At 40.2% G+C, this 144,179-nt stretch overlaps 9 protein-coding genes and 1 long non-coding RNA gene across 10 annotated transcripts in view; 6 read left to right on the plus strand and 4 right to left on the minus strand.

Annotated features, from left to right (window-relative positions):
- Window positions 1-4,064: 4,064 nt before the first annotated feature.
- On the minus strand, window positions 4,065-6,101 carry LOC148103561 (coxsackievirus and adenovirus receptor homolog). The gene is made up of 3 exons (XM_087838821.1): window positions 5,965-6,101; window positions 4,650-4,997; window positions 4,065-4,343 (listed from the first exon to the last, which is right to left on the minus strand). Exons 1-3 carry the CDS (start codon window positions 6,020-6,022, stop codon window positions 4,114-4,116), a joined length of 636 nt encoding a protein of 211 aa, XP_087694947.1. The 5' UTR covers window positions 6,023-6,101; the 3' UTR covers window positions 4,065-4,113.
- A 3,040-nt stretch (window positions 6,102-9,141) lies between these two features.
- On the plus strand, window positions 9,142-47,439 carry LOC102797571 (uncharacterized). Its single transcript, XM_087838138.1, has 8 exons — window positions 9,142-9,232; window positions 9,312-9,557; window positions 37,799-37,972; window positions 38,689-38,775; window positions 40,017-40,088; window positions 40,527-40,610; window positions 43,009-43,101; window positions 47,234-47,439. Exons 1-8 carry the CDS (start codon window positions 9,142-9,144, stop codon window positions 47,320-47,322), a joined length of 936 nt encoding a protein of 311 aa, XP_087694264.1. The 3' UTR covers window positions 47,323-47,439.
- LOC148103562 (matrix remodeling-associated protein 8-like) lies at window positions 16,268-25,492 on the minus strand. The gene is made up of 4 exons (XM_087838895.1): window positions 25,392-25,492; window positions 23,742-24,089; window positions 16,828-17,187; window positions 16,268-16,577 (listed from the first exon to the last, which is right to left on the minus strand). The coding sequence occupies exons 1-4, from the start codon at window positions 25,393-25,395 to the stop codon at window positions 16,444-16,446; spliced, it is 846 nt and encodes a 281-aa protein (XP_087695021.1). The 5' UTR covers window positions 25,396-25,492; the 3' UTR covers window positions 16,268-16,443.
- Window positions 27,980-32,255, minus strand: LOC148103563 (ICOS ligand-like). The gene is made up of 3 exons (XM_087838879.1): window positions 32,068-32,255; window positions 29,416-29,757; window positions 27,980-28,206 (listed from the first exon to the last, which is right to left on the minus strand). The coding sequence occupies exons 1-3, from the start codon at window positions 32,144-32,146 to the stop codon at window positions 27,980-27,982; spliced, it is 648 nt and encodes a 215-aa protein (XP_087695005.1). The 5' UTR covers window positions 32,147-32,255.
- Window positions 36,407-37,731, plus strand: LOC148103564 (cell adhesion molecule CEACAM20-like; the record flags this gene model as incomplete). The annotated part of the gene is made up of 3 exons (XM_087839500.1): window positions 36,407-36,431; window positions 37,135-37,395; window positions 37,475-37,731. Coding segments are annotated over exons 1-3 (543 nt in total), but the record flags the coding sequence as incomplete, so codon positions are not given.
- A 4,184-nt stretch (window positions 47,440-51,623) lies between the features above and the next one.
- Window positions 51,624-64,810, plus strand: LOC148103565 (BPI fold-containing family C protein-like). Its single transcript, XM_087838139.1, has 16 exons — window positions 51,624-51,634; window positions 53,201-53,295; window positions 53,388-53,469; window positions 53,598-53,715; window positions 55,767-55,775; window positions 56,348-56,529; window positions 60,130-60,181; window positions 61,185-61,334; window positions 61,718-61,891; window positions 63,047-63,103; window positions 63,229-63,345; window positions 63,902-63,969; window positions 64,073-64,112; window positions 64,232-64,268; window positions 64,361-64,437; window positions 64,745-64,810. The coding sequence occupies exons 1-16, from the start codon at window positions 51,624-51,626 to the stop codon at window positions 64,808-64,810; spliced, it is 1,335 nt and encodes a 444-aa protein (XP_087694265.1).
- A 13,017-nt stretch (window positions 64,811-77,827) lies between these two features.
- LOC148103566 (uncharacterized) lies at window positions 77,828-128,879 on the minus strand. The gene is made up of 5 exons (XR_015718601.1): window positions 128,839-128,879; window positions 89,054-89,139; window positions 80,802-80,891; window positions 78,155-78,421; window positions 77,828-78,079 (listed from the first exon to the last, which is right to left on the minus strand). It is a non-coding gene; the product is annotated as an uncharacterized LOC148103566 (long non-coding RNA).
- LOC148103567 (uncharacterized) lies at window positions 89,726-91,307 on the plus strand. The gene is made up of 2 exons (XM_087839501.1): window positions 89,726-90,436; window positions 90,990-91,307. The coding sequence occupies exons 1-2, from the start codon at window positions 90,059-90,061 to the stop codon at window positions 91,305-91,307; spliced, it is 696 nt and encodes a 231-aa protein (XP_087695627.1). The 5' UTR covers window positions 89,726-90,058.
- LOC148103568 (uncharacterized) lies at window positions 101,516-104,604 on the plus strand. Its single transcript, XM_087839502.1, has 4 exons — window positions 101,516-101,591; window positions 102,334-102,483; window positions 102,962-103,321; window positions 104,507-104,604. Exons 1-4 carry the CDS (start codon window positions 101,516-101,518, stop codon window positions 104,602-104,604), a joined length of 684 nt encoding a protein of 227 aa, XP_087695628.1.
- A 14,976-nt stretch (window positions 128,880-143,855) lies between the features above and the next one.
- The window catches only part of LOC148103569 (uncharacterized), a 126,586-nt gene continuing 126,262 nt past the window's right edge, over window positions 143,856-144,179 (plus strand). Inside the window, exon 1 of the mRNA XM_087838737.1 lies at window positions 143,856-143,886. Within this exon, the coding sequence (XP_087694863.1) occupies window positions 143,856-143,886 (31 nt within the window). The remainder of the gene's footprint in view (window positions 143,887-144,179) is intronic.

The following is a 144,179-nucleotide window of genomic DNA, read 5'->3' on the forward strand; positions in this document are numbered from 1 at the left end:
AGATTTGATCTGTTTTAGAGACGACAGTGAAACCAAGCTGCTATTTCCTCAGCTGCAGGATGATTATGAAAAACTGCTTTGCTACACCATCTTTAATTTTAATGGTCACCCAGTCATAAAACCTAAATGTATACAGTCAGCAGTCAAACAGGATATCTAGTGTTTTAAAAGTTTGCTGACTGCTGCAAAATTTACAAAGCTTGTTTCTTCCTTGAACATCTACCACCACCTTTATCGTCTCTAAAGACTCCCATAGATTTGAATTAAGGATTTTCTGAGTGCCACGTCTCTGTGCACTTGCTATTGTCTGATCAAAAAGTTCTGAGAAAGATGTCAGAAACATATACAACAATGCTATAGAGTGATGAACAGTTTTTATCACATAATTATGTCAAGGTAAGTGCAAAAAACCCCAAACAAGACATCAACCACTTTCAAATCTTACAACCTAATGTAGTGAAGGGAATGATTGTTATTTATTACTAATCCACATTTAGAGATAAGTCCTTCCAACTCCTTGCAAATGATGATATTTCTCTTAATCCAATCCAGGATATAGACAGGACACTTCCAGGTGATTGGCTCCAGCTGGATCAAAAGCATAAATATATAAACAGAAACACAAATAGAAATAAAAAAAATAACGTGGTTAAAGTGCAAAATATAGTGCTAAAGAGGTTAATAAAGAGTAAATTTCTTTGTCAAATTATTTTTTTTTATTATTTATTTTATTTATTTTGCAAATCTGCTTCCGTTGCCTCATTTTATGCTTATACACCTGCCCATATGTTGTTTACATGTTTGATATAGCTTATGTTAACAGTTTCAAATCTTAATACTGATTCTGTGGTTACTTTTAAAAGACTTCCACAAGTCTTATGAACCTTACACATGTACTGGTTCCAGTTTCTGTTTTTTCACCTTAGAAGGATTATCAGTTATATCCTTAGTTTTTCCGAATATCTGCTGGCAATGACCTGGATGTCAGACCAGTAACTGATGATTATACCTGCAGCCACTTGGTTAATAAATTGTAGAAAGCATCGCTCATCTATCATGTTTTGCTGTTTCACAGCATTTTTAGCCACTAACAGAAGCAGAAAAACATCACTCGGCAGCATTAGAGCTCACTGACAACAGAGAGTGTGTTGCTTTCATTTATTTCTATTTGTCTTAGGCAAAATACATTTATTACCTCTATAAAATAAAAGAAAATGAAATAAAGTAAAAAAAAACAACACATTTAATCTGTGAAATATTAGAAAGTAAACTTAGAGTATTTTAAATTGTCTGCCAATGATGACTATTTTTGCTTTGTCCTAATTTAAACAAGCTACAGTCGTTCCTGTTGCAGGTCAAAAAGTGGAAATACGGGAACACTTCAGTCATTTTTAAAGGAAATATTTCTTAACACTTTCTGTAGGGTAATTTCCAATAAACCAAGTTCAAAAAAGGGGAGTCTATGGCTGACGCGTGTTCCTGGTTTCCAAAAGAAATGCTTCCAGTTGCATTATGATTTGAAGACTGTTTATTTATTACAAACTGAAGATGTAACAATGAACTCCTTCCAAAATAAGCATGAAAGTTCCAAAAAATAGCAGTTATCCAAAACTACCTGTGCACACGGTCAGAAAACCATGAGACTCCTTACCTCTCTGTCCATGCTCCTCCCCTTCCCTCTCACACAGGGTTTCATGCTACTATTGCACTTACATACTTAAAGTGAGAGGTACCCCCTTTTAGGTTCCAATCCCAAAAAAAGTGACTTAAAATTACTTTATGTAAACACATATACTTTCACATGTATTAATCCTGAAAAAATGACTTATGTAATGAATCTATGAATAATAAAACAAACATGAATTCAATCGTAAATAAAAATATAAAGCAGACGTCTGGCGCTTACACTTTCTATTTCCTTTTTCTTAAATGTGGTGATTCATCTGACCATCGTAAAAATAAATAAATAAAACCCTTGCATTAAAACCACCAGGCAAACCTTTCTGTCTTTTAGATGTGATGTATTATGGAGTCAGTTGAATTTTTATGATGAAATTAGACGTTGTAAACAACTTCGACACTGAAATAAATTAACAGAAAGCAAAATGACTGCTGGAACAATTTTAATTTGAACCATTTTATACTATCAGAGAGTGCAGCAATTTACACACAAACACACACACACACACACACACACATATATATATATATATATATATATATACATCTGGATGGCTTGGCATCAAGAACTATATTCACCAAGATTGTGGTCCATCAACACCAAAAGACAAGGAATTAAAACATAAACATACAGAAAGCAACAAGGTGTCAGGCTGACTGACTACAACTGATCCAAAGTTAAACAGAATGCGCTCAAATGCACCCAATAAAAATATAATGAAGTGGGAATCAGTTTTACATGCTAACAGTGATTCTATTGCGATTTATAACAATTCATATAAACGAAAAGTACCGCACAAAGGATCTGTTTTACACAAAGGTGGTGGTAGGTCGGGGGGGCTGATGAACAACGTGATCATCACTGTCCTGTTTACCTACTACCAGCTTGAACATACTTACTTGGGTGAAGAGCAGCCCCCCCACCTGCTCCGGTTTCAGAGCAACCTCATGCTCTGCACCAAACTGCTGACAGTAAATCACTAAAATACAAATCATTGGCACGTCAATCACAAGGTTTGAAACCCCACATGTGTTAATCTTTTAGGAGAAAAAAAATCACGTGACCAATACAGCTGCACTGTGTAAGGTGGTGAGGTACCAAATTGAGAAGCGCAACTTTCGACTCATTTGCATTCATGCTAAGCGGGAGATAATGTCTTTTGGTGCTGTTTGTGTGGCTTGTGTATCGTTTACTGTACAATAGAACACTTTTAAGAAAAATGTAATTCTCCAGTCTGGGAGTCGTTTTGATCTCATAACGCCAAACAAGTTCAGTGTGTCTCCTTTCCTGTTTCCACTTTGACTCAGCTGTCAAATTAATTTCTGATTAAATTTTTTAACATTTAAAAATTAGTTTGTTTGTTTTTTTAAATAAATTAAAATTATTAATTTTATTAATTCAGTACTTTATGATGAGCTGGTTATGTAAACGGGACCATTCATCACTCATTTGTAATGAATAAATCTAGTTAAGCGGCTCTCCTCACGCTTTATCTGATTATTTTAAATCCAGCAGATGTCGCTAGTGAGCGACACACCAATACAGTGTTTACTAGGGATGGTTATCGTTTAGGTTTTATCTGATACGGGTGCCAAACCGGTACTTTTGAAAGGTGCTTAAACAGTGCTCGAACCAGTGCTTAAAGAATGGAGAACACAAACTTTGTCCAAAAACCTCTCATGTTTAGCTGTTTTTTTGTAAAAAGATAACAATGTTAGCCTTTTCTGCAGCTATGGGGCATATATGGTATCACTCTTGGCTGGAAGCAGTGCTTAAACAATGGAAAAAACACAAACTTTATCCAAAAACCTCTCATGTTTAGCTGTTTTCCACTTTTTCTTTGGTCATTTTAGCCTTTTTGGCCAGAGTGAAGGGAGTATCTGCCATCACAGTTGGCATCTTTTGCTGTGAAGTACAGCCAGACTTTTGACCACTTCGCCTTGGGCATTTTTAATCTGTAGCTCTGCTCTAAAAGAAGGTACGTACCTGGGCCCGCCTACTACGCTTGCAAAGGTAAAACGATTGGCTAGAATTCAAAGTGCATGACATCTCAGGGAAAAAAAGCACCGAAATGTGAGCTGCTTTTCAGTCTGGTTACTACCGTTTATGTCAGAACCGATACCGGTACCCATCCCTAGTGTTTACACAGTAAGGGGGATGTACTACACCATGGTGCGTCACCTACACATCAGTACAGCAAGCTAAAATGCAGGACTAGCATGAGTTCTAATGATGGATGTTAAAATCGGCTTCCTGGATGCGTCCCGGAGTTGTGATGTTACACTGCTGTGCACAGCCCCTTTGTTAATCATCTTGCTAATCATCTTACTTGGGTGTTTTAAGCTTTAGCCGTGATTAAAGGTTCAGAAAAGTGCAAAGCTGCACAACCTCAAATATTTACAGCTTTATAGAATAGCAAAAGTCACAACCATTTAAGTAGAAACTGAGCAAAGTTGTCTCATCAGCTGGTAAAAGTTCATTTGCGAACCGACACTTGTATAATTTATGTGCGGGTTTTCCTTTTGTTTTTTGCGGATGATTACTATAATTAGAATTACAATACACATCATAATTGGAACAGTAACTGACACACCAAATATAAGTGGGAGAAACTTATTCATGTTTTTTCCATCCTCTTCTTCTCCACCCTTGATGTTTTCATCTGTGAACCAAGCAGATCAGAAACACCCGTGAGAACTCTGCTACTGATTGTACTGACAATACTTCTTGTTTTAAATTTTAAAACATATCTAACAGTCAGTAGACATGATGTCACTGCCAGCAGCTGATTGCTGATCATGTGACTGCAGATACAATCACTGGAGAGCATCCATGTCACCATTTTCAGCCACTAACAGGAAGGGGATGAAAAAACTTAAAACACCTTTCAAAATAAAAGAAGAGAAGCAAAGCCCTTCCATAAACAGCTGCGCTCTAAAAGCTGTAAGTCGAACCTCTACAAACCCACCTGAGTCTGTGACTGTGAGGTTGATGGAGTGCACAACCTCATGAACTACTTTTCCCTTCATCCTGGTTGTAATCTCACAGCTGTATGTTCCTGTATCGTTGATGTTGACGTTCCTCAGAATCACAGAAACATCTCCATCTTTCATCGATTGATCTTTCAGCGCCACTCGGCCTTTAAAGGATTCGTGCTGGTAGTTTTCATACAAACGATGGTTTTGGAAGAAGAACACATAACCCTGTGAGTTGAACTCAGGTTTGCTCCACTCTAACATGGTGATATCTAAACCTCTGGGACCCTGACACTGGAGGGTGACATTTTCCCCAGACCTCACTTTGACCTCTGTGTGATCTAAACACAAAGAGAAAAGAAAAAGAAAGCAAATATTGATAATGTGCTATACTGTCAATCTTGGACATTTTGTAATTATTTATTTATAAATTTTTTTACTAAACGACATTTTAGCCCTATTCTAGTAGTTTTGTACATTTATTCCAAACTTTAGTAACATTTTTGAAATCCAGTGTCTTTTACTCTGACATGTTATCAATATATAAATTGATGTATTTTGCACCCTTTTGACACCTTTGAGGCCCAAAACGTACAAGCAAAAAATCAGCCATAAAATCCTCATGCAACAATAGCTTTTTTTTTTTTTTTCAAATAATAATTCACTTAACTTGAGGAAATATCAAAATGATCAAACATTAAATCGGGATTTTGAGCCTTAACATAAGAATTAATAATCGTTTATTATTAACACCACAAAAATGGGATTGTTTTCCATGTAATAAATAGTATGGGGGTGGGGCATTGGTGGTTATTAGTGTCTTGGACATGTGAAAGATCAGCAACAAAACTGATTTGATTGCATTATTTTTATGTAGTGCCAGATTCATACATTCAAATAACTCGGTTTAACCAAACATGAAGCAAAATGATCAGAAAACGTCACACAAGATTTACTAACAAACACACACACACTTTGAATGTCTTTGTTATCTGGGGGGAGTGACGAGAGAGAACCAGAGTACAACATGTCCCTGCAGAAACCAGGAACCTGTAAAGTTTCGCTTTCATTCCGTGCACACCAGTCTTACTTTCCCTGCAGAGTGCAGAGTGCAATTTTTCACCACGTTAGTATCAAATATGATGACTTTACCCACCAACAATTCATGACAAATATTTTAAAAATACTTTCTAAACTCTAAGCTTACATTTTACTCCATATGTGGTGTCAAAACAAATGCACAAGCTCCTGCACTGCTGTTATTTACATTGTGGAAAGCCTGTCAGTTTATCTTACCGCTAAACGTACCTTCTAATGCAGAAGTCACAAATAATGCAAAGGAGAGGAAAACCACAAAAGACGACATTTCTGTAAGAAAATAAACGACGATCGAGCTGGGCAAGCCGTTTGTTTTGGTGCTGGTAGAGGCGTGTTTGTGTTTTTGAACAGGAACTCAGCCACGTAGCCCTACGTGGCTGAGTTCCGCTGTTTTGCTCACAGAAAAGACGCCACTTGGCGCGTCATTTGAATCTTCTTCCAGTTAGCAGACATTATCAGAGAGTCATGCAAACGGGTCTATGAAGATTATAAACGTGTGTGTGTGTGTGTGTGTAGAAAGCGAGCGCAAAATAAAAAAAAAGTGGTGGATATTTTGTTATAAATTGATATAAGAAGTATATAAATGAGCTCTTTTTCGTTGTATTGTTTATAATCTTGATGAAATGACTAAATGTTGTGGAGGTTGCACTAATGTTTTTGAGAATTTTCATTTTGATCTGAGAAAAGCACCAAAACAACTGAGAAAAACTGTAAATGAAGGAAAATCACTGCGTGACAAGCGGTCAGGGAGTGTCTGTAGCTCAGGTAGTAGAGCAGGTCACTTACTGTCAGTTCGATACCTTGACATGCAAAACCCCAGTTTGCTTTCTGACACATGTCTATGAATGTCCCTTGTTGGGCTTACAATCATAATGCAAGCAGTCAGACTGCCGCATATATACCCCTCTCGGAGGCTTTATAAGTAGCAACCTGCGACTGAAAAATATAAAATAAGGACGTTTTGCGTGCTTTATATAACTCTAGTTCTCACGCCTGTAGAATGTGTGTTGTGTCCGGTGCCCAAGGACACAATGACCGAGACTGTCCAAGCCGGGGCTCGAACCGGCAACCTTCCGATTACAAGGCGAACTCCCAACCCTTGAGCCACGACTCCTGACGGTGGTCTCCTTAACTGATGCATCACAGAAACTTTACTAAAGATGTAGTTCATTAGAACTTTTCGGTGAAAACAGCAATATATAAATATATATATTACTGTGGTGGACCACTAGAGGGCTCCACTTGCACCACAGAAGTGTGTTGCCGTGTTTTGGAGCAGTTGTGTGGTGATGAAGAATAAACCAGGAATGAGAATCGAGAGCTCTGGTGTAGAAACTGTTTACCTCTACACCGTAAAATAAAAATATTAAAATAACGCACAATTCTCCTGCACACACATAAACTGTAACATGCACATCACATTTACTCATATATCACAGGCTCTCATAGCTGTTATGTATCAACTCCCACATAACACATAAATGAGGCTGCAAGTCCTTCCACTGGAAAAGTACTGTTATGACACTACTAGAGTTCAGCTGATTCACTACAGCTTACAATTTCACATAAGCTCTTTTCAATAACATTCTGATTCTACATGACTTATTACATTAAAGGAAGCATGAACAAACCTTGTGCCACTGTCACTCAGGTACACACAGTCAACGTACATTTCTTTCTGCTTACTTCTCACTTTTACTGTGTCGTAAAAGCTACATTACAACTTTTTCTTTTTGTGGGATTACAGAAAAAAAATAATAATAACGTCACTTTAATACACCTTTAAAATTCACATTTTAGATACTTTTTTTTCCTTCAATTTCCTAGAAGTGCTGCAGAGAAGCCACAGAGCCCGCAAACTTTCTTACTGAGAGGAAGGAGGAGGGCTCGAGTGCTGCAGTGGAACAAAAAGGTCTCAGATCTGTGTGACACGATGGGACAAACACCTCTTCTGTGGCCGCTCTGTAAGTATCATGTGCTCTTTTTAGTAGTCTGTAGTCTGGTTGAGAGTGGCAGTGGGTTGAAGCCACAGGTATTTGCTTTTACTTAAGACTTAAAACCTGTGTTAATAACAAAAGGGAAAAGGGTGTAACAGTAAATGTGGTTGCACAGTATAAAAGGAAGCACAGGTGGATGCTTCAGGTGCTTTAATCCAGCTGGGTTTTTTGTGTTTAAGGTGAAATTTTAACAGCTACACAGTTTCATGCGACTAAATGAGTTAAAAACTCAGATTTACTGGTCGATGGTGCAGATGAACTACAGCGGTGTTAAACTGCATCCTCACCTCCCCCTACAGAGCACATCCTGTTTATCAGTCTGACATTCAGCTTGAGGTCACTGCCCCACAGGTCGAGTGGATATTTAGTATTTAAACCCAAAACACGCGAAAATCTATTGACTCTTTATCTCTTGGGCTTTCCTTTCAGTCATGATGTCGCTGCTATGCAATGAATGCTGTGCAATGAACCAAGGTGAGGAAGCTTTTTTTTAATGACAAATAAAAGAGCATAAAACAATTGTAACTGAGTCCCAAGTACCAAGACGTAGCACAACAATGGAGACAGATTAGGTTTACTATGTGTCTGTGAGAAATTAAACAAGCCTATAAAATTGTGATGATTGTTTAAAAAAAAAACAGTCCTGATTCAATAATGACAGATTTTAATAAATAATTATGAAGGCATTAGTACCATAGTCTCTAAATATCAGTTTATTCTTTTAACATCAGTAGAAGGGGGCAGGTTGTTAAATATAAAGTGATATAATGTTAAAATAAGAGGATTTAGGAGTTGGGTGATAACCAGCATGTGCACTGTTTAACACGGCTTTCTTGGTGCTGTAATACAGACACACTCAGCATCAGCCAGCAGATGTTTATGTTACTTTTGAAGGACCATATGTGGTCATAGATAAGCAGAGACACCCCATGCAAATTGTAGTCAAACAAAAAAAAAAAAAAAAAAGAGGGAAAAGCTAAATTGGCACTTTTCAGACTGAAGATGAACTGAGGAGCTGCAACATAACAAAATCTACCTGCCAGCACCTCTAAAGATTTCTTTTATGATACCTGTGCACGAGTTACACTCCTGGATCATCTTCTGCCTGCACCTTAAATACACCAACAAAGATTCTCTTGGTTTTCAACAAATGTATGTTTTCTTTGTGACAAAGTTATTCCTCATGTTTGGCTTTGTTGTAATCATTTCTCTCACAGCTCGTCTGACTGTGAGTCCCAGCAGCTCTCAGTTCTTTATTAGAGACTTTGTGTCTCTGAGCTGTGAGGAGGACGACAGCTCTGCTGGGTGGACTCTGAGGAGAAACACAAGCAAAGATCAGAGGACTCAGTGTGGAGATAAGTTTGGAAGCTTAGACAGTTCTTCATGCATCATGAACCACATTGTCCCACTGGACAGTGGAGTTTACTGGTGTGAGTCCAGAGAGGGTCCCATCAGTAACATGGTTAACCTGACAGTCACTGGTAAGCTGAGTGTGTGGAGTTAGTGTTGATGAAGCTGTGTGTAAATGGATGAAATGCTGTAGTTTGTCTCTGTGTTGAGGTGGATCAGTGATCCTGCAGAGTCCTGTCCTCCCTGTGATGGAGGGAGATGACGTCACTCTGCTCTGTAAAACAGAGACCACTCCCTCCAACATCACAGCTGCTTTCTATAAAGATGGCTCCCTCATCAGGAAGCAGCCTACAGGTCACATGACCATCCAGCATGTTTCCAGGTCTGATGAAGGCCTCTACAAGTGTGACATCAGCGGTCATGGAGAGTCTCCATCCAGCTGGATCACTGTCACAGGTGAGGTTTTTGCTTCTTTTACAGATTTTAGACTCAAAGAGAGTCAAACTAACCACAACAATTTGTATTTCTTAGTAGATGCAGGTTCTCCCACCTCTCCTCCTGAATCAGCTTCCACTGCCTCCCTCTCCTCATTTTCCTTTCCTCCTCAGCACTCCTCTGTTCCTCTCACTGTGCTGGCCATTGTTCCCTCCATAATTGGAGTGCTGCTGCTGCTGGTTTTACTGGTTGTATTGGTGAGACGATGTGTCTGGAGAAAACCTGACGGTAAGAGTCACATTCTGCTCAAATATTAATGCTTAAATATTATACTAGTTTTGAAAGACAGATCACCTAAAACTCAGTCTACCAAAATCTTCACAATTTTTCTCTGTTGAGTTTTGACACATTGAGCATCGTCTCTACAGCCCATAACCCCAACAGTGAGCAACTCAAACAGCACTGCAGACCAAACACATGTAGGTGTGATTATGGGGCGAGCTGTTCCTTTAAAAACTATTACATGATGCACAGCATGTGCAGCTTTCACACTTCTGTTTTTTTTGAGGACAAATTTGAGCCACAGAGTTAAATTAAAGTCACTATAGTGCATCGAAATGCTATATTTGGGCATCACATATTTAAGTTAGTTCTGTTAGCATCTCAATTCAGACACAGGAAAAAGCTATGTGTGAGATTTTGTGGTCAAAGTGTCAATGCTAGCAAAATTCTTCTGCTGTCCAGTTTCCTGTTACATTACATCTACATGTTACACCTAGCTGCAAACGGCTGTTACTGTTCCTTCTGGATGAAAAAACAAACCTTTACTTGTTGTTTCACCACAGAACTCCGAAAGATAGAAATAGTTCTACTTTTTGTGGCTTCACGCAGCTTTATACTTAAGCAAATCTTTCTTTTACTTTCCATTTTTAAATATAATTAACTGCCTTATATTAATATTCCACATGATGAAACAACAGCAGTAACAGTTCTATTGTTTGCATTTGGTTTTCAGGGAGAAGATTATCAGCAGGTGACCGTAATGGGTCAAAAAGGACAAGAGGTACAACAAGTTTCCTACAAGGTAAACGCTGAAAAATTTAATCTTCCTCTGAGGTTTCAATAAACCTCTTATTTATTCAGTCTAAGAAGTTAATGTTTGGAGTTTTTAATAAATATGTGTTTGCTCAGGTCAATATTTTCAGTACTTTCAGAGCTTCAGTTTATGACCAAATCCTGTGTGAACTACAAGTCATTGTGCGGAAGAAGAAGTAGCAGCTCTGTTACAGTCTAGTTTCAGTATTTAATTTAATTTAATTTAATTTAATTTAATATCACAAAAAGATGGAAAAATATTTCAAATTCATCCCAGTTTTTACTTGTCTAATGATTTAAAACATTATTAATATTAGAAAATCTTTCCATTTGATTTTTGCAGAGAGAGATGCTGCAGCAGCTGTCACTTACTCATCAGTGAGAAAAACAACAGCAGAAGGCCAACATGGATCAAAGATGATGAGAGGTACAGATCAGCTTTCCCGTTAGATAATCATGTGTTAGATGGATTGTGATAACATTTGGTTCAGATTTTGGTGATTCTTGCAGGATGGACTGCAGGTCAGCCTCTAATTTTTTTTAATCATCATTTCATTCAGTTCTTTGTCTGTGTTTGTTGATTTCACGGTAGCACAATTAAGTGAGATCATTGTTTGTTATAAGAACAACACACTAGACTAAAAGGTGGAGATTTAGTTGGATGCAAAATTGCTTTAAAAGATTTCAGTCCATTGCACATGCTCAACACGCAAATCAAACTTTGTTTAGGGAGTTTTTTCAAAAGATAAGACTTCATATTATTAAAAAAAACTTATTTGCATTTAGAAGTGACCTTTCAACAGGCAGACAGAACCTCAGGACTTCCTTATTAAATTAAGCGGCGCAGTGTTGGGAAGGTTACTTTTAAAATGTATTCCATTACAGATTACAGATTACATGCCCCAAAATGTATTCTGTAACGTATTCCGTTACGTTACTCAATGAGAGTAATGTATTCTGAATACTTTGGATTACTTAATATATTATCATGCTGTTTACAACTACATGAATGTACTATTGCTGTGATTTATTACTGTTACTGAAGGTCCGCGGCTCTGAACCGTAGTAAAGGGACCTCTGGCTAATACGGTGGGTTCTGTGTCGGCTCGTAGCTGAAAACTAGCTTTACTTTGTTGGCTGGGTCAACTTTGCTAGCAGAGACAGAGAGAGGCGTTGAAAGGCTGCTCCAACAGAACTTATTGTTTTTGGAGGAGAACACGAACACGGTGTACAGTCGAGTCTTAATAGTTTACTTACAACTGGGCTCGTCAGGCTCTCTTCTTGGCTGCAGTGGTTATTATTATATTTACATGCTTCCAGCTCCCGTTTTTGCTCGATGACAGCTCGTACTTTTCCTTTTTCTCCCTCCCTCGCTCACAGACACATAACGGGTATGGCAGTCCATTCTCCCTGCAGCACGGACTACACTGCCTATGATGCTACATTCTTTAGAGCTATACCTGTAGCATTCTGCCTGTTAGCTTAGCACAACAACAACAAAAAGGCCTCTCTCACCCAGGAAACAGAGAGAGAGAGCGTCACACTGTAACCATGGCAACCGTAACGCTGCCGCCTGGAACAACAGAACGTAGCTGTCAAACAAAACCCAAACAGTCCTGACCCGCCACAATATGAAACAGGGAAGTACCGCCGTGTAATCCATTTATTTCAACAAAGTAACTGTATTCTAAATACCACCTTTTTAAACGGTAACTGTAACGGAATACAGTTACTCATATTTTGTATTTTAAATACGTAACGGCGGTACATGTATTCCGTTACTCCCCAACACTGACAGGCAGTACAAAGCACACAGCAGAGGGACCCTGACGCTGGAAAACACTGAGGCCCATGCGCAGCTGTGTCCACCCTGTGTTAAAGAAGTTGAAAGAGAGACTTCACTCTGAGCGTCAGGCTGTCGGATACAAATTTATTGTTCGTAATTTTATTTTAAATTAGTTTCAGAGGTTTGCAAGTTTGTTTCCTTTACAAGATGCAGTTTGTCAAAGTGTTACATTGTTTTGACACATGAGCAACTCTGTGGTCATTAAGCTTCCTGTTTTGAGAACTAAGTAGAGTTGTTAAAGTTCCTTCAGTTTAAAGCTTTACTTTTCAACTGTAATTCATAGATTTAAATTTTATTATAGATTTATTTCATCCTAAAATAAAAGGTTATGTGTCTGTTACATGACTTTGTCTTGTTTTGCAGTCAGTGATCCACCTGCAGTTTATTCATCAGCGCACAGAACAGGTGGCATCACCTATGGAGAAATCACCATCAGGACAAACAGACAGAGAGGTACAGCTCTTCGATGTTGACTTCAAAATCTCTCTTATGTATAGAAAAATTCCAAACCTAAATCAAAATTTGAAAAAGCTCAGATCTCAGCCTGCAGCAGCAAACACAGTGAAAAGCACCATTAGTTCCTCTGCACTGTGGAGGGATTAACCTGGTGAGATGATGGTGGTTATCAGCTCCACGTGTCAGACTGGTCTTATACAAAGGAAGAGAAAACTATTTTAGAAGGATATGATATGAAGAGATTAAACACAACTTCTGGAGAGAAATCAGGGTTTGTGTGTGAGATAGAAACCATGTGATGTAAATATAGTATGAAAAAATGTTCTTTAAATATAAATTGGTGTGAATATATGATTTTTTTTTTTTCGCATTTTGAAATCTGAGGCAATGTTGAACATGGAAATTTCATGTACCATTAAATATATAACCCTTAAATTTTAGCTGGCCTTTCTTACTATAAAAGTGAATCAGGATCTGTTGGGTTAGATACTTCAAAAATGCCTACTGGCTGGTTAAATCATGAAAAAAAAACATTCAAGCAGTCCTGCAGAATGGCATATTTGAGCATGCACTAATTATAAAAACTTTATCGTGCAAAAGACAAATAGTGAAAATTTCTGTATAATATGTAATTTTACAGTAATTCAAAATAAATCACATGGAATACTTTTTAACACAAAAATCTTAGTTACGAAATGAAGAAAATGCTTTTCTTATTAAACTTTTGTGCCAGATTGAGCAAATGTAACCTTAATAGAGCAACTTTGGTACTTCAATTGTACTTTAATCATTATTGAGGAAACACATTTGGCAAACATATGCATTTTCTTTCTTTTTTTTTTCATTTTCGAGGACTCTGAAAATTTAGGTTAAGTTTAAAATATTCTAAGATGCATGAAAAACACAACAACCCAATGTTGTCAATGTAAAAATTTTCTAACATAAAACAAAACAAACAAACAGCAAAACAATTAAGAGTAATGAAAAAAGGATTAGTAGCTTATTTCATGTAAGTCTAGTCTTGTCCGATACAAGACACTGCCCCTCACCTCCAAATCCAACCTAATCCTAATACCACATCTTCTACAGGTAAGGAGGAATCAGGCAGTCTGCAAACTGACTGCTAGACTGAATGCTGAAAAAAATTCCAATACACATATGCTTTTAATGCCTTTTAAAAATTGTATTTTTTACAATTTTACAAATTGTGGACCATAAAATTTAAATAATGAGCAGAAGGTCTATGAAAATTTATGATGAAATTAGTCAGAAAAGAGGTGGAAATACAAGGAATCCTTTTGTAAGTTAGCAGAGGTATCAGTGCAACAACTCTGTCATTCAGACTCGATCTGATTACAGCTACAATAAATATTTATACATATAGTAATTGCAGAAATCCTGAAATTCAGGAAATTCGCTGTCTTATACAGTGTATAAGACAGTGTTATTTTTATTCTTTCACCTGCAGTGTCAAACTCCTCCTGCTCACCTGACTCTGTGGATATCCCCTCTGTAATAAACAGAGCCGGTGCACGTTTTTCTCATGTTTACCTCCTGACATCTGAACTTTCTCTAATCTGTGTGTTTGTGTTCAGATCTTCCACCAGAGCCAGCCGTCATCTACTCTTCACTGAAGCTGAGCCACACACCTTCAACGAAGTGTAACCAGTCTAACCAGTGACGTCCAGCTGGCTGCTACATCCCTGCACTCCTCTCAATATTATATATTATTTATTTAATCATATTCTGTGTGTTTACAGTTGTACAGCTGCACTGAACCAGTTTGAATGTAGAGCTTAGTGCTCTTAGTGCTCCTAGGTCTCGGCTGAAGACCAGAGGAGACCGTGCCTTTGCCCTTGCCGCACCCAGTGTCACGGTCCTGGGTCAGTGACCCAGTGTTTTGAGTTTCTTGTGCCTCTGAGTTTTTTGTATTATGTTCTCAGTTCTCTTTGTTGTCCCAGCTTATTCTTTAGTGTCTTAGTTTGGTTTTCTTGTATTCTGTTTAGTTCTCTGAGTATTTAGTAGCTCCCCTCTGTCTTTGTTGTTGGTATTGTCTGTGTTTCTTAGTTGCTCTGTCTCCCCTAGTCTAGTTTGCGTCTTCCTGTTTTACTTTGAAGGTCTGTGTCTCATGTGAGTGTATCCTACTTTGCTCCCTTGTCTCGTCAGTTCTGATTTCTCCCAGCTGTGCTCTCCTTCTGTGTCTCATTCCCCTCGTTACTTCCCAGTGTATTTAAACCCTGTTTCTCTGAGTCAGTGTCGTGTCGTCCCTCTTGCTGTGTGGATCTCCCTGTGACTTTTAGTTCATTGTTCCCCAGTTTAGCTTAGTTTACTTTGTATGCTCGTTTTTCTGTGACCAGCAAATAAAGCTGTGATCTTGAGTTTATCCCCTGAGTCTGTGAGTCCTGCACTTTGAGTCCTCATCTCCTGCCTGCCACACAGCGTTTCATGACACCCAGGTTATGGAATACTCTTCCTCTTCACATTCGCGCATCAGATTCCATTCAGTCTTTTAAATCACGTCTAAAAACGTATTTGTTTAACCTGGCATTCAAGGCTAATTAGGGTAATTTACATCTGGCTTTGCATTTAGATTATGTAATTATTTTATATTTTATTTATATCTGTAACTTATATTTTATATTGTGATTTTTTTATCTGTATCATGATTTTACTGGAAAGCACTTTGGTGTACTTCGGTCTTTAAAATGTGCTATATAAATAAATTTTGATTGACTGATTAAATATAATACAGTCACTGAATACACCTGTGAAACATTTGAGATTCAAAAACTGTTTTCTTACCTAAAGCAGAGTCAACAGACTTCAGCCTGCATGTTTGTGCCTGAAGAGCTCATCTTTGAAAACAGCTGCAGTCTCAGATATTAACAGTGGATTTTGGGTGTTATTGTTATTACCATGGCTATTACTGTTATTGTTAATGTTGTTGTTAATATTGCTACTATCCATCCATTCACTGCCGCTTATCCTTTTCAGGGATATTATTGCTACTATTTTTGTTATAAATGTTGTTAATTTTATTACTTTGGTAGTTAATGTTGTTACTGTTACCTACTCTAATCAACTTGCAATGGTTCACCAGGGTTTTCCTTTAGGTAATACTACCTGGCACCAGATACTAAAATAATACCTGCTCAGGGTTCATGTGACATTGTCAGACTGCATATCTCATATTTGCTGGTCAACAGCGTCACTCAATGAGTCACGAGAGTGTCTCTTTCACCAAAATCAAAAGCGTCATTTTGAAACCTGGTAAAGGGGAAAATGGCGACAAAAACCAGCACCGAAGCCCCCAAGACTGATGAAATGCCACAGACCAGTTTAGTTTCAGTTTTATTTGTCATATGCAAGTAAGCACAGGGTCTACATTGCAATTAAATATATTTGACGAAAGGAAGACAGTCACTCAGCAGTACAATACAGTAAAAGATAGTAAAAAAACAATATATGTATAAAATATAGTGGAAAAATACAGTAAAAAATGTTAACAGACTAAATATCGTCTGTAAGGGTTTTAGGAGGAGGTTTTAGTTTTATAAAGATCGCCAAAGCAGCAATCACAGCAAAAAGTGACAAAGCAGCTACCAGTACAGCATGTCCTCTATTGACTCCATCCTCTGTGTGTCCTCCTGGCTGACCTGCAGGTGAGAAACAGGTGTGAGGTGTCAGCTGTCAGGTAGGTGATGAGTGAAGAACAGAACAGAATCCATTTCCTCTTCAAACTGCTGTCAGACATTATCTACTGCACTCTGATCACATCACTCAGACCAGCTGCTTTCTACAAAGTCTCATCAACAACATCTTTAGAAACAAACATCAACAACCAGGAAGCAGCTTCACCTCTGATCACACACACACTCAACTCTACTCACTCACCTGGAGGATCAACACTCAGGTTGATGACACTGATAGGGTCAGTCTCCAGATGAGCTCTCTTCCTGCGATTTGTTCTTCTCCTGAAGACACGACACTCGTATGTTCCTCTATCAGCAGTCGTGACACCCTTCAGAATCAAAGACACGTCTCCATCCTTCATCTGTCTGTCCTGCAGCTCCACCCGGTTCTTAAAAGATGGATGCTGCTCGTCTGGATCAACCTGTTCATCCCGATACAAAAGAACATAATCTTTTCCAAGGTCAGCTCTGCTCCACTTTACAACTTCTTTGGAATTGCTGTCGATGTTTGGAGCTCGACATGGCAGAATGACGTTCTGTCCAGCTGTGATGTTTATCTGAACTGAAAGAGAGGACGCAGAGAGAGGTTAAAACAAAGTGCAAACATTCATTTCTGCAGCACTGATCACCATGAAGAGCTACAAATACCGATCACAAGTCCAGGTTAGCACATGGACTTGTGAAATGCACTCAGCTGATTTCACCACGCAAAGTGTGATGAGCGATAAGAGGTGTACGTTACTTGACTGAAGCAACAGATTCAGAGTACTTTGACCTCTCTCTGGGCCAATAATAACTGCTGTATGCTTTGCCCTCGTTTGAGCTCAGTGAGGCAGACACGCATGAAAATAAACATGTAAAACTCACAAACCATAGCATGCAAAAAAACAAAAAAAAGCAACCAATAAATATAACTGCGAGGAAGTCGGTATCAAACATGTCAAAACCTACCACAACAGGAAGCTTCTCATTTGATCGAAATATTAACACATCAGACATATATAAAAAAGCATGCTTTTGTTGAAACTTGTAATGAAGATTTTTCGACCCAAACTAAAGTCTGAGCCAATATCTTATTTATTTAATCGTATTTATTTTCTGTATAAAGATGCCTCGAACCAAAGGGAAAACATTTAAAACCCTATCTGTGTTTTTCTTTGAGTTTCCAGTTACACAAATACAAAAATCTCCTTTACCAAACAAGGATTGATAAAACTGCCTCCAGAGCCCCTCTGAGCATGAAAAAAAGGCCACACTTCAGAAATCCAAAGCACTCCTCCATAAACACTGATTAATCAAAGTAATGGATTCCTGCAGCTCTCTGATAATAATATATGTTCTGTCTCTATAAAGGACGACTTTTAAACTTACTAACCTTACTAGATCACCATGGTAACTCATATTGAACCTGGTGGCAAAAGCAGTATTTAGACTTGATAGATATTCAAGAAGAAACCTTTGAGCTTCCAAATGTCCTTAAAGAGCTGAAATTTATAAAAGTACTCGTTATTAACAACATGATGTACATGTTTCATTAATGAGTCTAGTCCTTTAATGTTGCATCTGGAGAAATTTTTCCTGAACTGCCTGGTAGCTTAAACTTTAATAACACAGCATAGTATTTTAGATGTATTTTTTAAAAAACTGGCAACATTTTAAATTATTGAAGAAGTTTTAAAATAAACAATATTGAGTACAAAGTAGGATACTCCATCTAATATACAGTGGAGTAGTTTGGAAAGCAGTAAAATCATCAACAACAAGAAGTTGATTCTGTTCGTCTGTTTCGTCAGAGCCTGCTTTACTTTCTCTGCAGCCTGGCACCATGTTAGCGTCAAAAACATTTTTGTTGGCAAATTCCTTCTAAACTCGCTCACATTTTCTTCCATCTACGGTATCAGACGAGCTGCAGCAGCTGTTTGCATTTCCCCGGAAGCGTGAAAATGCTGCAGTATAGTTTCACTGTTTACATCCTTGATGGATGAGTCATTTCTTTTGGCAGCCTCTCGGTTCATGTTACCTCAAAACGCAAGAAACTCACCTTTCAACGCAGAAGCCACCAACATCGGGAGGGAGAAGAAAACTACAACAGACGACATTTCTGCAGGTCGCCCAACGGTCGGCCCGCTGTTTGGTAGTGGGGGGCGGATCGATCCAAATATAGATGGCACATACAACCCCAGTATTGTGAAAGGATCAATGTTTTTCTCTGTTCTGCAAGGATTCGGGTCTCCGCAGGGACTTTCCCGTTCCTCCAGGGAACTCTATGTTGTTATTGTCCTACTGCCACGTGACTCCGTGATCAAGCGGAGAGAGGAGGAAGGAAATTCCCCACAAACACCCCAGCAAAATATATATAGAGAGAAACAGGGAAGCTCATGTCGTAGTTTTTATTTTCCTTGTTTATTTCAGTCTGTTTTAGTCTGTGACTTTAGTCTTTGGCGCGGTCTGTGACAACAACACAAACAAAGGTCAGCTGGTCACATCTCTGTTTCAACATCTGCTTCCTCTTTGTCAGGGTGGCGACAGTGTGGGGACAGGCGGGGGATTTAGAGATCGAAGTTCAAAATAATTTAAAATCAGGACACAGACCCTGGTAAGAAGTAATCCTCGCTGGCTTTTAAAATGACCGCAGCAGTTATGATAAGCAGTGATCCTGCTGAACCATTATCAGTGAAGATTAAATGAGCTGCAGGACCTCTGGGTTAGACTCAGTGTGAGCTTGGTGATCCTAATATACTGATCGCTGAGTGTAAATCTGCTATACTTCAGGCGATGCTGTTTGTTTGTGTAGCAGGACTCTGATCATAACGCTCTCACATGCTTATCATTTGCTGCTCGTTGCTCTTCTACAGTGACCACAGTGACAGTTGCACATTACAGCCCTGAGACTTAAAACTGCATGCACTGTTTGTTCGTTTATTGCTCCACCAAGTGTAACTTCAGTAGTGTTGTAAAGACCCACCTTTTAGCACATCCCAGCACACCCACTCACTTCACCAGATGCACCTTGTTTAGTTCTCTCACCTTTGATTGGGTGTGGTGCTTGTCCTTAAATGCACTCACCTGTCACACATTATATAAGGACTGCATTTACTTTTGGCTCACTCTTTCTTCACTCCCACACGGGGCGGCAGCAGAGCATTGGCAGTCCATGTGTGTCTTTCCTTCCTTCCTTCCTTCCTTCTTTTGCTTTATTGATTCGAGAATTATTGATTTGAGAATAAAATGAGAACCCCGTGATTAGATGACTGCTTATTCTTATTCTCATCGGATGAGCCCATGATGCTAACTACTCAACCCTGAGCCTTCCCTTCCTTCATAACAAGTAGCGTACTTCCTTTTTCTAAACTGTGGGCAGGCTGCGCGTACAAACACTAAAAGAAACAGCGAAGCTCAACTGACTTGAAACCAAAGCTGATCACTGACGCCCTCTGTTGCTGTTGATCAGCTCTTAAAGCCACAGACGCAGTTTTTACTCAACGAATAAAGTGGTAACTGATACTACATGATAAAACTATGAGATGGTCACATGAGGAAAGGTCGCTATTATATCTGAAACTGTTCCCTGAGTCAAGAAGTTCACTTTACGCGCACAAGCTGACTGTCATTCAGCTTCATTACCGCGAGAAGAAGCAGCTGCGCTGTACAGCACATCTCCCACAAACACGGTTTACAGTTTAAAGTGGAGAGAAACATCATGCTGTTCACAGCAGCCACATGAAAAGCGCAACATATTAATCCTCCTTCTCCGGTGCCTCTCAGAAAATGAAGCCGCTGCTTCTTCAAACTCGATAAAATGTGGCGATCGACTTCCGCCCTACTACCAGAGAGAGAGAGAGAGAGGGGGGAGAGAGCGCACAGAATACAACCCACAGCTTCACCAAGGTCATCCACAGACACGTGTAGCGTATGTGTGATGGTAAAGGATGAAGGCTGTTACAAGAAGTTTGAGCAGATACAAATGTCAGGAAATCAACGTGGGAATTTCCAGGGATTTGGTGTCGGTGCCATTGCGCTGAATAAAGAAATAAAAACTCACCTGTTCATTGTTTTTGGGCTCCAGGCTTAACCCTCAGGTAGCCCGGTCAGGCGCCTCCGCAGCCAGATAAGAAACTCCGATAGAGGAAAAAAAAGAGCAAATCCCTCTTCAGTTTAAAAAAAAAAAAGCTGTGAAGACTGGAACTCCCACACTCCTCTGAGAGACTGTTTTCACCAGGTCGCAGCAGAGAAAAGCCAACCTGCTCAGGGAGACTGCAGCCTGCAGCGGGTCTTCCGCTAAAGCCCCTCCTCCAGCATCAACGAGGATGGCACTTCATAGATGCATGTTATCTAGCCTCTCTGTCTTATGTATGAAATATTTTGACTTGTATTTTTCTTTTTAAAGCGTACAGTGGCATGATGCATTGAGTGTTTCCTTTTCAGTCTTCACTCACTATGTATTAACAGACCTCTCTGTATTGAATCATATCTATTATTAATCTCTGTCTCTCTTCCACAGCATGTCTTTATCCTGTTTTCCTTCTCTCACCCCAACCGGTCGCAGCAGATGGCTGCTTCGTTCTCCAATTAATTTTGGTGATTTTATTTCTGATTTTTGCTTTATTCTTATTAAAGCAGAGAGAAGGAGAGAAGATGATGAGAAAGTAAAACAGCATCCAGAGACAGTTCATATTCTGACATGTTCTTTTAAAGTTACACCCAGTAGCGGTTTTTGATATAGTGGACACGGGCGGTTCCCCAGGGCGGCATCGTGGTGGGGGTGGCATCACGGGCATCGGCAAAAAAAATGCTCGTACTCATGCTGCCCCGACATCATGCCAGCGCATATTGGGAATGGCATAGGCACCGATCGGTTTTCTATTGCACATTTGCCGGGAGTAAGGGCGCCCTCCGTTTGCGAGGTGCGTCTGCTGCTTGCGGCACTGGAAGGAGAGGGCGGGGCGGCGGGGGATTCTCTGGCTGGCTGGAGCAGCGTCTAATAACCAACTCGCAAAATAAAACAAAAAGAATAACAAAACAACAAACACGAAAACACCAAAAGTTGTGATACAGACTCATAATTTGCACTGATGTTTTTTTTTCGAAATTCTATACACGAAAAGTGAGCGCGAGAGCCCTCGGTGCGCCTGCTCGCTGCTGAAGTCAAAGTAAACTTTATTGTCATCTCCGCTACATACAGTCCAGTATAGAGAGACGAGACGACGAGGCTCCAGTTACAGCAGTGCAAGTAAACAAACAATAAATATAAGAAGAGTAAGAAAACAAATTTACACTTTAGGACCAGGAGTAAACTGATTGCTCGTATTTAAACTGCTATGACTTGTTGGGCTATAAGATGTGAAACATATGTCAAATGCATCCCTCATTGATGACATAAAGTCCTCTTGAGCCACAAACAACATTCGTGTAACTGTTGTGCCCTTAAACAGGGGAAATAGTGAGGAGAGGTGAAAGAACAGCACAGACACGCAGCTCTTACTCTCACTCGTCTGTATTGAGTGAAGGAGGAAGCGCGCGAACCCACCTACTGGAGCCCTGAGGCATTACCAATGGATCGACGCACAATCAACCCAGGCAAAACTTTCACTACTTATCTCCCTCTATATTCCCACTGCATATTCTATTCGAAAACAGTCAAAGCAACAAATAAAACATTAATAAAGGCATCACATGAAACGTAAGGAACAGAGATGTACAACTTCAAAACTAATCAAATTTATGATCCACCACATAACGAGGTTGAAGCCGCAATCAGTTTTTGGCAGTGACTTTTATATAACCTTTATTTGTGCAGTTAAAAAAAAATCTCATTAACATTAAAATTTCTTTTGTCAGAGTAAGTTGCCCAAAGGACAGCAGAAATGGCAGCAAATATTACAATAGTTCAGTAAAAATATTTTAAGTGGGGATAAAGGACCAGATTGTTTATAATGTAAGCAGAGTTGTAAAGATACTTGAAAAACAGATCATTTTTTAATTCTACATATAACGCCTTTGTAAACGCTGTTCACCGAAGTCTATTTACCAACATACGTAAAGATATTACACATAAAAAATACATTGTAAATCAGTTTTTGGCACAATACCGGCTGCTTCCAAATAGAGCACATTTCATTCATAATGTTGTAAATCCAAGCCCGTTATGTATTCATGATTTGAATCCTGGGTTGTGTGAAATCCCAGAAATAACCCCTAGACAAAGTGAATCTGTGAACTAAGGTGTTGGTCTATTAGGTCATGTTGTGGTGATCCTCGAGTTGAGGGATGGTGTTTATACTGGAGTGCAAAATTAAAACCAATGGAAGATGGACAAGAAAAGTTCAAAGCCATCAGGTCCTCGGTTTAGTTTGAGGTTAAACAGGTCTGACCATTTCATGCCAGCTGTTCACACCGTCCATCATGTTGGTATGATTTGGATTTTGATGATTGCTTTTTTCTGTAGATATTTAAAGTAACAAAAAGCATAACACCAAGAAAAAGTCCGCATGAAAGAATTAACACAATAGCATAAATACATACATCCCTGTGTCCTCTTTCTTTCGAGTCTCCTTCTGTGAAACCTGCAAAAAACAAAACAAAATACAGGTTTGTAGACTCAGCTACCAGGTAGGCTGTAAATAGTTCTTGTTTTACAATTTGAAATATCTGTAACATTTGGTAGAGGTGATGTCAAAGCTGCTGGCAGTGAGCTGGAAGTGATAAATGTGTCCGTTTAGCTAATAACTGCAGGGTAGCATCTCTGTGCTGATGTTTCATACCACTTTCATTCAGCAGTGTGTCACTTTTGTTTTCTTTTTCAAACTGTTGCATGTCTATCATGTGCAGAACCTTTCAAAATAAATGCATAAAACACGCAGAAGTATGTGTAAGTATCCACCCTCCACAACAGGAAGCTTCTCGTTGGATACAACTATTTCTATATCACATACGTACAAGCAGAAGGAAAGTTAGCCCACTGTTAGAGCCTCCTGTGAGGATTTCATGAGGTACTTTACCCGGACAGAGAACCACTCTGAGCATGGAAAAAGCCAACATCATACCTCTGAGGTGTGAAGCATACCTTTAAAAACAGCTGTTCTGTTAAAGCAGTCAGCTCAACCTCCACAAACTCACCTGTGTCTGTGACTGTGAGGTTGATGGAGTGCTGGAACTCGCTGATGACTCTCTTGCCACTGCTTGTCTTGCTTGTTGTAATCTCACACGTGTATATACCTGTATCGCTCATGCTGACGTTCCTCATAGTCACAGAAACGTCTCCATCTTTCATGGACGAGTCTCTCAGCTCCACTCGGCCTTTGAAGGACTCGTGCTGGTAGTTCTCGTACGAGCGCTGGTCTTGGAAGAAGAACACATAACCCTGTGAGATGAACTCAGGCCTGCTCCACTCCAGCAGGGTGATGTGTGCATCTGTGGGACCCCAACACTGAAGAGTGGCATCTTGTCCAGGCCTCTGTCTGAGCTCTGTGTCCAGAAAAAAGAAAGAGGAGAAAAACAAAACATTAATAGCATGTTATACTGCACATCATGGGCATGCATTATGCAGAAGAACACGCTGGACTCCATTTCTACCACCTATACGTCAGCAGACAGTCACAACCTGAGACCTCTGACAGCAACACTATGGATCACAGCAAGTACTGAACTCTGAACTGTTGTTGTAGCAAGTAGAAGGTCAGAGTTTACAGTGTCACAATAATGGCTCTCATCTTGTGAGGTCACCATGGTAACTGATGCATAACCTTCCCTGTTTTCTAAAGGACTTCGGTTTAAAACCAGCTGCAAACATCACATTTACAAGGCAGAAGAGACCACAGGATATCTGACCATACATAAATGCAGCTTGATTCTCAGGCCCATCTCTGGCTCTGTGCTTTCAAACAGATGTATTACATGAACGTGTGCTTGTTCGTCATGTCTCTAAACGCGTGAACTCACCTTTCAATCCAGAAGCCAGTAAGATGTGAAAGAAGAAGACCACGACCAACGACATTTGTGCAGACATTGAACGGGAATTGGCGCGTACTGTCTGAAATTTGAGTGGTTAGTTTCACTTTCACATTCACGCCCATATGTCGCTAATATAAGCTCATTGTATGCAGGTCCCTGAACACTCAGTGTAACTTGGGGACTTCCTGTTTTTGTTTACTGTCTGTGAGCAGACAGTAAACACCTACAAACCTCCTTCTTTCTGCAGACACTTCTGGTGACATCACGACACAGTTATTAAAATAAACCGCGATGCTTTTGAAGCTCCGGCTCTCCCAACCCATTTTAAACCAAAGCTGATCACTGACGCCCTCTGCTGCTGCTGATCGGCTCCTAAAGCCACACGTGCAGTTTTTACGCGACGAATAAAATGTTCACTGACACCACACGGATTAATATGTGATGAGAGCCAGCATGAGATGGTCACAGGAGCATAAGGAAACATTAGGCGCACACCCTGACTGTAAACCAGCTTCACCACCGCGAGAAGATGCAGCTGAACCAGCACATCCCCCACAAACACGGTTTGCAGGTTAAAGTGGAGAGAAAAATCACGCAGTTCACAGCAGCCACATGAAAAGTGCAATTTGTTAACCCTCCCTCCCAGCTGCTACAAGCTCATTCACAGACACGTGTTACAGATGTGTGACGGTGAAGGGTGCTATAAGAAGTTAGAGCAGATACAAATTTCAGGAAGTCAAAAGTAGGAATTTCCTGGTGATTTGGTGTCGGTGCCATTGCGCTCAAGTAAGAATTAAAAACCAACTAAAAACTCACCCATTCATTGTTTTTGGGCTCCAAGTTGGGCTCAAGAGTCTCGGACAACTGGCTGGCTTCTCTCGCTGCCCCGGGGTGTAGCTGAACCTTTTCCCTGGCGAGCAGCTCGCTCCCTCTGATCGCAGAGGAGTTTTGCCCCATCATTCTGTTCGGGACGCATCAGCCAGATTAAAAACTCCATCGAGGAAAAATAATAGCGCAAATCCACCTTAAGTGACAACAAACGCAAGCTTTGATCCACCATGACCGAAACGTGACTGTTTTTTCAGAGATCTGCGTCTAAATGGATGTCAGTGCCTGTCTGACGCGTGAGGTGCGTGGGGGGAAAAGTCACTGTTTTCCTTCAGAGCTCCCCCTACTGGCTGTGACGAAGACATCCAGGCTTTATTCAGACTACAAACGAGAGGGAGTCACATTTATTGTAACAACAACAATGATTTGATTTAAAATAAATAAATAAGGATGTTTTATAAAAGTCTGGATCTCACAGCTGTGTAGCCTACATGTGGGGTATTTTTTACAGCAAAGCTGTGTTTTTGCATGGATCTCTTCCACTTTGCTTAACTTTGAAAAATAATTAGGTGACACAAATGTTGCGTGGGGTCGTTTTTTTTTATCCCTTGTAGGGTTAATATTACTATTATTATTCTTTATTATAATTCTTTTTTTTTTAAATTAGTCCGGATTTTTAATGCAAATACTGTCATGGCTGTGCACCGGCAGGCAGGGAGGAAGGACCCAAAATGCAGGATTCAGTGAGGCGAAGTTGAACTCAAAGTAAACAGCTTTATTTGCAGGTTGCAGATTGAACAGGGGACTAACTATACTGGGAAAATATAAACTAACAGGCAGGTCTGATTACTGCCAGACCTGCTGGATCAGGAAATCATTTAAATAAAACTCGTCTGACAAAGTAAAGCAGGCTGCAGACATGATGATGATCTAATGAAATAGCCGAGAAACCAAATCACTGACAACTATCAGTCTGGAAAGTGTTAGAAAGGCATCTCTAAGGTTTTGGGACCAATATGAGAGCCATCGTCCACAAATGGAGGAAGCCTGTGGAAACAGGAGTGACACAACGGCTCATTCAGCAGGTCACAAAAGAACCCAGAACAACATTTAAAGAATTGCTGCAAAGCCGCTCAGAGCTCAGGATCAAGTGGAAACATCCTTTATTCCTTTAATAAAACATCTTAAATGCAGTCAGTGAACACACCCATTCAGCTTTTATTTGGTTGTGTTCTCGCCTTGAGCAGAACTGAACGACTTCCACCTGCATGTCTGAGCCTGCAGAGCTCAGGTCTTGTTTTTCATTCTTTAAAAACAGAACTGTTTAAAGGTGTGGCAGTGCGTTTGTATAATCCAGCTGCTTCTCCACACCTCTTTCATACACTGAAGGTAACAGCACAGTGCAGAGAAGCCAAACTACAATGACTCAATCATTTACCTTAAAAGTTTTAACACTGTTTTAATAAAGGATGTGGATCACACAGCTTTTTCTTAGTGATGAGCAGTGACTAAAAGCAGCCAGCAGGTGGCGGTCCTGGCCCCGCAATTACAGTCAGCTGACATGAGCACAATAACTTCCTTTATTTGAGTTAAATCATTAATCCTCAGGAGAAGAAAACATATTTGGGGGATTCCAGCTGTTCTTCTTCTTGCATATTCAAACTGTGGAGCTGAATTCACCGTTTCCAGATGTTGGAAAACAGCCAACGCCACAACGACTTTGTTCCACAACACAGTGTTTCCAGTCCACACCTGCAGAGTAATCTGATTACCCATTAATCCCACTAACAGCAGCAGGTTCTGCTCCGACACAAGGAAAAACGAAAGCTCTTCCAGCACAGAGACTTCCTGCTGTGTTATTGTCAGCCGTTTACATTCCTGTGGCTGCTTCAGACACACAGCGAGCCTGCCCCCCCCCCCCCCCCCCCAGCACCGCCCACAGCAACAATTTCACTTTCAATTTTATCATCATGAAACAAACTCTGTCCAAACCAAGCCAGCTGATTGAAGTGTTTTATTAACATCAGAACATAATGCTGTACACGTAGGGTTATATCTGTGGCCACTGCCAAGAAACAAAAGTGAAAGATCAACATGAACAATACAGAAAATCTTCACATTACAAGAGAACTCTTATTAAAAGTCAGTGTTACGCATGTCATTATTATTAAAAGGGAGATGTGTACATATGTACACATCTCTGAGTAAAATATGTAAAAAAAGATGTCTGGCTTAGACCTAAATGCAACACCACAAATCCCCATATTCACATGCCGTACTCATGGTTACTGACATGTGATCAAAATCCCACAAACCCATGGAAGTCTAACCTCCAGTCTCCACACTTTCATTCTCAATCAACACACAAAAAGAAAACTTGCTCTGTCATTGTTAAATCGATTAGTTTCACAGGACTAAAGTGCTTAATGCTACATATTTGTGGACAGTCTCATGACCTGCGTCTGCTTTTTTAGTTTCTCACAGCAGAGAAATATTCATGGTCCCCTTTTCTGAGAAGCAGAATCACACTGTTATATACACGTAGCCAGGCTTCTCAGTGTTTCATATTCAGGTTTTCAAATCATCTCTTCTGATCCTCTTTTCTTTTTCGGGGCTTCCTTGCAAGTTGGTGAGGATGGCCGTTTTCTTTTATACACCAACAAACAAACAACAGCAAGAAGAAAGACACAAACCACTCCAGCTCCAACTGCGACTGCGACACTCTGTCCACCTTCGTGATTCTCGTTTCTCTGAAATGTTTTCCCGACGCGTCCGACGGGCTCGCCCGCTTCATCCGTGTGTTCTGCAGATCACAAACATCAGACATTACACGCTGCACTCAGACAACTGTTCAACAGACTCTGAGATAAAAACAACAACAAAAAAAAGTCCAAGTTTATCTGAGATCAGCAACTCTCAGCGTCCTGCTCAAACAGCTCAGAGTTCGTTCACCCCGAGTTAAACGCGTGCGTGACTAGAGAAAGAAAGTGAAATTAATGGAGCTCAGAATTCGTTTTTTTATACTTTCGATGGCCGTGATTTACCCAAGTTACATTTTCATTATATGCATCCTGATTTTACAGCAGTTTTTTTAACTGAAGCTGAAAACCTGGTGAAACAGACACAGTTTACTGAAGCGCCCGTCGTACTAACGTTTCCAATTTAACCATTTCTAACCAGCTTTCACTGATAGTCGATGGCTCTCCTGCAGCTACAGCAGGGATTTTCTACTGAGTCACATTTTAGTTTTGAGAGGAGATCATTAAAATATGGAAAACAGATCATGTCAGGACAAAATAAGACACTATGAATGGATCCAAAGCAGATCCAGACAGGATGAGCTGTGAAACGACCAGAAGAAACTCAGGCCGGGGTCTGATCTGGTCTCTGTCCATGATCATGATCCTTTTTGCGTCCTGCAGTGCAAGTGGACTCCAACGTGGAGTTTATACTGATTCACATAAGATCCTGTGATATGAAATGTAATCAGATTACTGTAAGACTGACTACAGCTGGTTCACGTAGTCTACAAGATCCAAGTGTGACAGACATGTTTGCATGAGTGTGGCTGAACACGACACATGAGCGTGTCATGTATCTAAAGCTCATCCTTCCCTGCAGAGAAACTGTCTGACAGCTGCAGATTGTATTTTGATCTGATAACAAATCTGTGAATGACTGAAAAAGCACAAAAACTATTTTAAAAAGCACAAAAAATAGAAAAGTGACGTCCAAGTGGGACAAACTGGGTTTCGCTGCACAAACAAGCTGCTCTGAACTTTGATAAGAACAAATAAGGGGAAATAAAACTAGTCAGCTGGTGAACCACGAGGGGAAGTGAGAGGGACACTCAGACTTTGTTGAAGAAATCCCGCCAGGAGTTTAAGCTCAGTCTGTTACCGTGGTAACTGAATCAGAGTTGGAGCTGGCTCTCTCTCAGAAAACCTGAGTTTCCTTCATCTCACATGCTTCCTGGAATAAAAGCCTGCAGCAAAAACAAACTCAACCTCACCTGCTTCTGTGACACTGAGGGATCTTTCCTCACTTAAGACTCTCTCGCTGCTCGCTGCGTTGCTCATTATAATCCTGCACTTGTATCTTCCAGCATCGCTGACGGTGACGTTCTTCAGCACGATGGAAACGTCTCCGTCCTTCATGGAGGCCTCTCGCAGCGCGACTCGACCCCTAAAAGACGAATGCTGGTACTTCTCGTATGAGCGTTCGTTGCGGTAGAAGAAGACGTAATCGTCCACACTCAGGTCAGGTTTGCTCCACTCCAGCACGGTGACCACTGCGTCTCTGGGAGCCCGACACTGAAGAGTGACATCCTCTCCAATCGTCGCTGCGTACTGGCCTAAAATCAGAGAACAACATTCAGATATAATTCAACTAACCCTTAATAGACTGTTTCTTTCTTTATAAGAACTCTACACAACTGTGTGAGTCAATTACCTTCAAAAAGTTTATCAATTCACTTGAACCAAAATTACGAACACCCGGTGCTGCGAGAGTTAATAGTCTCATTGGGGCCAAGATATACATTTTATAGTTGCCTGGTATCAATGGTTGTTCATCTGCCTTTATTTATTTATTTATTTAAAGAACCCATAGGTGGGAATGTGAGTTGTCTGTCTCTGCGTGTTAGCCCTGCGACAGACTGGCGACCTGTCCAGGGTGCAGTATGGTAGCTGGAATAGCAACATACCCAAGGATGAGCAGAATGACTGATATGATGAAACTGGGATTTTGTTACACTTAATTATTGCAAACACAACTAAAACTATAACTGAAACTAATCAAAACTAAACTGAAACTAAGGATTTTCAAAAAAATAAAAACTAAACTAAACTAGCAAACAATTGGTAAAAACTAATTAAAACTGATATAAAATTGAAAATCTGAAGTCAAAACTAAATAAAAATAAAAACTAATGAAAATTGCAAAACTATTAAAACCCTGATGTAAATGTGCTCACAGACTGTCAAAGATGTCTGTTCTTCAGTGTTGGTGAGTGAAGTTGGAGTGTTTCCTAAGTCAGTTATTTAATTCAGCATTTAGAAGATATCTGTGTGACACACACACACACACACATGCAGATAACACCAACTGAAAAAGGGAGGACTGTACTCTCTTATTCAAATATTTGCATCAGGGGGAAAAAGAAAGAATTTTAGCTGCTGTACAGTTTCTTTTCTAACACTGACTCAAAATGCAGAGTCCAAAACCAATCTGTGCCGTCAAGTGTTCAGTCCATCTTTTAAATACAGTCTATGATGAAACCTGAGCCCACCTGGGTCAGGAATCAGAAGCATCGTGTAGCCTGGCTGTAGTGGAGACTAAGCTGTGAGGTTGTTTTTAACCAAATTCTTGTTGTGTCACGTCAGGGATAGAAACCCAACACATGTGACAGATCTGATGACGCAGTCAGTCAGTCATGACTGGACTGACCTTCCAGGTGCTCCTTTCATGGCTCGCCACAGCAGATCACCTGCCTCCCTCTCACCTCATCCCAAGATCTTCCTCCGTCACGCCAACCCTCTGCATGTCCTCCTTCACTACATCCATCAACCTCCTCTGAGGTCCAAAATGTCTTAGCCTCACTTCTCCAACGTTGTCTCCTAACCTGCTGGATATGAGCGGTCCCTCAGATGCACTCGTTTCTAATCCTGTACATTCTGGTCACTTCCGTCTGGATCACAAGAATGACATTTGAATGCTGGATTGATCAACAATGTGGGCTGCTCTGCTATCAGGCTCAGACACAGTGCTGTGATTTCTCCCAGCGTCTCGATTCCAAACACTAACAACACAGCTGGACCGCAGCCACTTTTAATTAGCAGCCTATCTTTTGGCAGCTGATCAGCAGAAATTAGACAGTAATTTCTGCAGGAACATCTGGATCTCCTCACACAAACACTGACATCAGTGGTCTCAGTTTGGACCCAACAATTCTGTGGCGCTGCCGAATCCCAGATTAGTCTGGGACATATTTCACATTTTCAGCACACACACAAAGGTTTACAGTAAGCTCTGCTCTACATACCTGTCATAACACAAGAACATTTTCGGTTGCATTTTTACATGAATGCCGAGCTCAGTTTGAAAAAACAAAACAAGAACAAAATACACTGCATAAAATCAGACTGTAAACAATTCTCAAACACAGGAAACTGAAGATTATAATTATCTTTTTATTACAGGTTTATCTATAAAACATATTCACAGACAACAGCTTGACCAAAGGTCTATTAAGCACAGTGAGAACGAAACTACAAAACAGTCAGAGCTCATTAAAACCTAATGTGGGGTTTGTTTGACTTTCCAAAGGTTCTCAATGACACAAGTCCAAAGGTGATTTGTGTGTGTCTAACTTATTAATACTGCCAGCTCACAGAAAACTGAGTGTGGTAACAGCATAGGTTGCACCACAGCCTGAGAGTTTGCAAATTCAAACACATATTAGGACAGGTGGGGGAGAAGAAAGAAAGAAAGGCCTAAAAATATCCTGCAGCCCGCCTGCAGCGCAGTTACCAGGCAGATAATGCCACTGAAGCTTGTGCAGGGAATGCTACTAACCAGCAGGATTACGGACCAACTCCCATTTCTTCCATATGCTGTTTGTGACGCACACAAACACACACAACGACAGACGCACAAAACTCACCTTCAGACGCAAAAGCGCGGTGGAAGAGCAGCAAATGTGCAAATAAACACAGAAAACCCATGTCTGCCGTTAAATCCATGACAGCTGCATGCGCGGCGACAAGTTGTTTACCAGAGCAGAGGAAGGACGAACAGGACGGAGTTGAATTGCAAGTTTTCGAAAAACGCCTGCCCAAACCTGTTGCGTCGTCACAACAAGCGACTGCGCCATCTACTGGTCATCTACTTATTTTGAATATGAACGTAGAAGAAGAATGCAGCGAACAGTATTTCTGAATGGCGTTATATAGGGAGCAAATAAACTGCTGAGTCTTACACTTGTTACATTTTATGCGAATTTTAACTGAAGATGTGTTTAAAAAAAAAAAAAACGAAACCCCTGTAAGTCAGTTCCCGCTTTTAAAACAAACAAAAAAATAAACAATATTTCACTTCCTGTAATTACAGAAATCCCCCAGAAAATAAATCATAGTCACAGCTTTCAAGTAGATCCAGTTTTAAGGGTGTAAATTAGGTGAGATATTAATGCAGCTCCAGTTAGATTTCCTAACGATACAGTTAAATGAACAGAAGGCATCATATGGTCGTTTCTGTAACTGGTGTCCTGTGCATTTTTGTGGCTAAGTGGATTTGGTACAACAGTTCTTTTTAAAACTGTGAGGATGTTTAACGCTTTATTTTTTATTTTTTTATATATGGCGCCCTCTGCTGGAATAATACAAATACTTTCTGTGCAGTCGGATCACAGCGTGTCTGCGTCACTGAGGCTGTAATTATCAGGGAGGAAGAAGAAACATTCATTGTTTTAAGATGTAAGACAGAAGAAAGGAGAGGAAGAGGAGGGCTATCTTGACAGGTAAGCACTACAGAACTACAAATATAAAGAGTACCTGTAAGGTTTTAATTCATGTTGGATTTTCACTGGATCTGTGTTGGTGAGATCATTGTGACACGTCTCTTTATGCAGGTGCAGCTTCGATAAACAATGTGGGACAGCTACACAGCTACACCACATCCTCTGGTGTTCACGGTCAGGGGAGATCAGAGGTCGCAGTTTAGTTTAAATAAACTGAGTGAACCTGCAGTTACCCATGCTACACTGGCCGGAAAGCAGCTGTGATGGCTCATCTAACATCTGGTTGTTTGTTTGCTCTTGGAAAGGTTGCTTTCATAAATCCATTGTTTATCCAGGTAAAAGTGTCACTGACATAATAAAAAAGTGTTTTTTGAGAGAGATCTGATCAGGAGGGCTGCGGAAATTATGACAAATATTTTCGATAAAGTCGTTTTAAGTAACCAAAAAAGGAAAAGAGGACTGGTTTGATTATAATGTACAGTAACGCAGTAACCAAGATACGTGCAAAATTGGCCATTTCTTTATTTTATATACTAAACCTCGTTTTACATATATTGGTTTAAAAATCCTTCTAAGCAAACACACACATTACATTACACAGTAATGGCAGCCTTGAGCAGCCAGGATATTAGTTTACAGAGGCTGTTAAAATTATATGTCTAATGTTAAATGTTGGTGACACAATAATTTCATCCTAATGGTACTGACATATAGGGTTAATTTTGAGACAAATATCACGAGGTAGTCATGATTGTGCAAATATCCACCTTGTAGTGCAGTTTGCACAAATTGTTTTAAAAATGCACTCACACTACAAACATTACTGACGAGTCAAGATCTGCACAAACTGACAGACACACTGAATCAGCTGCACATTTTATTCTTATTGTCATGTATGTCCTATTTGTCAGCTGACAGAGAGTAATGGTGACACAAGATCACAGGTGAAGCTGGACGATGACTTGTTGGTTCATGACTGTATTTGAAGCTATTTTTGTATGATTCCTGATTTATATGGAAAATGGCTGAAGTAAAATTTTAATATTTTAAGTTTAATATTAATTTAACATTATATAATTCATATATGAAACTATGAATTGTAATTTTAAATGGTTTAAAAGCATGCAGAATAGCATAGGCAAGTATAATTCTCCTTTTTTTAAACCAAGAATCAAAAAGAAAAGAGAAAAAAAAGAAACTGGTTTGGTGGTTGAATCATCCAATGTCAAAACCAAATCTACGCCCCTGTCTTATGGCAGCAGTACTGAAGACGATTGGGGACAGTAAAAAGAAGCAAAAAAACCTCCAGACAAACAAACAAACAAAAAAAAAAACAAACAATCAAAAAAAAAAAAAAAAAAAAAAAAAACGGGGGCGTCTTTTTCTTTTAAAGAATTCTGGCATTAACCTCTGAATTCTGGGGAAACAAAAAGAATGACCCCTCCCCTCTAATCCACTTCCGTACACCAGCCGCTTTCTAAATGAATGAATGCATTTACGCAGCAGCTTTTTTGTTTGTTTGATTTCCAGGAAACCCCGAAATACTTTGAAAGAAGCGTTTTTGACAGAAATATTAGAAACTTCTGATTTTCTATATTTGCTGCCAAATGCGTCGGAAATGTCGATATTGCCTCTGCAGGAATGACGTGTGTATGAGCATGTCACACATGCCATTACTCCCCCCCCCCTCTTTTTTAATTACTCACCGCTTTATTGTCGCATAAGCAACCGGCTCCAACATGTGGGAAAATCCTCTTTTTACGGGTTTTTAGGGGCATTGTCGGGTCTCCCTTGTTACCCTCCGCGTACCTGGAATTTATTCCGATCCTTCAAGCGCGATATCCGGGTATTTCGGCCCATGTCTGTCGGTGCTGTCTGAACAGGTAATCCAGGAACTCCATGTTCAGTAAATCCAAACGGCGCTTCAAAATTCCTTTGATTACATCCATCTCCCGTGGGGAACAACTGATACATCCAAAAGACGGTACACCCAGCCGTGGAAAACTCCAGCTCAGAACACTGGCACTAGCGCGACTCCTCCTCTTCCTCCTCCTCTTCACCTCCTTCTATGGACATTAACGGTGATTGGCAAACCACAGTGGTCTCTCTGAGACTGAGATGCAACATGCGGACAAGTGGAGAGCAACGTTGATCCTCTTCTTCCTTTTTTTCTCAGCAGCTGGCATCTAACTTTTTCACGCACCGCCGCCTACTTGGCCGGAGTGTTAGTGAAAGGCTCTAATTTGAAAATTAACTGCAATGGATGATGAGAGGAAGCGAACTAGCTCCCACTAACCGTCTGACCACAGACACATACAGTTTATAGCTCACCTCCTTCTCCCCTCAGCTGCTGCTGCTAAAATCCAGTAAATTCAGCTGTTGCACACACTTGTTTCTCTGTGTTAATTTAAAACTTCATCACACACAGTTTTCCCTCTTTGCATCCCTCCCACCTCCTCTGATGTGCTCTCCAGCTCATAGCCGCATTTAACCCTTTCTGCCCCGCTGCACTCCCTCCCTTCTGTTTTTAAACGCCCCTCCGCTTTGCCCCAGTTCTTTTTTTTGTCTTCATATGAGCCACCGGTTCAAAACCCGCCCTGCTTTCGACTCTAATGTTGCATTCACGTCACTTCAGGTGAATTTCATAATTTTCTGTCATTTCTCTCTGACACTTGAAAGCATCTTGTGTTATTTAAAAACTTTTTTTTTTTTACTATTTATTTGGTATCTGCTATTCATCACATGCAATATGTGCAGTAAAGCAGTTCTCATCCTAATCTGGTTAATGATAACGTTCCCTCATTTTAAAAACATGCATGCAGGCTTTACTATGTAGATCACTGAGTAGTGCAGATCTGTTTTCTAGCCTCTACTCTGCAGGGTTTGTGTGGCGTTAATCCCACTCAGTGTCTCTCTGTGATCTACCGAGGCCTCGTGTTCGTACCAAAGCTATAAAACTAAGAACTAAAAACACTGAACGCCTTTTTCCTGGAACTGCAGAAGAGAAACCACAGAGCCGCTGAAGTCAAGAGGAAGGAGGTGTGTTTAACTGCTGTGATGAAACAAAAAAACACCTTAATCACACAACACTGTGCAGAAAAATGGGACACGCATCGCTTCTGTGGCTGCTCTGTAAGTACGGCATGTACTGAATGTAAAATGTGTAAATGTTGATCTTGTTGGAGAGCAGTGGATCTGTGACACAGAGATGTTTGCAGCTACAGGGAGGAATCAGTTGCACAGGATTCAGCTTTTATTATATCAGTGGTTAATCCACTTTACTGAGCTGGAACAGCTGCGTCTTCTCTTTAACTGAAGGTTTCACCAGATTCAAGCTTTTACTTCTTTAAACTCTTAAAGTTCAGGTTTTTGCTGCAAACAAACCACAGCAGGGTTAAACGTCTACTTCACAGTCTCCTGCAAATCATGCTGTTATCTTAGTCTTGTCCTTTTTACCAATCTTACTGATGGTTACTGGTCATACATGTGCTCTGTGGTCACAGGTCTTGGTAAGCATAATTTTGTGGTGAAAGCTGCATTTTTAAGCAAAGATTCCCCTCGTTTATATCTGTGTGTATCTACGTTGCAAAGAGTGGCACCTGCCAAGCCTTTAAATATATGAACTCAATTTATTGTCATTTGTTGTATTTTCAGTCCAGGTTTCATGTTCAAATTAATTTTAGCTGGAAGTCACCAGTTTAAGTTGAGTGATTTGACTTTTTTTTCCTTTTTTTTCAAATTTCAACTCAGCTTGCGGCTTATTTCTCTTCTCGGTGCTGAGCTGCATAACCTATGGAGGTGAGTGAACTCATAATTTGGCATCCAAGAGATGTTAAATGTATCAAAGTTTTTCTTCACAGAAAATAGATTTGACATCAGTACTTTTCCTTTTCTGAGTAACTTGTACATAAAAAAGTGTGCAATTAAAGATAGAGGAAAATTTGGGGAAATACACTCTTCATGCTTGCTGAGAATTGGATGTTGAAACTGATACCATTACTCAAATAAAGATATGGTCCAGTACATAAGTCACTACAGTTTAATAAAACAATGTGCACTGTTTTAGCTTCAGATTAACTTTTAGACTCAAGCTTGTGTTGCTTAAACTGGATTCAGATGTTCTATCTGTCTTTCACCCTGCACCACAACAAAGACCGGGATGTTTTAAAATTATTTTTTCTGTTCATTCAAAAAATCTATAATCTCTCACAGCTCGTCTGACTGTGAGTCCCAGCAGCTCTCTGTTCTTCCTTGGAGACTTTGTGTCTTTGATCTGTGAGGAGGACGACAGCTCAGCTGGATGGACTCTGAGGAGAAACACAAGCAGAGACACTGGAGCTGAATGTAAGGAGTGGGGACAATCAGATGGTTCTTCCTGTAACATCACTGGCTTCCACAAACTGGACAGTGGAGTTTACTGGTGTGAGTCCAGAGAGGGTCCCATCAGTAACATGGTTAACCTGACAGTCACTGGTAAGCTGAGTGTGTGGAGTTAGTGTTGATGAAGCTGTGTGTAAATGGATGAAATGCTGTAGTTTGTCTCTGTGTTGAGGTGGATCAGTGATCCTGCAGAGTCCTGTCCTCCCTGTGATGGAGGGAGATGACGTCACTCTGCTCTGTAAAACAAAGACCACTCCCTCCAACCTCCCAGCTGCTTTCTATAAAGATGGCGTCTTCATCAGGAACATGACTACAGGTCACATGACCATCCAGCATGTTTCCAGGTCTGATGAAGGCCTCTACAAGTGTGACATCAGCGGTCATGGAGAGTCTCCATCCAGCTGGATCACTGTCACAGGTGAAGCTTCTGTTTCTTTTACAGACTTTAGACCCAAAGCGAGTCAAACTGACCACATCGATTTGTGTTTCTCTTTAGTTTCAGGTTCTCCCACCTCTCCTCCTCCATCAGCCTCGACTGCCTCCCTCCACCTCTCCTCTCTTTCTACTGTTTCCTTCTTCGCGGTGCTGTCAGTTTCCTCCATATTTGGGTTGCTACTGCTGGTTGTACTGGTTGTACTGGTGAGGAGATGTGTCTGGAGGAAACCTGAAGGTGAGACACACATTCTGCTCACATTTAATGTTTCTATATAAACCAGCTTAAAGGGACAAAATAACACAATCTACAGTGTTTTTCTCTGAGTGCTATAAAGTGAAAAGTCAGTGCTGTTACACTGACGCTGATATCTCACACAGTGGGAAATTCACACTGAAGTAACTGATAACCATAATCACACATGTAGGTGTGACCATGGGGTGAACTGTTCCTTTAATAACAGTCACATGATGCACAGGATGTGCTGTTTTTGCACTTCTTGTTGTTGAGCACTTGTTTTTAAACAGTTAAATTACGACATTTATAGTGAAACTACACACTGCAGTCTTGCAACATTTTCTGCTTCTGCATTTCATGTTCAATAACACACTTTTAATCTAGTTTACACAAAATGTTTTTGTTTTGCTCTGGGTGAACTGTGATGCTGCACTTGAAATTTTGTGGTCAGAGTCTATCGAATGAACAGAAGCGTCGCCGCCGTCCAGTTTCCTGTTTTCTGACTAAAAGAAGAGAAAAAAAAGTTTTTTTTTCTTTTACATGTTTCACCGCAGGTCTCACAAAGATCACCCACCTTAATGCTGACTTTAGTCTTTCCTCCACTTTGCATTTTAATCATCATTAGACGATTATGAATATTAGCGCTCCAAACATCAAAACATCGGCAGTTACACTACAGTTATCGGTGGAAAATCTTTTTCATCTCATTTTTGCAGAAAGAGATCCTGCAGCAGCCACCGCTACCTACTCACCAGTGAGAAGAACCGTATCGAACCAGCAGTATGAGTCAAACAGGACGAGTGGTAGGAAACATTTCCTCTTAGATAGTATCTAGATTCTTTGATGATCCAACGTTTCTTCAAAACGTTACTCAAGTTTCGTGTTTTTGGGGTTTTTTGAAGAGAATCTCCAACATGTGCTCGTTCAGACACCGGTGATACTTTTAGGGTGAACTGCATCATGCTACTATTTTATCATGTGTATATATGCTATCATTTCCACTGCACTGGACATATAACAAATCCCTGTGTATATGTTATACATTACTTTAAATATATCTTTATTTTTGTCAGGCCAGCTGGCAGCGTGGAGATCCAACTGTGTAAACACAAGAATATATTATTACATTACACTCATTTATGTGTCATTTACCAGTAAATTTATAATTAGAGCTACTTTGTTATATTTTGTAACTTTGTAATATGTTGTTTTATTTCATTTACTTTGGTTAGCTACTGTTCTTTACTGCCTTGGAGCAAGCATAGCCACATAATTTCCTCTGGGATTAAAAAAGTGCTGGGATTAATCTGATTCTGATTCTGATAAGGTGATTAATATAATTATAAATTGGTACCATAGATACATCTAAAAAATCTGGGATCAATTCAAATCTCAGGAACCTTGAATTTAAAATAAAGGTCAGAGGTCAAGTTTTCTGAAAGTCTGGTATACGAACAGTTTTATTGTGACCTGATTCTAAATGTAATTGTTTCCCTTTAATAGTTTTTCAGCTCATGTGTCACTCAGAAGTTGAGAAACTTATTTTTTTTATTATTATTATTTTTTTGGTATTTCATTCTAGGTTAGAGTTGATTGTGTGGCTGATGTTTGTATTTCATTTGTTTTTCTTTTATTTAGATATCCCACAGTATTTTGTTTAGTGAATATAATTTAGAAGTGTGCATACCCTTTCCTTCTTGCTTAATAACAAACTGTAGTAATAATTACAAGAAAGGGACAAGTTGCCCCATTTTTTTTTTTTGGCCCACCTACTAACAGGCTGAGGGTCCTTCTGACTCTTGTGCTGTTGAAACAGGCGACTCCTCCCTGTGTCAGATTAGATAAACTTATCTTATCTTGTGTTAACCCCCCATTTTTTTACATGTTGTTTCAGACTCAGAGAAAGAAAGAAATACAGTTTTATATCAGATTCATCCCGACTGCACTTTCCCCTTCCCACTGATTCCTGATTTATTAATATCATTATTTCAAATGCTGAAGCAGTTATCTGTTCTCAGAGGAAAATCTGACTTGATTTATGCAGAGAAAGATCCTCCAGCAGCTGCAACTGCAATCTACTCGTCGGTGAGAAGAACAGCCTCAAACAGGACGAGAGGTACGCCGAGTTTCCTGCAAGATAAGCTTTAAAACGTGTGATGTTTCCTAAAAAGTTCCACAAGGTTCATGTTTGGGGTTTCAGACGAAAGCCTGGTGCTTCCGTGAGAAAGTAACTGCAGGTGTCCTGATTTTTATTTTCTTCCATCAGTTCAACATTTCAGTACTGTTAGCTCTTGGCGTGCGTTAGTTTGCGGGCAGATATCCATGTTTCTGCACGTCAGCGTACTAGAAGAGCGACAACAACAAAGAGGCTCTGCTGCACTTCAGTTTCCTGTTTTTCTGATTTAAAAAATGGGGAAACACTTTTTTTATTCAAATGTTATTTGAAGAAATGTATGTCAGAGTCATCCAGCTTTTTATCAAACACAATCTTTCCTCTTGACGTTTTAATTGACACAAATGACACAAATGCTAACGTTTCAAATTGACTTTACAGAAAAAGATCTCTCAGCGGCTGCCACCTACTCATCGGTGAAACGAGCAGCAGCAGACGAGCAAAACGGAGCAAACGGGACCAAAGGTATGAAAAATTCCCGGCACAACAAACTCAAAAATCTTTGAAGGTGTTCTGATGTTTCCACAGGAGGTTTTCTGGGGTTGATTGTTTTTGAACATGTGTCGGATGCATTTGTGATGAAATCTGCTCCATATGTTCCGTATGCAGTGTTGGGGAGTAACGGAATACATGTACCGCCGTTACGTATTTAAAATACAAAATATGAGTAACTGTATTCCGTTACAGTTACCGTTTAAAAAGGTGGTATTTAGAATACAGTTACTTTGTTGAAATAAATGGATTACACGGCGGTACTTCCCTGTTTCATATTGTGGCGGGTCAGGACTGTTTGGGTTTTGTTTGACAGCTACGTTCTGTTGTTCCAGGCGGCAGCGTTACGGTTGCCATGGTTACAGGGTGACGCTCTCTCTTTCTGCGTGTTTCCTGGGTGAGAGAGGCCTTTTTGTTGTTGTTGTGCTAAGCTAATAGGCAGAATGCTACAGGTATAGCTCTAAAGAATGTAGCATCATAGGCAGTGTAGTCCGTGCTGCAGGGAGAATGGACTGCCATACCCGTTATGTGTACATTCATGTAGTTGTAAACAGCATGATAATATATTAAGTAATCCAAAGTATTCCGTTACGTTACTCTCATCGAGTAACGTAACGGAATACGTTACAGAATACATTTTGGGGCATGTATTCTGTAATCTGTAGTGGAATACATTTTAAAAGTAACCTTCCCAACACTGTCCGTATGTTTATGCACGACTACGCTATGATGGTTGTTAATAATCAGAATCAGAATTCTTTAGTAATCCGAGAGAAAATTATGTGGCCACAGTTGCTCCAACATGGTACGAACTTTAACTAAACTAAACTAAGCAAGAATAAGCTGACAAAAAAAAATCAACTCTTTTCAAATCTTCAGTCCACTGAACATCAGCCTCACTTTTCCAGGTGCTTGGAGACTTTCCAACTTTCCAAACATGGAATCTTAGAATCTTAACATTTCCAGCTCCATATTTTTTATCTTTTGACTCTGCTTGAGTAGATTAGCATGATTCACATCTCAAAATAATCCTTCTTTATTTGATATGGAGTCTTGGTGCAGGCCCTCAGTTCATTCTCTCCTCCTGAACACATTATTAGAAATGTTTAATGTGATTATCCATGGCTGGAACAAGATCTATGTCAGGAAATAAAGAAAAACACAATTGATCCACTTCAAGATGAGCTTTCCTTCCAACTTATATCTTGAGTGCAGCTGCCAGTTTCAAAAACAGATAACGTGTCCATGAGCTGTAACACAAACAGCTGCTGAGTGAAGCAGATCTGTGGCGTCTCTGTGCTACAGAAACAAGAAGAAAGTCTGGATAAGCACGTGGTGATGCTCACGTTCTTTCTGATCCACTTCTGCATCCTTTGGTGGGAACTGAAAGTGTAACCTTGGATAATCTGATACTTAGGAAGCTGGTCGAATGATGGTAACGATGCTGTTGTCTAAGGAGCTTGGAAAGAAAAGCGTCTGGACTTCTTTAAGTTACTTGAAGATGTTTCACCTCTCATCCGAGAAGCTTCTTCAGTTCTAGGGTCAAATGGTGGAGAGTCCCAGATATAAACCTGCAGAAGTTTTGCCCCAAAGAGAGACAAAAGGACCCCCTGATGATCCTCTACCTAATCACATGAGTCAAGGTGTGAAAACGGGTGTGGGTCACAAACACAGTTGTGCACGTTCAATGCAGACAACATGATTCAGACCCCTTCACATTCACCCTCTTGTTTTTGTGCAAGAAAAAACCAGAAGTGTGTCCACCGGACTCTCGGAGTGAACACAAACTCTTGTTTTCTTTGTGTTCTCACTTTTACTATAAAGTCAGGAACTCCTTCTGATGTGGTGAAGGTGTCTTTAAGTGGTTCAAACCTTTTGACTCACGGGGCTTTGAGCTTTCAGACTTTGTGCACTGATAATACAGCAGCAGTATTTTCATTCAGATTTTTAATCTGGGTCATTCGTCCTCAGTTTCCCTGCATATACTTTCACTCCGTTGTAGGACTGACCAGTGTTAATTGGGCCAAATGAGGCCAAGAAGTCATGGCAAAAACTCACATCTGTCCAACATGAGGTGAATATAGGTGGAGGCAGCTACACTCACCCTAAAAGTCCATTTTTCTTTGAAACGGCTTTCACAGGTTAGCAAAGTGTTTTATTTGGGTTACGTTACGTTTGCAAAGTGTTAAACGGGCTTGGCAGCTGGTAGCTCTGCACTCATTAAGCTTCCTGTTTCGAGCACTAAACTCAGCAGAGGTGCTAAAAAAAGTCACTCCAGGTTGAAAAGAGGATGTGCTGTGACTTTATGTGCAGGCCTACTCATGAAAAGTCCACATTTTCCCTCACGTGACTTCTATCTTGTTTTTTTCAGTGTGCGATCCAGCCGCAGGTTACTCTTCGATGCACGTAACAAGCGAAGTCAGTTACGGAGAAATCGCCATCAGGAAAAACAGCAGGCACAGAGGTACAGCTGCTCCTCTTTCATACTCGCTGATCTTCTGCAGGATCTGGTTTAAGTGCACAGATGCTGTTTGTACAGAGGAGGAGGAAGTCGGATCACTTTGACCCCTCCACACTGTAAAACCTAATCAAAGCCTAAATGCAATAGAAGAAGAAGAATGGGGTCAGATTCATCCTGCTGCTGGCACTGTGATAAACACTGTGAAAAGATGATGATGCAGTGACAGCATCTGCACAGTAGAGCTCCACAGAGCAGACAGGAGAGCATCAAACTCTAACATGAGGGAAATGTTGAGGTTTAACACAAATACTGAAAGTAGCAGAGCTGCTGCAGACGAAGCAGCAGAGTGTGACCCACAGTAAGTATGAAATACTATATGAACGTGTGAGTGTGTTACACCTCTGAGTGCTCAGGAGGACCGAACATAACCACAGCCTAATGAACCATTAAAAAAACACAATCATTTATTACTGAAAATAGATCTAATGTTCGTCTGTGAAGGTTCTCAGTCATCCAGGTCATCGTAGTCAAAGGAGCTTGCAAAGAAAAGTGTCTGGACTTCTTTAAGTTACTTGAAGACGTTTCACCTCTCATCTGAGAAGCTTCTTCAGTTCTAAGGTCAAATGGTGGAGAGTCCCAGATATAAACCTGGTGGGAGTTTCCCCCCACAGAGGGACAAAAGGACCCCCTGATGATCCTCTAATCGCCTGAGCCAAGGTGTGAAACTGGGTGTGGGTCCCCACAAGCAGACAAGAACATTACAGTAATATGTAAAAACTATTGGCTGCTGTTAATAGCTCAAGTAATCGACTGAAGCGCCTGACACGAGAGCATAGACGAACACTTCTGAGTGATCCTTGTTCATCATCCATCACCGCGGCAACTCCTGCTAAGCAGGCAAAACGTGATTTTACTTCATCAGCACAGAAAGCGTCTGAAGGTGAGCTTAAAAAAATGATTGCAGGCTACATTGTGGAAGAGATGCTACCGCTGCGTACTGTAGAGTCTACGTCTTTAAAAAAATATATTTATTATTTAAAGAGTTTAATTTCTATTGTTTGTCCACTCAAGGTTTATATGGATTTTAAGAAGTATTTAGTTAAATTACTTATTGAGTAATTAAGTTACTTTTCTGACACAGTAATTAGATAAGTATTTTAAATACAATATTGACTAAGTAATTAGTAATTAATTACTTTTTTAAAGTAACTTACCCAACACTGCTTTGGACAGAGCTAAGCGAGCTGCTTTCCTCTGATTCCACTATCGTAGATAAACATTAACAGACTGCAGATAATTTACTGCTGATGTGAAATGTCCCAGTAAGAGAGGCAGCAGGAGGAGTTACAGCATGTTTAGTCTCATATTTCATTTCTCTAATAAGAAGTGCGCACACTTACTGCATTTAAAGCATGAGCCCCACATGGACATAAATACACAACATGGACAAGTGGGTGGTGCATGGTATGCTTATGTCTCTTCATAAAACAGCATTAAATAAGTTTCATTCAGATAAAGGTAGGATTGGTGAAACAGGACGTTTAGAAATTCTATGGAGACTGCTCCCAAGTATTTACAAACAGGCGGATGATCAGTGAGATTATCACTGAAGGGTTTTTTGGGGAACAGAAAAAAGTCACCAGCTGCTGCTGACACATCTCCAGTTCCTGAATGATTAGTGTTCATGTTCTTAGGAAAATAAATCAAAGGAGACGACTTCAAATTTTATAAGTTGTTAAATGTTTTTTCTGCCTCAAAGAAACAGTCGACTCATAAAGATATAAATATTTTAAGGAAAATCAAAGCTACACACTGTAAATTAATAATGGACAAGCTGACATATCGATAAGGGAAATGCATTTATTGGTATCACATCACCCAGACTGTCCTGTAATCAAAAATGATGACAAATGATAAGTTAAAAGAATATGTCAATAACATTTCAAAAGTAAATAGTAAAAAAACAGGATTGTGTCAACAGTGAAGTGACACAATCCTGAATCAGAATGTCTGTCATCGTCACAGGTACAATGAAATTAGAATCTGTCTCCGATCAGTGCATCATCCATAAAAATCGAAAAGTTTTAATAAAATCAATAAATAAAATAATTAAAGTGCTACTAAGAATAATCTAGCTGTATAAACAAACATTCCCACACACATGACTCAGTGCATAGACTGAAAACACAGCTGCTCTGGGTGGTTTTTGTACACATTGAATGTTTGAACCTTTGTGGAGCACCTTTTGTTCCTGAAAGAAAACCACACTGATCACTGTCTGCAACTACTGCTCCAGTACTGCCAGTGATATAACGATTTCCTGTGTGGTTCAGTGGTGCATTTGAGTAATCTCAGTATCTTAAAATGTGCTCCTGTGACTGGCCGGCACATTATTGAGTGGGTGGGAGGTATCGTCCATCATTCTCCTTATCTTGGACATCATCTTCCTCTCCGACACACCAGAATCCCAGTAGACTGCTAAAATATACGACAAGTTTAATAAATTAAAAAACCTGGGTCAAAAACCCAGGATCATGACAACCAGGGGGCAAAAGCAGGCTCAGGGAGGGGCGGCCATCTGCTGCGAGTGGTTGGTTGTGAGGGAGACAGGACAAAGACACACTGTGGAAGAGAGCCAGAGATAATAATATTAAATATAACTAATGATTAAATACAGAGAGGTGAGTGATTAAGAAGAAATCCCCAGTGCACCATGGGAAGCCCCCCAGCAGCCTGGACTAATTACAACATAACTGAGGCAGGGTTCAGGTCACCTGATCCAGGCCTGACTATATACTTTATTAAAGGAGAAGAATCCTGTAAGAACAAATGTCCTAAAGGGAACTAGACTGAGGAGCCAGAAATCTCTGACACGAGCCTGCTGAAGGGGGCCGAGCTTGGGCCAGACTCATTATTAGTGCCAGGAAAAAGGTCAAAGGTCAGATGAAAACCATCATTTGTTGAGCAAATTTGACTTCCTCTGCTGCCACCTACTGGCTCATATCATTTTGTGACTCGTTTATTTTTATGGAGTGCACATACTGGCCACTTTATTAGGTACGCCTTGCTGTGTTAATCCTTCATAGACTCGGCACGGTGCTCGACAACATTCCTCTGAGGTTTTCATCCATATAGAGATGATAGCGTCACACAGCTGCTGTACATTGATGATGTGAATCCAACACGTCCCTAAAGGGCTCCACTGAATGTTCAAGGGTTTGATTTGGCACAGATGTTAGAACTGCATTTATGACACAGAGTGTAATAGTTTTATATTCTTAGACTGAAAATGAATCTTAGAAATAAGCAGCAGTTTATTATTGACATTCTGCTCTAACAACAGAGTGTGAAATGTACAAAGTGATGAGATTCCTCCATTATTTAAACCAGTTTACTGTCCTGTCAGATTCTTACTTTAACTGTGAGCTCTTTAATGTAATTTCAATTAAGTTGTATCTATATAGTGCTGAATCACAACAACATTCACCTCAAGATGTTTTATATTGCAAGGTAAACCCCCCCCCCCCCCCCCCCCCCCCCCCCCCCCCCCCAGGGATAACACAGAGAAAACAGCAACAATCAGACAACCTCTATAAAAAAGCATTTTTAGACAGTGGGAAGGAAAAACTCCCTTTTAACAGGAAGTAACCTGCACGATAACCAGGCTCTGGGAGGGGCGGCCATCTCTGGTGACTGGCTGGAAGAGAGGGGAGGGACACAGGAAAACAGACATGCTGTGCAATAAAGTCAGAGATTAATAATAACTGATAATTAAGTGCAGAGAGGTTTATACACACAGAGTGAGTGAATGCATCATGGGAAAACCCGAGCAGCCTGGGCCTGTGAAAACAGTTCATTCGAATCAAAGGTAACGAATCTGAGTCTCTTTAAAGGGTTAATTTGATCTACTTTATCAAATCCAAAGTCAGTGAAAAAATGAATATATTGTCTTGATCTTTGTGAGGATTTATGTGAGTACATCTACAGAAAGACTAAAAGTGTCCCCGCTCTGTTACACTTCAGTGGATGTTTTCTTTGTGGAAAATGTTGCATGTGCAGTTATTTTTTGATGTGTCCCAGAAGTTTTTATCACCTGAAATCTAAAAGTTTCTTTAATCTGTGTGTTTGTGTTCAGATCCTTCACCAGAGCCAGGGGTCATCTACTCCGCACTGAAGTCAACAATGACGCCTTCCAAACAGCCGATCCAGTCTGACCAGAGATGACGGCTGGCTGCTAAATACAGTCCTGCACACCTCTGTGCAGCACATGTTATTTATTTAATTACATGCTGTGTGTGTTTGCAGTTTTACAGTTGCACTGAAATAAATAACTTGAATGTACAGTTTACGCTGAGGTGGATTTTTTTCTTTTTCCATTTGGCCAATCATTGGAAACATGAAGGCAAATTAACGGACCAGAGCGTGCGCGTCCATGCCTGCAGAGTTCATCTTTGAAAAGAGTCACTGCATGTTATCCAGCTGCACCTACTCCACACATGCTGGGCTGTTTTAGCACATACGCAGAAGTTTGCTTCGGTGATTAAAGAAAACTCTTTCCTGTTTATAATACATGTTTAAAGGAGGTGAGTGCAGCCATCTGAGGTGAAATCTGGGGTACTGGATCCTAGAAGTGGACCAATTTTTGCATATTTTATAATATAGTGTACGCTGTTGAGTGCCAGGAGGATTGCCAGGATTCATACATTTTATTACATATTTATACATTTTTATTTTATTATTATAACAGCATATTTTTACTACGTCTTAATGCACGCTCAATCATCCAGGTAAGTAAATCTCCAAAAGTTGATTCTGTTCATCTGGACGTAGCGTTTTGTGGGAGAAACGTTTCGTCACTCATCCAAGTGACTTCTTCAGTCTCAGCTGACTGCAGGTTTCCCCAAATCTTAAACAGTACATTTGCATAATGACTGAAACCAGCCCACTGAAGGAACAATGGGCTTGGAGGTCAGTTCCTTAATCATAATTATGCAAATTCTCATGATCATTGATCAACAACCACTGACCAAAACCCACTGATCAAAGACCACTGATCAAAGACCATGAGTACCATTCACAGAGAGTTGGGGAATGGCCACAATCACAACATTGATTGTAACATTGTAAGATGGCGAAAGATGTACCCGTAGGCCCCCTCCTCAATTCAGAGATGGTGATTCTGTATGTGTCAGGAGCATCAAAGCAGTTGAGACGCATTTTTCTAAACACCAGGTCTCTGTGGCTTTTAAACCCCAAAACACGCTGCGCCAAAAATTGGTCCACCCCAAGGATCGGGTCCCCCGACACAAACAGAGTAACATAGTGTACGCTGTTAAGTGCAGGAGGATTGCCAGGATTTATACATCGGGGAAATCAAACAACCTCTGGCGAAGCGGATGGCACAACACAGAAGAGCTACTTCGTCAGGCCAGGACTCTGCAGTCTATTTACACCTACAGGCCAGTGGACACTCTTTCAAGGATGAGGATGTAACATCCTGGACAGGGAGGAACGCTGGTTTGAGCGCAGAGTCAAGGAGGCCATTTACGTGAAAAGGGAAAGACCATCTCTGAATCGAGGAGGGGGCCTAAGGGTACATCTTTCGCCATCTTACAATGCTGTGATTGCAGCCATTGCCCAACTCTCTGTGAATGGGACTCATGGACATTGGTGCATGATTTCCTTTACTTGAATCATGTTCTCCATAAACTGATGTAAATTTATATATATACACATTTTTGTATCAAATATTAGTTTAAAATCCTCCGTGAACGTTACCTTATACTGGTGGAGGGGTTTTTGTTTCCCAGGAATCATAGGGACTATGTTGTTAGGGGGATTCTGACCCTTGGTTGTAACTTGGTTTATTTTGTTTTTGCAGTCTACTGGGATTCTGATGTTTAGAGAGCCACTGAGTTTTTGTTATTTAAGTTTCTACTTCTTCTACTGTTTTAGTTTAATCAGCTCCCTTTCTTATGCGGCATGTCTTAGTCTGCTCCCTGCGTTCCCTAGTCAGTCTTGTCTCCATGTTTATTTGCCTTTCAAATTCCCCAGTCTTTGTCTCTGGCTTTCTCACCCTCGTTCTGTGTCTTCCTAGTCGTGTCTGTCTCCTTCCTCCTCTTCCCTGTATTTTGTCAGTCTGCTTCTCAGTGTGTGTTCTTGACTTCCTGTTTTATTTTGATAGTCACTTAGCCTGTGTGCATCATGTTCAATTTTGCTTCACCTGTGTTATAGTGAATTTAAGGAATAGTGTTGCTGGTTCATTAATAAATGTGGCCACCAGGGGGCATCAGTTAAAATGCAAATGCTTTATTGAACTGTAGCTTTTGTCCTTGGGCATCTGAACTATTTAAAGGTCCAGGAGAGACAAAGGAGAAAGTTGAGACGGAGGGATGCTTGGGGTTTTTCTAAGTCTCATTGTAGAGTTATATGGTTTACATTTAGGGTTATGGATAGATTTGGATGATATTTTTAATTATAGATATAATATATACATGTTTATACAGTTAATGGTCTTTTGCCTATAAAATGCCTACAATGATAACTGCTGACAGTTATTCATCACAATGTTTCAGCAATATATCTAATCATTTGTTTTCTGCATATTGAAAACATGTGATGCTGTTTGTCCGTGTAACGCAATTTTAGAAATCTCGTTTTTCTTGGAGGTGTTATCTACGAACAAATTATTATGGAGGTGAGTGCATCACAACAGAGACCAGAGAGGGTCACTGCTGAAATCTCAATTGATAAAGAATCCAGAATGATGAGCGGCTGAGACCAACTTCAGTTTCTGATTGTATTGTAGTTTTCCAAATACAAATTATTTCATTTAAGAAATCAGAAATGTAATTAAACCTGTATTTAAAAAAGTCTAACCGATATAAGATGAAAATTATGGAGAAAAAAAGGCAAAAAGGATGATCAGGAGAAATTAGGGTGGATACATATTTTGTTGCAGGATTGTAGGGAATAATAGAGACCAGCAGGCTTTCCCTTACCTGCGAGCAGTAGCAGCAGCTGGAAAGACTTTCTAGCTTCACATGAGTTTGTGGACAATCCAGACGTAATCCTTTAGTTGCAATTTGTGTCACTGATCCTTCTACAGCAAAAAATGTATTTACTAGCTGCATGTTGGTTATGGTATCACATTGTACTATTGAATAATGCCAAATGTCACAATTAAAAGATGTACTGGGTTAAACCCAGCATCGCTTCTCTGACAGCAGCAGAAGTTGAACGACATGATTTTATAGCAGCCATTTCTGCAATCTGTTCATCCAGACTTGACCCACAGGAAGCATCGCTGACTAACTCTAACCTGAGGGTCTTTGTGGATGATTTGGCATCACGCAACCAAGCTCCCAGTTAAAATCAAGTAGAATGTGCAGTGATCGCAGAACATAGGCAAACACATGATTTTTGACAGATTATGGAAAAAGTAGTTTCAGCTGATTTAGCGAAATCCATTACACATCATACTCCCTACATAATTCTATAAACTACTGTTTTTTGAAAATTTGAAGTTTATATTATCTCAAAGATTCTTTTTTTTGTGGCAACCACAGAGCAGATAAAATGGCAAAATCAGTAGTTGAACAAATATGGAACCAGACCATAGAATGACATGAAAAACACACTAACTTCACCTAACACAGATTTATACTACCCGGTTTGCAACTCAGAGCGAACCTACTCCAGAGGTGAAGTCCTCATATGGCCCAGTGACAAAAGACATCTACCTATTTTTTTTCTTTTCGTCATTCTCCTTTTTATGCGAAGTTGGAACATGGAAAGCTCCATGTGTTAAAAGGGATGGTACAACAAATGCAGCTTACACAAAAAAGGGATTCCAGATTTACTCTAAAATGTTTTGCAGTTTTTCCACAATTTGAGTAACTAACAATTAATGTGCAGGTATTAAAAATCAACAGGCAGTACATCTATGCTTAGATAAGCATCTGTTTGAAAACCTAGGCTGGGTTGGCTCGAATCGTTTAGTATGTTTTTCAGTTATGGTTGGTATTGGTGTGACTTTTCTAATCATTTGCAGACTGTGGTGAGGTTGAGAGTGGAAGCAATGTGAGCTGTTGACAAAAAGGAGAAGAGGTAGTGATGGTTTGTTTGAAGCTCCAGCAAATGTGTCAGAAATAAACAACACAGTGTTTCACACTTCCAACCTATTACAAGGTTGTGTTGTATATTATTATATATACAGTATAATATGTGTGATTCTGATGTGTGCACAGTAAATGCCAATTGTAAATACCTAAAAACCACTGTTATAGTGTTATTGATGTTGTTATGTCAAACTGATTACCTTACAACAGTAAAAATCACAAAAGACTGCACAGATGGAAAAGCGCCCATCTGTCATTCCACGGCAAAACCCAGACAAAAAGTGTCTGATGTATGTTGGCTTTGTGGAAATGCATGGCTGCTTCCAGTTTTACCTCAGATTTGGAAAGGCACTTGTATCAAGGTTAAATGAATACAACAGCAAAGATTTGCCACTTCCACTAGACATGGACTTAAAGTATGAAAGCAAATGAATGTCACAAGTGTCATGACATGGCAGAAAGAGAGAAGGGACTGGTCGCATCCAGCTACTGGCCAATAACCTGCTTCAGTACCACATGGAAGCTCTTGCCAGGCATAATAACAGCTAAAATGAACATGCAATATGACTCAATACATGAGCGGGGCACAGAAAGGAATTGGCAGGAATACCAGACAAGTGAAACACCAGCTACTGGTAGACAGAGCAGTTGACTGAGAATGTAAGACCAGACTGACCAACCTGTGTGCTGCCTGAACTCAAACACTTTTTTTTAGCTGCTGTGACTCTTTCACAGACTCTTTCAGTCTGGCTGGTCAGTTTGAATAAAATGCAAAATCAGAAAGCAAACCAGTTTCATAGTATTTTGTGAAATAGTCGTGACCCTTCATGTGTTGATACATGTTTCTGTACTTCTGCATCAGTCATGTGTAGTGAATTATGTCCAAATTCACAAAGCAGAAAACCTTCATATAGAAGTGGAGGAAGGGAGGATCAGATAACTTACACATACATTTTTTTTAAATTAGTTTCAGCTGTTATTGATTAGAAATGTATTTCACTTATTTATTCTATATTAATATTTATTTTTGTATACATGGAAAAAGATCATGATTTGTGTTAAAATACAAACTGTTAAGGTTTATTTTCCTGTATGAAAATCCCCCACCTCCCACAAAGCTAGTTTTTGCCCACATGGACATTAAAAAAAAAGATTATAGAATAGACTGTTTTACATTGGTGCTGTAACTGTTGGCTGCAGCCATTTGAATAGGCAAATATATGATATCTCCTACAAAACTTGCTGGCCTTTCAGCATAAGATAAACTTTCGTTTTTAATTTGAATACTAGTGCAGGAGACTAGTGATACCTTCAAGGGAGCTACTACAATTACTGTCTGTAAAAGTTCTCAGTCATCCATGTCATTGTAGTCTAAGGAGCTTGGAAAGAAAACCGTCTGGACTTCTCATTGGATGAGAGGTGAAACGTCTTAGACTACTACAATTACTGCTAACAGCTTTACTACAAAAAATATTATACCTGCAACTGTCACATTTCGGCTCTATGAAATGGAAATGCATGGGTCCATGTCTTGGACCATGTCTATTGATTTTCGTCTTTTTTATATTTTTAAAAAAAATATAACATCTCCTTTCACTGTTATGTCGATGATATCCAGATTTATTCACCTTTGAAATACGATGTGTCTGCATCTTTGCAACCTCTGTTCAACTGTCTGCAAGAAGTTAAAATTTTGTTATCACATAATTTTCTTACACTGAATTGAGAATAAGACCGAAACCATAGTCCGCCAGACCAGTTAGCTGATGCCCTTGGCCCTCTTGCTAGCCATCTCTCGCTCACTGTAAGAAACCTTGGAGTGTTCCTGGAGAGCTGTTTTAAACTTGAGAAACAGGTCTCCACTGTGGTAAAAAAACAAACAAAAAAAACAGCTTTTACCAGTTGCGTCAGATATCCAAAGCAAAGACTTAAAGGTCATTAAAGGACCTTGAAAAGCTTATCCACGCATTTATCACATCCAGACTGGACTACTGTAACTCCCTCTACTTGGGCCTCCAACACTCTTCTCTTTACCAGCTTCAGTTAGTTCAGAATGCAGCTGCACGTCTCTTAACAGGTACGAGAATCTATGGCTGTATCCCAATTCAGGGTCTGCAGCCTTAAATGTATCACCAACATATGTTGTTGTACATGTACTGTGTTTTACAGTGAAGGATCTTGGTCTGATGTACTTAAAGGGGCTGGTTAACAAGGAGTTCTCGATAGATAAAAAATGTGTACCAATCAAAAGGTAACAATAAGTTATTTTGTTTATGGTTATTTTGTTTCCTCATTTCAATTAGAAAATGAAAATGTGGTTTTTATGGGTTTATATGATATTGAGTTTTTTACAGTACAATATATTTTTATCCTGATCAGTGTGAAACTTACTGAACTACAAGTTGATCCTGCTGAGGTGGATTTTAGGTTTCAGGAGAACATTGGTCTCCAGATTGAAATCAAGGACATGACCTTATCTCTAGAATTTCAACGAGAAGCAAAACTGCCTTTGATTCAGATCAAGTACGTACAACTACAACATTATAAATGTTCTCAGACAATGTAGAGCAAATCAGATCACTGCCTGCAGTAAGCTTCAGCATTGTTGATGCTCAAGGAAATCGTGCTCTTTGAAAGTCTCTAAAGATAACAACAGTATATTTACAGCAACATTCATAATGTTAGCATTGTTTGCTGAGAATCAGCTTTGTTTTGTAGTGGATCATGGGGTCTTCTGTAAGACATGCTCAGGTTTCATCTTCATATACAGATTTTATCTTTAAGTATCTCTGAATGAACACAGAGCTTCACATACAGTGTATGTGTGTGTCTGCTTTTATGATACATGCACTAGATTGATATAATAAACCTAGAACATTCATGCTGAGATTAATTGCTCTTGAGAACAGTCTCCTCAGATTAGATCCACAGTCCAGAAAGTTTTTTTTTTTTTTCCGTTCAAGATGATGTGACAGTAGCACTTAAAAACAAACAAACAAACAAACAAAAAATAATCAAGTGATTTGCAGTGTCTGTGCAGATAACACACACACACACACACACACACACACACACACACGGCCTCTCTGTGTGAGGATCTAAACGTATTCTACGCTAGATTCGACACAGCGAACACCAGGAGACCGGACAGTATGCGCACACTTTGTCTGAGGAGGATGTGCGGAAGTGCTTCAGGAAGGTGAACGCGCGCAAAGCTACTGGTCTGGACGGGATTCCCGGCCGCGTCCTCAAGTCATGCGCGGCTCAGCTGGCTGGTGTGTTTACACACATCTCCAAACTTTGCCTCTCTCTGTCTGTAGTCCCAGCCTGCTTCAAAATGGCCACCATCGTCCCTGTACCCAAATCCTCCACCACCTCCTCATTGAACGACTGGTGACCAGTAGCCCTGACCCCCATCGTGAGCAAAGGCTTCGAGAAGCTTGTCAGGGACTTCGTTTGCTCTTCACTGCCCGATTCACTGGACCCTCTACAGTTCGCATGCCGCCACAACAGGTCCACCGATGATCCCATAGCCCTGACATTACATACTGCCCTGTCACACCTGGAGAAGAGAGACACATATGTGAGAATGCTGTTTGTAGATTAAAGCTCAGCATTCAACATCATCGTTCCCTCGAAGCTGGACAGGAAACTGCAGGATCTAGGACTGAGCAGCTCCCTCTGCAGCTGGATCCTTAACTTCCTGTCTGACAGACACCAAGTGGTCAGACTGGGCAGCACCACCTCATCCCCCATCACACTGATGCACCACAGGGGTGTGCACTGAGCCCTCTCCTGTACTCACTCTACACCCATGACTGCACGGCCACTAACAACTCAAACATCATTGTGAAGTTTGCGGACGACACTACAGTGGTGGGTCTTATCACCAACGGTGATGAGACAGCTTACAGGGAGGAGGTCAGCGCCCTGACCCACTGGTGTCAAGACAACCATCTCACCCTCAATGTCACAAAGACAAAGGAGTTGATAGTGGACTTCGGGAGGTGCAGAGAAGTACACACCCCCATCACCATCAACGGTGCTGCTGTGGAGAGAGTGAGCAGCTTCAGCTTCCTTGGTGTACATCTGGCTGAGGATCTTACGTGGTCAGTACACATAAAGAAAACAGTGAAGAAGGCGCAGCAGCGCCTCTTCTTTCTCAGGAGACTGGAAAGATTCGGCATGAGCCCCCGCATCCTCAGGACCTTCTATCGCTGTGCCATTGAAAGCATCCTCACTGGATGCATCACCACCTGGTACGGCAACAGCACCGCTCCACACTGTACATAAAGGCCACTTGTTTGCACATGTCCAACTACCAACCTCTGTATATTTTATATATTTTATTTTACTGTTTACTCTATTAAATTTGTAAAATATGTACACAGACACACACACGAAGACATACATATTTAGTATACACATTCAGTAATATGAATACACTCTTATGTGGCTTATGTGGCTCTGTGGCTTTTAAACCCCAAAAAAAAAACGCTGCGCCAAAAATTGGTCCACCCCAAGGATCGGGTCCCCCGACACAAACAGAGCAACATAGTGTACGCTGTTAAGTGCAGGAGGATTGCCAGGATTTATACATCGGGGAAACCAAACAACCTCTGGTGAAGCGGATGGCACAACACAGAAGAGCTACCTCGTCAGGCCAGGACTCTGCAGACTATTTACACCTACAGGCCAGTGGACACTCTTTCAATGATGAGGATGTTCCACATCCTGGACAGGGAAGAACGCTGGTTTGAGCGCGGACTCGAGGAGGCCATTTACTTGAAAAGGGAAAGACCATCTCTGAATCGAGGAGGGGGCCTAAGGGTACATCTGTCACCATCTTACAATGCTGTGATTGCAGCCATTCCCCAACTCTACGTCCAGATGAACAGAATCAACTTTTGGAGACATACACTCTTATATTGTACATATATTTATTCATATAATTCTCAGATTTAGCCATTCTTATATTTTGCTTGTTCTTATGGTATTGTATTTTTGCACACCTCTGTTGCTTGTGAAGCTCGCACACAAGAATTTCACTCACATGTACTGTACCAGTGTACCTGCACATGTGATGTGACAATAAAAGTGATTTGATTTGATTTGACACAAAAAAACAGCACTTTCTTTGTCTTTTCCTATGCAGCCCTATCGAAGGCACGACAACCTTAATGGGAGAAGGCGTGACTGCCACAATCCCAGTGAGAATGAACCAAAACCCACAAGGACACCTGAATGTTGAGATACCAAGAGATAGCTGCACAATCAAGGCAGATACCATCAGAACAGCGTCCACTGGCTGGTAACAAGACTAAGAACAGGAGCTTCCTGCTTCTCTCTGACTCTAACTGAACAATAGTTCAACAAAAGTTTTATTTATTCAGAACACTGAACTGGGAAGGAGGCTCATTGGCTGTGTCCAGTAGCGGTTTTAGATACGGGCGACACGGGCGGTTGCCCGGGGCGGCATCGTGGTGGGGGGCGGCATCACGGGCATCGGCAAAAAAAAAAAATGCTCGTACTGATGCTGCCCCGACATCAGCCAGCGCAATGAATGGCAGAGGCACCGATCGGCTTTCTATCGCCCATTTGCTGGGAGTAAGGGCGCCCTCCGTTTGCGAGGTGCGCCTGCTGCTTGCGGCGCAGAGAGGAGAGGGCGGGGCGGCAGAGGGTTCTCTGGCTGGCTGGAGCAGCGTCTAATAACCAACTCGCAAAGTAAAACAAAATTAAAACAAACCAACAAACATGAAAACAGCGGACATTATAATACAGACTTATAATTTGCACCGATGTTTTTTTTTTTAGAAATTCTATACACGAAAAGTGAGCGAGAGCCCTCGGTGCGCCTGCTCGCTGCTGAAGTCAAAGTAAACTTTATTGTCATCTCCGCTACATACAGTCCAGTATATAGAGAGACGAGACGATGAGGCTCCAGTTACAACAGTGCAAGTAAACAAACAATAAATATAAGAAGAGTAAGAAAATAAATATACACTTTAGGACTCGGGGTAAAGGGATCAATAACAATTTAAAATTTATAATTTACAGTTTGATGATTTAAAGTCTCACACAAGCCTTCGAAAGGGGAGGGGGCCCTGCTGCTTCCAAATAAAGCACATTTCATTTATAATGATGTAAATTATGGATTCATGATTTGAATCCTGGGTTGTTTGAAATCTCAGAAATAAACTAGACAAAGTGAATCTATGAACTAAGGTGTAGGTCTGTTAGGTTATGTTGTGGTGATCCTCGAGTTGGGGGATTTGTGTTCATACTGGAGTGCAAAATTAAAACCAATGTAAGATGGACAAGAAAAGTTAAAAGCCATCATGTCCTCAGTTTAGAAAAAATAGAAAAGAAGAGGAAGAGAAACGAGCAAAAGATGAAGGTAAGCAGATGTGTGATTGGATAATGGCAGGTCATCCTGAAACAATCAGAATCAGAATACTTTATTACTAAGGAAATTATGTGAGTTACAGTTGCTCCAAGAAGAAATGGTAAAAATAGTAACAGTAACAGACTAAACTCCAAACAATACATTATGTTACAGATCGTAATATTAATTAGTCATTGTCAGTTGTCAATTTGTCCTGTTCTCATTGTATGACGAATTATGATGGCCGTTTGGTAGCCGGGCAGAGGGAGTGTTCGCCCAGGGCGCCAAACAGGCTAGGACCGCCACTGGCTGTGTCCCAATTCAGGGTCTGCACGCTTGAAGTACGCGCACTACGCGTACTACGTACTATAAGTACGAGAAGTGCTGAAGTGAGAGGCTTGTGAAATGGGACGGTCTATGCTTCGTCGCGTTGTTCAGGTTGCCTAGCAACCATGATACTAACCACGAGAAACGTTACAAACAGCTTTGTTTGACAGAAATGAAGGAGAAAAAATGTTTTGTTGGTCATTCATTTCTGTCATGACATCACTTTGATTAGTTGAGTATCTGAGGCTGAGACCACAGGACTGTAAAACATGATTGTTGGGCTTCATTTCTGTACTGAACAGTCATTTAAGATTAGTTAGTAAATAATAATTAGTTAATGTTGTTCATGAGACTAAAATCATCTCACTGTGGTAATGTAAATATAATATGGCCAATATTATAGTTATTGTCAGATTATTATTTTATTTATATCTATATATATATATATATCTATATCTATATCTATATATCTATATATCTATATATATATCTATCTCTCTATATATCTTTACAACTAAGTTAATGCTGAAAGTACAAACATCACTATTGTTACATAAATTTACCAACATGTGGCCAACAGCAATGTTTTAATGTTCTTCGTTATTAAACATTCGCACATAAATAAGTGACGTCATATTCAGTATTTACTTAAAGTTTACTCTTCGGGCGCTCCTCATCCGCCGTTTTTTTTCAGCAAATTTATCCACACCCACGCTATGAATTGTGGGATATATGCAGTGTTGGGGAGTAATGGAATACATGTACCGCCGTTACGTATTTAAAATACAAAATATGAGTAACTGTATTCCGTTACAGTTACCGTTTAAAAAGGTGGTATTTAGAATACAGTTACTTTGTTGAAATAAATGGATTACACGGCGGTACTTCCCTGTTTCATATTGTGGCGGGTCAGGACTGTTTGGGTTTTGTTTGACAGCTACGTTCTGTTGTTCCAGGCGGCAGCGTTACGGTTGCCATGGTTACGGGGTGACGCTCTCTCTCTGCGTGTTTCCTGGGTGAGAGAGGCCTTTTTGTTGTTGTTGTGCTAAGCTAATAGGCAGAATGCTACAGGTATAGCTCTAAAGAATGTAGCATCATGGGCAGTGTAGTCCGTGCTGCAGGGAGAATGGACTACCATACACGTTATGTGTCTGTGAGCGAGGGAGGGACAAAAAGGAAAAGTATGAGCTGTCATCGAGCAAAAACGGGAGCTGGAAGCATGTAAATATAATAATAACCACTGCAGCCAAGAAGAGAGCCTGACGAGCCCAGTTGTAAGTAAGCTATTAAGACTCGACTGTACACCGTGTTCGTGTTTTCCTCCAAAAACAATAAGTTCTGTTGGAGCAGCCTTTCAACGCCTCTCTCTGTCTCTGCTAGCAAAGTTGACCCAGACAACAAAGTAAAGCTAGTTTTCGGCTACAAGCCGACACAGAACCCACCGTATTAGCCAGAGGTCCCTTTACTACGGTTCGGAGCCGCGGACCTTCAGTAACAGTAATAAATCACAGCAATAGTACATTCATGTAGTTGTAAACAGCATGATAATATATTAAGTAATCCAAAGTATTCAGAATACGTTACTGTCATTGAGTAACGTAACGGAATACGTTACAGAATACATTTTGGGGCATGTAATCTGTAATCTGTAATGGAATACATTTTAAAAGTAACCTTCCCAACACTGGATATATGGGACCACGAAGCGTGCACCGGACCACGCTTGATATTTGGGGAAATCGACGGCGCATTTGGAGCATGCATTTGAAGTACACTTCGAATTGGGACAGCCGTCGTCGCGTGGCGGTGACGTAATCACACTTAAAATGCGTACTTCAAGCGTGAAGACCCTGAATTGGGACACAGCCTCTGTCTCATAGACCTCTATGCAGTCAGACCAGAGAGGTCGCCCCCTGCTGGACATTAGAGAGAATACTGATTTAAGATACCTTTCAGGAAGACACATGCATAGTCACACCCCCACAACATCCAGCTGTTGCAGCTGGGGCTGAATGGAATTTGAGCTATGTAACCAGTAAACTGTTATTTCAGAAATTTATACTTGGCCTAAGATGTCTTAGGATCAGTTTCTCCACTTCATCCTCAGAGAAACATGAACCATCAGCTGGTAGATCAACAGTCTGTTAGACAAGTCCTGCTGATGAATGATAGGATTTCTGAATTTTGTTTGTTTTTCAGGTTTTGTTGGGACTCATTCAGACTATTCTACCAGTATCTCTTCAACAATAAGGTCAGTTCCAACTGAAACACAGCTGAAGCCAGGCTCAATGAAACCCGTGGAGTGTGCTGTTAGGATAAACACCTTGTGTACGACTACCTACACAGATATGAGGGGTAGCTCTGCCAGGCAACCTGAGTTTGGGAGAGAAAATGCATCTAACATGAAGCTGCAATCACACACACAAAAAAATAAAAAAGGCAAAGACAGTGGAAACGTCAAACGTCATCTATCAATGCTCAGATTTATGAGCAAAGACACTATAGTGACCGGCACAATATACCAGAAACAGAATAAATTAATGAGGCAAAAACAAATAGATGTGTTAAGTAGCAATACACTGAACAAAGTAATGCAGCATAAGCACAGATTTTATTCTGTGTGTCTTCAGACATAATTTTTCATAAATCAATTAAATGAGATTTTCTTTATCACAAAAACAATCACCTGAGCATGCTTTGTATTGTAAGGTAAACTTCTTCAATAATACAGAGGAAATCCCAACAATCAGATGACCCAAAAGTACTAAATAAAGTGCCAACAGTATTGATACTTTGTTTAAAATTATGAGACAAATAATTTAATCACTTAAACAGCAACTGTGATTTTATGTCAAAAAGCTTGGGTTCTCACACAGCACTCTCTAATCAAGCAGTTAAAGAGCTCTGTACAACGTGCGTCATTCACCCGTATTCATGTAAGCACTTATATATAGCACTTCTATATAAAGCATATATCTAAATGCTTTTTAGCTAGCATTCACACACACCTACATCCTTAGCAATGCACTGGGGCCAACTCAGGCTTCAATATCTTGCCCAATGGTATTTTGACATGCAGACTGGAGAAGCTGTGGATCAAACCATCAAGCTTCCACTTAGATGACCTGCTGTACCTCCTGAACAACTGTCACCACATACAAGATGTTTATTATTATTATTATTTTATAGTATCAATCTGCCTTTTGCAGATCTTACGACATCTGTGTGGCTCAGAAGTGTTTTTGTGTCTGTAGTTCTTTCCTGCTCTTCAATCTATGATAGATCAGATGCTGAAGGACTTGCCCATGAACAGGACAGTCTATGAGGACCGCCAATTAGACTTGGACTACTCCTTGAGCAGTGATATTGCAGTGACATCGAGGAGCCTTGATATGTCTTTTAAGGTAATAATAATTAAAAAAAAACAACAACACTGAATTATCCTGACCCTGAATATAACCTTACAGACATTAACACCTGGTTAAAAGTCAGAGCACAGCAACACAAACTGTAAGGTGTAGTGACACTGGTATGTTGCGTTTTCTTTATGCCAGCTGTTGTCCCTGCTGGACAACATTAGGCCTGTTGAAAAGAGTCTTAGCATCTGGGTTAATAGTAATGTGATCTAATGAAATCATGTATTTACCATGAAATACACACCAGTGGATGCATTGCGATTCTTGGGCATGTCTCCTTCATGATTTTATGACTTGGAAGTTTGATTTTGCTGCCCGTGTTGCTATTTCTACGCTGTAAATAAAAAATTATCATTCTGTGTGTGTTTCAGGGCTTAATGTCTGTACACGGGCAGGCTGTGGACCCTGGTTCAATAAGTCCAGGCAAAGAACCAGTTTTCACAGAGACTAACAAGATGATCTACGTGGGCTTCTCTGAGTTCTTCTTCAATGGGGCCGCCATGGCAATCTACAAATCAGGACCATTTGACTTTAACGTTCCAGAGGTGAGAAAAGCTGATTAACACCTGCTCTCACTGGAAGAAACAACACCAGATCTTCTGCCACTGTTTAATATGATAGGGAAATAAATTACTGAATGCCATTTTAAAATTTTGTGCTACTCCTGCATCTTACTGCTGCATTTCTTCCTAGCTGAAGAACTCTCATTATTGCTTCTATGGTGATCATCATAACAGACTGTTTTGGCAAAAGTATTTGCTTATCTGCCTTCACGTACATATGAGTTTAAGTGTAATTTTTAAGGTCAGAAATTGTATAAGAAGGCCTTGCTCGCAGTGTCCACTCCAATTTATCCCAAAGTTGTTCTGGGGTCATTGGGAGCATGAAATTGTCCAAATTTCTTGCTATGCTTAAGTATTAAGAGTTCCTTTCACTGGAACTCAGGGGCTAAGCCCAGCTCCAGAAAAACAACCCCACACCATAGAGAGAGTCAGAGTTAGCACAATGCTCTTAGACAAGTGCCGTTTTAATGGCAACCACCAAACCCCAGGTCGTCAATGAAGAAGCATAAATAAAATAACAATCTAACACGCTTTCCACTCACTCAACTCAGGGAGTCACCCCAAATATTCCAGAGAAGGTCTGTACACAAGAAGAAGGAGGAGGATGATGATGATGATGATGATGATGATGATGATGATGATGATGATGATGATGATGATGATGATGATGATGATGATGATGATGATGATGATGATGATGATGATGATGATGATGATGATGTGGTTAGTCACGAGGGAAAACAGACTAGGCGCATTGACAAGTTAGAGGACCCAAGGTCTACTAACCACATAGCTTAAAAAAACAGCAAAGAATGAGTCGCAATCCCCACCTTATGTAGTGGCTTACTGATTAGGTGATGTGGGACAGGTGGTGGATTACTGCAGGTGTGTTCAGCCAAAGGTGGGACTCCTTAGTGGGTCCCGCACATAAGACTGACACACATATGCAGAAGAGAGAGCGATGGGGAGAAAAACAAAACTTGGAGCCGCCAGAGGACTAGAGGACCATGACACACAATCCCCCCCCCCCCCCTTTTTTTTTAAAGGATCCATTTCTTTAGTCAAAGTATTAATACCACACAAATATTTTAACAAAGGTTCAAACTCTCTTCTAATCACCTGTTTTCTTCTCTACAGCTTGAAGGATGGAAAAGTCTGTTAAATCTTGGCCTGAGAGCTCTGAAAATTAAACCGGTACTAGACTCTACAAAGAGTTTATGTTAGAGAGTCAAATAAGTTTCACCTTAAACTTCATTCATCATGAAACATCATTACATGAAAATAAACTGTTAACATGGCTTTTTTAATAATATTCAAAGGGTCTTTGGACAGTGGAGCTGACTGAGGATCCAATCATTGAAATCAGACAGGGTAAACTCTCTGCCACTGTGCATTTCAAAGCACAACATGAAGATAAAAAAAAAAGTTTTCTTCAGGTAAGCACATGTGCAGATGCAGTGTTTAACAAATAAGCAAACTCTGTGCTGGTATTTACTCCGCATCAGACTTTATCTGCAAGTTTACTGTAAGAGCTGGTACAATAAAGTATGTATCTTAGCTATCCTTGACACAACTTTATCACTCACTGCAGCCTGATGTTACTGCATATTATATTAAGAAAAAGAAGTACTTTCAGCTTACGTGTTGTGTAACGAGAACACAAATCAATCACAAGCGAATTGATAAGCTGCCTGAGAACTGGACTTCAAGCTTTCTTCAGTTTGACTCTGCGACATGTTTCTGAACATCTGCAGAATAGAGCAGCTCAAAGAAAGGTCTGATGCTTTTATTGTGAAAGTTTGGCTACATGTAGAAAATATAGAAAATAGAAAACTCACAGAGCTGTAACAGCTGACTGTGGGAGTCTTTCTGTTGTGAATATCTATATGGACACTCCTGTGTGAGCTGTGTGAAACTACCAGAGGTTGAATGCAAGATACATGGAAGTGACTAACCACACATGCAGAAATGATCAAACTTTCTTTCCTGTAGAAATGTGACTTTAATATGGATGTTGGATTCAGAGAACGGCTCCTCATTCCGAACATTCAAACACTAACGTAAGTAAGAACACAAATTGACACTGACTGTATAGTACACTCTGTGTATACATTAGTACTCTAGTGTTGTATATTGTGAGGATTTGAAGTGAAACTTTTTCAGATGTAAGGACGAAACTGGAAACATCATAGACAAAATCCTGGTAAGAAGACAGTGCTCTAATAGATTTACATCCATTTCTCTATACCAGCAGATTTTTAACGTCATCATATTAATAATGATAATAACAATAATAATAAGTGTGTGTCTCTATCTGTGCAGGTTGGTGGTGTTAATTTATTTCATGAATCCATAACCAGTAAGCACTACCATACAGATACCTCACCTGACTCTCATGATATTTTATTACACTTTGAACTGGATTATATATGTGTGTGTATGTGTGTTTAGAGAGGCTTGTTCCAGACATACCCATCCCTCTTCCTGCTGAGCTGAGCATCATTGATGCAAAGACCCAGTTTGAGGAAGTGAGTGAGCTTGATTTCCTTCTGTCTGAACACTAATGTGCTAAACTTTCAGCAGTCCTCTACACCACACTGATAATTTTTAAAACTATCACAGTAAAAACATGCCGAGTCATCCTTTATTCATTCATTCATCAGTTTTATTAAATATGATCTTGATACATGCTCAATCATCCAGGTAAATCCCAGAAAGTTGATTGATGAAAATTCAACATCCAGGAATTTCTGGGATTAATGAATGAGCTGCTGCCACTCAGTCACATGTAGCCTGTTTCTACCTAATACTACCTGTTACTGCCTTTTATTGCAGGGCTATCTGGTGGTGGGAGGAGGCCTGACCTTTAACCCTCAGAACAGCAGCAATGCTGAAGGATAAGCAGCAAAGGCTGAAATATGGAGTTTATGATCCTCTGAATGTCTGGTTCTTTATGCTAAATATAAAATCTATGTTTAAATAGCTCAGAAAGTTAAATCTATCAGATGCAAATACTGAATGTACTGCATATACTGGCTGTTTATATGATTTGATTTGATTTTTTTTGTCTGCAATAAAGGTTTCAGCATCACAGTAAATGGAAAGTACTTTACCAACCTTTTCATGTCTCTAATCATGTTTTCCATTTTGAAGCACACCCACTGAGCAACAAACGCTGGTAACTGGTGATTCTGTTGTGAGACATGTGAAAGTACACACACAGTATCACAATCACAGTAGATTTTCTGTGCATTTCTGTTCTTGGTAAGATGGAAAGTTTGGTTTATATTGTGATTTACAGGCACTTCCTTTCACTGTAACTCATTAAATGTACTTTTTGTTTATAGCTGTAACCTTACATTTCTATACAATTACAACCTAATACACCATTTCCTCAAAAATTCTTAAATTAAAACTGTTTAAATTAATCTGTGCTTAGTACACAACAACATTGGTACATTTAATGTTATATATAATTTATTCTCCTCGACTCAAAAACTATACTAAAATATAACGACAGCACCCATCTCATAAAATGACTGAACAGCTAATACATGAACAAAATAACTCAATCTTTAAAATTTTGAGCATTTTTATTTCCTTAAAATCAGTTTGTCCTCATGTGTGTTCATATACATGCATCCAAGTGGATCCAACATGCTTTCTTCAAACAGGATACCTGACAAACAAACATTTATTAATATTTAACAATATCCAGAGTACCTTTAAGCCAGAATCCCTGCTGTGGTTGTTTTGCATCAGCAAAAATGTTATGGTGTGGTTTACATTTATGTCTGTCTAATCATGATACAGTATACATATATAGTGAAACACACAACACAGAAACACACAACGCATACAAATCCTGAGGACCATGAAATGTAGTCTGTTATAGCGACTCGCATTCACTTCATCAATGAATTAGAGTGAACATTTGTCCCAGATTAACATTGTAATGTCTTTACCTTGCAATATGAAGGGACTTGACTCAAGATTTGCTGACTCTTAACTGGTGCTTTATGAATAAAACTGAACAGATCTAAAGGTGTTTCTGAAATGTGGGTTTATTAGAACAGGATGGATGACCACAGCCCTCTCAGGACAGGACTGATGGCAATTTTCCCCATTTAATAAATAAAACACAAAATATTTTAAGACAGATTATTATACCGAACTTAAAGATGAAAGTAAATTTACTGGATTTGTTTTGTCAGCTCTTGCTTTTCAAAGACGATAATGAGCAAAGTACAATTAGAAGTGCTTGTGCCGATGAAGACCTTTAGACTGTAAACAGCAGCTAAGTGAATAAATTCTCAGCAGTGACAACACAAAACACACAACATGTCATAATCCTCAGTGCACATTTTTCTTCTCTACTGTGCTCAAAATGCTCTTAGCTCTTTAACCTTAAGTAGAGAAGAAAAGTTTGACATATTTCACGACCGTTAAATGTTAGAGAAGCCTCTGAAAATGAGGTCATGGTTATGAGTAAAAACCTCTGCTTGTGCTCACAGACAACAAATAAGACAATAACAATGAAAGTGACTGTAAAGTTAGATCAGAGGCTAAGAAAAGAGCAAGCATGAAGTGAGTCATTGCTTGTTCTTGGTACCTATCTTCATGTACCAGTGTGATAAAGTGTCAGTGACCCAGACTTTAGGTTTTGGACTGTGTTACTGGTTTAAAATGATGTTCTAAGTTAGGTTAGAGTCTCTGTTTGGTTTGCTTGTACTTTTGTTTTCTTATTAGATCATTTAGTTTAGTTTAGTTTCTAGTTCTTAGTGATCATAGTTCTCCCTCCCTCCGGATCCTGTAGTTAGTCAGTCTTGTATCTGTGTTTATTCTCACCTATCAACATGTCAAGCTTGCATGTCTTGAGTCTGACTTTCTGAGTTGAGTGTTTGCATTTTATTTTGATAGTCCGCTGTCCTGTGTCAGTGTATCCAGTTTTGCTTCCTCTCTGTCTCGTCATGTCGGATTAGCCCCAGCTGTACTCCGACCTGTTTCCCATCCTTTTGTCATTTTGTAGGTGTATTGTAGTGTTTAGTCTTCTTCTGTTTGTCGTTGTGTGCTCCACATTAGCTGTGTGTTTAATGAGTGTTGATGTTCTCTCGTTTACGTATAGCCATGTGTTTCTAAGGCTACGTTCACACTACAAATAAAATGAGACAGTAAACCAGTCTTTGCTTCTAGTTCCTCTTTTGTGTGCTGCTTTAGTGTTTTGTTGGACTTTATTTTTGAGTGTAAGCTCACAGCCGATGAAGCTGCCTCTTTAAGTTGATTCTTGGTCTCGGAGTCCTTCACTAGGGTCCTACCCTTGCCTGCCACACTGCTCATCCTGACATAAGGTCCTTAATGCAGCTTTCAGTTTGGATGTTAGTCCATTAAGTTCAATCTGAACTTTAAGGATTATTAACTCAGCTTTTCAGTGTTGTTTTGTTCAGGAACTTCAGCAGTCAAAGTTAGCGCGTCACTGTTTTGCTCCTCCATCTCTGCCAATGAGCCCGTTCAGAATTTCTTCTGAGGAAAAAATACAATTTTAAAGTTTGTTTTTTATTGCTGTTGTTTACATTTAAGCTAAAAATAAAAGGAAAAAAATACAAAGTTTAATATTGAGAAAGATAAGATGGGAAATGTCTTGAAAAAAAGAATGGATATGTATACTTCACCCATGAGAGCCAGCAAGAAAAAACTGTTTTGGTTTTAATCAGATCTGCTGTGGATTGTCATGATTAATTTTCTTATAATATATGTAGAGTTGCATACACATAATAGCATTGAGTTGCAATACAAGCAGATTATAAATAAAGTAACATAAATACCTCAAAAAACTAAGTCAATCATAACATTAAACTCACCTTGTTTTGTAGAGAAGGTGATCAGACTGTCTTCATCTCTTGAGCCCAGCACTGGATCATCACACAAATATCTCTGCTTATTATTAGGCTAAAAGCTTGATGTTGACATAACAATGTAACAACTGGAACTCTGTGTGGCGTTTATCTGGACTCTAATCTGAGGTGCTGCTAACTTGCGACTTCTGAGGCAGGTGACTCGGATGGATTTATCCTCAGCAGCAGAGGTGACTCTTGGTCTTCCTTTCATGAGCCAGCTTTCTTTAATTTTTTAATTTAATTTTATTTATTTAGGACAGTGCATGTTAATGAACATAAATGTAAAAAAAAAATTACATGAATGTAAACATGCCAGATTATAGCCAAAGGCTAATTTCCATCTGTTGTCCTTAAACATAAAAAAATAGACAATAATTCATAAAAATTCATCATTCATTCATAATAAAAACTCCATCACCAAACTTACACATACACACCATTCTGTTCCCAAATAAAACATTAAAACTATACAACTCATACATGGTCACACACTTGATTTGTCCATAACCAGTTTTTAACCTTTGCTTTAAACAAATTGAATGTCGAGCATTCTCTAATGGGTTGAGGAAGACTGTTCCACAGATGGCCACCCTTAACAGAGTGGACGTTCTGCCCAAATGCTGTCCGTCTGTGGGGTATAAACAAGTCGGATTGTAGCTCGAGTGGTCCTGTCTGAGCTTTCTTTATGCCTAATGAACTGCTTTAGTGGTGGTGGAGCAAGGGAGTGTAAGACTTTATATATTAAACACACTCTTTTAAATGTCACTAAGTTATTGAAGTTCTTGTAGCACTTGATGGTTTTTGTGACTACACTTGGGGACACATTGAAAATCTTAGCAATTTTCCAGACTGACCGACCTTCAGTTCTTAAAGTAATGATGGTCTGTTGTTTCTCTTTACTCAGCTGATTGGTTCTTGCCTTGGGGAACCTCTGAGTTTTAGTTACTTATGTCTCAAGTGTTTGGTTCTTGTTTGCCTTCGTGTCTGTTCCATTTTTCTGTCCAGTCTGTGAAAATAAAAGCAATGTTGTTCAAAAAATGCTTATAGTGTGAGGGCCACTGTAAAGTGCTTTGACAGGATATCACCAGCAGGTGGAAGCCCAGGAGATTCAGCCAGACCAACAACACACAAGGCCTTCACTGTGACCTCTGACCTCTAATAAGGGAAAAACAAAAATGAGAATAATTATAAATATGAGCTGATAGAGAGCAAATAGTTAACAATTACAGTAGATCAATACACACCAGAAAAGTAAAACAATCACTGAATATTTAAAAAAAGAGCTGTGTCCCAGCAGACACTAAATATCAAAAACAGTCAAACAAATTTAAAAAAACAAATTGAGGTCCATAAATAAATATGTGTCTTGTTCATTTGATCAGCCTCACAGTGTTAAATCAGACCTCCCAAGCTCTAACTCGTTCATTTGTAATGAGGTCATTTGTTTTAAGTGATTCACTTTTGACTTCATATTTTTCAGAATGCAGCTCGTCTTCATACTGGTACTGGGTGGCGTTTTTCTATTACCCCCATTCTTGTTGACCTGCATGGGCTCCCCGTTAAGTAACGTATTCAATTCAAAATCCTGCTGCTCGCCTTAAGAATTATTAAAAACATAGCGCCAAGTTACTTCACTGAACTACTTAGATTATACACCCCTGCTAGAGTACTAAGATCATCTTCCCAGTTACTTTTGGTACAGCTGAGATTCCGGCTGCAGACTACAGGCGAGCGCGTGTTTGCCTTGGCTGCACCTGATCTGTGGAATAACGTCCCCATTGCTATTGCTATGAGTCTGACTCTATTCAATCCTTCAAATCTCTGTTAAAAACCTATTTTTTTAACCTCGCCTTTTCTACCAGTTAATGCTTGTTTGTTATTAGTTTAATGCTTGTTGCTACTTTTGTTCTGTTTTTAACTGTGTTTAATTATTTTTACATATATACATTTCTTGACTCTCTGATCTATTACACATATTGTTCTATTATGTTTTTATATGTATTTCTTTTGTCTCTGTGTTTTTAGTGCCATCAACCTGCTAGCATGTTTGGTACTTTGCCGTGTCCTTCATCTTTCTCTACCACTTACGTTTGACCGTCTCGTATGTTAAGCACTTTGGTATACCATTGGTTACTAAATGTGCTATATAAATAAAGTTTGCTGTTGTTGTTGCATATTAGAGAGAAAAACCTGCAGCGAAGCTTCTTTAAATCTATCTGAGTCATGCACAGTGATCTTTATGTCATTAAAATGTCTGAAAATGGTAAAATCACAGAATAAATGTTGGAAACTTTCCACTGATAAACAAACTGCTGTTGGTCTCTCTCTCTTGTCAAGTCTCGGAGTAGTCGAAACATTTAAATGACTTCCTTTGAGAGCAACAGCAGACTTCCCCATCATTGATTTTCTGGGTCTGTTACTTCCCTGTTCTGCTGAATGACAGAAACAAATAGTTTAAAACTCTGTCTTTGGCTCATCATGTTTCCTTGTCTTTGAAGGAAAACATCAGCAGGTACTAAAATGTGACATAGTCAGACCGCATGCCACCGATTGGCTGGTCAGTAGCATCAATCGATGAGTCATGAGAGCGAAAATCCAAACCGCTATTTTTGAAATCCGGTGCTCTGCCAAAAAGTGATCATCTGCCAAAAACAGATTTTCAGTATGTGCCAAAAAGTGATTGTCCATATTTAAACTAATGTAAATGACGTATAATATATGAAACATATTACAGAGGGATATAAATGTATCCCTCATGAATGATATCAAGTCATCTTGAGCCACAAACAACCTGTCAAAAGGTAGATGCTGCAATCAGCTTTCGGCAAAGTGACGTATCCTTTATTTGTCCAGTTAATTGGTCTCATGGTGTTGTGCAAAAAACAACACCATGGTCCCAGAGTCTGACGACAAGCCACAGACCGAGCAGCAGCATAAGGCAATTATACTGGTCCACCTTTGTTGTAGCATTTGTGTCACATATTATGTCGATAGCTAGTATTGGATTGTAATGTAAACCATTCGATCTGAGTAGACACTGACTGATAGAAAAGGGGCTTTATACACGCAATTCTTATCCTGTTATCCTCCTCCTCACCTACAATTGTTTACGGCAGATGGCCGCCCCTCCCTGAGTCTGTTTCTTTCTGTTAAAAGGGAGTTTTCCTAACAACCCCAGGTACTTGCTGTATTGTCGTACAGTCTTTACCTTATGATGTAAAGTACCTTAAGGTGACTATTGGTTTTGTTGTGATTTGGGGCTATATATCACATTGAATCATAAACCTCATCTTAATGCGTTTTGTGTCTTGTGTCATCAGCTTGTCCTGCTGGGCCGAGCAGAAAAATAAGGGATGGATGAGCTAAGCTTTAATAGACGAACTCTGAGTTGAGGAAAAGATGGAGGCGTCTGTGTGGGTATGTGCACTTTCTTAGCCCTCCAGTTGTGTTCACAGTCAAAGTTGACCGGTCTGTTTAACAGCCCTTAAATTAGCATAACAAACAATTCTCACAGCCAGAGTCAGTTCAGTGGGTTGTTCAATTGGGTCGTTCATTGTTCTTTGAGTGGGCCATTCAGTGGGTCGTTCAGTCAATGGGGAGGGGGCTGTGGATTCCCATTCATTTCCGTTCAGGCCTTTTCCCTGAGAGGAGATGAGAGTACAGTGTTAGCAGCGATATGATTTCAAGCTTGCAAACTACAAACTGAATCAGATTCAGAGTTGTAGTTGTTTCACATCACTGTTGATTATAAATGTGGAACTATATTATGTTGTGTTCTGGTCAAATCCGACCGATTTACAACTTTAAAAATTCATAAATATTGTGTTTTACATCTGATTGTGTTTTACATCTGATTGCCTCAAGGCCTAATGATATCCTCTACACCATGAACTTAAACATATGAAAGTGATGATCACCTCTTTCATTGAATTTTGAGTGTTTTAATCAACCTTGTTACATCTGTGGTGTTCCCGATCAAAGTGACCACTATAGGAAATGAATTCCCACAAACTCCCACTGAACGATCCACTGAACGACCCATTGACCGACCCATTGAATGACACCCAGTGAATTATCCACTGAACAACACCCACTGAATGAACAAACACGGGTAAAAATCTCTTTATGTGCCCGTCCTCCACGTGAGCCACACCTTCCAGACTAATCAGTGTATCATCTTCTCACAGACCCCATATATATGTAGCCCGTTGTTTGCCTTGCACTCATTTTACTCCGAGCACAATGAGTAGGCGACTGACCAAGCAGTTCTCTGTCGAAGACGTTCTGGTCCAGGTTTCTGGATATAAAGAGGACACTGAAAATAAACAGGAGATAGACGAAGATGTCTCAGAAGTGGAAGACAACACAGATTTTGATCCAGACTTTGAGGAGACTGACCAGTCAACAGATGGAGAGGGAGAGGCGCCCGAAGAACAGGCACCTGAGGAGACACTCCAGCCCAAGAGTGGATACTTGCTCTGGTCTTCATCCCTCCAGGACAGAGGAAGTAGGCCAGGGCCAACACAGTATGCCATATCTCGTGTGGATGACCTCAAATCCAGCTTCCAACTCTTTTTACCAGAGTCCATTGAGGGAATCATACTGGAGATGACAAACCTGGAGGGGAAGTGTGTGTTTGGAGACACCTGGAGAGAAATCGACCTGGTAGACCTCCAAGCCTACATAGGTCTGTTGATTTTAGCCGGAGTATATCGCTCAAACAATGAGGCTACAAAAAGTCTGTGGGATGCAGAGTCGGGCAGACCTATATTCCGAGCAACCATGTCCGTAGAACAATTTCGTGTCCTTTCAAGAATTATTCAATTTGATAACAGAGATACACGACAAAATGACAAGCCGGCTGCCATCAGGAACATTTGGGACAGGTGGGTGGAGCACCTACCACTTATGTACAATCCAGGCCCTGAGGTGACGGTTGACGAGTGCCTGGTTCCTTTCAGAGGTCGCTGTCCCTTCAAGGTGTACCTTTCAAGCAATCCAGGGAAATGTGGAATAAAGGTCTGGGTAGCATGTGACGCCAGGAGCAGCTATGCCTGGAATATGCAGGTATACACGGGGAGACCCAGTAGTGGAGGGGCCGACGAAAACCAGGGCGTGCGTGTTGTGCTGGACAAAACAACCAGTCTCCAAGGGCATAATACCACATGTGACAACAAGCCTGAACTTTCCCCCGCACAAGTATCCACCAGAGGAAGAGAGGCTGTGACGAATGTTCCCACGGAGAATAGAAATGTCATCCCGATGAGCACGCTACACAAAGACGCCGCGGTCAGCACCACAGAGGACAGGAAGCCCCTTATAATCCAGGACTACAAGAAGAACAAAGGAGCTGTTGACTGCCTTGATAAGGTAAAGTTTCATCGATGTGAATCATAGCATTTTGTGTACGACAGATTCAATATGTTCCCAATCTCTTATTTATTCTTCCTTTTATTGCAGCTTACTGGCACATACACCTGCAAGCTAATGACAGCTCGTTGGCCTGTGGCGCTGTTCCACAAGATCCTCGATGTGTCTGCTTTCAACGCATATGTGGTGTGGACAGCCATCGACCCAACCTGGAATCAGGGGAAGAGTTTCAGGAAGAGACTTTTCCTAGCAGAGCTGGGGAAAGCTTTGGTGGTGACTCTTATTCAACGGCGCCAGCACATTCCCCGCACACCAGCCTCTGCTAGTCTGGTTAAGTGTGTGCAAGCCCCAGCCACTGGCCTGGCTGCTCTCCCCCAACAAAGACACGGGCAGAAAAGGAAGCGCTGTGAGCTCTGTGCCCCGAGAGACAACAAAACAAGCCTGAGATGCTGCAAATGTGATGCCTATGTTTGCAAGAACCACTCTCACTTGACTGTCACATGCCACACATGTGCATGATACACACACACACACACACACACACACACACACACACACACACACACACACGGCTTCATGTTGAGTTTGCTCTTTGGTTTTCCATGTATTTTTTACATTGCATGTCCTTTTTGTAATACAGTTTTTAGTGCTTATTTGTGTTTTCACTGCAGTTATTTTATGTCCAATTCTGTTAATTCATGTTAAACACTACTTTGAGACATTGTTCACAGCTGAAGAATGTTGAATAAAAAATTTGTTGGTGAAAAAAATGTTTTTTGTGCTAATTTTAGGGGAGTTAAAACCAGTGATGGGAATAACGGCGTTAAAAGTAACAGAGCTTTTTTGCTGTGGTTAATGGGTAATTCACTTTGCTGAAGGATAATGATAAAGGTCTTCACAAAAATAAAGGATGCTAGTAAATACCATTTGAGTTACACAATGAAGCTGAGCTGGATCTTAGGCCAACGTTAACAGTGTGAGCACAGGAAGTGGTGTGAAACTCTAAAAGCACAGGAAGGAGACCAGAGTTCACTTACCTCCTTGTTTTTCACTCTTTGGTCTGTCTGAGCCTTTTTTTGCTATTATTGATGTAACAATTCAAGATTTTTGAGCTGCCCAGTTTTCACTTTTTTTTTCTATTTAATTTCTTGGAGTTTGCTTTGAACAGCCAGTGAATAAATTACCCAGAAATGTTAATATGTTCCCTTTTGAATCCTTAAATTGACCACAGACCCAGCACACATGAGACTTTTCTGCTAAAACTTTCAAACTGAACACTTCCTGGTCTGTCTCCTTCACATTAAAAGCTTATTTGTGACAGTTTGGTTTCAAGACTTTTAATGTGAAACAAATGGAGGAAGTTTAAGTGTTGTGACGCAGATGATATAGATTTAGTTGTAGTGAAGTGGTGCATTATTTTAACTGTGACTAGTCCCATGCTGTTTGAACTTTTTAGAGTTCGTCGCCTACTCCTCACCGAAGGGATCTACCAGTCCAACAGCTGGAATCCAGCTGCTGTTCCTTCTGACCTGAGCATATTCATCATGAATCTGATCTGTATATATTGTCTTTAATCTTGTCATTAAATGCAATTACACACCCGCTGAGCGACTAAAAACTCAAAGATTAAGGATGTTTTTTTGGTAAAAAAGAAAAAAGCTGTGTGTTTAATGAGTTTTGATTTAAGGAAATGAAATATATGAAACTTTAGATGCTGTTTAAACTAAAGACGTCTCCATCAGTAGATAAGAGTTTGTGCATGTGCTTCTTAGTTACTGTGTTGTTGATATCTGTGGTCACATAGTGAGGACATCTGTGCCATCCATCCTCAGACCATGTGAGTTGTAACCAGAGATGGGCAGTAACGCGTTATCCGATTACTTTTTTCAAGTAACGAGTAAAGTAAGGGATTACTATTGCAAAAAAGGTAATTTGATTACTGTTACTTTTCCGTAAGCACGCTGCGTTACTGCGTTACTAAAACCGTGACTTTTTTTGCGAGAGTGTCTCATGACAATGACGTAAGCGAGTGCGACGTTCGTGACAACAGCTGTGTGCAGATCAACAATGGATCATATATCGAGTGCGGGAGAGAGTATGAGCGTGCAGCGTTTAAAGCGTGGAAGTACTGACCTTACTTTGACTTTCACAGTGGGAGGAAAAAAAGGCTTCTCACAGTTGCAGTTCACACCATGGATCTAGTCTTTTAGCCACTTTAATCAAAAGCATAATTGGTCAGTTCACAGCTAACTATAAGTAGTTGTCTTGCAGCAGCATCCACAGACAGTAAAAAGCACTAACCACAGCTTAAAGCACGGTCTGGTGCTGAAATCTAGTGACACTGGAATCATCATCTCTCACTCACTGTCATCTACATATACCCAGACCTACACATGAATCAGCAGATATACACACATGCACAGATGAAGGGATTTTGTTGTTAGTATTTTAATTATTTTTAATTATCCAAGCCATTTCCTCTGACATTTTATTTTTTATACTGAGATGTTTTTCATATTATTTTGCCTAATTTTCAAACTTGTGAGATAAATAAACCATTTCTTATTTAATTATGATGTCATAAAGGAATAATCTTATTATCCTATCGCATCCTGATGAGTTTGCTCCTGAATCAGATGACAAATCAGCTTTTATGTGAAACTTGCAGGTTTGAACCAGAGTCTCTGCAGAGGTTTTAGTTGGAGGGTGACGCTGGGGTGATGTGCTGCTACCTTCTGGCAGGTTCCTGTGACTACACACTGCTCTACAGGCATTCAGATGTAGTCCCTGCAGTATCTACTCCACAGTGGAGGCTTGTGCTCTTGTACCTGTGTGTGAAACTGAGCCAGCTGAGAGCATCAGCGACCACAACCGTCCACTTCTTAAACACAGAGGTCTCTGCTGTGGTTTCTCCCGCTCACCAGCAGTTGAGGATATCCTGTCATTAACCCTTACCGAACCAAAACAGGTAATTACACTGTAGCTGTAGAAAGCTGTTTGTCTACAAGCTTTCAATTAAAGAGGCGATACTCACTGTTATATGTTCAAGTGCATAGTATGGAGGATGTCATAAGGCCTTGAGGCAATCGGATGCAAAACACAATATTTATGAGTGTTTTAAGTTGTAAATCGAAACATGTAAACCGAACATGACAGGAAGGTTAAACGCATATTCACCACTGCATTCATTGTTAAAATCATTTTGTAATGTAGGATCAGCTAAGAACGTAATAATGAATGAATGTAATAACTGAGGGGAGTCCTCCGTTTCTCCCTGAAGGCACAGGGATCCTCCTTTTATCTTCTTCATGCTCTAGTCATAGTAACAGCTGAGCTGCATGTGAAAACAGAATCACCTGAAAGACTCACAAAGAACATCAGAGTGGCTCTTTATTAATTTAATGGATTAAACTCACATGAATAAATAAAATATGGCCTTCCTGCGACAGCGTCCACGTCTCCCACTCATGCAGATTGCTCACTGCTTACCCGACACTCACAAAGCTTTAAACAGGACATGACTACAGAGTAAAGACATAAAGTGATCAGCAGTGTTGGTCAAGTTACTTAAAAAAAGTAATCAGTAACTAATTACTGATTACTTCACCAAAAAAGTAATCCTGTTACAATACTGATTACTTATTTTCAAAGGTAATTAATTACTTAGTTACTTAGTTACTTTTTAAAAACACGATTTACACCCTGAATAGGTGATAAAGCGATAGATCTTTCAGCTCAATTCTTTTCTACATAATCCATCATACAAAATGTAATCAAATGGAAAAGTCTCTTTTTAAAACTTGTTTTATTAGTTTTAATCTTTTAACTTTATGCATCAAGCAAAAATTAAATTATATGCACCATTCTCTGACTTGAAGAAATTAGTTTAACATTCAAGCCTATTTTCTGCACATTCCAGCACATAAAATAAAATATTTTTTGTGTGTGTTTACACTCAGTCTTTCAAATAGATGCAAGTAAAACACAGCAGAAAATAAATAAAGTCAAAGACTAGCGGTCCTGTTGCTCTATTTTCACCTGTAAAGCAGGAGTGGGGTAGGCGGAGGTTTATTCTGGTGCAGGTGTGCCGCGGTCAGTGGAAGAATCCGCGAGTTTCTCTGTGAGTTTCCCATTACGTCGTAGCTACTCAGTGCTTGCTTGGAAGTTTAGGGGTTTTTTTCGCTGTAAAAAGAAGTTTTCTTCCCACGCACAGCGGACACTAATGTTTTTGTCACTTTTTATGGAATCAAACTCAAAATAAGGTCAGTACTTCCACGCTTTAAACGCTGCACGCTCATACTCTCTCCCGCACTCGATATGTTATCCATTGTTGATCTGCACACAGCTGTTGCCACTAACTTTGCGTGTATTCTTATAATTGTTACCTTTTTCTTTTACCCCTGGCTTTTTGTGTTCATGTTCTGTTGTTTTGTATACTTCATCTGTTCGTATGTTGTATACTCATTGTTTGTTAAATAAAGTTTAAAAAAAAAAAAAAAAAAAAAAGCTGTTGTCACCAACGTCGCACTCGCTTACGTCACTGTCATGAGACATTCTCGCAAAAAAATCACGGTTTTAGTAACGCAGTAACGCAGCGTTCCTACGGGAAAGTAACGGTAATCTAATTGCCGTTTTTGCAATAGTAATTCCTTACTTTACTCGTTACTTGAAAAAAGTAATCAGATTACAGTAATGCATTACTTGTAACGCGTTACTGCCCATCTCTGATGATCAGTAGGAGAAAATGAAGGAAAAAGTGTTTACAGTAGAATTCACATCATCACACTGATTCCACTCTGACATCACTGATCAATAATCAAAGAACACACAGATCGAACTGATTGATCAGCCATCAGAGGAGTCGGATCAGTGGAGCTGCTTCTGTTCCTGATGTGCTGATCTCTCCCTGCAGAGACGACACCTTCACACACAAATACAATAAAATAATGAGTGAAAGAACCAAATGAAAATGAACAAACACCTGTAATTGTGAGCAGCACGATTCTTCATCCGATTACGTGTCCGTGGCTCCAGGCCACACAGCTGTATCTGCCACTGTCTCTCTCTGTGGGGCGATTAAAGGTCAGGCTGAACTGTCTGCTTTTCATCTTCACTCGGTCTCTATAATCCCGCTCCTGTTTGTCAGGCTTCTCAGGACGGTGCCACCACTCTACCAGAGTGTCTTCAGGCAGCTGAGCTGTGGTTTTAAAGGGCAGCCAGACAGACTCCTCCACCTCCACCCGACACTCTGAGAGAACAGCAAACACAATGAGAAGAGAGTGAAATACAAAGATTTGACTGGTCAAAAACACCCACAAGGACTACAGCAGGTTCTACAGCTGCATTGTAGAGAGAACACTGACCAGCTGCATGGTACGGCAGCACTACTGCTATGGACCGCAAATGCCTGCAGAGACTCTGCTGCCCTCTCTGCAGAGCATCTACCATCGCAGAGTCCAGAGGAGAGCTGCCTCCATCCTCAATGACCCCACACACCCCCAACACGGACTGTTCACACTTCTGCCCTCAAGATGAACGTTTAGAAGTGTGAAATTTGGAGTTTGGATTCGGGAGACAGACACTATCTCTGCTTTTAAGATTAGGCTTCAAACTTTCCTTTTTGCTAAAGCATATAGTTAGGGCTGGACCAGGTGACCCTGAATCCTCCCTTAGTTATGCTGCAATAGACGTAGGCTGCCGGGGATTCCCATGATGCATTGAGTTTTTCCTTTCCAGTCACCTTTCTCACTCACTATGTATTAACAGACCTCTCTGCATTGAATCATATCTGTTATTAACCTCTGTCTCTCTTCCACAGCATGTCTTTTATCCTGTCTTCCTTCTCTCACCCCAACCGGTCGCAGCAGATGGCCCCGCCCCTCCCTGAGCCTGGTTCTGCCGGAGGTTTCTTCCTGTTAAGAGGGAGTTTTTCCTTCCCACTGTCGCCAAAGTGCTGCTCATAGGGGGTCGTATGATTGTTGGGTTTTTCTCTGTATCTATGAAGCGCCTTGAGGCGACTTTTGTTGTGATTTGGCGCTATATAAATAAAATTGAATTGAATTGAATTGAATTGAAATCCAGACTCAACAACTCCTTCTTCCCCACTGCCATCACTCTTAAACAGCCGACCCACTTTGAATAGTAATAATGATTTTTTGCACATTAGGTCATCCTGCATATTAAGCTATAGCTGTTTTTCACACATATGTTTCAATTCTCCATATTTTGTCTGTTTTCTGTCTTCATTTATTTATTTGTACTATTTGTATTATATGTTAATCGGCATCTGTGGGTGGACAGCAAAGAAAGAATTTAATTGCTCAGAGAAATGCCTTTTCTCTTGTAAAACACATGACAATAAACACATTGAATTCTTGAATATCTACCTGGGAAGTATCATTATAATAGTAATATTACTCTTGATTAGGGATGGGTATCGAAAACCGGTTCTTGTTGAGAACCAGTTCCCACTGTTTCAATTCCTTGGAATTGTTTGCCATTTTTGCAAACGATTCCCTTATCGATTCCAGTCGCCCCGAATGACGTCACCACGTTGCGGAGCGTCATTTACCTGGCAGGAAACACGGCGGCTCAAACGCTCAAAAGTTTGATTATACTTTACGAGAACGGATGACAACAGGGCAACTTGCAATACTTGCAAAGTAGATATTTCATTTAAGGGAGGAAACACTACGAACATGCAAAAGCATTTGCTCACAAAACACGCGATGACCTTAAATGAATGTCGTGTTTTTAATTCCGCTCCGGACTCGTGAATCTCAACCCAGCAGCAGCGGTAACGTTTGCACGTCCTCTCCCGTTAATGCAGCAGGTAAATAATCAACCAACAGTGCATATTATGTTAGCGCGATCTGCCTTATTACAAAACCTGCCATTACTGTGCATTTAGGTGACCATGATGAGAGAGACAGACAGAGTCTGGCTCAGATGCTGGCAGTTCTCGCTGCAGTCTACCGGTAGCGTCTCCTTTCAGGCCAGGATAGACGAATGTCACCGAGCAGTGACTAAGTTTGTGGTAAAAGGCTTGCACCCATTTGCCACAGCAGATGCCCCGATTTTCAGTAAGTGAATGTGTTTAATTGTAGGCAGGGACATTACTGGATATTCTTGTGTAATTGCTACAGAATAATTGATGTTATACTTTGTTATTGCAACAGAAGAATATTTATTTTATTATTTTACATTTACAATTTTTTTTCCTGGGATCCTGTGACACCCCATTGAAGAGCAGTAGGTTGGATCTCTTAAGATCTCACTGTTGGGTTTGTAAGGCCATGTTACTGTTGTTCAAAGAGAAGATATAAAACAAAGTTCTAAGCTAATTGACCTTAATGTTCTCCTTTTTTTTAAAAAAAATAATCGATAAGAGAATCGATAAAGAATCGAATCGTTAAACAGAATCGAAAATGGAATCGGAATCGTGAAAATCTTATCAATACCCATCCCTACTCTTGATAAAAAGTATCAATGACTTTCTCTAAAAGCAACATGAGGATCATGGCTCAGACGTTGTTTTGTCATGATTAGATAAAAAGGCCATAAACTTTCTGTGTGAGGGTTCAGTGTTAGCATGTTTCAGACAGCTGTCTGTAGTAGGAGACACTCACCTGACATGAAATACTGCCAGAAATAGAATAACAGACCTCCAGAAACAACAAGAAAAGCCAGGAGAGCTGTGGTCCAGGATGGAAATGGTTCTGTGGAGAAAGACAAAGAAGCATTTGACCTTTGACCTTTGACTAAATGTAATTCATGAAGGAATTTGTTAGATTTAAAATGGTAAAGTATTCAAATTCAAATTCAAATTTTATTTGTCACTTACACAGTCATACACAGTACGATATGCAGTGAAATGCTTACACAACTGCTCGTGACCTAAAGAAAAAAAAAGACTATGAATAGGATAGGAAATAAATATGAAAATTAAAATGAAGGGTAAATTTAGCTAGGAAGGAATAAAATAAAATATATTAAAGTTAAAAATAAAATAACTGTACAACAAAATACACAATATACAAATATATAAGAAAAATATATAAATATATATTTCCTAATCTCCTTCAGGTAGGCCGTCTCGTTGTTGTCAGAGATCAGGCCCACCACGACGGTGTCGTCAGCAAACTTGATGATGATGGTGGAGCTGGTAGTGGCCACACAGTCATATGTGTACAACGAGTACAGCAGGCTCAGAACACACCCCTGGGGGGCTCCAGTGCTCAGAGTGATGGAGGCATGTCCTCGGTTGGAGGCAGCTGCTGCGGGCTCACCCTGACACACACAAAGCTCCACCTTCAGTCCTGACACTGAAACATCCACTGTAGCTACGATGATGCAGATGTGACCCTCAGCAGCTGGATTTCCTCTCCATAGATGTGTTTCCATGTAGATCATTAGGTACAGCAGTTTTAACTGTAAGAATGTAATTGTAGGGTCTTTACAATATAAAGTGCATGAACTGTTGATTTGATTCGATGCTATGTGAATAAAACTGAACGAATAAGTGCTGGTGTTTATTCAGACTGTCTCTGATTGATCTCCTTGACCCAACCTCAGTAATAACTTCCAGCCAGCAGCCCCATCCCTGCAGGTGTGCTCACACACAGCTCCCCATCCATCAGTCCTCCAGCTTTAATCATGAGTTTAAACTTTCTCTATTAACTCGCTTTCATGGTGCCTAAGACTTATTTCACCCAGCTCTCTTAGCTGTTTAACTGATTCATAACTGTACCTTTATTTAAAATATTCAATCATTTAAAAAGAATTACTAATATATATCACAAGGACTATAAAGAAAGAGGACATTTATCCCATATTAGCTCCTCTTAACTGGACATATTCACATAACAGTAGGTCCCTGCAGATCTTTATTCATGTTTTACATCCTTTTTTTCATATTTGATGTCATGTTATTCTGAACCCTTCCTCTGCCATAGCAATGTATTTATTTTATAGTGGCTGGAAGATTTCTGAAAGTCACCAAAAACAACAAAAGTGGAACTTCCTGCTCCTCACAAAGGACTTCCTGCCAGTTCAGACAGTGAAAAATAACAAAAGTGTGAACAGCATTTCTTCATTCACGTGACCTTTGGTCAAACTATTTATTACTGCGCATGAAAACACACACATCAAACATCACAGTTCACAGTCATGCCAGCTCTGCCCTTGTGATGTCTCAGCTCCTCTTTTATACCCCAACACAACTCTCTGTATTTTTTAGTTACAACAGGTCTCTGTCCCACGGGCTGTGGCTGAGGAGAGAGCATTTCCCACTATCTTTTCCCAGGAAGCTCCTGGCACTAGTCATCTTGGGAGTTTTGTACTTCTACAAAACTAGCAGATAACATAGTGAAACATCGTCAAGCAAAGCTAAACATTGTTCACAAGGTCATGCTGACACATACACATACTTCATCTAAGCACGCAAAGGTTATACAAGGTCTGTTTTGGGCCCTATGCTATTCTCTCTGTACATGTTGCCCTTGGGATCTATTTTCCAAAGATATAATATTTCTTTCCATTGTTATGCCGATGACATTCAAATTTATTTCCCTTTGAGTTTGAATGTCACAGATCCATTGCATACATTGTTTAATTGTCTTCATGATGTGAGAACCTGGCTATCTCAAAACTCTCTAATATTGAATGACAGTAAAACTGAGGTTATTGTCTTTGACAGCCATATTCCATTGAACCGACTAACTGTTACCCTTGGCCCACTTGCTAGCTACCTCTTCAACGTTGTAAGAGACCTTGGGGTACTCCTGGATAGCTCTTTCAAGTTAGAGAAACAAGTATCTACTGTGGTTAAATCCGGTTTCTATCAGCTACGTCAAATTTCTAAAGTTAAGCCTTTCCTCTCCCCCAAGGACCTTGAAAAGCTTATTCATGCATTCATTACCTCTAGACTGGACTATTGTAACTCCCTCTATTTAGGCCTCCCCCACTCCTCTCTTCACCGGTTGCAATTAGTACAGAACGCTGCTGCATGCCTTTTATCGGGTGCCAGATTGCATGACCATATGACTCCAGTTTTAACCAAGTTACACTGGCTCCCTGTGAAATTTCGCATTGATTTTAAAATTCTTTTATTCACTTATAAAATCTTAAATAACACTGCCCCTAGCTATTTAACAGATCTTCTTCATTTGTATAACCCTGTAAAAGCACTAAGATCTTCTAATCAGATGCTCTTAATGCAACCTAAGTCTAGGTTGAAAACCAGAGGCGACCGTGCCTTTGCTATTGCAGCTCCTAGATTGTGGAACAACCTCCCTATTGCCATTCGCTCTTCTGAAACTGTTCAGTCTTTTAAATCTCGTTTAAAGACCCATCTTTTTACTCTGGCTTTGATGTAAGATAGTTTGATTATCATTTGGTTGGTTTCTATGTTTGTCTCGTCTTGCGTTGTATTTGTCTTATTTTATTTTATTTTATTTTTTATTTATTTATTTATTTTTAATTTGTGAAGCACTTTGATCAAAACTGTTGTTTTTAAATGTGCTATATAAATAAATTTTGATTGATTGATTGAAAAAAATCTTCTACATCTAAATGTATAACAAGATGAAAACTAGAATTTTTCTTCTAGTTTGACAAGAAGACATGAGAGTGTGAGTTTAAAGATCTGCACAGATAAATCACACAAGCTTGGCAGGTATGGCAGGAAGCAGACACTTTATGACAGCACTCGTCTCCCTGCTGCACACACAGCTCCATCTAACTCTTCTTCTTTATTTCTCCTCCATCTGCTCTGGAGCAGGTTGATGTGCAGATTAGAGCTCAACAGGCATGAAGTCATCACCTGTGCATTTCCCCTCTTTGATTTATGGACATTGGGCCTCATTTAATAATGTTTGCATGGAAAAGTTCAAACTTCTTAGAGTTTTGACACAAAATTACCATTGGATTTATTGAACGTGCCTATTTGGTTCTCACCACTCTGCGAACAAACGTATGCGTATGTTTGTATCTTGAAACACTGGGGCCTAAGCCCAGCCTTGAGGCTCCGGAGTTTCACTGGATAACAGCACCTCTTAAAACTTATTTATTGTATTAATTATTGTTATTGTAATATAAATCATTAAACCGAAAGCTGAACAGAACCATCAGAACCATGATAAGCTCTTATTGAGCCATGATGGTGCATTTGAAACTCTGCATCTGCTCTGCTCCATCTACTCCATCCAGATCTTTGCATCACCTTATTTTACACACTGACTCCATCAGGTTACAGAGCGCTAAATGATGAATGCCATCAGGCTGCAGATCAGTCGGCGTTCTGATGGCGCTGATCTTTCCACCCAATGACATTTGTCGTCACAGTCACATGACTTCCCCTTGTGTGAATTAATGTTTTCTATTTTGTTCTGCAGTATTTTATTTTTACAGTACTGCCTGTATTTTATTCATTTCACACAAACTATTGATGTAATCTCATCAAATGTCCACTAGTTGTCACTAGTCATCAGTGGACATTCGCTGTGTCCCATTTCAGGGTCTGCACGCTTGAAGTACGCATTTTAAGTGCGGTTACGTCACCGCCACGCGACGACGGCTGTCCCAATTCGAAGTGTACTTCAAATGCATACTCCAAATGCGCCGTCGATTTCCCCAAATATCAAGCGTGGTCCGGTGCACGCTTCGTGGTCCCATATATCCCACAATTCATAGCGCGGCGGTGGGTGTGGATAATTTTGCCGCAAAATACGGCAGAAGGGAGCGGCCGAAAAGTGAACTGTCAAAAGTAAGTACTGAACATGACGTCACTTATTCATGTGCGAATGTTTAATGACGAAGAACATTAAAACATTGCTGTTGGCCACATGTCGGCAAAGTTATGTGACACTAGTGATGTTTGTACTTTCAGCGTTAACTTGGTTTTAAAGCCTCTACTTCTAAATATATATATAGTCGACCTTAATCTTACAGAGAATCTGATGATTTTATGGATAATTAAAGTCAGTCATATATCCACAAACACAATTTCAATTCAATTCAATTCAATTTTATTTATATAGCGCCAAATCACAACAAAAGTCGCCTCAAGGCGCTTCATAGATACAGAGAAAAACCCAACAATCATATGACCCCCTATGAGCAAGCACTTTGGCGACAGTGGGAAGGAAAAACTCCCTTTTAACAGGAAGAAACCTCCAGCAGAACCAGGCTCAGGGAGGGGCGGGGCCATCTGCTGCGACCGGTTGGGGTGAGAGAAGGAAGACAGGATAACAACAAGCTGAAAGTCAGTGATATAGATTATATATAATATATATATATATATATATATATATATATACAGTGGGGCAAAAAAGTATTTAGTCAGCCACCGATTGTGCAAGTTCCCCCACTTAAAATGATGACAGAGGTAAGTAATTTGCACCAGAGGTACACTTCAACTGTGAGAGACAGAATGTGAAAAAAAAATCCATGAATTCACATGGTAGGATTTGTAAAGAATTTATTGGTAAATCAGGGTGGAAAATAAGTATTTGGTCACCTCAAACAAGGAAAATCCCTGGCTCTCACAGACCTGTAACGTCTTCTGTAAGAAGCTTTTCTGTCCCCCACTCGTTACCTGTATGAATGGCACCTGTTTGACCTCATCATCTGTATAAAAGACACCTGTCCACAGCCTCAACCAGTCAGACTCCAAACTCCGCCATGGCCAAGACCAAAGAGCTTTCGAAGGACACCAGGAAAAGAATTGTAGACCTGCACCAGACTGGGAAGAGTGAATCTACAATAGGCAAGCAGCTTGGTGTGAAAAAATCAACTGTGGGAGCAATCATCAGAAAATGGAAGACATACAAGACCACTGATAATCTCCCTCGATCTGGGGCTCCACGCAAGATCTCATCCCGTGGGGTCAAAATGATCATGAGAACGGTGAGCAAAGATCCCAGAACCACACGGGGGGACCTGGTGAATGACCTGCAGAGAGCTGGGACCAAAGTAACAAAGGTCACCATCAGTAACACACTACAACGGCAGGGAATCAAATCCCGCAGTGCCAGACGTGTTCCGCTGCTGAAGCCAGTGCATGTCCAGGCCCGTCTGAAGTTTGCCAGAGAGCACATGGATGATACAGCAGAGGATTGGGAGAATGTCATGTGGTCAGATGAAACCAAAGTAGAACTTTTTGGTATAAACTCAACTCGTCGTGTTTGGAGGAAGAAGAATACTGAGTTGCATCCCAAGAACACCATACCTACTGTGAAGCATGGGGGTGGAAACATCATGCTATGGGGCTGTTTTTCTGCCAAGGGGACAGGACGACTGATCCGTGTTAAGGACAGAATGAATGGGGCCAAGTATCGTGAGATTTTGAGCCAAAACCTCCTTCCATCAGTGAGAACTTTGAAGATGAAACGAGGCTGGGTCTTCCAACATGACAATGATCCAAAACACACCGCCCGGGCAACAAAGGAGTGGCTCCGTAAGAAGCATTTGAAAGTCCTGGAGTGGCCTAGCCAGTCTCCAGACCTCAACCCCATAGAAAATCTGTGGCGGGAGTTGAAAGTCCGTGTTGCTCGGCGACAGCCCCAAAACATCACTGCTCTTGAGAAGATCTGCATGGAGGAATGGGCCAAAATACCAGCTACTGTGTGTGCAAACCTGGTAAAGACCTATAGTAAACGTTTGACCTCTGTTATTGCCAACAAAGGTTATGTTACAAAGTATTGAGTTGTATTTTTGTTATTGACCAAATACTTATTTTCCACCCTGATTTACGAATAAATTCTTTACAAATCCTACCATGTGAATTCATGGATTTTTTTTTCACATTCTGTCTCTCACAGTTGAAGTGTACCTCTGGTGCAAATTACTGACCTTTGTCATCATTTTAAGTGGGGGAACTTGCACAATCGGTGGCTGACTAAATACTTTTTTGCCCCACTGTATGTATGTATATGTATGTATATATATGTATGTATGTATGTATGTATGTATGTATGTATGTATGTATATATGTATATATGTATATATGTATGTATGTGTGTGTGTGTGTGTGTGTGTGTGTATATATATATATATATATATATATATATATATATATATATATATATATATATCATAATAATCTGACAATACTATAATATTGGCCATATTATATTTACATTACCATAGTGAGATGACTTTAGTCTCATGAACAACATTAGCTAATTGTTATTTACTAGCTAATCTTAAATAACTGTTCAGTACAGAAATGAAGCCCAACAATCATGTTTTACAGTCCTGTGGTCTCAGCCTCAGATACTCAACTAATCAAAGTGATGTCATGACAAAAATGAATGACCAACAAAACAATTTTCTCCTTCATTTCTGTCAACACGGTTAGTAACATGGTTGCTAGGCAACCTGAACAGCTCGACGAAGCATATACCGTCCCATTTCACAAGCCTCTCACTTCCGCACTTCTCGTACTTATAGTACGCACCGTACGTAGTACGCGTAGTGCGTGTACTTCAAGCGTGCAGACCCTGAAATGGGACACAGCCAGAGTACATCAACATTCATGGCTCTGAATACACAAACGTGCGCTTAAATGAGCTCACATTATTCATCTGGACTGATGGATCACCTTTGTTTTTATAAGTCAGCATTACCATGGAAATTACAGTAAAACACTATGTAAACAGAAAGTGGATTTATTTGTCTTCAGTCTTGATTCTGCATGGAAACAATAACCTGACATCTTTGACTGGAATCATCAGTTTCAGAGCGTCGCCTGAAACCATGGTTACTGACCTGCAGCCTGATGTCACTCTCAGCAGCTGCATGTATGAGTGTAGACACATGCGTGCAGCTGCTCAGCCGGGTGGATGTGTTGGTGGAAACAGTGAGTGTAAAAGTGAGGGCCAGACGCAACATGAGCACATGACTGCTGTCAGCACACTCAAGTGTATAAAGGTCTGTACCCTTGTAGTCCTCTTGCTATGAGCGCTCATATCCCCCAAACCCAAGAGGACTAAGGAGCTGAGCATTGCACCTCCACTGCTGAGAATACAAGCATGTCCAGGAAAGCTGTGTTGGCTTTTATTCTTCTCTGCTTGTTTACAAGATCTGTAGGTGAGTTTTTGCATGAGAAAGGTGGAAATCGTGTGTTTTGTCTGCACAGCAGTGTTCATGCACAGGTATATGTGTCTGTTTTTACACGTGTGCATCATGTTAGACTCTTCTAATGTTGGGAGGAAAATGAAAACAGCATTTCCTTCACTTCTCTAACTAAAAATCTGCTGTTTTGTTTTCTATTCTACATGTTTATTTTTGCATCTGTCAAGATTCAGACTGATTATCCTCAAGTGTTTTTATTACCGTGCGCTCAAAGATGAGATTTGGAAGGACCGCTTGATTGTTTTTGTACTAGTGTTTGAAGTCTCTTTGCTAAATGACAGACCCTGATTCATGCACATGAAAAGAAAAAGCAGTGATTCGAGGCAGTTGTGTTTATAGGTGTTGACAGACTCATGTTTAAGCATTGCCTCAGGTTTCATTGTGCAGGAAATGGACATGAAAATGAGTGGAAGGGGACTTTTTAAGTACAAAATTTGATACATGAAGCTAAAGCTTCACAGCAGTGGTAGTTCCACACCAGATTTAGCAAGTGGGGCTCAGGGTGTTTTTTCATGGGGGCATTGAACCAAACCAAGAGGACAAAATTGAACTGCTTCATTTATGAAGGGGATTTATTTGGAGCACAAACAAAGTGAATGAACATTTAACAATGAAACAGAAGATTTCAAATCCCGCACATGTGCACAATTAATGTTTAAATGTCTATGGACTGAAATGTCTGCACACATGACAACAGGCAGAGTCCATAGTTACAGAGAAGTCCACCCAAGGAGGACTTTCCTACCAGCTGGGCTGGAAGCTGTGCCTCCCGTCCCCCATTCATGTGGTGGGGAACGTCCTCAGACTTGGGGGGGGTCATCCTCGATCCTGCTGATGTGTGAAAAGAGATGAATATGGAGTAAACATGAGGCTGTAACTGAGAACTATAGTAACTCGTTACTTTATCTTTTCATTATTATTAATTAGTGTTAATGAAACTGCGTGTATGGAGTGTCATCACAGGGCAGTGTGAGACACACAGGTCTAAGGACTGGTCCACTGTGTGTCCCTCACAGCCCGTATCCTCCTCCTCATCCTCTCTGTGACTCCCTCTCATTTCGGGGCTTTTCTACTCAGATTCAACATGCTCCATCAAAGAAATTATTTAAATAACCCAAGTTTACATGTCACATGGTTTACTTTTCACTCATATTATACAATATATACACTATAGTTTAATATTCATGATGATGTGCAATGTTCCCTCTAATTTTTCATGTGTCTGATTTTTCAACTCCCTGAGCGATCCCTTGGACCACTGTGAGCAACAGCAGACGTGTGCACTGTGGTCACGCCAGCATCAAATCCGTCCAAGTTATTAAAATAATCAAATTACAGCATTTACATTTATGTTACACTACTTTTAATTAAGTCATCAGTCCTGTAAAGCTCCGCTAAGTGAACCAAGCAAGACGGTCGCTCACAGCTCGGAGCCGTTCAGCCGGTATTATTCAAACTTTTCAAACTTTCTCCGAGAAACAGACCTCGCCCAGCAGGCCTGAGTTTGCTGCTTTCTGGAAGCTCTTTTGAGTAAACCCACAGACTATTATACTCTGGCTTTACAGCTTTAAGAAACAACAGACAGTTAATCTTCATATTCAAGAAATTAGCTTTAGCAAAAATTAGCATTAGCTACCAGCAGCTGCTAGCTCGCCAGTTAAAATAAAAGATGAAGGGACCCCTGGACTGGAATGGCTGGTTAAGATAAATATTTATTGGAGTCTCACGAGTAACACAAACTAAAGACAGTATGCCACCCAAGAAAGGCCCAACACCAGAGGAGGTCGAGGATATAAAAACCTCCCTCGGAGCACTGTGCGGAGACGTGGCCGCAGTCAGGGCGCAGCAGGAGCTGCTTCTGGGGCTTTTGGAGGAGGTAAAACAGCTACGCCTCCAAAATGCCGAGAAGGACAGACGAATTATGGATCTCGAGCGGCGGGTGGATGAGCTGGAGCAGTACACCCGTACGAACGACGTGGTCATTAGAGGTATAAAAATCAAGCCGCGCTCGTACGCGCGCGCGGTGGCCGGGAGCGTCGGGGAGCCCAGCGACGAGGAGACCCGCTCGGTGGAGCAACAGGTGGCCTCCTTCCTCCAAAGCAAGGGGATAGAGATGGACCTGGAGCCAGTGTTGCCAAGTCCTCAGTAAGGAAAATTGCTATTGGCTATCCTAAAAGTCGCTAGAAGTCGCTAAATGACGTCATCACCTAATTTGCATAATTGGTCATGCTAATGTAATTGTAATCTAAGTTGTTGGAGAGAGAAATAACATCGTGGAAGAGACATAAAGTGAGTAAAAAACGTCCTAAATGCATTTAGAATTTATTTAGAACTACAAATTTAATTTATTTTAGCAATTATTGTTTTTTTAATGTCAGAATTCCAACCCTGCTTTACCCGGGCTTGGACCGGCAAAAGTGACCCGAAATAGGCACTCTGGTGGAGTTACTTTGTGTGTGTGTGTTTATAAGTAGTTTTAAACCTTGTGATCCACAAAACAGCATAAGAGTAAAAGAAGAACTGACTGCGTTACAGCACCTGCTGCTTGTTGAGAGTAAAAGCCATATGGGCTTTCACGTCTTTTTTTAGTGACTTTTTTTTAAGAAAAAAACGTCGCTAGGGGGTCTGAAAACTCGCTAAATATAGCGACAAAGTCGCTAAGTTGGCGACACTGCCTGGAGCACGTAGAAGCATGTCACCCACTGCCCAGGAGGAGTGACAGACCGCCGGCCGTCATTATGAGATTCGTCAATCGGAAGAACAAGGTCGCACTGCTGAAACAAGGACGCAAACTGAAAGGCACGGACGTTTTCATTAATGAGCATCTGACACGAAAAAACGCAGACATCGCGAGGAAGGCAAGGCAACTGAAGAAGAACGGTAAAATACAACATACATGGGTAACAAACTGCAAGATTTTCATTAAGCTAAACGGGACACCAGAAGAAGCAAAAGTACTGATAGTGAGGAACATGGAGGATCTGGACAAGTACAACTGACACTAATGTATCGAGGCAATATATAACTCTAATGACAATCAAATGATAAATACACCAACATCTCTAATTACACCAGGAAATGACATGGACACGTTGAAATCAATTCTCCAACAGAAAGTAATTGATCTAGATTGTGAATATAAGGAGCATAATATAATAGACCCAGAAATAGATTCTGAAAGTAATTTTCTTTCTTCTTTTGTTAAAAATTGTAATTATTTCACTCAGGAACAATATGAAAAAAAATCAACCTAGACGGGAAGCTCTCATTAATTCACTTTAACAGCAGAAGTATGTACTCTAATTTTGATTTCATTAAGGACTACTTGCAACAATTTTCTCGCCCCTTCAGTGTTATAGCCATCACTGAAACTTGGTTCAATGTCGATAAAGGAATAGATTTCTGTTTGAATGGATATGATTTAAAATACATGAATAGATTAAATAAGGCGGGTGGCGGGGTTGCTATATATGTTCATAACTCTATAAAATATAATGTTGTAACAACTATGTCTATGGCTATTGATGGAATTTTGGAATGTTTGACTATTGAGATCATGAATGAAAAAAAGAGAAATGTTATAATAAGTTGCATATATCGGACACCCAGTTCAAGTATTGACACTTTTTATGAATGGATAGAAAAAATGTTTGCTTCGGTGAACCAAAAATTACTGTTCATCTGTGGTGATTTTAATATTGACTTGCTAAACCCAACAAGGTTAAAAGCCATTGATGACTTTACTGACACGATGTACAGCTTATCACTATATCCAACAATAACAAAGCCAAGCAGAATAACATCACATAGCGCCACTATTATTGACAACATTTTTACTAATGTCATGGATTTCCAAATTAGTAGTGGCCTGCTTGTCTGTGACATAACTGACCACTTACCAGTTTTTACTTTGTGTGACTGTGATTTTAAAAAAATAGATACCAAGATTACGATAGCAAAGCGAACAATAAATGAAGAAGCAATTCATGCCTTCAATTTCGATTTAGCACAACAAGATTGGAGTTCGGTGTATGAAGAGTCAGATGTGGACAAGGCTTATGATAATTTCCTAGATATATTCACTATGTTGTACAATAAACATTGTCCTGTAAATGAACACAAGACAAAGAAAAAAAAGATAATAAGTCCTTGGTTCACAAAAGGAATTATCAATGCTTGCAAAAAGAAAAACAATCTGTATAAACAGTTCCTCAAAGTAAAAACAAAAGAAGTGGAACAAAGATATAAAGCATATAGAAATAAATTGACTGATATTATAAGAACAAGTAAACAACTTTATTATAGAAGAAGATTATATGAAAATAAAAACAATATAAAAGGAACTTGGGATGTGTTAAATAACTTAATTATTAAACAAGGATCTTCTGGAACATCATATCCTGAATGTTTCATTGATGCAAATGGTGAAAATCATAATATGAGTAACATTGTAGATGGGTTCAATAAATTTTTTATAAATGTTGGCCCTGAACTAGCAGCGGACATCCCGTGTCAAAAAAATGAAAATATCAGTAATATAAAATCAAATCCCTTTTCACTGTTCCTCTCAGCTACAAATGAGCAAGAAGTAATAAATATCACATTAAAATGTAAAAGTAAGTCTTTAATGGATTATCATGACATTAACCTGTTTAACTACAGACATATTTTTCTGAATATTGCTAGTCCCTTAACATATGTCTGTAATTTATCATTTCAGTCCGGTTGTTTTCCAAAAAAAATGAAAATTGCGAAGGTAATACCACTATACAAAAGTAATGATAAACACAGTTTTACCAATTATAGGCCTATTTCTCTACTGCCTCAATTCTCAAAAATTTTAGAAAAACTTTTTAATTCAAGATTAGAAAAATTCCTTGAAAAACATCAAATAATAAATGTTGGTCAGTATGGTTTCAGAACGTAAAGAACCACTTCAATGGCGATAATTGAGGCAGTAGAAGAAATTACCAATGCACTGGATAAAAATAAATATGCAGTTGGTATTTTTGTTGATCTCAAAAAGGCCTTCGACACAATCAATCACTCGATTTTATTGGATAAATTGGAAAGATATGGTATTCGAGGGAAAGCTGGTAACTGGTTAAAAAGTTACCTAACGGGTCGGGAACAATATGTTAGCATAGGGCATTACCATTCAGAGAAACTTGGTATTACATGTGGTGTTCCCCAAGGGTCAGTGTTGGGACCAAAACTTTTCAATGTATACATAAATGATATTTTTGATGTTTCTCAAGTACTTAAACTCATACTGTTCGCAGATGACACCAACATATTTTTCAGTAGCGATGATTATACTGATCTTGTAATGACCGTAAACAGGGAGCTAAAATTAATAAAAAAATGGATGGATATAAATAAATTATCATTAAATATAAATAAAACTAAAGCAATGTTTTTCGGTAATTTAAAATATAATATAGAATTACCAATTATCATTGAAGGTGTACCAATTGATAATGTGAGTGAAAACAAATTTTTGGGAGTCGTAATTGATAACAAAATTTCATGGAAACCCCACGTCAGACACATAAAAACCAAAATTTCCAGAAGCCTCGCAGTTTTGAACAAAGTGAAACCATACCTTGATAAAGATGCACTTCGTACTCTGTACTGTACCCTGGTTCTTCCATATCTTAAATATTGTGTGGAAGTGTGGGGAAACACATATAAAAATACAACTAATCCATTAGTCACTTTACAGAAACGAGCACTGCGTATTATTCACAAGGCTGGTTATCTAGATCATACTCACAAACTCTTTCTTCAGGCAAAGTTACTTAAATTCCAGGATCTGGTTAATTACAATACATCTATAATCTTATACAAAGCCTTTAATAAACTTCTACCTACAAATTTACAAATTATATTTGAAATTCGAGCAAGGGTTTATAATGTGAGAGGCTTCGGGGAATTCAAATTACCCAGAACTCGAACAACCCGTAAAGGTTTTTGTGTGTCTGTATGTGGTGTGAAAATCTGGAACAGTCTGAGTTTACAACTGAAACAATGCAAAAATATTCATAGATTTAAATTCCTCTACAAACAGTTGGTCTGGTCACAGTATACTCAATGATGGTTTTAGTGTGCTCTGTAATGTCTCTTCTCTTACCATTGCTGGTATGGATTCCAAAAAAAAAAGAAAAAAAAAGTGTGTGCGTATGTATGTATATGTGTGTGTAGATATATATGTATGTATGTATATGTATGTGTGTTTGTCACTATGTAATTATTATTGCCTGTTACCTGTGGTAACGCAATTTATAATTATTATATATTCTGTATTTAGTTATGATGGTTCTAATTGTTGTTGCGAGCTGCCGTTGAGATGCTTGCTTGCTTTTTTGTTGATGAGTGAGTATAGGGGTGGGATTTAATAAGTTTTCTTCGTCCCACTCCTTTTCAGGTAATTTTTGTTTTTTGTTTTGTGCACTTTATGTTCAATATATGTATTTTGTTGTGCCTGAAATGAATAAATAAATGAATGAATGAAAATGAAAGCTACAGCCACCGTATGAAGCTAGAGACCTCAGCAACTGTAGTCAGTTGTCTCCCAGGGGCGAGAGCAGGCGTCACTGAGGGAAATTTAAAACTGCTGGCTAAGGGTAAACGTAAATTCAGTAAAACTATAATTCACGTCGGCAGTAATGACACCCGGTTACCTCAGTCAGAGGTCACTAAAATCAATATTGAATTGGTGTGGAACTTTGCTAAATCAATGTCGGACTCTGTAGTTTTCTCTGGTCCCCTCCCCAATGGACCAGGAGTGACATGTTTAGCCGCATGTTCTCCTTAAATTGCTGGCTGTCTGAGTGGTGTCCCAAAAACGATGTGGGCTTCATAGATAATTGGGAAACTTTCTGGAGGAAACCTGGTCTTGTTAGGAGAGACGGCATCCATCCCACTTTGGATGGAGCAGCTTTCATTTCTAGAAATCTGGCAAAATTTATTAAATCCCCCCAAATATGACTATCCAGAGTTGGGACCAGGAAGCAGAGTTGCAGTCTTAGACGCCTCTCTGCAGCTTCTCTTCTCCTGCTCCCCCCCCCCAAAACCCGTGACTCTGTGGTATAATTCTCAAACACGCAGCCTAAAGCAGACGACTCGTAAGCTGGAGAGGAAAGTGTCACAAATTTAGAAGATCATCATTTAGCCTGGAGAAATAGTTTGCTGCTTTATAAGAAAGCTCAAGCTTTACTCAAAAAGCATCTCTAGACCCAGCAGTCTTAGCTAATTATAGGCCAATCTCCAACCTTCCTTTCATATCAAAAGTTCTTGAAAGAGTAGTTGTCAAACAGCTAACAGATCATCTGACAATAATGTCCTATTAGAGCGATGGATGAAACTCCCTCATTGAAACTGTTCACGTCCAGTGGCGGTATAGCCTGTTAGGCGCCCTGGGCGAACACCCCCTCTCTCTCTCTCCCCCCCCCACACACACACACACACATATGAAGAGGGAGAGAGTAGGCATAGTATGCAAACGGCTACTAAACAGACATCATACTTCGTCATACAATGTGAACAGGACAAATCAACAATTGACACTGAATAATTAATATTATATTATTGTATATATTGTTTGGAGTTCAGTCTGTTACTGTTACTATTTTTACCATTTCTTTTTGGAGGAACTGTAACCCACATTATTTCCTTAGGGATTAAGAAAGTATTCTGATTCTGATTCTGATTGTTTCAGGATGACCTGCCATTATCCAATGACACATCTGCTTACCTGTATCTTTTGCCCGTTTCTCCTTGTAGGAGTGATAATTAAATGTATTGAATTTTAATGATCACTGGGTTTTCATTTGTTTGGTTGCTATGGTGATGTGTAACGGGAGTCACGTGGGTGCTAGCTGCGACATTAAGAGGGCGTTGTCAGTCTGTCTTTCACTGGTTTGATTTTGACAGAGAGGACGTAGTTTTTGTTGACCGCAGCACAACGAGTTTCCCCTTGTTGCATTAGAGCCTGTGATGTTTTAAGAGTTTGAATCGCGAGCCGATAACATTGCTCTGTAAACTTTTCAAGCATTTAATAAACAAGCAAGCAATTCCACCTCTCGCATTATTGCGTAAAGTTGACAGCGCGTCAGGCAAATAGGCAGGCTCCATCCCCGGCCTCTAGCGACTGTGGAAGTCGCTACACGCCTCCTCTTCTCTTTTTTTAAACTTTAAAAACGGGTTGTGTGTGAGACTTTAAATAAACAAAATATAAAATATACATTTTAAATTGTTATTGATCCCTTTACCCCGAGTCCTAAAGTGTATATTTATTTGTTTTACTCTTAAATATTTATTGTTTGTTTACTTGCACTGCTGTAACTGGAGCCTCGTCGTCTCGTCTCTCTATATACTGGACTGTATGTAGCGGAGATGACAATAAAGTTTACTTTGACTTCAGCAGCGAGCAGGCGCACCGAGGGCTCTCGCGCTCACTTTTCGCGTATAGAATTTTGAAAAAACATCGGTGCAAATTATAAGTCTGTATCATGATGTCTGGTGTTTTCGTGTTTGCTGTTTGTTTTTATTTTGTTTTATTTTGCGAGTTGGTAATTTTTGCTGCTCCAGCCAGCCAGAGAATCCCCCGCCGCCCCGCCCTCTCCTCCCAGTGCCGCAAGCAGCAGGCGCACCTCGCAAACGGAGGGCGCCCTTACTCCCATGGGCGATAGAAAACCTATGCCATTCCCAGTATGCGCTGGCTGATGTCGGGGCAGCATGACTGCGAGCAATTTTCTTTTTTTTTTACCGATTCCCGTGATGCCGCCCCGGGCAACCGCCCGTGTCGCCCGTATCTAAAACCGCTACTGTTCACGTCATCAATGTTTCCTCTAAGCTGCGTGCGTGCGCAATCATGCACTGCTGGCATCGTCTCCAATGACAATGTTAACAACCATTGGAGATGTGAGCAGGACAGACGGAACAATTGACGGAAAAAGTGTGGACTTTATACCAGTTTTTAAATTGTGTTGAAACCTGAAAAGGAGTGGGACGAAGAAAACTTATTAAATCCCACCCCTATACTCACTCATCAACAAAAAAGCAAGCAAGCATCTCAACGGCAGCTCGCAACAACAATTAGAACCATCATAACTAAATACAGAATATATAATAATTATAAATTGCGTTACCACAGGTAACAGGCAATAATAATTACATAGTGACAAACACACATACATATACATACATACGTATATATCTACACACACATATACATACATACGCGCACACTTTTTTTTTTTTTTTTTTTGGAATCCATACCAGCAATGGTAAGAGAAGAGACATTACAGAGCACACTAAAACCATCATTGAGTATACTGTGACCAGACCAACTGTTTGTAGAGGAATTTAAATCTATGAATATTTTTGCATTGTTTCAGTTGTAAACTCAGACTGTTCCAGATTTTCACACCACATACAGACACACAAAAACCTTTACGGGTTGTTCGAGTTCTGGGTAATTTGAATTCCCCGAAGCCTCTCACATTATAAACCCTTTCTCGAATTTCAAATATAATTTGTAAATTTGTAGGTAGAAGTTTATTAAAGGCTTTGTATAAGATTATAGATGTATTGTAATTAACCAGATCCTGGAATTTAAGTAACTTTGCCTGAAGAAAGAGTTTGTGAGTATGATCTAGATAACCAGCCTTGTGAATAATACGCAGTGCTCGTTTCTGTAAAGTGACTAATGGATTAGTTGTATTTTTATATGTGTTTCCCCACACTTCCACACAATATGTAAGATATGGAAGAACCAGGGTACAGTACAGAGTATGAAGTGCATCTTTATCAAGGTATGGTTTCACTTTGTTCAAAACTGCGAGGCTTCTGGAAATTTTGGTTTTTATGTGTCTGACGTGTGGTTTCCATGAAATTTTGTTATCAATTACGACTCCCACAAATTTGTTTTCACTCACATTATCAATTGGTACACCTTCAATGATAATTGGTAATTCTATATTATATTTTAAATTACCGAAAAACATTGCTTTAGTTTTATTTATATTTAATGATAATTTATTTATATCCATCCATTTTTTTAATTAATTTTAGCTCCCTGTTTATGGTCATTACAAGATCAGTATAATCATCGCTACTGAAAAATATGTTGGTGTCATCTGCGAACAGTATGAGTTTAAGTACTTGAGAAACATCAAAAATATCATTTATGTATACATTGAAAAGTTTTGGTCCCAACACTGACCCTTGGGGAACACCACATGTAATACCAAGTTTCTCTGAATGGTAATGCCCTATGCTAACATATTGTTCCCGACCCGTTAGGTAACTTTTTAACCAGTTACCAGCTTTCCCTCGAATACCATATCTTTCCAATTTATCCAATAAAATCGAGTGATTGATTGTGTCGAAGGCCTTTTTGAGATCAACAAAAATACCAACTGCATATTTATTTTTATCCAGTGCATTGGTAATTTCTTCTACTGCCTCAATTATCGCCATTGAAGTGGTTCTTTGCGTTCTGAAACCATACTGACCAACATTTATTATTTGATGTTTTTCAAGGAATTTTTCTAATCTGGAATTAAAAAGTTTTTCTAGAATTTTTGAGAATTGAGGCAGTAGAGAAATAGGCCTATAATTGGTAAAACTGTGTTTATCATTACTTTTGTATAGTGGTATTACCTTCGCAATTTTCATTTTTTTTGGAAAACAACCGGACTGAAATGATAAATTACAGACATATGTTAAGGGACTAGCAAAATTCAGAATAACCTGTTTAACTACAGACATATTTATGTCATGATAATCCATTGAAGACTTACTTTTACATTTTAATGTGATATTTATTACTTCTTGCTCATTTGTAGCTGAGAGGAACAGTGAAAAGGGATTTGATTTTATATTACTGATATTTTCATTTTTTTGACACGGGATGTCCGCTGCTAGTTCAGGGCCAACATTTATAAAAAATTTATTGAACCCATCTACAATGTTACTCATATTATGATTTTCACCATTTGCATCAATGAAACATTCAGGATATGATGTTCCAGAAGATCCTTGTTTAATAATTAAGTTATTTAACACATCCCAAGTTCCTTTTATATTGTTTTTATTTTCATATAATCTTCTTCTATAATAAAGTTGTTTACTTGTTCTTATAATATCAGTCAATTTATTTCTATATGCTTTATATCTTTGTTCCACTTCTTTTGTTTTTACTTTGAGGAACTGTTTATACAGATTGTTTTTCTTTTTGCAAGCATTGATAATTCCTTTTGTGAACCAAGGACTTATTATCTTTTTTTTCTTTGTCTTGTGTTCATTTACAGGACAATGTTTATTGTACAACATAGTGAATATATCTAGGAAATTATCATAAGCCTTGTCCACATCTGACTCTTCATACACCGAACTCCAATCTTGTTGTGCTAAATCGAAATTGAAGGCATGAATTGCTTCTTCATTTATTGTTCGCTTTGCTATCGTAATCTTGGTATCTATTTTTTTAAAATCACAGTCACACAAAGTAAAAACTGGTAAGTGGTCAGTTATGTCACAGACAAGCAGGCCACTACTAATTTGGAAATCCATGACATTAGTAAAAATGTTGTCAATAATAGTGGCGCTATGTGATGTTATTCTGCTTGGCTTTGTTATTGTTGGATATAGTGATAAGCTGTACATCGTGTCAGTAAAGTCATCAATGGCTTTTAACCTTGTTGGGTTTAGCAAGTCAATATTAAAATCACCACAGATGAACAGTAATTTTTGGTTCACCGAAGCAAACATTTTTTCTATCCATTCATAAAAAGTGTCAATACTTGAACTGGGTGTCCGATATATGCAACTTATTATAACATTTCTCTTTTTTTCATTCATGATCTCAATAGTCAAACATTCCAAAATTCCATCAATAGCCATAGACATAGTTGTTACAACATTATATTTTATCGAGTTATGAACATATATAGCAACCCCGCCGCCCGCCTTATTTAATCTATTCATGTATTTTAAATCATATCCATTCAAACAGAAATCTATTCCTTTATCGACATTGAACCAAGTTTCAGTGATGGCTATAACACTGAAGGGGCGAGAAAATTGTTGCAAGTAGTCCTTAATGAAATCAAAATTAGAGTACATACTTCTGCTGTTAAAGTGAATTAATGAGAGCTTCCCGTCTAGGTTGATTTTTTTTTCATATTGTTCCTGAGTGAAATAATTACAATTTTCAACAAAAGAAGAAAGAAAATTACTTTCAGAATCTATTTCTGGGTCTATTATATTATGCTCCTTATATTCACAATCTAGATCAATTACTTTCTGTTGGAGAATTGATTTCAACGTGTCCATGTCATTTCCTGGTGTAATTAGAGATGTTGGTGTATTTATCATTTGATTGTCATTAGAGTTATATATTGCCTCGATACATTAGTGTCAGTTGTGTTTGTCCAGATCCTCCATGTTCCTCACTATCAGTACTTTTGCCTCTTCTGGTGTCGTTTAGCTTAATGAAAATCTTGCAATTTGTTACCCATGTATGTTGTATTTTACAGTTCTTCTTCAGTTGCCTTGCCTTCCTCGCGATGTCTGCGTTTTTTCGTGTCAGATGCTCATTAATGAAAACGTCCGTGCCTTTCAGTTTGCGTCCTTGTTTCAGCAGTGCGACCTTGTTCTTCCGATTGACGAATCTCATAATGACGGCCGGCGGTCTGTCACTCCTCCTGGGCAGTGGGTGACATGCTTCTACGTGCTCCAGGTCCATCTCTATCCCCTTGCTTTGGAGGAAGGAGGCCACCTGTTGCTCCACCGAGCGGGTCTCCTCGTCGCTGGGCTCCCCGACGCTCCCGGCCACCGCGCGCACGTACGAGCGCGGCTTGATTTTTATACCGCTAATGACCACGTCGTTCGTACGGGTGTACTGCTCCAGCTCATCCACCCGCCGCTCGAGATCCATAATTCGCCTGTCCTTCTCGGCATTTTGGAGGCGTAGCTGTTTTACCTCCTTAAGTCGGAGAACAGGTCACCTACCAATCAGAAGATTGGTCTGTGTGCCAGATATCCTTGGGCAAGATAGTAACCCCAAGTTGCTCTCTGATGCATCTATTGGAGAATGAATGTGTGTATATATTAGATAGAAAGCACTTATAGACAAAGAGCATAGAAAAGGTACTTGTGCGAAAGGGTGTTAATGGGGAAAGTTGAGTAAAGCACATTAATGCTCAGAGTAGAAAAAGCACCATATAAGAACCAGTCCATTTACATGTCTCAGAACAGAATCGCCAATTACCAGAGTTAGATCCCCGGCTGGTTGCAGAGTGGGGAAAAACGGTTAGACACATGAACAGGTTGGTGGTGTACATGGGGCTTCTGTTTAAGACTATGCTTCCTCCTCACTGTCACCCAGCCTTCCTGTTTCCTTAGCTGCTCTTGACAGTCTGTCAGGTGACAGCTAGCGGGGCCTACACCACCTTCGGCTGCACCAGCTACAGGGGCCTGGCTAGCTACGGGTGTATCAAGAGTGCGAAGCCGGGTCTACAATTCAGTGATCCCGTCTTCCAGAGCTGCAAATAGGCTACATTTAATACAATGATCATTACTGATAAAGGAGGCAGAGGAGTAACTAAACGTTTGACACAATGAGCAGGAAAGTGTAGGGGGTCAGGTGATGGGTCCATGCTGCTAGCGAGTAGGCTAAGAGCTATGCTAAGCTAGCGAAACCCTAAAGACACAATAAGTAATTGCTGACAATAATTAGCAAGTGAATACATAAAGAGTGTGCTCCAGAAGCACATCAAGATTAAACTATGAAATAAGTTTTTCTATAAGTTTTTTTTTATTGCCAAGAGCAATTCTGCCCCCAGGTCTGAAATGTACAGAGACAGAACTTTCACATGATGTAAAACAGAAGCTGTCAGCTCAGTTCTGTTAAGTGGATAATCATGTTGAAGAACTTCATTATAAGTTGTAGATTCAAGCCTCCCTTCATATGTTTGGCCACCACCAGATGTCACCAAAGAAGACTGTGTTGAAAAGCCTCGAGTACTGTACCCTTTTTCAATACGAGCTTCGAAAAGCTTCATTTGGCCCTCTCTATCACTGTGTGTGTTGTAACAGGAACAGGAAATGATACTCTACCACAAAGAGAGCAAAAAACAAGTGACAGCACCACCAAAAACTTGATTGGTCACAATCAAGTTGTTGATATTTAATTATCTGATGTCCAACCACACCTTATCACTTATCTCTCAGACTTACATGATTTAAACTTTAAAGTTCCTTCATTAATTCCACCATCAGGCTGGGGTCTTTCTGTGCTTGTCTCCCCATGTTTGTTTTCAACACAGTCAGATTAACTGGTAACAAAAAACTGCCCATAGGTGCGAATGTGAGTTTGAATGCCTGACCCTAACTTATCTGTAACTCTGAAACTAACACCACATTTTGAGTCTCAACAAATGTCTTCAAAATCATGGTGCCAAGAAGTTGTCCCCATAAGGTCTGTTGGTCCCCACAAGTATATTAATTGTCCAATTTTTGGTCCTCACAAACACGTGTTTGTGTGTGTGTGTGTGTGTGTGTGTGTGTGTGAGAGTGAGCGTTTGCCTTGAAATATACTTAAAAAAGGTTGATTCTGTCCTGTGTTGTCTCTTCTCTCCTTCAGCCCTGACAATTATCAGAGCTGAGTGTGGACAGGATGTCATTCTGCCGTGTCAGGTCCATAAAGATTATCCCACTGCGGCTGTAGTGTGGAGGCGAATTGACCTAAAGTCAGAAAAAGTACTTTTGTACCAGAGCAAGATGTCTCATCAATCCAACAAGCATCCATCTTCAAGTAGCCGCTTGCATCTGATGGATGGATGGATGGACAGTGGGAATTTGTCCTTGGCTCTGCAGGATGTGACGCAGGCTGAGAATGGAACATATGAGTGTCTGGCCATCGACAAAGAAAGATACCAATGGAAGACTCGCATTGAGAACACTGATACCATCAACACCATCCAGCTGATGATTGTTCCAGTGGGTAAGTTTGTAGAGTCGTCAACAATCTGTTCTCTCTGAGCCTTATGTAGCCTCAAATCACAACTACAGTTGCCTTGGTTACGCTGCAGTCTAGGATGCTGGGGGATTCCCATGATGCACTGAGTGTTTCTTCTTACCTCACTATGTGTTTAGACACCTCTCTAAACTGAATCATTAGTAATTATTAATCTCTGGCTCTCTTCCACAGCGTGTCTTTTCTCCTGTCCACGTCAACTCCCCTCAGCCGGTCTCTCAGATGGCTGCTCCTCTCTGCGCCTGGTTCTGCTGGAGGATTTCTTCCTGTTAAAAGGGAGTTTTACCTTCCCACTGTCACCAAACTGCTTGCTTAAGTGGGTGGGGGTGCACTGCAGGACACCTGAAGCGTTGTTCCTTCAGTTACAGCCCCTTATGAAGATCAGCCTTTGAGCCCCTTTCATAAAATGTCTGCACACATGAGGCCGAGGTTCTAGGAGTTATAGCACAATTAGTTTAATCATGACTTACAATAAACATGATGAAGTTGTTTTCATCAATCTAAACTCACTGCTCATGTTGTTAGGTATACCTTGTTAGCACTGGGTTGGCCCCCTTTTACCTTCAGAACTGCTTTACTCCTTCAAGGCATAAATGCAACATGGAGCTGGAAACCTTCCTCTAACATTTTGCTCCATGTTAACATGAAAGCGTTGCACAGTTCCTGCACATCCACGATGTGAATCTCTTGTTCCATCCCAAGAATTCTCCATTGGACCGAGAGTCACTGTCCTGTTCACCAATTAGTCTCACAGTGTGTTGTCCTGCTGGAAGATGGTGCACTGTGACCAAAATATGATGGACATGGTCAGCAGCAATGCTCACTTATGTTGTAACCAGTGTGTGAATGTGTGTGTGAATGGGTGGCTGACTGGTTGTGTAAAGCGCTTTGGGGTCCTTAGGGACTAGTAAAAGCCCTATACAAATACAGGCCATATGTAACGTTCACACAATCTCAGACAGGGGTCCAAAATGTGCCATGAAAATGTGCCCAGAGCAGCAGATGGAACAGGCGGGATGGATCATAGAGAAGGTGTCAGGTTGTTGCTATGGGAGGGGAAAGTGTCCTTTTATGCAGATATTGTTGATGAGCCTTTGTAGAAAGCAGGAAGTAGATCATGTCTCACACCTGTCTTCTGTTTCTCACCTGCAGCTCCACCATTGAATGCTGGCAAAAGGCGGTTTGCTCCACCTACATGTGATCTGCTTTTGACTTTGGGTCTTCTCTCATATTTCTGTTTCTGTGTTTAATCTTGATGATTCTGTTAACACCGACCTCTGACCTGAAAGTCCTGCCTCTGAGTTTAAACAGAAAACTTTTTTTTTTCTTCATTTCTTTGGTTTTTTTCATATAACAGCTGTTACAATGAGTGATAATGCTGAGATTACATGTAAAGGGTGGAAACTCATATGTATGTATTCTTTTTGTGCTTTGTTTTTAAAGATAATCACAGGTTTTGATTTCACTGCAGTTTTCCTCTTATAATCTACAGTTTTCATGGGTATTGCTTTAAGGGAGGTACTTGTTTAGCATGTTTGGACTCACAGGCAGGAGTCACATTAGTTTCACTGACGTTTATGATGAAAACAAGACAATAACTAAACACCTCTGTCAGTGAACAAGATCCAATCAGAAGTGCAGTAAGTTTAAAGCACACGTTCGATCTGCTCCCACCAAACGGTCCGCCTATTTTAGCAAACAGTGAAACTGTTTCTCATCGACTATGACCAAAACTAAAAGACGCTGTTGTCAAAAGACTCTCCACACGTTCATGAACAGACTCAGTTTACTCCACTAACAGTACAAACCAACGTTAGCCAATCAAATCACTGTTTGTGGAGCATCAACAACACTGTCAGTAACAGGCAGGTAGCATGGCTAACGTTAGCTGCTAATGAAGGCACTGCTTGCGCGTGTTACAATTGACTGGACATGCTTGCTATGCTATATACTGATGCTATGCTAGAGCGTTAACAGTTCCTGTAGTTCATGATTTAGAGCAGGGGTGGCACACTGACTTTAGATGGTGAACCACAATTATAGCTATAAATGGTACCATTACACTTACTGTTATTCTTTGACACAGTGGTATGACCCAGTCTGTCTTTGCATGTGATTGGCTGTATCGTCCCACCCCTGTTTGCATGGAGATCAGCAGGACTGAAGATTCAGCTCCCACATACATTCGGGCCATTAATAACTGACACATGAAAGTGTATTAGGGGCTTGATGTGATCCGCTGGCTGTATGTTGGACACCCCTGTATTAGACGCTAAGTCATGGCTGAACGGGCACAAACAGCGTCATGCATGCCCAGATTTGTTTCTCACTACTTTTTTTTGAAAAAAGAAAAAAAGACAAACCCACCCATGATCTTCAGATTGTACATTTGAATCTGTGTCACAGTGTTACTGTGGGGATGAAGGAGTTGCTCCGTGGCTGTAACAGTCACTGCTAAAGGAGTAGTGATGTCCTCGTTGTTTTTGGTCCTCACAAACACGTGTCAGGGTGACACTCTCTCTCTCTCACACACACACACAGCTCTCAGTAAGGATCATGCAAGTGACGAGTTGGTGACACAGTTCTTATCTTCCTGGGTTTGTTACAGGAAGTGTGTGTGTGTGCATGCATGGGTTTGTGTGTGTGTGTGAGAGTGAGCGTTTGCCTTGAAATATACTTAAAAAAGGTTGATTCTGTCCTGTGTTGTCTCTTCTCTCCTTCAGCCCTGACAATTATCAGAGCTGAGTGTGGACAGGATGTCATTCTGCCGTGTCAGGTCCATAAAGATTATCCCACTGCGGCTGTAGTGTGGAGGCGAATTGACCTAAAGTCAGAAAAAGTACTTTTGTACCAGAGCAAGATGTCTCATCAATCCAACAAGCATCCATCTTCAAGTAGCCGCTTGCATCTGATGGATGGATGGATGGACAGTGGGAATTTGTCCTTGGCTCTGCAGGATGTGACGCAGGCTGAGAATGGAACATATGAGTGTCTGGCCATCGACAAAGAAAGATACCAATGGAAGACTCACATTGAGAACACTGATACCATCAACACCATCCAGCTGATGATTGTTCCAGTGGGTAAGTTTGTAGAGTCGTCAACAATCTGTTCTCTCTGAGCCTTATGTAGCCTCAAATCACAACTACAGTTGCCTTGGTTACGCTGCAGTCTAGGCTGCTGGGGCATTCCCATGATGCACTGAGTGTTTCTTCTTACCTCACTATGTGTTTAGACACCTCTCTACACTGAATCATTAGTAATTATTAATCTCTGGCTCTCTTCCACAGCGTGTCTTTTCTCCTGTCCACGTCAGCTCCCCTCAGCCGGTCTCTCAGATGGCTGCTCCTCTCTGCGCCTGGTTCTGCTGGAGGATTTCTTCCTGTTAAAAGGGAGTTTTACCTTCCCACTGTCACCAAACTGCTTGCTTAAGTGGGTGGGGGTGCACTGCAGGACACCTGAAGCGTTGTTCCTTCAGTTACAGCCCCTTATGAAGATCAGCCTTTGAGCCCCTTTCATAAAATGTCTGCACACATGAGGCCGAGGTTCTAGGAGTTATAGCACAATTAGTTTAATCATGACTTACAATAAACATGATGAAGTTGTTTTCATCAATCTAAACTCACTGCTCATGTTGTTAGGTATACCTTGTTAGCACTGGGTTGGCCCCCTTTTACCTTCAGAACTGCCTTAATCCTTCAAGGCATAAATGCAACATGGAGCTGGAAACCTTCCTCTAACATTTTGCTCCATGTTAACATGAAAGCGTTGCACAGTTCCTGCACATCCACGATGTGAATCTCTTGTTCCATCCCAAGAATTCTCCATTGGACCGAGAACTGAGTCACTGTCCTGTTCACCAATTAGTCTCACAGTGTGTTGTCCTGCTGGAAGATGGTGCACTGTGACCAAAATATGATGGACATGGTCAGCAGCAATGCTCACGTATGTTGTAACCAGTGTGTGAATGTGTGTGTTAATGGGTGGCTGACTGGTTGTGTAAACGCTTTGGGGTCCTTAGGGACTAGTAAAAGCCCTATACAAATACAGGCCATATGTAACGTTCACACAATCTCAGACAGTGAGGGGTCCAAAATGTGCCATGAAAATGTGCCCAGAGCAGCAGATGGAACAGGCGGGATGGATCATAGAGAAGGTGTCAGGTTGTTGCTATGGGAGGGGAAAGTGTCCTTTTATGCAGATATTGTTGATGAGCCTTTGTAGAAAGCAGGAAGTCATGTCTCACACCTGTCTTCTGTTTCTCACCTGCAGCTCCATCATTGAATGCTGGCAAAAGGCGGTTTGCTCCACCTACATGTGATCTGCTTTTGACTTTGGGTCTTCTCTCATATTTCTGTTTCTGTGTTTAATCTTAATGATTCTGTTAACACCGACCTCTGACCTGAAAGTCCTGCCTCTGAGTTTAAACAGAAAACTTTTTTTTTGTTTCATTTCTTTGGTTTTTTTCATATAACAGCTGTTACAATGAGTGATAATGCTGAGATTACATGTAAAGGGTGGAAACTCATATGTATGTATTCTTTTTGTGCTTTGTTTTTAAAGATAATCACAGGTTTTGATTTCACTGCAGTTTTCCTCTTATAATCTACAGTTTTCATGGGTATTGCTTTAAGGGAGGTACTTGTTTAGCATGTTTGGACTCACAGGCAGGAGTCACATTAGTTTCACTGACGTTTATGATGAAAACAAGACAATAACTAAACACCTCTGTCAGTGAACAAGATCCAATCAGAAGTGCAGTAAGTTTAAAGCACACGTTCGACCTGCTCCCACCAAACGGTCCACCTATTTTAGCAAACAGTGAAACTGTTTCTCATCGACTATGACCAAAACTAAAAGACGCTGTTGTCAAAAGACTCTCCACACGTTCACGAACGGACTCAATTTACTCCACTAACAGTACAAACCAACGTTAGCCAATCAAATCACTGTTTGTGGAGCATCAACAACACTGTCAGTAACAGGCAGGTAGCATGGCTAACGTTAGCTGCTAATGAAGGCACTGCTTGCGCGTGTTACAATTGACTGGACATGCTTGCTATGCTATATACTGATGCTATGCTAGAGCGTTAACAGTTCCTGTAGTTCATGATTTAGAGCAGGGGTGGCACACGGACTTTAGATGGTGAACCACAATTATAGCTATAAATGGTACCATTACACTTACTGTTATTCTTTGACACAGTGGTATGACCCAGTCTGTCTTTGCATGTGATTGGCTGTATCGTCCCACCCCTGTTTGCATGGAGATCAGCAGGACTGAAGATTCAGCTCCCACATACATTCGGGCCATTAATAACTGACACATGAAAGTGTATTAGGGGCTTGATGTGATCCACTGGCTGTATGTTGGACACCCCTGTATTAGACGCTAAGTCATGGCTGAACGGGCACAAACAGCGTCATGCATGCCCAGATTTGTTTCTCACTACTTTTTTTTGAAAAAAGAAAAAAAAACAAACCCACCCATGATCTTCAGATTGTACATTTGAATCTGTGTCACAGTGTTACTGTGGGGATGAAGGAGTTGCTCCGTGGCTGTAACAGTCACTGCTAAAGGAGTAGTGATGTGTCGGCCGCGAACGAAACGGCTCTTAGAGCCGGGTCTTTGACGTGAACGACGCGAGCCGGCTCCTTATCGCGAGCCATGGGTTTTTTTTTTCTTCTCTCACCCTCTCTCTCGCACTTTTTTCCACTTCACTCAGCACGCGAGCCTTGTGCTTTGCGCTGGGCGGAGGGGGGAGGGGCCGTAGTTATACTCGCAGTAGCACAGGAACGGAGCAGGAGGGAGAGAGAGAGAAAGAGAGCCAGGGACAATTATATTTAATTGTTGTGGTTTGCAGTGTTTTGTGTTGTTTCATTTTAAATTTGTTTAAAAGGAAAAAGCTGAAAATTTAAATAGTTAAAAGTTGAACTGTGACTACTTCGTTTTTGTATTATATGATTTATTTATTACATTTTATGTGGAGTGAATAAATAAAAGTATATTTATGGTCGCCGCTAAAGACAAAGCAGCATGTACAAACTCCAAAACACGTACAAAACACAACAGAAGTGCTCCAGAATGCTAGGTGCAGTGTTGAGCTTTTGTTACCTAGTGGCTACACAAGCCAGGAAGTACCAACGACTGGATTTGGTGTGTGGTAGTAACAGGTAAATTAACATTTTTTTAAATTATTTGAATATATATGAATGCTTGTGTATAAATACACAAACAATACACATATGCTTTCAATTGTGTAATTTAAGTGATCTAGGTTCAGTTAACGCTAGAAATGTGTTTTGGAGTTTGTACGTGCTTTGTCTCTAGGGGCCACTGTATATATTTATATATAAACATATATAAATAAAACCACTTTTTTTTACATTAGTAATTCCTTTTGTGCACAATTTTATATTATTGTTAATAATAAATTAATTAAAGCAACAAAACAACCCGAAGAGCCGGTTTGGAGCCGAAAGAGCCGGATCTCTAAAAAGAGCTGGAAATCCCATCACTATAAAGGAGCTCTCAGCACCTCCACAGCCTCCTGCAGGGGGTGGAGGTGCTGTCTATCATGGGGGACAAATAAAGCTTTAGAGTTGAACACCTCGCTTGCTATGCACACAATATCTGTGAAAGTCGTATCATATGCACTTTACAATCACAGCGACGTAGAATGTAGAATATGAGCCAACAGGCCACAGCACTGACTGTGCTCTAAAACAAAGTGCCATTAGAGCTGATTCAGAGCCAGCAGGCAGCTTTAACACTGACTCAGCTGCAGTGTGCCTGATATTTCTTTGTAACATAGCTAGAATGCTGCTTTATGTTTCCTTCGCTTTGTGCCTCTATTTGTAGTGTCGTGACTGTACGATAACTATCCTGTGATGAACCGTGAAACAGCAAGTGCCGTACGAAACACTCAAACACTTAGCCGTCCCTGTTAACTTTACATTCCTTCTTTGCTGAGCAGCTTCGCCAAGAACCTCTCTCTACAACCAGCACACACACACACACATGCAAAACAAACCAAGGAATCTATTTTCAAACTAAAGTGTTAATACTTTCTGTCTGTGTGTCGCTGCTGATACTTAACACATGAGTGTTGTCAGAAGAAGATGCATGAATGGATGTTTTTAGCCTTGTTTTTCTCTTATTTTTTTTCTCTAACTGCATCATAATTTTCCCAAGTCTGAAAATTACACACAAGGACATAATTACCATCATGTATTAGTCTAAAGTTTAATTGCTGTCGGCAGTTTGTTTTTAATGGCGAGAGAAAGAAAATCAACCAACACCCCAGAAAGTTCTAAAGCACAGGTGTCGAACTCCAGGCCTCGAGGGCCGGTGTCCTGCAGGTTTTAGATGTTTCCTTGATCCATCACAGCTGATTTAAATGGCTAAATTAGCTCCTCAACATGTCCTGAAGTTCTCCAGAGGCCTGGTAATGAACTAATCACTTGATTCAGGTGTGTTGACCCAGGGTGAGATCTAAAACATGCAGGACACCGGCCCTCGAGGCCTGGAGTTCGACACCCCTGTTCTAAAGTGTTGACTTGTTTGTGAGCAACCGTCTGTTCTTTACTGTAGAAAAGCCTTTTTAAAAAGCTGCCTTATTCATGCACAATCGCTTGTGTGCAGCCTGACACAGTGTTATCTCTGGGTGTCCTTAAAGTTGAATATTGTGACAAAGTGACTGTAACAGTGAGACTGAGCTGCTCCATCTGTTTCTGCTGCCGCTGACTTCGGCTCCTTAACCCTTTAAGACCTACCATAGAACAAAGTCCGCCAGAGCTTATATTATATTTTTACATGCTGTGGAGCCATTTTTGGGAGCATTTCAAGTTGCTATACATCAATACAACCATTACAGCCTAAATTTTAATAATATGTCTGCATTAAGTGCATAGTAATTACATAAATTGCAAAAAAGTGCAATACACTACAAAAAAATTGAAAATCGTTTTTGTTTTTTTAACATATATTTCTAGTTAGAGAAATTTAAGAGGCTTATCCCTCAAAACTGTAAATACAAAAAAGTTGCACAAAATAGTTTACAACAACAGGAAATTTATTTTGAGTGTCTTCATAGTTTTATTTTTGAAATACACCAATTTTTATACACTGCAGGAAAAACGAAAATAAATATTATACTGCAAATTTGCAAAAAAACAGCATATGCATCAAAATAAACTATTTCCAGCAGTGCAATATGAGTCCTAAGCATCCCAGAAACGACACAGAAAGTCATAAAGTCAAAGATAACTTTTAAAAACACCAGTATAAGCTCATGAGGCCCTGGTGGTAAAAAAAACTACATTTCCGCGAAAATGACGTCACTTCCGGTTTCGGGCAGGTCATGGCGGACATGTGAAAGTTTGCGCTGATGGACATAGGAAGTGTTACAAACAGCTGATCGGATCGACAAAGTGTGTTTCTGGAATATTATGTTTTTGTTGCTGCAAGCGCTTTTTATGCAGTTTTTGCAAAGCTTTATGTGGAAGGAAACTGTGACCTAGGACAAGCTGATGGCATAAGATGTAAGTACAACTCCTCCGCTTTCATATGCAAAAAAAATTATTGTGCTAGCTCACGTGGTTGCAGAGCTACCGGGATTTAAAAATAGTTACGCAAAACAGAGCGTGCTGCTCCGATCGGTTTTAAAGGGTTAAACATCCTGATTTATCAGCACTGCAGGGACACAAATGTCACTGTTACAGAGACAGACGTGCACACAGAGCAGGAATGTGACTGAATATGGAATCACTAACAGGAAAAAAACCTTTCTGCCTCAAACATGCAGTCAGGTGCTGCACTGGCCTAATGACTGATGTGAGCTGAGCTCAGGGAGCAGCAAAGGGTGGAGGCTCATTTCATATGTCTTTAAACTCAGCAGTGTGAAATCCAAAGAGACTGGCGCGTGACAGAGAAAAGCATCAGTGCTGTCTGTTCCAGCATCATTTTATGGTTTGCTTTTATTTCTCAAGATGATGCAGGGAGCCTGGCTCAGGAGCTACTGTCATGTTGTAACCGTGTTCCTGTGACTGTACTGTGACCATGTGATGGATTTACTGTTGATGGTGTTCTGTATTAAAGTGTTACTGCAGCCGACCTGTCTGTGTGTCACTGTGTGTTCCTCCAACCTGTGGACTGCAGCGTCTTCAGCAGCAGGTGTTTGCTGTTTGCACCATCTGCTCAGATATTCTTAAATTTAAAAAGTTTTAAAATTAAATTTAAAACTGTATCTCATTGTACAACTGTATAGTGACAATAAAGGCATTCTATTCTATTCTATTCTATTCTAAATTTAAACGTCTTTATTTAATCTGTGCTTTCGACTCAACAATGAGGCTACATCGAATGTTAAATATCTTTTTATTCTCCTCAATTCAGAAACTATACTAAAATATGATGCGAACAAAACTGGAGCGCTGGTAAAATTGAGGGGGGGCACCCTTGAGTGATCAACTCCTCCCCCCCCCCCCCCAAGACTTTCAATGTGTAACTTGCAGGTAACAGTGAAGGAGGTCACTGCAGCAGCCCCACTCACCAGCAATGTTCCCTCTAATTTTTCACGTGTCTGAGCGAACACACAAACTCCCTGAGCGATCCCTTGGACCACTGTGAGCGACATCAGACGTCTGCACTGTGGTCACGCCAGCATCACATCCATCCAAGTTACATGGTTTATTAAAATAATCAAATTACAGCATTTACATTTATGTTAGACTACTTTTAAACTGCTTTAGCCCACTTACAATGAAAATTTTAAAAAAAATCTAGTCATTGACCTGTGTAGTATGTTAACACTATTGGAAGTAAAAATGACTTGAACTCCAATTTCGAAAACACAACTTACTTTTTTTATTTTTTTTTATAAAGCTCTGACTTGTATTATGAGTCTGTGGTCTGGGAGAGAGTCCTGAAACTCTCTGTCTGCAAAATACAGCATATAATGACCAATGTTGGGAAATTACTTATATAGTTACTTCTTCAAAAAAGTGACTGAGTTATGCAAACAACAAAGTTTTTTGCATCTGTTTATCTAAAAATGCAGCCAAGGCGTTTTTTTTAAATAAACATTAGTTAGTGATATAAAAAAACCTGTTTTATCCTGTGAATAAAAGTATACGTTTTTGTCAATGTACCATGGTAATAACAGAAGCGAAACGCAATATTGCGTCAGGACAATTCACTATTTATGCACAATAAACAAAGGAGCATAGCGCCACAATTTCTGTTCAGCGCCAGACTTGCTTGTAACCTATATCACCAATTATGTTATGAAAAATGACATATTAACTACAACAGAAGACTGACCTTTGTGGAAATGTTTGGAGCAGACTAACCTGTGAGCTGGATGTTCTGGGACGTTATATTTGGTCTTTGAATGGCTGCAATCCAGGCCATCCATCGCCTCTTTTTACTTCAGAAACATGGCTGGAATAATTTCTCTTCAACGACGTAATCCGATAACAACCGATTTCTTTACCCGTCGGCTTCCCGTGGCTGTCATGCGACCGGCTATTGCAGTTAATAATACAACAGCTTCTTGACAGTTTTTTGTGTTTCTTTTTATCGCTGTGTAACTGATTTCAATTGAAAGCCTGTGTGCGCTAGTACCTCTTGCCACGAGTTCCCAGAATTCTTTGTGGTTTTACCCTTGAATGACGTCACATTTTCAATCTCTATTAAAAGAGTGAATGAGTTCATGTACACGTTAAATGTGCCCTACACGCTTGTACCTTGGGAAACGTTCGTCTTTGTGAGTATTAATGTGTTCAGAAACAACTTTTATATGTGTTTACCTGGAGTGAACTGCGATGCTAATGAAACGCACGTGTTAAGCTAGGCTAATCATGGTTGTACCCAGGCCAGGTACAACCATGGTATGACAGTCTGTCTTTGCATGCGATTGGCTTTATGGTGCCACCCCTGTTTGCATGGAGATCAGCAGAGCTGAACATTCAGCTCCCTCATTTGCTCAGGTCATTAATAACTGACATATAAAAGTGTATCAGGACCGGATGTGGCCTGCTGGCCATATGTTGGACATCCCTGCTTTAGATGCTAAGTCATGGCTGGACGGGCACAAACAGCGTCATGCATGCCCAGACTTGTTTCTCACTACTTTCAGTGAAAAAAATTAAAAAAAAACCCCAAACAAACCCACTCATATGACTTTAAGAAGTCAGTGAGTATTTGTTCTACCTGCCAGCAGGTGAAAGTTGTATCACATGAACGTGACAATCACAGCGACACACAATGATGTAGAACATGATAGTGATGTGCGATACCACTGATTTCCTTTCCGATCCAGTACCAAGTAATATTCAGGGTGGTATCGACAATACTGATCTGATACCGATACTTTGTATAAAAACGTATTTTATTTATTGTATCTCAAATTATAGCTTGATAATGATTACAGAACATCAGATTACTTGTTCTTATCACTTAATAATGCAGAGTTCATCATATAGAAATAAAAAAGACCTGAAGTTGTGGCTATTTGAACACCTTGCCTGCCTGCAGCACTAAAGGACTCGGTGAGAGACGTCTGTCTCGCCCTAGCAGCACCTGTCCCTGTCCTCCTCTTCAGTTCACCTCAACATACGCTCGTCATATTCTGTGATATGATTGACTCTGAGGTGTTTGACAAATTTGTGGTGTTGCCACAACACTTCACTGTCTTGCCACATGTATCACAAACCACGTCTCAGCTGTTTGTGGATGTAAAATGACTCCAATCACGCTCAGCCATTGTTGTGAGTACACACGCCAAAGGTCTGCGACACATTTATACAGCCATATTTCGCACATGACTATGAAAGGCGGAAGAGGAAGTAGATCCTTCCAATGTAGACAATCCGAATGTTATTGTTTCTTTCCACAGTGTTCTTGTTAATGATAAACTACAAATTTACCCTAAATTACTAATATATCTGTCATGTTTCGGCTGTGTACAAGCAGGAGAAGGACCCAAACGCAAAACTCACGACAACAAAATTAAACTCAAAAAGCTGCTTTATTGCAGAATGGACCGAAAAATATAACTAAACTAAACTGGGACATGGATAACTAACACACAGGGAAACACAGCCATGAGGGAGACTACAACACTGACAAAGAGAAACACAGGGCTTAAATACACAGAGGGATAACGAGGGACTGAGACACAGAAGGAGAGCACAGCTGGGAGTAATCAGGCTGGACGAGACAAGGGAAGCAAAACTAGAAACACTCACATGAGACGTGGACCTTCAAAGTAAAACAGGAAACACACTGACTGAACTAGAAACATGTAAACTTAACAGCAACTGAGACAGAACATAGGGAGCAGAAACATGGGACAGAAAGGCAAAGTAGACACAACATGAACATAACGACGCCCACAGGGAAAGAGCAAAACAGAGCACCGAAACACAGGACCTCTTTCAAAATAAAATAGGAAACAATGAAACACTGACATGACTACATGAACTTGACAACATAAGAAACAGACATGAAACACATGAAGGATAAGGGAGACTTAACACAAGGGTTGAAAACACAAGGGGAATATAATAAGCAAATGAACAAGGAAATCTAATGAGCTTAACATACACTATAAACATCAAATTGAACTAAAACTCAAAACGCTGGGTCATAAGACCCAGGATCGTGACAATATCGATATTTTAATATGAGAATCGATTCTAGAACATAAATGATTGGTATCGGAGGAATCAATACTTCAGGATCGATCCGCACATCACTAGAATATGAGCCAACAGGCCACGTGCTGACTGTGCTCTAAACCAACGTGCCATCATGATGATGGAAACATATGCTCACTATGATGATGACGCGTTTCATAAAGCACTTATAAATATCATCCGTCCCCGTGTTTGAATTTAGCTTCAAAAACTTTCAAAGAAAAGACTTTGTTTGTTCTCAGTAAGTGATTTAAACGGTATCCTCTCAAACCCATTAGTCTCTGTATCAGCGCTGTCTCAAACAAACCAAAAATAAATCCATTAAAAACAAATTTCAGCATCTTCTGAGTCAAGAGGATTCTGTTACCATGGTAACTTCATGTTTTAATGGAGACACCGATGCTGGTAGCCCACTTATGCTTCTGTTTTGTTTCTTTTCCTCCAAGTCTGATTTGCTTTTTTTATAAAAGCAGCAGAAAAAATAGTCTTTTACTTTATGCTGTTTCATTGTAATGGAGACAGAACATCAACAAAAGCATGAAGGCTGTGTATGAAGTGTTTTCATGTCCCTGAGTGAGGTAAGTATTAGATGTGCTACAACCCAGCCAGAGGCAGTACGGTGGTGCAGTAATTAGCTCTGTTGCCTCACAGCAGGGTTTGAATCCCCCACCTGGCCTTCCAGTGTGGAGTCTGCATGTTCTCTCTGGGTTCTCTGTGTTTGGAGGCTTCCTCCCACAGTCCACAGACATGCAGTTAGTGGGGTTAGGTCACCCGGTGATTCTGCAGGTGTCACTGCAAATGTTACCCTGTGATGGTGACCTGGCCAGGGTGTACTCTGGCTTCAGATCCTTCAAGTTTGCCAGTGAACATCTAAAGCAGGAGTGTCAAACTTAAATGCTGTGGGCCACTGCTGGCTCTGTCATCTCATTGAAGGCCACTTTAGTGTTCAAGTACTAAAAAAAACTAACTAACAAGAAAACACCCACAAATAACTCAGAAAATGTAGTGTTGGAAGTGTACTGTGGTCACATAAAACCAAAATCAAGATCTCTGCCATCAACTCGAGAAACGCTGATGTGACCCACAGAGCAGTGTCCCCACAGTCAGACAGGGAGGAGGTAACATGATGCTCTGGGCTGTCATTCTTTTTAGGGTGCAGGCCAGCATCACGCACTGAGAGGTCAGTGGACAGGAACATGCAGTGTGAAATCAGAGATGAGAACCTTGTTCTCTCAGCCAGAATACTGAACATGAGTCGTGGATCAGTCTCCAGACCTCAGTCATAGAAAACCTGTGTAGGAAGCTGAAGCTGGGAGGTGCACAGCAGAGAGTTTCTGTAAAGAGGAGAGAACCAAAGTTCCTGCAGAGAGGTGAACAATCCTGGTGACCAGTTTTGGTCAAGTTACTTGAAAAAAGTAATCAGTAAGTGTTAGATTTGTATTGTTTATTGTCATTTATGCTTAGAAATATCTCCTCATGTATGCTTAGAGTTGTATAATCAATGTCATGTTGGTAGAGGTTTGATCCTTAATAGTCTGCAAAGGCTTTGTGTGCATTCCAGAATGTTCTGCATTCACACCCACATCCTGGGAGCATGGTAGAGGTCGTACCTTCTCTTATTGTTTTATGGTAGGATAAACGTAGCTATGTCAGTTTTAGTCTAAGTGCCTTTTGTTTAGATGAACTGCTGGACTTACAGACCAGCAGGTTTAGGGAAGTCTTTAAGTCTATGTATATTCATGTAACCTCAATAAAAGAACAATGTTACAGGGGAGCAGACGAGAGCGACTGGGGTCAAGCGAAGGAACGGCTCTTGTCGTGGTTCTCTCCAGCCCGTTCTCACTCCCGAGGCGTAACATGCCGACGTTTTGTCACGTCCCGCGGCGTTCCTGAGGAACGCGAAAGGAGACCATCGGCGTTCTTATGGTACGCGGCGGGTTATGGCTGAAATCCAGTGCAAGGACGCTCCCGCGGTAATAGACGTTCCAGCCCTGTATTCCAGCCCTAACCATAACCCTTTTCCTGATCTTAACCAGGACTTTAATGATGTTAAATAGCGTGTTTCTAAGCGATTTGCAGAAAAAGAGCGAACATGTGTAGACTGAGTCCATACGGTTCTCATTTTTCCTCATTTTTCCGAGGTCGTCATTTAGGAACGTGGTGGGTAGCCGAAAACGTAATATGTTGACAATTTGTCACCTAGCGTAAAATGTTACGCCTCGGGAGTGAGAACGTGTTGTTCTCTCCCTCGTGCATGAGTAACACGAAGAACTTTGCCTACTTGTGTCTTGTTTCTGCTGTGTAGTAAATTGTCCTTAACGTTCCAGCGAATGGGTTTAAGCTACAAACCTATCAGTAACTAATTACTGATTACTTCCCCCCAAAAGTAATCCTGTTATTTTACTGATTACTTATTGTTGAAAGTAATTAGTTACTTAGTTACTTTTTAAAAACATAATTTACAACCTGAATAGGCAATAAAGTGATAGATCTTTCAGCCCAATTCTACTTTTTCTGCATGATCTATCATCCAAAATGTAATCAAATGGAAAAGTCTCTTTTTTAAAACTCGTTTTATTAGTTTTAATCTTTTAACTTTATGCATCAAGCAAAAATGTAATTATATGCAACATTCTCTGACTGGAAGAAATTTGTTTAACATTTAAACCTATTTTCTGCACATTCCTGCACATGAAATAGGTTTTTGTGTTTACACATGGATGAAAGTAAAACACAGCAGAAAATAAGAAAAGTCAAAGACTAGCGGTCCTGTTGCTCTATTTTCACCTGTAAAGCAGGAGTGGGGTAGGCGGAGGTTTACCCTGGTGCAGGTGTGCCGCAGCGGTCAGTGGAAGAATCCGCGAGTTTCTCTGTGAATTTCACATTCCTGTGGCAGCGTACTCGGTGCTTGCGCAGAAGTTTAGGGGTTTTATTCGCTGTAAAAAGAAGTTTTCTTCCCATGCTGTTAACAGCGGACGCTAATGTTTTTATCACTTTTATCAGAAAGTCAAAGTAAGGTCGGTACTTCCACGCTTTAAACGCTGCACGCTCATACTCTGCACACAGCTGTTGCCATGAACGTCGCACTCGCTTACGTTTTTTTCTGCTCTGCTGTTCTCACTTAGTTTTAACTATTTATTAGTTGCCTTGGTGTATGATCGCCTGGCTTTACTGTCTATTCTTCCTCTATGATGCATCACAATGTCTCTTCCTCCTCCTTCTGCATTTCCCACCCTCCACCATTAGCTGGATCCTCATCAGGTGATCTCAGCGGTCCCTCTAGACCATGGAAAAGGAGAGGGAGAAGAGCAGCTATTCAGGTAAAACTCAGGCTTTACTGGCGGCGAGCTTTGGCTGGCAAGCGATGTCGAACGTGCCTTATCTCCTGTGCTTTGAAAAGCTCCAGGGGAGCTTTGAAAAGCTCCACAGGAGGGGGACCAGTTTTCCACGACCCTGCTTGGATACGCTGGGCCCGGATCTTTGAGACCGTGCTGCCTTAGGAGGGTTTTTCCAGACTCTTTTGCCACCTCGCTTTTTATTCCCTCAGTGAGTGGATTCTACGAGTGTGACGGCTCAGACCCTGTATATCTACGCCCTTTAACTAAAGCTTCTGCAAATAATGAGGCTTCTAACTCGCTGAATATAGCACTTCTTAATTCTCGATCTGCTGCTGCACCTTCTTCACTGTTTTCTTTATGTGTACTGTCCATGTGAGATCCTTCGTCAGATGTACACCAAGTAAACAGGAGCTGCTCACTCTCTCCACAGCAGCTCTGTTGATCGTGATGCGGGTATGTGCTTCTCTACACCTGCGGAAGTCCACTATCAACTCTTTTGTCTTTGTGACATTGAGGGTGAGATGGTTGTCTTGACACCAGTGGGTCAGGGCACTGACCTCCCTGTAAGCCGTCTCATCACCTTTGGTGATAAGACCCACAACTGTAGTGTCGTCCGCAAACTTTACAATGATGTTTGAGTTGTTAGTGGCCGTGCAGTTGTAGGTGTAGAGTGAGTACAGGAGAGGGCTCAGTACACACCCCTGTGGAGCACCAGTGTTCATTATGATGGATGATGACGCGATGCTGCCCAGTCTGACCACTTGGTGTCTGTCAGACAGGAAGTTAAGGATCCAGCTGCAGAGGGAGCTGCTCAGTCCTAGATCCTGCAGTTTCCTGTCCAGCTTCGAGGGAACGATGGTGTTGAATGCTGAGCTTTAATCTACAAACAGCATTCTCACATGTGTCTCTCTTCTCCAGGTGTGACAGGGCAGTATGGAGTGTCAGGGCTATGGCATCATTGGTGGACATGTTGTGGCGGTATGCGAACTGTAGAGGGTCCAGTGAGTCGGGTAGTGCAGAGCAGATGAAGTCTCTGACCTCTCAAAGCATTTGCTCACGGGGGTCAGGGCTACTGGTCACCAGTCATTCCGTGATGAGATGGTGGAGGATTTGGGTACTGGGATAATGGTGGTCATTTTGAAGCAGGCTGGGACTACAGACAGAGAGAGGCAAAGTTTGGAGATGTGTGTAAACACTCCAGCCAGCTGAGCCGTGCATGACTTGAGGACGCGGCCGGGAATCCCGTCCAGACCAGTAGATTTGCGTGCCAACAGCTGAAAGCCGACAGCTCACTGATTCTGATGTGTCGGCGGGCCGCGCTATGTGTTTATCTCTTGTTTTGCGCTAGATTCTGAATCTGCAGGTTTCATCGGTCTCAAACCAAAATTGACTGAACCAGTAGCAAAAAACCATCCAAACTACGCTTCACATAAACATCGTCAATAATTTCCTCGTCTTACTTTTGCTGTTTTGCCTCCGACACAATAAAATCCCACTTCATGTACAGCTCTCTCGCTCAGTGTGCTTTGAGAACCCATCTAAAAATCTGTTTTCTGCATTATTCGCTTGCTTACTGCGCACCATTCTACCTGTTCTGAAGGCAGGACTGTGATGCCGTTTTCTCCCTCGCCACTAGAGGGCGCGGCCGTTTTGTGAGTAATGTTTTGACTGGGATGAAAAATGGTGTTCATGGAGGCAGTGTGAATCACAAGTTATGCTCGGGAGCAGTTTATGTGGGTTCAATGAGAGTGTGCGTCCATAAGACTGGTGAGTTACAGGATATTTCTTGTGTAAGAAGGATAGCCTGTATATTTTATCGCTCTGGACATCCTCTGTTTGTACATTTGCTATAAGCTAAGTTATCGCTAAGCTAAGCTAAGCGGGCTAAGCTAAGCGGGCTAAGCTAAGCGGGCTAAGCTAAGCGGGCTAAGCTAAGCGGGCTAAGCTAAGCTAAGTTCGACTAGGCCAAACTGAGTTTGGTTTGAGTTGGTGATTTGTTATGTGTATTTGCCTTCTTTAGTTGGCATCATAAGTGAGTGGGGCACAAGAGTTAAGTGATGGAAAGATGTTTATTTTCTTTGTTGCCAAATATGGTTCAGACTGTAAGTAAAGGCCTCCAGCTTAGTAGTAGGGCCTATAAGACAAGTATGTGGCTGTAATATGTTATATGGTGATTCTTGTTGTCTATAATTTGATTGTAATTGTGTGGATGCCCTCAAAGGCATCCACACTATTGAGTTCCTGTTTCTCTTTAATCTTTATCCTTTCTTTATTCCTGTTGCTTCCGTACATTTTTTGCACCTTAACTACTTCCTCAGTTTTCAGCCGATTTTCTCAGTTCAAACTCTAAACTGTTCTGCTCTTTCTGCTCTTTCCGGCTATATCTTTTGGTGTTTATTACTATTATACTTTTTAAAATATTACACTTTTTTCCTTTAATTTGTCCCATTGAGATGAATGGAAAACTTCCACAATTCTGCTAAAACTTGCTTGTTTTTCAAACTTAACTACTTCCTCATACTTTCACCTAGCAACTCCATTCAAACTTTAAAATGTTCTCAAATGACTGGGCTTTTCCTGTGTGATTCAGCTTTTTCATATCTGTTACCGTTTTCATTTAATGCCTCTTTAAGTTTTCAGTTGCAGATTTGTGATTTTTCAGAAAATACATGCGTTGTTATGGTTGCTATGCAATTAACTCCGAGTGAGAGCTGGTGCGTTCTGAAGTTTCTCTTCATGTCTGAACAACTTCTTGCTACTCGCTCAATTTCCACTCATCCCCCACAAATTATACATCAAAACGTAGGTATTTTTGCTGGCTTTAAGACAGTGTCACTATAATTATCGTGCGAGTTACGGTTTTTTCACAATTTGCCTCGAAGTGACACGAAGTCTAAAAACTCCCCATTCAAAGTCTATGGGGAGGTTGTGAAACTCAGAGCTGAAATACTGAAAATGAAGGCATTTTCAAATCGTCATATCTCCTTAACGAAGCAAAGTTAAGACATGAGGCTTGTGCCAATTCATCTTCAGACACTGCTGACACTCACGGTCGAAGCAGTTTTTACAGTCATCTTACCGTTGAGCCATGAATTACGTTTGTTTGAGGAGTGGAAATCTGTCCTCCTCTCAGTTTTCAAACTCCGAAAATGAAGCAGTTTCTTCTCTCGTCATATCTCCGCGACGGAAGTACAAAGAGCTATGTAAATCGCAGTCAAAGTTCACCAAAGTCCGCTGATTCACCCAGTGCAAGAATTATGTTTCTAGTCCACCTAGTTCTTGAGTTACACGACGTTTTGTAACTCCAAAAAACGGCGTTTTTCGCCTCTTACCGCGATCTAATTCTGACTGCTCATCAGCCTGTTTTCCAGGCGTGTGCTCTCTTTGCCAGTGGCGCAGTTGGTAATGACACGGGTTTGAAGCCCAAAGGTCGTGTGTTCAATTCCACCTTATCCACATGTTTTTTTCACTACAAATTAATACACTATCACAGACCAGTAATTCATATTCATCATTTATTACAATTCTGCAAAGTTTTATGATTTTGGCAGCTTTCCTAATATGGACCTCAGATTCTTTTTAACGCTCCATGGCAGAAATACATACAAGTACACAGCCTGATAAAGCAGACAGAAGAAGTACCTCTGATTGGTTCAGCATTTTCACCTCTTATCAGCACAAATCTCAGCTGTTTTCAGAAAAACCTCTTTTGAGCACAAATTCTGCTGATTCATCTCTTTTGAGCAGAAATTCTGCGCATTCACCTCATTGCCATCATTCAACCTTTTCACCTCTTATCAGCACAAATGTCAGTTGTTTTCAGAAAAAACTCTTTTGAGCAGAAATTCTGCTGATTCATCTCTTTTCAGTGCAACTTTCTGCTTTGTTCCATCTTTTCTGCAGAAATTCTGCTCATTCACCTCTTTTCAGCGCAATGTTCTGCTTCTTTCCATCTTTTCTGCAGAAATTCTGCTGATTTATCTCTTTTGAGCAGAAATTCTGCTGATTCATCTCTTTTCAGCGCAATGTTCTGCTTCTTTCCATCTTTTCTGCAGAAATTCTGCTCATTCAACTCTTTTCAGCAAAATTTTCAGACTTTTCACCTCTTATCAGCACAAATCCCAGCTGTTATCATAAAAAACTCTTTTGAGCAGAAATTCTTCTGATTCACCTCTTTTCAGCGCAACTTTCTGCTTCTTTACCTCTTTTCAGCAGAAATTTTTCTCATTCAACTCTTTTCTGCAAAGTGTTCAGCCTTTTCACCTCTCATCAGCACAATTCTCAGCCGCTTCTGCTCATTTCAGCAAAATTGTCAGTCTCTCCACCTGCTCGTTGTGAGAATGACTTTGGCTCAGTGAGATGAAAATTTCTCCGTCTTTACCCCTTTCAGTAGAATTTTTTGCTTTTCACCACTTTTCAAGAAAATTTTCTGCTTCTTCACCTGTTTTCAGCAGAATTTTAAGTTTCTTCACCACCATACAACTTTTTTCAACTTTTTCAGCTTTTTTCAGCAGACATCTTCAGCGTTAAGGCATCCACACAGCATTTTCGCAGGAAATGCAAATTTTTCTAGTTTGTGTCTGTTTTTCCATTCTGTTTGTAGAACCACACACATACCCACACTCACGCTAAATCTGCCATTAAAGAGCTGAACGATCATCCCCTGTCCTCGTTATTTTCTGGAGGGTCATAGTGGCACTTGACCTGTGCACACCCTGCGATAATCACTGTAGAACTGAACCTCATATCAGAAATCATCATAACACTACCGCTGTGTAGAGCGCTGTCGGCCACTGTTTTTTTTAATGACCTCCAACAAGAAAGTCTAATTTCCGCTGTTTAACCCTTTAAAGCCGGTCGGAGCGGGAACGCTCTGTTTTGCGTAACTATTTTTAAATCCTGGTAGCTCTGCAACCACGTGAGCTAGCGCAATAATTTTTTTTGCATATGAAACCGGAGGAGTTGTACTTACATCTTATGCCATCAGCCTGTCCTCGGTCACAGTTTCCTTCCACATATAGCTTTGCAAAAACTGCATAAAAAGCACTTGCAGCAACAAAAACATAATATTCCAGAAACACGCTTTGCCGATCCAATCAGCTGTTCATAACACTTCCTACATTGGATTAGACGTCAGCACGAACTATCGCATGTCCGCCATGACCTGCCCGAAACCGGAAGTGACGTCATTTTCGCAGAAATGTAGTTTTTTACCGTCCGGGCCTCAATGAGCCTATACTGGTGTTTTTAAAAGTTATGTTTGACTTTATGACTTTCTGTGTCGTTTCTGGGATGCTTAGGACTCATATTGCACTGCTGGAAATAGTTTATTTTGATGCATATGCTGCTTTTTTGCAAATTTGCATTATAATATTTATTTTCGTTTTTCCTGCAGTGTATAAAAATTGGTGTATTTCAAAAATAAAACTATGAAGACACTCAAAATAAATTTCCTGTGGTGGGAAACTATTTTGTGCAACTTTTTTGCATTTACAGTTTTGAGGGATAAGCCTCTTAAATTTCTCTAACTAGAAATATATGTTAAAAAAACAAAAACGATTTTCAATTTTTTTGTAGTTTATTGCACTTTTTTGCAATTTATGTAATTACTATGCACTTAATTCCTACATATTATTAAAATCTAGGCTGTAATGGTTGCATTGATGTATAGCAACTTGAAATGCTCCCAAAAATGGCTCTACAGCATGTAAAAATATAATATAAGCTCTGGCGGACTTGGTTCTATGGTAGGTCTTAAAGGGTTAATGCTGAAGAAATTTAAACTTTTTAAAATGATGCCAAATTGCAAACTACTTAGCTGTGTTTCTAACACAATCTCTGTAACTTTGCTCTGCTTCCACTCAGCAGCATCACGTAATGTTCATATGTTGATTCGTGGTTTTCTTCAGTTTTTAAACTACTGCAGAATATTTTTAAGGTTATCTGCTATAAAATCCCAGGCCAGGAAAATCTTCATGTTTTTCTGTGTTTTGTCCTCAGTTACTTTGACACAAAGGCATCTGCTGTGATGCTCACACCTCTGATGAAGTCTCACAAGTGTCAGTGCTGACAAATGATCAGAATTATAATATTTCTGACTGTGACCTTGTGAATTGGAATCAAATCGATTCTAGAAATCAGTGACTATACCCAGCGCGTAATTTAAGCTGTTACTCCTTTAATAAGCAAATCATCGTTGGAGGAATTCAGAAAACAAAACAAAACAGAAGCATAAGTGGGCTAACTGCATCGGTGCATCCATTAAAACATGAATTCACCATGGCAACTCATATTGACTCAGAAGATACTGAAAACTTTTTTTTTTTTACATTTTTTAAATGGATTTATTTTTGGTCTGTTTGAGACGGTCTGTGTGTGTGAGCATTGTTACAGACTTTAATGGATTTGAGAGGATACAGCTTGAATTGCTTACTGAGAACAAACAAGAAGGCCATTTAAAAAGGGAAAGACCATCTCTGAATGGAGGATCCATGTGTGTGCATGTGTGTGTGTCTGTGTGTGGGTGGGTGTATTGCGTTGCTTATATTGTTGAGATTTAGATTGCTGTGCTTGAGAGTCACCATCTACCTGAGTCAAATTCCTTGTATGTGTCTGCGCATATACATGGCCAAAAAACACGATTCTGATTCTGGTCTTTGATCAGCGATCATAACAGTTCATGTTAATGATCATGAGCTGAGCTCAAGGGCTAAGTAATCGTGTGTGTGTGTGTGTGTGTGTGTGTGTGTGTGTGTGTGCACTGCACAGTGTGACTGTGGGGATGAAGGAGCTCCCCTGTAGCTGTAACAGTCACTGCTGAAGGAGCTCTCAGGGCCACCACAGCCTTCTGCAGGGGGTGGGAGGGGCTGTCCATGAACACCTCGCTTGTTTTACACACAATATCTGACACCTGCTTCCTTTATGAAGTCAGTGAGTATTTGTTCTACCTGCCAGCAGGTGAAAGTCATATCACATGAACGTGACAATCACAGCGACACACAATGATGTAGAACATGAGCCAACAGGCCACGTGCTGACTGTGCTCTAAACCAACGTGCCATCACGATGATGGAAACATATGATCGCTATGATGATGACGCATTTCATAAAGCACTTATAAATATCATCCGTCCCCGTGTTTGAATTCAGCTTCAAAAACTTTCAAAGAAAAGACTTTGTTTGTTCTCAGTAAGTGATTTAAACGGTATCCTCTCAAACCCATTAGTCTCTGTATCAGCGCTGTCTCAAACAAACCAAAAATAAATCCATTAAAAACAAATTTCAGTATCTTCTGAGTCAAGAGGATTCTGTTACCATGGTAACTTCATGTTTTAATGGAGACACCGATGCTGGTAGCCCACTTATGCTTCTGTTTTGTTTCTTTTCCTCCAAGTCTGATTTGCTTTTTTTTATAAAAGCAGCAGAAAAAATAGTCTTTTACTTTATGCTGTTTCATTGTAATGGAGACAGAACATCAACAAAAGCATGAAGGCTGTGTATGAAGTGTTTTCATTTCCCTGAGTGAGGTAAGTATTAGATGTGCTACAACCCAGCCAGAGGCAGTACGGTGGTGCAGTAATTAGCTCTGTTGCCTCACAGCAGGGTTTGAATCCCCCACCTGGCCTTCCAGTGTGGAGTCTGCATGTTCTCTCTGGGTTCTCTGTGTTTGGAGGCTTCCTCCCACAGTCCACAGACATGCAGTTAGTGGGGTTAGGTCACCCGGTGATTCTGCAGGTGTCACTGCAAATGTTACCCTGTGATAAGCTGGTGACCTGGCCAGGGTGTACTCTGGCTCCAGGCTCCTGTAACCCTGAGCTGGATAAGCAGAAGAAAATGCATAGATCTCCCACAGAGTCAAACCAAGTACAGATGCTCCTGATCTCAGCTCATGTGTGGATGAAGCACACCTGTCCACAGAATCACACGATCACTGCTCTGCTAACGTCTTACAATAACACACTTACAATAACACACTTACAATAACACACTTATTTATTTATGTGAAAAGGTTGCACTCTGGATTCTTTGCACATCATGTCCTACCTGGATTTTGCACTCACCCCACTCATAATCATTGATATTTCATATTTTCTAATTGTATTCTGTATCCATGGGCAGATTAATCGACATGTATATAACATATATGTTTCTCAGTGTCTTACTGTGATGTGGACTAGAACACACACACAAAGCTACGGTGAAGTGTCTTAGTGCTGCTTTTCTCCCTATATTACTTTTATATTCCTCTTTTGCTGTTTTTTTTTTTGCTTTTTTACTGTTCAAGTGAGGCACTCAGCAGTGTGAGGTTCAGAAACCCAGCTGTGGGTCTGATTCAAACAGTGCTTATTATAGATGCAGCCAGTAATCAGCTACCCTCTGCTCCACCACCACGTGTGTTGAAGCTCCAGCAGCAGCTGAAGCAGGAAAACCTCCACCTGCCTGTGCATAAATGAAGCCGTTCTAACTGCAGTGATGCTCCACTGACTCTGATTTGTAGTGGAGGAGTTTCCTGTTTCAAACCGGACATCAGCTGCCATGACAGTCAGCATCAAAGCTGGCTCAGCTGAGCATGAGCAGGTCCATCAGTGGAACAAACTTCTCTATATAATTATAGAGTCTTACTTAATTACAAACCAGCATCTTTGGCAGTGCAGACAGGACCGAGTAAACTATCTAAATACTGCAGATTTAACGAGGCTGTGCTAAATGATGAGGTCACTAAACAGGAAGTACAGAAAGATTTAACAGAATGGGTTTTATCACATGATAATGTCACAGTCAATCTGTCTATCCTGTGGGAGGGGCCTAGAGTAGGCATGAGTATTACAGCCATTTCCTCCAGACTGAGAAAACAAAGCTGATCCAGAGAAACGAGAGACAGAGCAGCAGCAGCCACACCGTCACGTCATTAAAGGACACGTTGACGATATATCCACATCAAAGCACACACACACTGGGATAACAAACAGGAAAATGATGGAAGAGGTGGAAGGCGGAGCAAGTCTCCAGTTTCACCAATCACAATCCATCAGGACTGCTCATAAAATGAAACGCTCACATCGTGACAAGACGCCAACATGACCAAACTATACCACAGCCATGTTTCTGCTTGCTGTCAGAAGACAAGGACGATCCCATGAAACAGGAAGGATTTAACTATTCTGTGACGTCAACGACAGCAGAGGCTGAAACGCGTCCTAGCCTTCAAAATCACAGATCCCCACGGGTACACTCCAATCACTGCACCTCCACAGTGCAGCTGGAAGTCTGTACGAGTGTTCAAACACCCCACAGGGATCTGTGATTACTCTCACAGAATATGAATCACAATACAGACATTTTTCTTTCTCTCTGGTGGAGGTTGGGTGAAGTTCTTTACTGCCCTACAGCTGTGTTGGACAGAAACAATCACAGGTTTACCTGACTGAAGGTCACCATGCTCACCTGTGATCAGCGTGGGAGGAGTTTCAGGCCTTCAGACAGACATTTTTGGGTCCCGAGTCATGGCGACAGCAAAAGACTTGTCAAATGATCTGCAGGAGAAGAAAGCTGAACTTTATTAAGCAGGAAAAAGATGTAGGGCCACTAGATGTCAGTAAAGAGCTGCTCCGTCACCGTGTGCTTGCATGCTGTAACTTCTACATCAGGTTCTAGTGCACAACAATGAACCTGCGTTTCTCCTGCCCTGAACTGAAGTGTAACACCTGGACCTGTCCAGCCGCTCTCAGTCTTTGTGTCTGGACTCACCCACTGAAGCCAGGACTCAGCGTGGTGTGGAAATGTCCTGTATCATCATCACATGACACACTGGGGTCCACAGAGGCTGGCACCGGTGACACGGGTAAGCTCATGGTCAGTGGGAGGCTGAGAGTGGAGTCAGTGTTGCTGTGGTTTGTCTGTGTGTGGAGATGAAACACACCAGTGCTGTGTGTGCGGTTCCTCCTCACATCTGTTTGACCTCTGTCACCATGAGCTGCTCCTCCTGCCATCTCTCACTGAACTAACTTTGTTAAATGGAAAAAAATCGTGTCCACAAAATGTTTCCTTACTAGGTGAAGGAGGTTTTATTTAAACCGATGCTTTGATTTTATTGTGAAAAACCTCCTTGAAACACGTCTGAGTGGTACAGTCTGTGGATTTTCCCGCAAACGTTGCTCTCGTGCTTCCACACAGCTGTCACACAGACACATTACCAACTTCATGTCCAAACAAAGCTCCCAGATTTATACTTCTCCACGTCCATGTCCATAAATGTGAGTCTTCGAATGAAAAGCGGCACTTCCTGTTTCCATGGAAGACATGTACAACCACATGGAAGCTTTAAAAGTTAATGTTTGCGATGCTGTTGACGTCTCATCTTCAGTCTGGCATGTTTTATACTCATGTCATCACTTCCCTTGTTGTCATTCATGAATATTAATCCTGTTTTCTGTATCTGATTTGATTGATTTGATTGTTTATCAGAAGCTGAGTACAGCTCAGGTGATCATCCACCATGTTCCCTCCAGCCTGTGATCAGTCTGGTGCTCCACCTGGTGGTGACGATGCTGCTCAGCCGTTGCCATGGAAACAGAAACGGCTACGTATCATTTTGTGAGATTCAGTCATTGTAACGTGTTTAAAGGGCGAGAGATGCTGAGATCAAAAATGTGTCGCTATGGTTTCAATAAACATTTAAACAAATCCAGCAGAAAATGAGATGATTATGGTGACTCTGCTCCAGTGTTTCTAACATGGAGCAAAGACTGTGGTCACGTGACGCTGATACGGATCAGCAGAACAGACAGATGGAGGATAGAAAGAGTATAGATGGATAAAGGATGGAGGAAGGATGCATAAAGGATGGAGGAAGGATGGAGGTATATTGTGTGCAGTACCTTATTGGGAGAGATCAGCTCAAAGTGCTGCCACAGAGGGGAACCCCTTCTTCTGTCGGCAGGCTCCATGGTAACAAGCTCCTCTACGTCACAGGCTCAACTCCAACACGAACACTGACATGCGCATTTTGCAGGGATCCAATCCTCTTTATATATGTTCATAAATCACGGAGACACTACAGCTACGCATTGCTGCATTTGAGCCTCCACACACGTGACTTACATGTGGTCAGGTGACGCAGCCGCGGGTTAATTTTCCTTGCGCTTCTACACTGAGGTTTACGGTAGCGCATCTCTTTCGCTGATTGATCCTCCGATCAAAGAAAAAAAAAAATTTATGTTTTTTATGACTAAACATGTGATAATTATATTTATTATATTGCACCGTTTAAGATAAAGGCTGTGTGTGTTCTTGTTTGTGAGAGAGAGCGAGAGAGGTACCATCGTGCACAAGCGCAGAAGCACATGGTCATACATGCAGCTTCAGTAAGTTTGCAGTATTTTTAAATAGATCTGGTTGCTCTAATGTAAAAGGTAAACAACATGAGAGTGAATATACAACATAACTTTATGGATAGAAGATGAGAGGCAACAGCTGTGATGATTTGGTGCTCTATAAATCCAATTCAATAGAATGAATGGTAATCAACTATCTACACCTCAGCCAGGGGTGGGCAAATCCAGGCCTCGAGGGTCAGTGTCCTGCAGGTTTTAGATGTGTCCTTGATCCAACACAGCTGATTTAAATGGCTAAATGACCTCCTCAACATTTCTTGGAGTTCTCCAGAGGCCTGGTAATGAACTAATCATTTGATTAAGGTGTGTTGACCCAGGGTGAGATCTAAAACCTGCAGGACACCAGCCCTCGAGGCCTGGAGTTGCCCACCCTTGCCTCAGGCTGAGGTTCAGTGTCTGATCCTGGGTCAGGCAGATCTCCCTGGTTGCAATGAGAGGAAGTGACAAACGAGCAAAGAGAGAGAGGGTGGGACATGAACACTAGAACAGAGACATAAATGGGACAAGAAGGTGTTTGGAGATAAAAGAAGAATGGAAGTATGAGGTCTGGTCCTTCTAATATAGACGCATTTCCTTCACCACAGAACGACTAGTATGTGTAACAGACTCTGTAACCCTCACTGTGATCAGTGCTGTCGGACCAGATCAGAGGACATGTTGGAGCTCTTATTGTTTAATGTCCATATTAAACAGCCGCTGACTCACTCTCATCGCTTGAGGAATCTGTATTTTGCAAATCAAATTTTTGTGACATATGTGTGACATAATAAATAAATAAAACAAATATCATAATAGATCTGTATATGAAGTTAGGCTACTTTTTTCTTTTTGATTAGCACCTCTTAATTAACAAACTAATCCTCATTCCTAGCTTGCACATGAAAAACCTAAGGCTGCTAATAAACTTTTTTTTTTATTTTAAAATCATAAAAGCATAGAAAGTTGAAATCCCCTAAAATATTGAAACTTTGGTTGTCAAAGACCAAGTTTGATCAAACGTACCTTGATTTTTAAGCTAAGTCAGTTCTGAATGTCTAATTTATATGTGGTTTGCTTATTCGGCTACTTAGCTAAAACATATTTCCAAATTATCAACTAGCTAACCAATATTAGCATCATTGTGAAATAACCTTCTTACATTCAGACAGAAAATGCTGAAATTTAGATTTTTGGTGGACTTTTCCTATTCAACAGAAACCTTAAGACATAGATATAAGAAACTTTAAAAAATGTAATCACTCTTCATACCTTTAAAGCTGCTCCACATGCTGCTGCTGTCCGGTGCACTAGTCCATAGCTGCATTCAAGGCCTATCCCCTCTCCGACCTTTAGGCTATCCCTGCTCTGTCCCTCTCGACTCTCTCACACACAAAAACTCCAGACCTGCATTCACCTCTTCCCTCTGAACCACCTGCCCCACAGCCATACCAAATCATTTATTTTGATCTTTTTATCTTTAAGTTCTTCATTGTTGTTCATACACTGAGGGCCATGGGAGCATTGCAAATTTAAATTCTTGTGCATGCTCTGTGCATATGGTCATTACGGTGGCCCCTAGAGACAAAACACATACAAACTCCAAAACACTTCTTTGGAATTATAGGATTATTATATTTTGTTTTTTGAAACCTCTGAGTTTTAATTACTTTTGTCTCTAGTTTTTGGTTCTTTGTTGCCTTCATGTTTGTTTCATTTCTTTGTCCAGTCTGTGAAAAATGGAAACAATGTTGTTCAAAGAACATGTTGGATTTATTTAATTGAATAGTGGTTGCACAAAAATGTTTTGCTTTGACAGAAACTTAAACAACTGAGTTAAAACAACACAACTATTCATATTCAATAAACCTGTGCATTTTGTGCTGATAAAACGTGATTAAAACATATTTAGATGAAATACTTACACTTGGAATATTTAAATCCTTCGCAATTTTGTCACTTTATTCCAACACTATACAATAACTTTTAGCCCAATCGTACTTGGTCCCTTAAGTACTATATGTTGTCTTCATATTACATAATCTTCAACAGTCTAGTTAACTTCAAATTTAATAGATTTATAACAACTTTCACTCCACTCTCTTTTCTTCATCAGGGTTGTGGGGGAGCTGGGGCCTATGCCAGATGTGATAGGGTAAGTGGAAGGGTACACCCTGGACAGGTCGCCAGTCTATCACAGGGCTAACACATACAGAGAAAAAAACATTAAAATTGGTTTAGAATGACAGATTAACCTCGGCGTAATAACTGCAAACCAGATGGAACCCACTGCCCAACTGTGGATTTGAACTCCTTCTCCTACTTCTTGCTGTGAGGTAACAGTGCTAACCACTGCACCACCGAGCTACCAGTATATGCTTCACAAAAGTATTAAAACTACGATTACAAGGTTTGATGCCGCATTTTTTGTCCTTGAGAGGTTAAACCACAATAAATAGCAACAGCATACATGTGATGCGTGCATAGTTGTCTGCCTCTTATAACTCCAGTGCTTTTCCTGTTGTTTGAAATCTTGTGCGATCTTGTGAATTTTGTGAGTCCGGGCAGCTAACCACTCTTACTAGATTGTATCAAGTCATCTCAACAAGAATAAATGAAGTTGTTAAATTTCATACAAATCCTGCATGATTTAATTACGTTCATCGGAGAAACGTGAAATTATTTTGTACAAATTAAAAGTTAGACTTTTGTAACAACCACCCAATTTCCTTTTTTTTTTTGACTGTGACCTCTGACCTTTAATAAGGGAAAGCTTCTTTAAATCTATCTGAGTCATGCACAGTGATCTTTATGTCATTAAAATGTCTCAAATGGGTGAAATCACAGAATAAATGTTAGAAACTTTCCACTGATAAACAAACTGCTGTTGGGCGTGGCCTTCTCTCTCTCTCTATCTCTCTCTCTTGTCAAGTCTCGGAGTAGTCGAAACATTTAAATGACTTCCTTTGAGAGCAACAGCAGATTTCCCCATCATTGATTTTCCGAGTCTGTTACTTCCCTGTTCTGCTGAATGACAGAAACAAAGGGTTGAAAACTCTATCTTTGGCTCATCATGTTTCCTTGTCGTTGAAGGAAAACATCACGAGGTGAAGGAATGATGAGAGGTTTTCTTACAGCTCTCTTATCATAAAGGATGCTCCAGTGTTTACTCTGCTAATAGAGGTCATAAAGGAAACACCGCTGCCAATCAAAACAGCTCTGATCACAACTACTGTTTTTCAGGGTTTTCCATTGAGTCATAGCTCCTGGTACCAGGTACTTTTTAGTATCTGCTCGACTGGGGTTTCAAACAATCTGAGAAGGTATTAAAATGTCACCTTATCAGACTGCATGCCACCGATTGGCTGATCAGTGGCATCACTTGATAAGTCATGAGAACATCCCATTCATAAGTATCCAATCCGCCATTTTAAAACGTCAGTGTTGTGCCGAAAAAGTCATTGTCTACCAAATACAGATTTTCAGTATAGGCCAAAAAAGGATTTCCCATATTTAAACAAATGTACATGACCTATAATACGTGAAACATGTTACAGATGGATATAAGTAATGATCTCAAGTCATTTTGAGCCACAAACCACGTTCCTGTCAGAAGGTAGAAGTTTTGTCAAACTGATGTATCCTTTATTTATCGAGTTAAAAAGTCTCATTTAAATTAAAAATGTATTTTTTGAAGTAATCTGGCCAAGAGGATATCAGGAATTACAAATATATAACACTACCTTTATAAAGGTATTTGTTATGTAGGTAACACGGAGTCATTAAGATACTTGAAAAACAGGCAATTTTTAAATTTGCAAAAACTGTCCACTAACATGTATTTACAAATATAAGTAAAGACATTACACATAAAAAACTCCTCTTATTCAACGGCGCCAGCACATTCCACACCAGCCTCTGCCAGTCTGGTTAAGAGTGTGCAAGCCCCAGCCCCAGCCACTGGCCTGGCTGCTCTCCCCCAACAAAGACACGGGCAGAAAAGGAAGCGCTGTGAGCTCTGTGCCCCGAGAGACAACAAAACAAGCCTGAGATGCTGCAAATGTGATGCCTATGTTTGCAAGAACCACTCTCACTTGACTGTCACATGCCACACATGTGCATGACACACACACACACACACACACACACGGCTTCATGTTGAGTTTGGTCTTTGGTTTTCCATGTATTTTTTACATTCCATGTTCATTTTGTAATACATTTTTTAGTGCTTATTTGTATTTTCACTGCAGTTATTTTATGTCCAATTCTGTTAATTTATGCGAAACACTACTTTGAGACATTGTTCACAGCTGAAGAATGTTGAATAAAAATTTGGTGGTGAAAAAAATGTTGTTTGTGCTAATTTTAGCGGAGTTAAAACGGACCAGGAAATTTTGACTGGGAACACTAAAGTAAGGGGCACGACAGGAGGGTTTAAAGGGACAGTTCACCTTCCACAGGTTCTTCGTTTGAATCTCCTGATTGGCTGTGTGCTCTTTTTACTCTTCTCACCGATCCAAGACACACGTTTGTAACTGTGACCTGTTTAGTTTATCGAGCTGGGATAGGCTTTACTCCCTGTCCCCTTGTGAGCCCCGTGATAGTAATATATGAATCTCTGTGTTACTTTGCTGCTTGCTTATATATATATATATATATATATATATATATATATATATATATATATATATATTACCCAGTGAGAGAGAAGGGCAGTAGGAGCACGCCTACACTATACATATTAAGCCGTAGCACTGCAAATCATATAAATAAAGGCACATAAATGTGTTGACAGTTCAACCTCTTCTACAAAAACATCATAGATGTGACTTGGCACATGTTTTACAGGTTAAGCAAAGTAAAGTCTTTTCTTTATGCAATGTAATGTCTATAAAGTGTTAAACAGTGATAACTCTGAGCAGCTCTGCACTCCTCTGGACTTTCTCTATTCCCATTGCATACATAGAGACATAGAGACAAAAAAGGTGACTTTACTTTGAGTGATGTGAAAGACGTGACTAACACTAAGTTAAACTCATAGTCAGGTGTGTGTGTTCCTTTTAGTGTTAATTAAGGCTTGTGTGTTTTTTCTGCCAACATTCCCTGTCACGCCTCCTGTCAGTCAAATCTTTTGCTTCATCGAACACAAGATAAGAGCAGAATAAATGTCATAAACATTGTCCATTTGAAGCTGGAGAGTTTTTCTTCTTTTAATTCATATTAACTTGTTAACAATAACAAGGAAATTTACCCACCGTGAGTTAGAGTCATTTGTTAGTTTGTCAGTTTAACTTTGCGCACTTTAAGACTCATACAGGAATAAAGGAATGAGGAAATAAAAGGAGGTGGTAGTGGAACTTTTTTAAATATGCATCTGAAATTCCAATCAGTCAGTAAGACAGAGACTGGATGTTTCCCCATTCTAAATTATGAGAACCCAGTTGTCGTTTCTATGGAACTGGATCCTCAAAATTCCAGTGTAATTAGATCATGAACATGAGCGACAGCATACCAGAGAGAATACACGAGCCAAGACGAACAAAGGCTTTTATAATGACTTCTGTAGAAAATAACCATGGCTGGCTTGTAGACAATAAAAACACACAATCCACACGAAGAGGTTGTTGCAGGATTATTTTTTAATTTCATTGATAACAGCAAGAAAGTCAGAGTACACCACAATCCAATGCACAAACCTGGTTTTAGCTTTTAATTTCTCAGAATGAAAAGCTTACAAGACAACATTACTTACAAGTTGTTCAAAATGACAGCCAAAGGGAGAAACTTATTTTACCACTAAGTACTGTTGGCTATAGCTGAGACAATAAAGATGTGCTTTTCCCTCTCAGTGAGCTGAGAGAACAACAGAGCACATTAGCGTCAACTCTGTTTTAGGACAACTGAAAATCAGAAATCATGCACTATCTGATAGGAGAGGAGGTTGAACGTTGTCATCCATTGTCATCTTTCCAGTTTCCTGATCATTTGAATTTCCAAGTTTTCTGTAGATCACAAAACCAACAACAGCAGCAAGAAGAAGCCCAGCAGAAGCTGACACACCAACCATCAGTCCAACAGATCCATCCCCTCTGAGTCCTTGTGGCTGACCTGCAGGTGAGAAACATGTGTGAGGTGCTGTCAGACATTATCTACTATCAATACAAATTAATATATTAGAGAAGCAGTGAAAGATCAAAGTAACCTTTGGAATTTGTTTGTAACTTGTAACACTACTGATCACTAAATTTACATAAAAAACACATCACAGGATACTTGAAAAAAGAAACAAAACGTATCATATCATCATATAAACGGAGGCTTCTGATCTTCTTACAATGGTTATAAGTTATGATGGCTTTTGCTTTATTAAAAAAAAAAAAAACAAGGTTCATTGTCTAGTTTTAATTGAACTTAGGCTTAAGATGCCTTTGAGATACAAAAAAGGAGACCAAGAACTCTACAAACTTACTTATAGATTTAACTTTCAGCTGCACGACATGCTGGGCTTCAGAAACTGCTCTCTTACGGCGTTCAGCGCGAGTGCCTACCACATAACACTCATATGTTCCAGTGTCATTGGGGGTGGTGTTGAAGAGAATGAGCGACACATTTCCATCGTTAATTTGTGGATCACTCAGCTTCACTCGGCCACGAAAGGATGGATGCTGGATGTTTTCATAGAGGCGATTTTCTCGGTAGAAGAACACATGCATATTGGTTCCCAGATCACTCCTGATCCATGATAACTTTTCCACTTTGCCAATACTGGAATCGCGACACAACAGTAGTGCATTCTCTCCAGCTTCTACCACTTGTTTTTGGTCTAAGCCAGAGAAAAAAAGAAAAGAAAATATATAAAGGAAGTTATTGTCACATGAGCCTTTGACGCTTTGAACAGTTTAACGTTCTCTTTCAAGAAGAAATATATTTCTGAGCCATAAATGTAATTTATTGACGGTGATATTATGCTGCTCAACCTTCAAAGATCTAAAGTTGAATCACATTTTCTCTGTGTCAGCTTTCATCATAGTCCACATTTAAAAATGTGCTTTGTAGATTTATTTGCATTCTTTTGTTTTATCTTATATCCATTCTACCAAGAACCAATAGTAAAATAATTAACTCTACCTATATTAATATCCTCCATGTTAGTGTTGTTCTTAATTCAAATTTCAACACTTTTCCATGTTTATCTACAAATGAAATGCAATGACTGACTGTTCATAATCCTTTAAAATTACAAGTTTTCTTTAGAGCGGATCAAATGCTTGATTAGCGTGTACTAACAAAACACAAGTTTCTTGTTAACTGAAGGGGAAACCCCAAACAGGAAAGACTTGTTATTTCTGTCAATCCAGTAGATAAGGGTCGAAAGTAGTAGAGGAAAAAAAGTACTAGCAGACACTGCTAGTGTTTAATGAAATAGAAAACATTGTAAAACCCTAAATAAACCATTTTCCGTTAAGAGAAAGTACATTACAGAAGGAGAGAGGAAAGAAGCACGAATAGCTTATTCAGACGCCTTTCCTCATGCACTTATTTGGTTTTACTGATCTTAATAATTACTGAGATCTGTGGGTTATAATAAAAATTTTGAAGACATCAGAGAAAAGGTTATTTGAGTTACTTATGAGAGCAACAGTCAATATACTACAGAAAGCACAGCTTGATCAGAAAAAATTTCAGTGAAACATCTTTGCTGTATAATTTTTTTAACTTGTTTACGTATATTTGTGCTGTTCAGCTTACCATCGAGAGCAGAAACAAATCCCAAAACATATGTGGAAAAGAAAAAGCAGAGGAAAGTTGTTAAATCCATGGCACAGAGAACAAACTTTGACTCTACATGACATTACAACAACAAGAACTAAAGGCACTAAAGTCCCTCCCCTGACTTTAGTGCAAGGGGCGGGTCTACAGAAATTTTCTTAAGGTGGCATGAGGGTGGTATGGAAATCAAAGATGCATTATATATGGTTAAAATTAATCATATGCAGTTAGTATGCACATATAGTCTATAACTTTATTGTCTTTAGCCCACATAATTAAACATTTCAGTTACATAAAATGTGAATTTGGATTTTATGTACTGTCTATATAATACACAAGTACTTAAGAAAGCTACACAACATGGGGTGGTTCATGAAAGATTTTTCCACCAATAAAAAAAAGATAATATGAGCTCATCACTACCCGCATTCAACCAACTGCAACTTTCATTTCCACAACTTGAAGCAAAGACACACTGGGGGGAGGGGAAGCCGAACCAAATCAAAATAAAAAATAACAATAACAATAATGCAACACACGAACTGGGGGCGGATATAATACAGAACAGAATGCGAACAGTCGAACTGTGTCGAACAGGCAGCACGGTGGTTAGCACTGTTGCCGCACAGCAAGAAGGTCCCGAGTTCAATTCCACCATCAGGCCGGGGTCTTTCTGTGTGGAGTTTGCATGTTCTCCCCGTGTTTGCGTGGGTTCCCTCCGGGTACTCCGGCTTCATCCCACCGTCCAAAGACATGCAGCTTGTGGGGATAGGTTAATTGGATAATCCAAATTGTCACTATGTGCGAATGAATGTGAGTGCGAATGGTTGTCTGTCCCTGTGTGTTGGCCCTGTGACAAACTGGCGACCTGTCCAGGGTGTACCCCGCCTCTCGCCCTATGACAGCTGGGATAGGCTCCAGCGCCCCCCGCGACCCTGAAAAGGATAAGCGGAAGCGATTGGATGGATGGATGGATGGATAATGTAAACCTAATTTAAACCTTTTCATGATTTGTTGGGTTCTTCTGGGGTCCAGAGCATAATGGGTCATTTTGACTAATTTTGATTTTTCCTTTGTATTTCACTTTTCTTTTTCTTTTTTTCGCTTTGGTATCATTATTTTCTGCTTAACATCAAGTTTCTTAATTCTATATTGACATTGAACATAAAATTCTAGTAAGAATTTCCATAAGTTAAAATGCAAATATAAATTGTCAGTTTTAAAAACTTATGCACAAATTTTGTAAACAGTTATATCCAACTATTTACCTAAAAAAGCAGCTAATGCCTTTCGTGTTTTTTGCACATAGATTTAAAAATACTACTAAAACGAAAATTATGAGAACAATCAGGTGTCACAAAAAGATGCTAAACAATTGATTTGCCAGCAAAAACAAAACAAAACATTGTTTGTCTTCCACAAAAAGAGGAGAACACTACAAGCTGAAACCCTGCAGGCCTGACAGCAGTGGGTGTATCATTCCACCTCTCCACCTGGAGACTTTCTTTGGTGGCGTTTTAGCAGCTACATAGCAACTACTGACAGCAAGAGATAAAGCACTATGGGCTGAACCATTTTTTAATGGTTGAGGGTGGTAACACTGTGCAATATATTCAGTATTAATTGTAGCAAGGCACAAATTTAATAAACAATATTTTGATATGCAAAACTAGGGGTGGCAAGAGATTATTTTAGGAGAAACGTCCCTGTTTAATGCACCATTTGGCCAATCACATGCAAAGACATACTGGGATCAGTGTGTCTTAGTGTCTAAATGAGTCTCACAGGCTTGAATGTGCGCTTGAAGTCATTTATAATTCTTAACTTTTACTGTTCATCACAAACAAGCACAAACTGTCATTATGAACTATTAACAGTATTTTCATAAGTTTTACAATTTTTCATAAGGATGAAAACTTCCCATTTGGCCATTCATCTTAAGCAATAAACAATCAACCTGTTGAAACTGCAGTTTTCGTCACTCTCCAACCAAAATTCACTGAACCAGAAGCAAAAGGAAAAAAAAAGACCAAAACTACACTTCACGTTTAAAAAAAATATTGTCTTGAATTTCCTCCTTGAATTTCCACAATGATAGAATCGCATTTCCTGCACAGCTCTATCCTACAGTGCACCTTGAGAGCAGTTTCCTATTGTGTCTTTTCTGCAGCATTTCCTTGCTTATTAGGCACGAGTCCACCGTTGTCAGTAGTGGGTTTTGACATGGGCAGTTGCCCAGGGTGGCATTGTGGTGGGCGCGGCATCATGGCATCGGCAAAAAATAAGTTGTTTGCACCCCTGCAGCCCCGACACCATGCCAGCACATTATAGGGGTTGCATAGGCACCGAACGGTTTTCTATTGGCCATTTGCAAGGAGTAAGGGTGCATTTAGGAGGTGCGCCTGCTGCTTACTGCACATGGAGTAGACGGGCGGGATGGCGGGGGATTCTCTGGCTGGATCAGCACCTAATAACCAGCTCGCAAAATAAAAATAAATAAAAAACAAACGAACAAAGTAGGGCTGTCAACGCTAACGCCAACATCACGATTAAAAATTTTAATGCAATTAATCCATCTGGACAAAATCCCTGAACTGTCTCTGTCAACCCATTTCGGGCAGTTTGTCCAAAGTTCGTCCATTTGCCGCTCCAGATCCTAAATTTGAAAAGAATAAGTGAAAGAGAATGAATGGATTTATATTCTTTGATTTAGTGTCATTTGTGGTTCAGCTTCTCTTAGTTGTTTTCTACTCATGTTATATTTACAGATTGTAGTCTTTAGTTTCTCTTACGGTGCAGTGTGTTCCACGTTTCTCATTTAGTTACTCTTGTCTCCATAATCTGTATTCTGTCTCTGTCTCCCCATTTTGTTGTCCTCATATCTCTGTCTGCATGTTTGTCATACTTCCTGTTTTATTTTGACAGTCTCTCACCCTGTGTTCATTGTGTTCAGTTTTGCTTCCTCTATATGTCTGATTCTGGCTGTATCCCAATTCAGGGTCTGCAGCCTTAAAGTACGCAGCCTCAACGGTCCTCAAGGGCCGCATACTTAAAGACCGCTAAGGCCGGAAGTGCGAGGCTTGTGAAATGGGACGGTCTAGCCTCCGTTGCGCAGCCCAGGTTGCCTAGCAACCATGATACTAACAGCTAGAAACGTTTCATACAGCTTTGTTTGACAGAAATGAAGGAGAAAATCTTTTGTTCGTTTGTTTGTTTGTTTCTACATGAGCTTTGATCATTCTCTGTAAGATTAAGCTCAGCTATTGAACGGCGTTTATTTTAAAGTAAAGGCTTTAAAACCAAGTTAGTACAAACGTCACTAATGTCACATAACTTTGCCGACATGTGGCCAACAGGAATGTTTTCATGTTCTTCATTATTAAACATTTGCACATAAATAAGTGACATAATATTCAGTACTTACTTAAAGTTTACTCTTCAGGCGCCCCTCATCCGCCGTTTTTTTTTTCGGTAAAATTATCCACGCCCACCGTCGCGCTATGCATTCTGGGATATGTTGGGCCACGAAGTCTACACCGCCACGTCCTTAAATTTCAGGGAAATGAAGGACGCATTTGAGGGCCGCATTTCGAGCAGCCTTTGAATTGGGACAGCCTTCGTCGCGTCGCTGTGACGTAATCGGCCTTAAAATGCAGCCTTTAAGGCTGCAGACCCTGAATTGGGATACAGCCTCTGTGTTCCCCAGCTGCCTGCACTTCTCTGAGTGTGAGTTTCCCTTTGTCCCTTGTTGGTTTGTCGGTTTATTTATATGCTCTTCAATATATATTGAGTTACAGCAAAATAAAATTTCTGACAATATCAGACAAGAGGGAGTTAGGCCATGTGCGGTATTAGTCCTCTAGAGGGCACAGTTACCCCATGACAGGCCTAAAAAATATGTTTCCCTAAATGTGCCACAATTTGATCTTAATCTGTTACATACATGGTGGCAAAATTACAGAAAACTGTGTTTCTGGTAGACATTTTACTAAAGGTATTTCAAAAATGTCAACAAGAAGTAAAATTGTAGGAAAGAACCTTTAAACAAATGTTTTTTGGCATGTAAAATACTTTTTTTAACCCTTTAAAACCGGTCGGAGCAGCACGCTCCGTTTTGCGTAACTATTTTTAAATCCCGGTAGCTCTGCAACCACGTAAGCTAGCGCAATAATTTTTTTTGCATATGAAACTTTGTTGTACTTACATCCTATGCCATTATGCCATCAGCTTGTCCTCGGTCACAGTTTCCTTCCACATATAGCTTTGCAAAAACTGCATAAAAAGCACTTGCAGCAACAAAAACATAATATTCCAGAAACACGCTTTGCCGATCCGCTGCTGTTCATAACACTTCCGACGTCCATCAGCGCGAACTATCGCTTGTCCGCCATGACCTGCCCAAAACCGGAAGTGATGAAATGTAGATTTTTACCATCCTGGCCTCATGAGCCTATACTGGTGTTTTTAAAAGTTATGTTTGACTTTATGACTTTCTGTGTCGTTTCTGGGATGCTTAGGACTCATATTGCACTGCTGGAAATAGTTTATTTTGATGCAGATGCTGTTTTTTTGCAAATTTGCACTATAATATTTATTTTCGTTTTTCCTGCAGTGTATAAAAATTGGTGTATTTCAAAAATAAAACTATGAAGACACTCAAAATAAATTTCCTGTGGTAGGAAACTAGTTTGTGCAACTTTTTTGTATTTACAGTTTTGAGGGATAAGCCTCTTAAATTTCTCTAACTAGAAATATATGTTAAAAAAACAAAAACGATTTTCAATTTTTTTGTAGTTTATTGCACTTTTTTGCAATTTATTTAATTACTATGCACTTAATGCAGACATATTATTAAAATTTAGGCTATAATGGTTGTATTGATGTATAGCAACTTGAAATGCTCCCAAAAATGGCTCCACAGCATGTAAAAATATAATATAAGCTCTGGTGGACTTGGTTCTATGGCAGGTCTTAAAGTGTTAAAGTTCTGGTTTTGAAGAAGTGCTGCCTGACTAACAACCTGACTAAAGGTCAGGGTCAAAATGACAGTTGAATCTGCTAAATCACTTAGACATTCGCTTACTTGCTTCCGTTAATTGCATCTCCATCTTTTCTCCTTTTATTTCAGTGGTTCAGATTCTTTGTCTTTCCTATAGAATAGTAACATTCTTGAAAACTGTATCAATATTCTTATAATTTTCCCGCTGTGCACCTCAAGTAGTGATGAGAGAAAACCACACTACACTGTAACGCTCAAAGAGGAAGGAGGCGGGCTTAACTGTTGTAAGAAAAAGTCTGAACCTCATACGACTAAATGATACGATGATACAAACAACTCTGCTTTGCCTGCTCTGTAAGTACAATCTTCTTTGTCTATATTATAAAATAATTAATTATTAAATATTGTCTACATTATAAAAATGACGTTACTAATGTCAAAGTTGTACAAAATGGACAGTAAGCTTTTACTTATTTGCCAGACAAATTGAACCATAAAATGTGAGCTTGTAGATCAGCATGAGGAAAACAAATGTGATGGTCAAACTTGAAAGTTAATACATGTTTAGCATTTTAATTGTTAATTAAATGTTAAAACTAAAGTCCAAATCAAATCAACCAAATCTGAGCAAGGAGGTTTGCTCAGCA

The sequence above is a fragment of the Neolamprologus brichardi genome, chromosome 3 (genome assembly GCF_056152115.1).
Source record: "Neolamprologus brichardi isolate AB-2024 chromosome 3, ASM5615211v1, whole genome shotgun sequence".
Taxonomy (NCBI): Eukaryota; Metazoa; Chordata; class Actinopteri; order Cichliformes; family Cichlidae; genus Neolamprologus; species Neolamprologus brichardi.

Excerpts from the sequence above, each read along its gene's own strand:
- LOC148103562 (XM_087838895.1), bottom strand. Across the intron at positions 17,188-23,741 it reads CCTCACAGTCACAGACACAG|TTCAGATAAACATCACAGCT; the intron begins GTGAGTTTGTGG and ends CCTCTCTTTCAG. Across the intron at positions 16,578-16,827 it reads CCTGAGTGTTGATCCTCCAG|GACACACAGAGGATGGAGTC; the intron begins GTGAGTGAGTAG and ends GTCAGCCAGGAG.
- LOC148103561 (XM_087838821.1), bottom strand. The coding sequence starts at position 6,022 with ATGTCGTCTTTTGTGGTTTTCCTCTCCTTTGCATTATTTGTGACTTCT. Across the intron at positions 4,998-5,964 it reads TGTGACTTCTGCATTAGAAG|ATCACACAGAGGTCAAAGTG; the intron begins GTACGTTTAGCG and ends CTTTGTGTTTAG. Across the intron at positions 4,344-4,649 it reads CCTCACAGTCACAGACTCAG|ATGAAAACATCAAGGGTGGA; the intron begins GTGGGTTTGTAG and ends CTTGGTTCACAG.
- LOC102797571 (XM_087838138.1), top strand. The coding sequence starts at position 9,142 with ATGAACCACATTGTCCCACTGGACAGTGGAGTTTACTGGTGTGAGTCC. Across the intron at positions 9,233-9,311 it reads GGTTAACCTGACAGTCACTG|GTGGATCAGTGATCCTGCAG; the intron begins GTAAGCTGAGTG and ends CTCTGTGTTGAG. Across the intron at positions 40,089-40,526 it reads AGCCTCAAACAGGACGAGAG|AAAAAGATCTCTCAGCGGCT; the intron begins GTACGCCGAGTT and ends TTGACTTTACAG.
- LOC148103567 (XM_087839501.1), top strand. The coding sequence starts at position 90,059 with ATGCCACCCAAGAAAGGCCCAACACCAGAGGAGGTCGAGGATATAAAA. Across the intron at positions 90,437-90,989 it reads TAGAGATGGACCTGGAGCCA|CACGTAGAAGCATGTCACCC; the intron begins GTGTTGCCAAGT and ends CACTGCCTGGAG.
- LOC148103565 (XM_087838139.1), top strand. Across the intron at positions 61,335-61,717 it reads GCCTTGATATGTCTTTTAAG|GGCTTAATGTCTGTACACGG; the intron begins GTAATAATAATT and ends TGTGTGTTTCAG. Across the intron at positions 61,892-63,046 it reads TTGACTTTAACGTTCCAGAG|CTTGAAGGATGGAAAAGTCT; the intron begins GTGAGAAAAGCT and ends TCTTCTCTACAG.
- LOC148103563 (XM_087838879.1), bottom strand. The coding sequence starts at position 32,146 with ATGGATTTAACGGCAGACATGGGTTTTCTGTGTTTATTTGCACATTTG. Across the intron at positions 29,758-32,067 it reads CCGCGCTTTTGCGTCTGAAG|GCCAGTACGCAGCGACGATT; the intron begins GTGAGTTTTGTG and ends CTCTGATTTTAG. Across the intron at positions 28,207-29,415 it reads CCTCAGTGTCACAGAAGCAG|AACACACGGATGAAGCGGGC; the intron begins GTGAGGTTGAGT and ends TGTGATCTGCAG.
- LOC148103568 (XM_087839502.1), top strand. The coding sequence starts at position 101,516 with ATGCTCAGAGTAGAAAAAGCACCATATAAGAACCAGTCCATTTACATG. Across the intron at positions 101,592-102,333 it reads CAGAATCGCCAATTACCAGA|CCTCGAGTACTGTACCCTTT; the intron begins GTTAGATCCCCG and ends TGTGTTGAAAAG. Across the intron at positions 102,484-102,961 it reads CACCACCAAAAACTTGATTG|CCCTGACAATTATCAGAGCT; the intron begins GTCACAATCAAG and ends TCTCTCCTTCAG.